This window comes from Gnatocerus cornutus, chromosome 1, assembly GCF_029298725.1.
Source record: "Gnatocerus cornutus isolate USDA-ARS CGAHR chromosome 1, icGnaCorn1.1, whole genome shotgun sequence".
In the NCBI taxonomy this organism is placed as follows: Eukaryota; Metazoa; Arthropoda; class Insecta; order Coleoptera; family Tenebrionidae; genus Gnatocerus; species Gnatocerus cornutus.
In genome coordinates, this window is record NC_142233.1 from 8,310,826 (window position 1) to 8,432,721 (window position 121,896).

At 35.0% G+C, this 121,896-nt stretch overlaps 8 protein-coding genes and 3 long non-coding RNA genes across 12 annotated transcripts; 7 read left to right on the forward strand and 4 right to left on the reverse strand.

The window, feature by feature from the left end:
- The first annotated feature begins 19 nt into the window (after positions 1-19).
- LOC148180192 (uncharacterized) lies at positions 20-1,922 on the forward strand. Its single transcript, XM_088049242.1, has one exon. It carries the CDS (start codon positions 534-536, stop codon positions 1,920-1,922), a length of 1,389 nt encoding a protein of 462 aa, XP_087905368.1. The 5' UTR covers positions 20-533.
- A 49,228-nt stretch (positions 1,923-51,150) lies between these two features.
- LOC148180193 (uncharacterized) lies at positions 51,151-51,824 on the reverse strand. Its single transcript, XM_088045386.1, has 2 exons — positions 51,535-51,824; positions 51,151-51,482 (listed from the first exon to the last, which is right to left on the reverse strand). Exons 1-2 carry the CDS (start codon positions 51,548-51,550, stop codon positions 51,196-51,198), a joined length of 303 nt encoding a protein of 100 aa, XP_087901512.1. The 5' UTR covers positions 51,551-51,824; the 3' UTR covers positions 51,151-51,195.
- A 191-nt stretch (positions 51,825-52,015) lies between these two features.
- Positions 52,016-53,020, forward strand: LOC148180194 (U11/U12 small nuclear ribonucleoprotein 35 kDa protein-like). The gene is made up of 2 exons (XM_088050235.1): positions 52,016-52,264; positions 52,321-53,020. Exons 1-2 carry the CDS (start codon positions 52,259-52,261, stop codon positions 52,930-52,932), a joined length of 618 nt encoding a protein of 205 aa, XP_087906361.1. The 5' UTR covers positions 52,016-52,258; the 3' UTR covers positions 52,933-53,020.
- LOC148180195 (uncharacterized) lies at positions 52,942-66,750 on the reverse strand. The gene is made up of 8 exons (XM_088050234.1): positions 66,473-66,750; positions 66,363-66,418; positions 65,971-66,124; positions 65,813-65,918; positions 54,137-54,318; positions 54,036-54,072; positions 53,255-53,983; positions 52,942-53,202 (listed from the first exon to the last, which is right to left on the reverse strand). The coding sequence occupies exons 1-8, from the start codon at positions 66,548-66,550 to the stop codon at positions 53,093-53,095; spliced, it is 1,452 nt and encodes a 483-aa protein (XP_087906360.1). The 5' UTR covers positions 66,551-66,750; the 3' UTR covers positions 52,942-53,092.
- A 3,599-nt stretch (positions 66,751-70,349) lies between these two features.
- Hydr2 (abhydrolase domain-containing protein 2) lies at positions 70,350-93,744 on the reverse strand. Its single transcript, XM_088034173.1, has 6 exons — positions 93,360-93,744; positions 83,425-83,597; positions 83,160-83,327; positions 73,419-73,605; positions 72,810-73,159; positions 70,350-71,099 (listed from the first exon to the last, which is right to left on the reverse strand). Exons 1-6 carry the CDS (start codon positions 93,512-93,514, stop codon positions 70,921-70,923), a joined length of 1,212 nt encoding a protein of 403 aa, XP_087890299.1. The 5' UTR covers positions 93,515-93,744; the 3' UTR covers positions 70,350-70,920.
- Positions 93,745-94,493: 749 nt separating this feature from the next.
- LOC148180197 (uncharacterized) lies at positions 94,494-95,721 on the forward strand (the record flags this gene model as incomplete). The annotated part of the gene is made up of 2 exons (XM_088034184.1): positions 94,494-94,692; positions 95,444-95,721. Coding segments are annotated over 2 exons (477 nt in total), but the record flags the coding sequence as incomplete, so codon positions are not given.
- Positions 95,722-98,768: 3,047 nt separating this feature from the next.
- Positions 98,769-99,985, forward strand: LOC148180198 (uncharacterized). The gene is made up of 2 exons (XM_088034185.1): positions 98,769-98,910; positions 98,960-99,985. Exon 2 carries the CDS (start codon positions 98,970-98,972, stop codon positions 99,831-99,833), a length of 864 nt encoding a protein of 287 aa, XP_087890311.1. The 5' UTR covers positions 98,769-98,910; positions 98,960-98,969; the 3' UTR covers positions 99,834-99,985.
- Positions 99,986-103,957: 3,972 nt separating this feature from the next.
- Positions 103,958-104,776, forward strand: LOC148180199 (uncharacterized). The gene is made up of 3 exons (XR_015771457.1): positions 103,958-104,163; positions 104,217-104,641; positions 104,686-104,776. It is a non-coding gene; the product is annotated as an uncharacterized LOC148180199 (long non-coding RNA).
- Positions 104,777-104,792: 16 nt separating this feature from the next.
- LOC148180200 (uncharacterized) lies at positions 104,793-106,010 on the reverse strand. 2 transcript variants are annotated; one of them, XR_015771447.1, is made up of 3 exons: positions 105,334-105,937; positions 105,051-105,280; positions 104,793-104,882 (listed from the first exon to the last, which is right to left on the reverse strand). It is a non-coding gene; the product is annotated as an uncharacterized LOC148180200 (long non-coding RNA). The 2 variants fall into 2 exon arrangements; XR_015771442.1 differs by lacking the exon at positions 104,793-104,882 and having other exon boundaries at positions 104,927-105,280; positions 105,334-106,010.
- A 6,446-nt stretch (positions 106,011-112,456) lies between these two features.
- LOC148180201 (uncharacterized) lies at positions 112,457-114,656 on the forward strand. Its single transcript, XR_015770561.1, has 4 exons — positions 112,457-112,676; positions 112,730-112,903; positions 112,974-113,155; positions 113,217-114,656. It is a non-coding gene; the product is annotated as an uncharacterized LOC148180201 (long non-coding RNA).
- A 1,948-nt stretch (positions 114,657-116,604) lies between these two features.
- Positions 116,605-120,756, forward strand: LOC148180202 (metallophosphoesterase 1-like). Its single transcript, XM_088034304.1, has 6 exons — positions 116,605-117,268; positions 117,359-117,711; positions 117,758-117,924; positions 117,973-118,052; positions 118,097-118,363; positions 120,613-120,756. The coding sequence occupies exons 1-6, from the start codon at positions 117,170-117,172 to the stop codon at positions 120,754-120,756; spliced, it is 1,110 nt and encodes a 369-aa protein (XP_087890430.1). The 5' UTR covers positions 116,605-117,169.
- The last annotated feature ends 1,140 nt before the right edge of the window (positions 120,757-121,896 follow it).

Below are 121,896 nucleotides of genomic sequence, written 5' to 3' on the forward strand. Positions count from 1 at the left end.
AATCTTTTTCAAGAATACCGATAGATCTTACGCTGGAGCAGACAATCAACGCCGATGCAGCTAAACGTCTCAGCGGTATTGCACATTTTACAAATTCAATAGCTGCACGTCAACGCTGGGCAAAAAGTCATAGTATTAAGGCTGCTTTGATCTCACATGTTCTCGATGTTTGTGGATTAAGATATTTGCAAGACATTACCGCAGACTTACAACCTAATCGGATTAAAATTTTTGAAAAACAACTTGTTCATTTTATTGATATTTTGGAAAAAAACTGTAATCCGTTCGATTCAGATTTGAACAAAGATAATCTTTACAATATAGCTAGTGGAAAGCCAGTCTCTGAACATATAGCTGAGTTTCTCCTGAACATCGAAGAAAGTGGTGATGAGTTAAGAAAGCAGTTCATTAATGAATGTGCTGTCGATGGATCTAGATTTGACAAACCAATAAAAAAAAATCAAGTACTCAACTTCGCTGAGGCTCCAAAGAAAAAAAAATTAACACTCGGAAATAAAGTTGTGGAGCTGAGAATGCAAAGGGATTTATTTGGAAGAATGTTGGGGATATCCTTAACTCATAAAGTGGATATTGAGAAAGTTTTAACATTTCCACTGACACCAGTGCCAACATCAATGTGCCACGCAGATGGCAGTATTTGTAAAACTGACAAATCTCAATTAGTTAAATTAATTGAGAAGAAAATCGGTAATAATGTCGATAAGCCACCTTCGTGTTTTAATATAGCTATTTTGGATGGTTTCTTCATGCTACACCTAATGAAAGAAGTACCTGTAACCTTCGACGGTTTATCAAAAAAATTTTTGAGTATGATACTACGATTTAAATCTAATCGTGTCGATATTGTCTTCGATCAATATTTTACACCATCAATCAAAGATTTTGAACGCACACGTCGGGATGAATTAATGAGCCAAGTTACAATCGGACCCCATCAAATTCGTCCGCATAATTTTGTGGCCGAACTGAAAAATATAAATTTTAAAGAAGCCCTTGTTAATTTTTTTATTGACCATTGGGCTGGTGATGAAATGGCTCCGATAATTGGAAATAAAATAATTTATTTGAATTTCAACAAGTGCTATTCCTACCGGGTTCAAAATAATAAAGTAATTAAGACTGTGGAAGATTCATTGTCTTGCGAAGAACATGAAGAGGCGGATTCCAGAATAATATATCACATTTGCCAAATAAATGTTGATGCCGAAGTCATGATACGTTGCTCAGACACAGATATTTTAATAATACTTCTTGGTAACATGGAACATTTGAATGCATCACTAAAACTCTGGATAAATTTGGGTGTCGGGAATCACGAACGATTTATAAGCGTCAATCGAATATACGAAATTTTGGGGAATTCTGTATCGAAAGCTCTACCGTGCTTTCATGCCCTCACTGGATGCGACTACACACCGGCTTTTTTCCGGAAAGGTAAACTGCGACCTTTTAAACTCTTAGAACAATCAGAACAGTATCAGACGGCCTGTCAAAATATTATAACAGATGATGAAGAATTGTTGGAAGAGACATTGAAGATCTTGGAAAAGTTAATTTGTCATATTTACGGAGCTCGTGATTCTTGGAACGTCAATGAAACTCGGTTTCAATTGTTTACAAACACTTACCGCGCCAAAAAATCAGACGATAATTTCGAAAAAAAATTTCGTAATTTTGACCCATCAAGCCTACCACCATGTAAAGCTGAATTATATCAGCATTTTCTGCGAGTTCGTTATGTAACAAAGTTTTGGAGAAATGCATACTTGAAACATCCAACATCTCTATCACCTCAAGCTTCCGGCTGGACCATAAATGACGGCAAATACGATTTTGCCTGGTTTGTTGGGGAGCAATTACCATCATTAGTTGCTGACATTATTATTAAAGGTAAAAATTAAAAATAAAATATTTATAAATTTCTTTGCCGAAAAATTATAAAATTTTTCATTCTATTACAGATAATAATGTATTACAAGACGATAACAATTCAAAAGATGATGATGACAATGAAAATAACAGCAGTGATGAAGATGATGATGATGATTATGAAGATGCCTCCGTTTTTTGTGATACAATTATTGATTAAAAAATCAAGCCTTAATTTTCATGTAACCATAAAATTTTTGCTTTCTTTTCATACTCATTTTGTACAACAATAAATTATTACTTTGATACCGTATTAATCCACACATTAATTCAATAGTTTTCAATCTTTTCACTGTAATTTATTTGACAACTATTTATAGACCATGCAAAATAACACCACCTCACTTATCACGTTTAGGTCGATCTGGCCGTAGGTTTACAATCGAATTATTGCTTGGCAAATTAATTTTGGGTTTTTAGTGGCTTAAATAAGATCATATTAAAATTTCAGCCATACTAAAATATTTTGAAAAAAATTTTTTTTTTAATTCAAAATTGGCGTCTGGTATAGCTTAAACAACAATAAAAGTGCCTGGCAATAATAGATTTATGTTGCTGACAGTTCAATAAAAATAATAAAAAAAAAAGAAAACTTCTTGAAATTATTTGAAAAATTGATATTTTACCTGTACAGGTACGATGCGCACTGATGAGCGCAACCACTACCGCCAGCCAGGTAGCCCGGATCATGTCCGGGAGAGTGAGAGAGAAAGCATATCTAAAAACTGGCCTACCTGAAATTCTTGTTTTTTTCACGTTGCTAGCTCTCGTACTATTAATTATGCTTACACTTTAAATGGATATACATTGGAAAGACTAGAATCAATTAAGGACCTAGGTATCACTTTCGATCGAGAACTCTCATTTATGAGTCACATATCTGGTGTGATTGCAGAATATATGGGTTTATTTATAGGAACAGTAAAGACTTCTCAAATTTGAGTACGTTCAAGGTGTTATTTTATTCACTTGTGCGGTCCAAATTGGAGTACGGAGCAATTATATAGAATCCAATTTATGAAATTCACCGTGCCAGGATAGAATCTGTGCAAAGAAGTTTTCTTAAGTTTAGTTATAAATTTGAGGGGACTTACCCAGTTCGGGGATGTGACCATAACCAGTTGTTAAGTAAATTTGGGTTTACATCTCTTGCCAAGCATTTAGGTTAAGTGTACGCAGACGCTTGTCGTGTAAGTGTGCGCATGCCTAATCACTTTGCTTTACCATGACTTTGTGTTGATGAAGCAAAATTTTGTTTCAGGGTTTACCTAGATATTAAAAATGCCTCGATTCTACCAGAGAAAAGCTCCAGACAGAACTGTCGTTACAAATGAGCAGCTTGAAGCTGCGAGACTATTAATTTCGAAGGGTACCAGCAAAAGAAAAGCAGCAACACAAGTTGGACTGAAGGAAAGCACTCTAAGGAAACGTTTGAAAGTTGGGAAGACTGCGACGAGCATGAAAAGATTTTCCACTACATTTACGAAAGCACAAGAGAATGAATCACATAAGCATAATACCATCAGAATTTTCGAACGACAACGCGATTATCAATTTAGATAAACAAGGTGAAACAAAAACATTGAGTTTGTACTGGAACTGTCCGGACGACAGCTTAAAATTTAAAGGAAATTCTGTTGTGGTACCCAACAAATTAACGAAGAGAAACATTTTGTCAACAATCTGTACCACATTCGATCCACTAGGATTGATAAGCCCAATAATAATTAAAGCAAAAACTATTATTCAAAATTTGTGGTTACATAAGTTAGATTGGGACGACGAAGTACCAGCTAACATTGCATCAACCTGGCAGGCATTGATTCAAGAAATAAACACACTTAACAAGTATAAAATACCACGACTTGTTATCATCAAAAACGCTATCACCACGGAATTAATTGCTTTTTCAAACGCATCCGAATCCGCGTACGGTTGTGCAGTCTTTCTAAAAAGCATCGATGATACCGGAAATGTCAGTATTAATTTACTCACAGCAAAATCTCTTTGTTTTCACATGCAGGTTTCACCAACGAAAGACGCTGCAAGAACAAGCACAGCATCAACTTCCAAAGAGATAACATAACATTTTCAACTCGATTCCCTGATTTCCTGTTCACTCCAAATTGGAGGATAGGGCTTCCACAAAGCTATTCCACTTAACAACGCATTATGGTGGCATGGGCCAGAGTGGCTAAAATGCATAAAGACTTCAAATTCACCAATGTTGATTCTTGATCTTGATATTAATATGCAGAATTTACCCGAAATAATAAAATCAAAGGTTATTTCACTGGTTACAACCATTCCAAAGAGGGAGCTGTTAACAAAATACAGCAGTTTTTCCAAATTAATTAGAGTCACCGCGTACATTCGAAAATTTATTCACAACTGCAAAAACTCAAACCAAAGAGAGAGTGGTACTTTAACTTGTGACGAATTAAATTGTGTCAGAATTACTATAATAAGTTTAACTCAACAAGAAAGTTATGCGCAGGATATTCAGAATTTAAAATCCGGGCAATCGGTTCCAAAATCAAACCTTAGTCCTTTTCTCGACGAACATGACGTGATACGAGTTGGAGGCAGATTGCGACACGCCAACTGCCCCCGTGATCAAAAACACCCGATCGTGATTCCCAAAAATCACCACGTGACCGAATTGATTATAAAATACTTTCATATCAAGCACTTACATGCAGGTACGCAAGGTACCTTAGCGGCAATTCGTCAATTTTATTGGCCATTAGCAGGTCGGAGTAAAGTCCGGCAAGTTTTGTATAAATGTGTTCCATGTTTTAAAACAAGGCCAATTATTTGTCAGCAAAAAATGGGCGATTTACCAACAGATAGATTAGAACCTGCTCGACCTTTTCTAAAGACGGGAGTTGATTACGCGGGTCCGGTTTATATAAAGGAAGGAAATAAACGATCAAAAAGATTTACCAAGGCTTATATTTGCGTATTTGTATGCTTAAGTTCAAAGGCATTACACATAGAACTTGTAAATAACTTGACGACCGAATCATTCCTCAATGCAATAAAACGGATGATATCGCGGCGCGGTTACGTAAAATTGCTTAGATCAGACAATGCAAAAAATTTCATTGGTGCCAATAAGGAGTTGAAAGAGTTAAGTCAATTTTTTAAAGGCAAAGAGTTTACGGACAAAGTAGTTGCCCCATTGGCCAACGATGGTATCAGTTGGATATTTTCGCCACCACGAAGCCCAAATTTTGCAGGGTTAATGGAAGCAGGCGTTAAGTCAGTAAAGACGCATTTAAAGAGGGTCATTGGGGAGACCCGATTAACTTATGAAGAAATGTATACCTTATTAACTCGTATAGAAGCCTGTCTCAACTCTCGACACCTTATCCCGTTATCCAACGATCACAACGACTTATCTGCCCTAACTCCCGCACACCTTCTCATCGGGGAGCCGTTGACGGCACCACCTGAACACGACCTGAGCGCCATCCAAATAAACAGGCAACTGATTGAGCGAATGCGACAGCATTTCTGGGTTCGATGGAAAAAGGAGTTCCTATGTCAATTGCAGACCCGCGGAAAATGGGAGAAAAACAAGGAATCATTGAAGGAAGGCACCATGGTTTTGTTAGTGGAAGATAATATCCCGCCGCTCAGCTGGCCTCTCAGCAGAATTCACCAAGTACATCCCGGAGCGGACGGCCTAGTTCGAGTGGTCACTGTGAAGACCCCAGGTGGTCTTTATAAAAGAGGAATATCCAAGGTGTGCGCGCTTCCAGTGTCTGAGTGATTTAAAGGGACTGTCTTTAAACAGTGCTAGTGTTCTTGAATTTAATTTTAAGTTGTGTTTTGATTTTATATGTGTGTCAACACATGCTTTGTGTCACAAACTTAACGTTTAATTAATTAGATTTAATTATTTTTATTACAATCTTCTTGTGTACTGTTATTCAAGGTGTTTATAAATGTTTCTAGCATCAAGGGTGGCTATGAAATGTCAAAGAAATTTGCCGCTCATTACAAATGTGGGTTTCGATTTGTCAACTGACATTTGCAGCTAACCTCAAACATGAAGCAAAGTAAGTTTTGAGAAATAAACTGTTTCAGTTGTGGCTGAAAACCTAAAAATCGAAAACTTGGGCACAAAACCGTAACTAAAACGTCATTGAAGTAAGTAACATTATAAATAATTTTCATGATAGTAATATTCACTATGAAAACAAAGCGGCAAAATAGTGTACGGCAGGAATTCCAAAGCCACGCTTGATGTTAGAAACATTTATAAACACCTTGTGCTTAGTATAGTGCATACTACTTATAATGAATTATGTATCTTATGTATTTGTGTCATTCAGTTTAATTATTGCATCTTGTTGACACCTACATCGTGTCAAGGGCGGCGGCTTATGTTGCGTCCCAGCGCACCAACGACTAAATTGTAGTCGGCGCAGAGTGGAGAAAACTACCCCAGTACCCGTAGGTTACTTTACTTGTAAATAGATTTTGTAAATATAGTCTCTTAGCAAATCTCAAAGCTTTAATTTGCACCCCAAGATCCGCACCTTCATATACAAACGTTAGCCACCATAAGCGCTAACACTTGCTTTGTAGATTAGTGTTAGCCAAGCTCGGCAAATAGTGGCAAATAGCCCAGAGGAATGAGCCCATTGCAGATTCAAAAACTGGGCGAAGAAAAAGAGCCGAACTTTATGATGACCTCTACTTCAGAGAACTTCCTCTAAAAATTTTTGAATTTCATAAAAATAATGCACATTTTACCTTTGATGATTTGTTTGATCATGCAAGGAAAGAACTTGATTTTAGGTATTCAAAAATGACAATGTGGAGAATTTTTAGGAAAATGGAATATAAATACAGAAAATGCAAAGGAGGAAAATTTTAACTCAAGGGCCATATGTTATTGCAAAAAGATAACGTTTTTTCGCAAATACCAACAGTATCAAATGTCGAGCGAAAAAGTAAGTTTCGTCTATTTGGAAGAAAGTTGGATTTATCAAAATGATAGTCCAGCACGAATGTGATGTGATGTAAGAGCGAACCCATCTCGTGTCAAACAAGAAGGTGTTCGGTTTACCGTGTGCATGCAGGCTGCGCGTCTAAAGATTTTCTTGATGGCTGTGAGTTTTTCCTAGATAGCAAAACTCAGCATCGAAATTACCATAAGACCATGAATCAGCATGTCTTTAAACGATGGGTGAAAGATCAGTTATTGCCAGCAGTGAGACGGCTTGACGGGAAAGTGGTCGTAATGGACAATGCCTCGTATCACTCAGCAATAATGGATAAGCCACCCATGTTAGGATCCATCAAGCTTGTAATACAGTAGTGGTTGACAGAGAATAGTGTGTCCTTCAATGATGAGTTCACCAAAAAACTCTTAGACTACCTCCATACTATTGTCAATATACTCGTAATCCAATTGAAATGGCAGGGGGTGGTGTAAGAGTTACAATAAACACTTCCGGGAAAAAGTCGTGACGAAAAACGGAGTGTTATGAAAAGAGGCTCTGTCAAAATGTGGCACAATTGTGTGAGGCATTATGTTCGAACTTATTTCCCCTCCTCCTTTATGTTCGCCCTGAGTTCGCCCAGGATTTACGACATGGGCGGTTCGACACCCTTGAACCACCGCTGTAAACCCAGTTGACATATACCTAGTAAATATTTTATGGCTTAAGTCAAACCATTTAGTAGAAATAAAACTGGGTGTTGTAAACTGCAGCCGACAAATTTCTAGGTAGAGGGAAGACCGATGGTTGAATAGGCGTGCGCCTATTTTTATGGTCCCCAACCGCAAGGATTAGTACTGCCCGGTCCTCTCATAATGTGGCCATAAAATTTACTAGGTGTATGTCAACTGGGTTTACTATAAACCACACAACTAATCAGTCGACCACACAACTAATCAGTCGACCACACAACTAATCAGTCGACCACACATCTCATGGCATAATGTTTTGACTTCTTAAATGTACATAGTTGTAAATACAGTTCTTTAACAAACATATGTTAATTTTATTCATCTCTCATCGTGGCTTTAATTAATAACGCCACACATTGTGAAGATTTAATTACAAATGTCTGGGTGAAATGCATGGGTGAGTTTACTAGTTTTGAGGATATTCCTCCAATCATAATTTCATTAGCCGAATCAGATTCAGATTCAGATTTTTCTTATTGTGATGATGATTCGGTTAGTGAAATTATGAATGTTTCTGAGAAGTTTGAATGAGAGTTTAATGAATGTTGATGGATTGGTCAGATTTTGACTGTAAGGAAATAATAATGTGTAAGTGAAAATGAAAGCGTTTAGACAAAAATTACTTGGTACTATCGGCGACACCGAAATGTGTACGGCAAAATTGTCTAGCGTGATTTTTGCTTTAAATCATAAGCGTACTACTAATTGTCAATTATGACAGTCAATATCAATAGTTGATTAAAAAACGCCAAGACACTTAAGTGAAGCAGAAAGAGCAAGAGCTATAGGAAAACTAGAGGAAAACTGGTCTTTAGGTGCAGTGGCTGCTGATTTAAATGTTAGCAAAAGTTGTGTAGGTTATGTAAAGAAGGTCTGGCAAGAAGAACAGACTTAAAAGGCCAGCTAGAAGACGGATCGGGAACGTCTCTGATGAAAATCAGGACAATGCTTTATTAGAACATCTTCGCCAACATCCTTTTGATACGGCTATCGCAGCTCGCGAAGTAACGCAGTTTCCAGGATGCGTTAGAACCGCGCAGAGACGGATTAAACAAAGCGAACTGAAGAATTGTGCTGCTGCCCACAAGGTGTTCTTCAGTGAAGAACACAAAGAAAAAAGAATGATGTTTGCACGTGAATTCTTGAATCGTGATAACAATTTCTGAAACCATGTTATATTTTCGGAAGTGAAGACTTTCAAATCGTGTAACAATGGAAGCATACGTGTTTATAGACCTAGAAATTCACGATTTGAAGAAAAATACACCTTGCGTGGCGAACAAGATGTATGAACATGGATAGGCGTTCAAAATCCAAAAGTCTGCTAGAAAATTGATGGACATTTGAACGCTGAAAGATATAGAAATAATTTTTGGTGAAAATTTTGTGTCACAAGTTTTCTAGTATCTTGTTACCGAGCAAAGTTCGTGGATTGGGGTTAATTTTACCTTGTCAGTTTTTGATTTAAAAATTGGTTTTTCATACTACATACTCCTGGAATAGCACAGAACTGTTTTGTACATGCATTTCAAAAAGACTTTAATAACCTCCACAATTTTTGATTTATATCGTTCGATCCAGGTAAATGTGCATTATTTTTATAATTCTGATTTTTTTTAGTGGACAAGTTTCTGTAAAATGAAGTAGAAGCTCATACGTATGTGGATTCAAGGGACAAATTAACACATTAATAAATTAATTTAATGTCTAATCTTAATTAAGATGTACAGCAAGAGCTGTTACCCTGTTTGTCAGATTCAGGGTGTATTTTAGCCAATGTTTTCCACTGGGTGCCTGTAATACGCCAAAAGTTGATCACTCCTCTAATAAAAAAAAAATATGTGATCAGTTTGATAAGTTACCCCCCTCCGAATTTTTATTCGGTCCCGATTAAGGGGAAGGAATAAAAACTGCAAAGAATTTGGAGTCTAAGTATAGACATAAAAATCACCAATACAACTCCTACCTCGACTTACGTGAGTCGTCAAAATAAAGGCGACAAACAGACAACATTGCCCTTTTTATGGAAGTTAGTATACAGGGTTTGGCAACGTTGCATAGCGTAGTGCCTAAAAAGGAAAGATAGAAAAAGTGCAAGTACGCTTACGTAAATTGGTGCAGTTATTGTATTCACTCAAAATTGATTGACGTCTTACTTTTAGGTTATAAGCAACTTTTCATTTAAATCTGTTAGTTGTGTCAATAGATAACACGACAAACGTTTTCAGAACAAAAGCTTGCGCACAGTTTCCCTTTATCTGAATTTTTTTTTGCTCACATGGTATAACACACATGAACAATTGCTGAATTTACTTACGAATTCAATGAACGGTTCGGACTTATATCTCCTCGGTTTCATGCATTGTTAGATAGAATTTCACCGTATTTGCAACATCCTACTAGCCGGAATTATGCATTAATACCGAAATAATAGTTGACGGTACTCTAATTAACATACGTGCACCTCAAGAAGATGAACTTGAATTCGTTAAATGGCATGGGAAACATTCTATAAACGTCATGTTAGTATGTGGAATTGACTATACTTTCTATTTTTGTAACGCAAATTGGCCCAGAAACGTCAACGATGCTCGTGTTTTGAAAAAGCAAGGGTCGCAAAACTTCTGAAAAGTACCCTCCAATAAAGAAAGTTTTCGATCCTGTGCGATTACCATCGACTAGCGACATTTCAAATTCGGCCTTACAAGTGGTTTTAAACGCAGCCATTTTCAGGCGACGCGACGCTAAAACCATTAGTGATAAAAACAAATCTTTGCGTCAGCTTCTAGAGCTTTGTCAACTGTGAGTGAGCGTATGCAAATTTTCAAAATATTATCTTTAAAATTAAAGACTATTTTGGGGGTGGACACAAGTGTTGCCGGACCCTGTATAGTGTAAATTATTCCAAAATGATTTTAGGTGTTATCAATTGTTCACTTATGATGGAAATAAGAAAAAAAATACAAGTGATGAAGAATGGATAGGCAAACAGGTTCGTGAATTCCAAACCCTTTACAATTCCAGCTATAAAAAATGGCCTAAAATATGATGCAGAGGCTAGGGCAACAGAATCTGAAAATTAGTTGTAACGGTTGTTTCTCACATATTTGTAAGTTTTGTCATTTGTCACTAGTCCAATCAACATACCAAAGTCTCGCTCGCACTCTCGGCTCCGCCTCGTCTTCGCAATTTCACTCGAGGCTTCCAAAAGGGCATTTTTAGACCTTCTGATCCAAATAACTATTGAAACTTGCAACTACAAAATGATTCAGTTTGTTCGACAGTCGACAAGAATAATCTTTTCTTAAACACTGTCGCTACAAGGACAGGAACATTCTAATTCAGAAAGTACCCAAAGCACAGAAAAACTATGGACCACAGAAAAATCAAATTTCCACATAGGCGCAATTGTAAAAGCAAGTCATAAACTTGACTCACAAATAAAAAATAATAAGTGGGAAACCATTGCTCAGGAATGTACAAAGAACTTTAAAGTAACTGTTTCATATAAACAGGTGGAACCAAAATGTTTAAGTCTCAAGAAAACATAGAAAAGTGGAAACAACACCAGTGAAAAAGCAACGGAAATAGTGGGAATTTTTTACTAAAATCCGCAAATTTATGCACAAAAGACCTAAAAGAAATCCAGAACCTAAAAATCACATGTAGTAGTTCAACAGGACTTAAATGTAATAAAAAGCATTATAAAGCAACTTTAGAAAGCTCTAGTAAATCGGAATTTGAAGGTATCCATGAATCTTCATTTTCTAAAACAAGACAACAACAAGAAAATGAATCTGTCAAAAGGCACAAAGAAAAAATTTCCCGAATGAATTATTTGAGAAAATAATTGAGGTGTTTGAGAAAATAATTGAGAAGATTAGTTACATAATTAACTGAATATGAATTGTTTTTATTTGTTTCAAAATATTTCTTTATTTTTGTAACTATTGAATAAGTAGAGGCAGACTACTGGTCCACAGCGTAGATATGGCTGAAATTGTGGTAGAAGAAACAAGAGAGATGGCAGGGCCATCCAATACAGAGTCTCTTTCTTCTGCAGAGTATGTTCAACTGCAGAGTATGTTCAGTACAAAAAAAAAAATACTATGAACATAAACAACATAGTAGCCAACAAAGGTACGAAGAACAAAAATTGTTCCGTCAAGAACAGCTCATGCTCATACTGGACAGAAATAATGTTCTTAAGAAAAAAAAATGAAATAGAAAAAAGGAAAGTCCAATTAATTGAAAGTCTGATCAAAAATAATCCAAAAAAGAGTGAATTAGTCTGAAATTCAACATAGAAGATCGTTATTTGTTTTGAAGAAAATGAAAGTCGTTTTTTTTTTAAATTTTTGTTTGTTATAATAATTTGTTACTTGTTCTTAAAACTATTACCATAGTACAATAACAAGTGATTACTTTTGTTCCTTTCTTAAATTGTACAAAATAATAAATGTTAAAAATGTTCTCTGAATAGTCTATAAAATACAGGGTGTCTCAAAATTAGCGAATTCCGAATTCAGAGCGCGGTAGGGGAAACCCAGTGATGCCCATAAATAATTTAAAAAAAAAATTTTTTGCACTTCCTGAAGAAGATGTAAGCACTTTAATTTTGTTCAATGCGACAACATTGCAAAACTCACGTCCTGACCTATCTTTTAATTTTTATTTGTATTGCTCGAACCCTCATAGCTGACATTGTCAAATAATGTCAATTTTGCCACTTTTAAGCAGCTTGCTCACTAAAGAAAGACGCACATCTAACTGACGACCTAAGTTTCGTATGCTAATTTTTGGATCATTGCGGTAAGCGGCAAGAATCTGCTTTTCCATGTGTGGAATCATTACAATGCTAGTGCGTCCAGCGACAAAAGACTCCTGGAGTTGGCTGACGCAGTCGATTGGGCTATCGCTCATCATATAGGTGAGCAGCTACCACAGGTCTGTTTTCTGATAGCTCCAAAACCAAATACATGCCTGCGTAGTCATTATTTGAATACAAATCCAGCATTTGAATCAAATTTTTAGGGGGGTGACAGATTTTGACAAAATTTATAGTTGCCTGCATCCATAGTAACAGACTAATTTCTAGCCACGTTGCCGTTCCATTTTTAAGAAAAATTACAAAAATTTAAGATTTGTTTACTCTCAAATAAAGCAAATTCTTGAAGAAATTGTTTTACATTATTATTATCCACAATCATCTACACCATAAATAACAATAAATACTGGAATTTTTACCCTGCATTTAAAGAAAATGCTGTTCAAAGAGTGCAGATCAATGTATCTTTGTGGGAAAGTCCCAAATCTTGAATTTTTTTTCATATTTGAACTACTGAAGTGATTCTCTACAACGCTCTGAACTCGGACTTTTGAGACAGCCTGTATATCTGCTGGAAGCTTCTGGTATTGATATTCAAGGGTTTTTGGGTTCCTGAGTTTATTGCAAAAAAAATTACGTTGCACGATGGAAAGCAGCAAAATCATTACTTCTTCAAGCCATCGAAGCCGTTTCATTTTCTCAAAGTAAAAATACGACAAGTTAAATATGATGCGTTATGAATAATACCGTACGAAGAAATCGACATTTTGAATTATCATTTCTGTTTCGTCTCTAATCAAACTCGTCTATAATTCTCAATAATTCGCTATTCCATGTACAATTTCTTCTCGTCTAAACTGCACTCCTCTCTTGGTCCCCAACTTTGATTTTTATTGCTTTTTACATCCTGTTGGTCCGACCATATTAATCCTTCTATAATTACTACTAATAAGCATGAACATTCCCGAGCTCTGGTCCAGCCACCTACAAAGACATGAAAAAGTCCCGAACCCTTAATTCGCCACCTGCTACTGATTCCCACTTCTTCACTTCCTACCAATCACATCTTATTAAATCTACATTAAAACGACCCTGTCTTCATTTACTTTATTCTAAGATTTTTGTAAATAGTTGTAAAGAGAACAAGTTCGACTTCAACCTCCGTATAATAATAATCAATTCTTGTAACACCTCACTCAATTTACCGTTTATATGTATTTATTAATATACATCGTTAGTTAAATTTACAGTGTTTTATTCATTAAGCAAGAACTTCAAGAAAATTACCTAATTCTCCAGTAAACGTAGAATTAGGACCCCGCTTTATACCAATAAAATCAACTTTGGTATAAACAATTTCACATCGGAATTCGTCGAGCGATTTGATGTCATCCATGTCAAAGAAAACAACACAGGGTGAAAACAATTTTTGGAGGACTACTTCCAACGACAATCCAACACCGGTGTATGGAAACCGCAAATAATTAATCTAGAAGCAATCAAGAACGATGTACCCGTGCCGCCCCCCATCGCCTCTGCTGGTCTAAAAAAATTCCCGAAAGACATTCCAATATGCATGTATCACGAAAATGCAACGGGAAATAGAAAATTGTGCACTTGTAATCTTAATAATGCTTATTTCTTACATAATTGGATTCTAAAGCATATCATTTATAATAAAATTTTTGTAATCATCCTGTGGAATATTCCATTCCACCCCATTGGTGGTGCAACCCTTGATGGGTGGGGGATGTCACCCGCCTTTTAGATTTTAGTCAGTTAGTTTTAAGTTCTCTGTAAACTGTCAGCCAGTAAATACCTACAAAAATCGAATTGAATTTCAATTCTGGTCCTTCGAATAAATCAACCAAAACAATCCACAGCGTGGTCAAGTAGAATCGGATTTAGATCTCGTATCTTCAAATCCGCGAATAAAGTCACCACACGTCCATTTTTTAGTGTTATCGATCGCTCAGCTGACACACTTAATCCTGACATAGTAAAGTAATGAAAAATTTCCAAAAATATCCGACTATTGGTCAAAGAATTTTCTGTACAGGCATTATTTAGTTCCTCACGTAATGCCAAGAAGTAGATTCCAAGAAATTCTACGATTCAACCATTTAGCTGATAACAATGATCGTCTTTATAAAATAAGACCTCTAACAGATATGTTAACAACGCAATTGAAAAAATTTAAAGTTCCTGTCAAAGTTGTGTCAGTAGATGAATCAATGGTGCCCTTTCGTGGCTGTTTGCAATTTAAACAATACCTTCCTGGAAAAGCATCAAAATATGTAGAGTGTTAACATTTTTAAACTCTGCAACGAAACGGGCTATACTTACAAAACTGAAATATACAGAGTGTTTTTGAAATACACTACCAAAAATTAAACACGGTCTTGTGATAAATTCATTATCGCAAATATTGCGATCAGAGCGTCTCGCCTTCTTAGAACCACCGGCTGATGCCGGAATTCAAAGAAAAATCGCCACCACCCCGGTGGTGGTAACTGTTGACTTCAGTCCCGCCGCCGGAAGCAAAAAGTCAGTCTAGTTTCACGGTTCGAGTCGCGAACATATTCAAAAATCCGCCGCAGTGCTGCTCTTTCGGCTTTAATTCAAAATTGTTTAATAATTTATAAGTCGCAAATTCCTTAATTACCTTATCTAAAGTTACTTGTCGAATAGTAGCGATTCTATCAACGGCGAGGTGTTTCTGGTGAGTTTTGTCTTATTTTATTTTCTTTTGTTGATTTGTTCTGATTTCGTATTTTTGCGCTTGATTTCTTGAATGTAAAGTTGTTCAATAAACCGCCGTACTATCCAATTGCCAAATTAATTCGTTCCCCGCGTCCGAAGACCTCTGTCCCCAAGGTTGCACACGCCTAAAGGTGTGCTGGTGGCAGCGAACCATTTTACCATCATCGAGGGCTTTATCGCCTGCAAACCAAATCAGCGCCATAAGGGCCCGATTCGCCACAATTGGTGGCAGCGGTGGGATTTTATCGATCTATCGGTTGATAAAATAATTGGAAATTGGACAGTATAGGCAGTATAGACTATAGACAGTATAGTATATATGTGATAGAAGCCGTTGGTGTGGTAAATTGAACGTCGAAGCCATTATAAAAGTACACTATGGCTGATGAACGAGATCCGCGTGTAAATCAATTTTTGTTTCCGCCGATAGTACCACCACTAGGAGCACAGGTCCTCCTGTGGGTTCCCATGTGGCGGGGACCACACCTTTGCCAACGGCTATCAGGATCCTTCGCCCTGGCAATTTAGTCTCGGACAGGGGCAGCGGCAAGGGATTCGGTTGGATCTAAATCAACAGGAGGGTCATCTACAGTTGTTACTTCTCCCCCAACTGGAGCTTGAAAAATGGCTGGATGGATGGAGCTGCTGACGCACGCGGTCGCAGGGAATCTCGTTTGGTGGTCGCTGGAGATTTCAACGCCAAAGAACCCACCTGGACGGGTGAGCCAGTAGACGACAGGGGCTTAGCCCTACTTGAGAGTCAGTTCTAGATGTCACCTTCGCACCGGCCAACACGGGCGACATGGCTTGCAGGTGGGAAGTCATCGAAGAAGACCTTCTTACCGACCACAGGACGATATTCTTCACGGTGAACTCTTGGAGGACGGGCAACAGAGGCGGACACTCGGACTTGAACCGGGCTGGCTGGAAGGTCACCTCTGAGCGTCTGAAGAAACTGAAGGAACACCTCACACGCAAGATACAGGAGAGCACGGGACCGATCGTCAGCTGCGTGGACGACCTGACTGCTGTAATTAGAGAGGCCTGCGAAGGGGCCTTTCCGGAAAGGCGCCAGGGAAGAGCGAGTCATAAGCCCGTGTATTGGTGGAGTGAGGAGGTTGCTTATGCCCGGAGATTGTGCACGAGAGCTAGTCGCCTTTTATGTCGGGCGAACAAACGCCCTCATGGTGGCAAGCCCCAGGTGTCCACCTAGCGAACTACCACAATGCAAGGAGCAAGCTCAAGAAGGCTATAAGGAAATCAAAGGCCTCTGCCTGGAAGCAGCTATGCAACGCTGTCGACGAAGACGTGTGGGGCCAGGGATACCGCATCATGATGGGAAAAATTTAAAGTTCAGCATCCCTTTCTACGAAGGAAGTTGAGATAGCCGTCAACACATTGTTCCCAAAGGCATCACCAAGCCACTGGCCTCTATCAGTCACCAACTCGGTGACTCGGAGGTGACTTGCGAAGAGATTGTTGCAGCTGCTCGCCGACCAAAATCGGGAACATAATGATAAAAAACACTTTTTATCACTTACTTGAAACACATCTAACAAAGAAATCCACCTTAAACTACAAACCTTGGATTGCTGCTAAACTAAAAAAAAAATTACCAAATATTGAATTGATTTTATCTCGAATACCAAAAACTTTTATCTACAACATTTTTTGTCAAATGATTCACCAATTACCGTGTTTTGTTTGGTAGTGTATTTCAAAAACACTGTGTATAAAGGAAAAAGTAATACCCCCACCGTTGGACGATACAGCAATACAGTTGTTTTCAACTTAATTGAAGAGCATCTTGATCAAGAGCGAACTTTGGTAGCAGAAAAGAATGACGAGATAAAATCATCGCAAATTGGAGAGATAAAAGATGTGTGAGGTTTATTTCCACCAGGCCCACAATACATTTGATCAAAACTAACAAAAAAAATAGAAAAGATGAGGACGTCCTTAAAGGTGCATTACATTGCGCTGACGTGACGAGAGCACACGTGTGACCACGCGGCTCAAAAAAAATTAAAGCATAGTTTTGAATAGAAGTGTGTACATTAAGCTGAGGCTTCGAGGAAACACGCATTCTGACGGCCTACAGGTCTCAACACCCCCCTCGAGAGTCATTACCTTGTCGCGGTGAGGGGGCAATAGTCAGCTGTGAGCTAGCCCATACTTAGTGTGGGAGGCAGCAGCGGCGAACGAAAAATGGCTCAAGGATCATACCGTAAACCGCCTGCTAGTGCAACGACCCCGGGAAACCGGGTACGTGCTAGCAAAGGGCACGAAGGTCTTGGCTTAATCGCCTGAGCTAATTGGAGGACTACCACTATAAAAAATCCCTCAATCCCACGGTGAGGTACGCGCCAAAGGGATGCGTGGTTGGAGAGCGGTCCAGTCGTGAGCGGCCAACTTCGGGGCACCAGGCGAACCCCGTCGAAGGAAGCCTTTCGCACGTGCAGGGGGCACCGCGTGCGACGACAGTTCAATCCCCCATACTCGTGGGAACATCTATGGATTTCACAACTAACCAAATTAAGGAGGAAAGGGTGGACGAAGGAGCCACCGGAGAGGAGACAGGGACGGATGCAGGTGAGAATCCGTTTCAGGGGAGGGCCTTGGCAAGATCGCCAAAGCCAAACACCCAGGGTGGAAACCTGGGAGACGAGCTGGAGGCGTTTGGGAACATCACCATCAGCATCTCTTCTACGGAAGAAGAGACGGATGAGGCCGGATCCGGAGGGAGGCAAGAAACCCCCCGATGGAGAACCGTCCGTTCAAAAAGGAAGAAGGACAGCCCTCACGACAGCTGGTCTTTCATGGGAGACCAGCAGAAGAAGATGGCAGCGCTGACTGCCACATTGGAGGAGCTCTAGAAATTGGTGAGGGAAAACCCGAACACCAAGAAGGAGATCAAGGCGGCGATTGCGAAGTCCAATGGAATCGCCAAGAGCATGGGTGATTTCGCAGCTAGCGAGACCAGGCAAGCTGCCAAAAGGTCCCCAGGTGCGACAAGGGCGATGGGCTGCCAAACGGACGCCCCAATAAAGAGATGGGTGCATCAAGGAACCCAAACGGTGGGCGAGGAAGAGATCGCACTCGACCTCGAAACAAGGAACATCCGAGAGAGGATGGCCGAGGCAGATTCGGAAGAAGCGATCTGCGAACTCGCAGGGAGGGGATGGCCTGAGGAGGCCTTCCAAAAAACCAAGATGGTCCAGGGGCACCCGGTGATGGCCCCCAGCAACACGGACATCGCGTTGATGCTTGCTCCAGAAGACAACCTGGAGAAGTCAGTAGGAAGAAAGGTTGCCGAGAGGTACCCGGAGCTGAGGGACCTCGTCCCCATCAAGGTAGGTGAATTGAAGTACGTCAAGTTCACCTCAGTTGTAGGAAGCGACACGGCAGGGGAGAATCGGAGAGACCGATTCGTCTTCCTTGCGGGAGTGCCGCAATGCCAGGAGGGGGTCTGGGTGGAAGACGTGCGCGCCGTGAGGAAGCTCATCGACAGCGTAACGGAGAAGGGAAGAGAGCGAACTGCGCTGGCCACATCGACTGCGCTAGACGCTCGAACCTACCGCAAGCTGGCAGAGTGCGCTCTGGCTGGCAACGCGGGACTGGAGGTGGCGGTCTGCACCACACGCGAGGTGCAGAGAAAGCCAGAGGAAAAGGAGAGGCCAGGGCCCTCCAAGCGACCAAGGGAGACCATCTTGGTGAAGGTCACAGGAGTTCAGTATGCTGAACTCCTAAAAAGGATGAGAACCGAGGTCAACATGGAGGCCACAGGGGCGGAAATCAAGGAGGTCAGGAAGCAAGGCGAAGGCCTGCTGATCACCCTTGACGGGGGAGAAGGCACAAGCAAGGCCGTAAAGGAGGCGATCGAGAAGAAGATCGAAAAGGTGGAAGTCAAGACTGGCAACCGCAAGGAGGAAATCCAAATCCTCGACCTGGATGCAGTGCCAACAGTCGAGGAAGTGGCCAAGGCTGTAGGCGAGGCTTTCGCCTACAAGGTGAGTACAAATGATGTACGATTACGGGCTGGTTACAGGACCACCCAACAAGCCACAGTTCGTGTGACTAAGGAGGTAGCCAGGAAGGCGGAAAGGATCGGGAGGCTGAAGGTGGGATGGACGTCGTGCCGAGTCAGGTACCGCCCCAAACCCACCAGGTGCTACAAGTGCCAGCAATTCGGCCACAGAGCGGCCGACTGCAAAGAGGTAAGGAGGGAAACAGCTTGCCACAGGTGTGGAAAGGAGGGGCACAAAGCCGAAGCGTGCAAGGAGGAGCCAAGCTGCAACCGCTGCAAGGTCCAGGGGCACAGAAGCGACACTCGCGCTTGCCCCAAGTACCGAGAGGCTCAACAAAGGGAGAAGGAGAAAGCCAGCTCCAGAAACAAGAAAATCTACTCCAGAGGAAAGGGGGCAGCGGGGGGCCCATCCTGCGCATGAGGGTCCTCCAAGTCAACTTAAATAGGTGTGCAGCAGCGCAGGAGCTGCTACTTAGGACGGCGTCTGAAAGGAAAACAGACGTCGTGATGGTGGCCGAGCCGGCTGAACCCAACCGGGATGCAGCGATAAGGTTCACCAGTACAGACCGTCCAAACTAAATGTGAACAAACACGCGCATAGAAAAGGATAGTCGCTACCATAGGTGTCGAGAATAGGAAATTTGAAGTCATAATAAAGTTGCAGTTGCAGGCTTTCGCAGACAACAAGAAAAAAACTCTTAAAATGATTAGTTTTGATTGTGCGTTTTATAATTTATAATTTAAAGGTGCCATTAGTAAAGGTTTGAAAACGTGTAAATGAAAAATTATACTGTTATGCTCCTCATGACGCGACGCCACTGCCACTACTTACCGCGGCGAACAGCTGATTTGCGAGGCTGCGTATTGTGAAATTTGTTGGTGCGCATCCGTTTGTTTGTTCACATTTAGTTTGGATGGGCAATACCAAGTACAAAGGTAAGTACACTGGTGGCGAGATGCGATATGTGTGGGTGGACGTAGACGTATGCGTCATGTACGCGTGCTACGTTTCACCAAATGTGCACATAGAGAAACTGAGTAGGGTCCTCTATCCGCCATAGCGTTAGGCCAACAGGAAAGAGCGTCATAATATGCGGCGATTTCAATGCGAAGTCGTCGGAATGGGCGTCCAGAGTAGAAGACAAAAGGGGCAAGATCCTCAGCGAATGAGCAGCGGCGATGAACCTGTGTATCCTCAACCAAGGGCATGCACCTACGTGCATCAGACATAACGGAGTGTCGCAGCTAAGAATTGGTAAGTAGAGTTACAGGGTAGACGGTCACGGATGACGTTAACCTGAGCGACCACCAGAACATAACTTTTGAGGTCAGCAGCAAGACTTCAGGGAGCCAGAAGGCCCCGAAGAGTCCCTACTGGAGATACAGGGAGGCGAATAGAGATCGCCTAATGGAGGAACTGGAAAGGAAGACAGAAGATGAGACCACGTGCACACCGGAAGGATGTGACAGCAGCACATTCTTCTTCTTCATCAAGCTCATCACAGATCATATTGTCCATATTTGCAATGTGCATATCTGCATTTGCACTCGTATTTGACATACGCAAAATTAGATTTCTATCGCAATCCAATTTTGCTGTTTAATTAACCTACAAATAGGTACTTCCCAGAATCCTTTGTAAGAAGTCTGTTTAACTATTTGTTCTTAATTCTTTAATTTTTAGAGAAAGTGGGGACTTTAAGTCGAACATTAAAATGTTAAACTAAATGGTTTTTTAAACAATCTATTTGGAGTGGTAATATGTATAAAGACGACCGGTAAGTGTGAAAAATCATTTTGATGTTAACTGTTTGGCGAATTTTGTTTTCTTTACAACCTACTTCATGATGTGGCTAACCTTGGTTAGATAATCTAATGAGGAAGTTTGAAAAATTGATGTCTCTCGGTTTTTTCAAATTAATAAACAAAAATTAAAAATTTAATAACGTTTTTAAAAGAAAACATTGAAGGGATCAATAATAATCATCTCGAGCTAATACCTGGAAGAGGCACGGGTCCACATTTTTCTACCTACTGGAAGATGTAAATTTTAATTTTCGGACACAATAGCCTGTTTACACCCTCCACATTATGAGTGCAATAAGATAATATTCGACTCTAAAAGTCAGGTACGCCATGGTATAGAATTCTCAGTTTTTTAAGGTTATATTGCTTACGCTATTGTTGTGGAGTCATTCCTCTTTCAATAAGCGAAATTATCCAAACTACCCCCATCATAAACTAAAAATTCTTGCCTGGCTACCTAGTTTACATTTGGCTCTTTTCCCGGATTACAGCAGGCCTTTGATTTACAAGCGTCCCCATCATTTTAACAATGGTACAAATTATGGTGGGTGGCTACCTCTTAAACGAAGTTAAATAGGTTTATGGAGGCCATATAACCTTATTCCAATGGGAATACAATAAAAGCTGCCTACTTATACCAGCCCACCAATCAAATCGCCGAGACATGAGAGCGAAACGTTATCAGCGGCAGCAGTAGCGACCACCAGATCAATATGTCAAACCGCTCTGGGGACGACCAACTGCGGATCGCGCGCAAGTAGTTACTAAAATTTAAATGCTCCTGATAAATACGGAGATTGAAAAATAAAAATGTGTAGTTAATAATCCCCTCCATACAAATTGGTCAGACAGTTACGACGACGATTTAATGCCTCCTCCGGCTCCAAAGAAAACCGAGATCATCTCATTTAAGCAATAAGTGGTACCTGAGGTCATAGAAAACCAACAAGGTGCCACTGTTGCAGAAAATTCCAAGAACCAAACACTTGAGAAAGCGTCTGTTAAGGACTATGAGTCATGGGATTGTCCCATCCCCCCTTTTAGGGGCTGACTGCTCTACCTGAACCTCTACCTCACCCTGAACCAGGAGAGTTCTTGTGTAACCATCAGTACTAAAACATCGCTTCTGAAATTCAGCTCTTAAAAGCCTTACAACCCTTTCATTTATATCATCAAACACTTTGTGCATACAGTATCGGACAAAGTTAGAGCAACTTTGTAAAACCTTGACTGTACCTTTGGTGATAACAGTTATTTCCCAGCAAGCCATACATGTCTTTTACTATTATCAATACAATTTCTTCCACATGTTTTTTTTTTTGTTCCGTCCCGCTTTTATATATATCATTTTACATATATCATATCATATGATCATAATCTACGGAGAAACTCGTGGAAATGCTCTTGCAGCCCACGAATTGTACAGTTTACGTTTTCCAAATCGACACGTTCCTGATTCTCGTGTGTTTGCAAGAATCATGCAGAAATTACGAGAACATGGTTCTTTTAAAATGAACACAAGAAACATAAAGCCCCACCGAAACTGATCGCAGATTAGAAGTTGAAAAGAAATTGTTAGATGCCGTTGAAGAAACTCCAGGTACCAGCACCAGACGATTAGCCTCACGTTTTGAATTATCCCAGAGCATAACTTGGCGAATTATTCATGACCAAGGTTTGCATCCTCACCATGTGAGAAAAGTGCAAGCCTTAAAATCGGAAGACTTTCCTCGAAGAGTGCAATTGTGTGAATGGTTACTTAATCAGCTGAATGACAACGCTCGTTTTCTTACCAACCTTTTGTGCTCTGATGAGGCCGGATTTACGCAAAATGGTGTTCATAATGCTCATAATACCCACGTTTGGAGTGATGTTTAAATAACTCAGTTATACCATAATACATTTGTTTTATAATATCCATACCTTACTTCTGATTAAATAAAAACTCATATATAGTATGAATTAATTTTTATTATATACGACCATTTAGTCATGTGTAGCGGTCCCTTTACAAAGTATCATCAATCTGAATGCACTTGTTCTAGAAATTTATCATGACATTGCCCGAAAAAGAATACACGCATTGCTTTTAGCTGTCTCTTCACAGAGTCTTTTAGAAATCAATACCAATACATCCATTCTAAAAATATACCGTGACATTGCCTCAAAGGAATGCACGCATTGTCTTGCATGCGTACCCATAATAAACCTTCAAGTTTATGAAGGCAGGTGCGTTCCCTTATCTTTAGGACCAAGTTGACTCATGCTCAATTGCTCACAAAATGGCACCCCCACACCCTAAATACCAATAAGGGATAAAATATCACCATGCAGCAGGTAAAAGGGGGCGCCCAGGACAATAGAACCACCCATATCTCAAGTAATAAATACCGATGTAACAAAAATAAACTATGAAACAGGGTTGACAATTATTAGACAGGCTAACGTTTTATAGTATCATCACCCAAAAATAGGATTTCTGAGAAACTCTAAAAGCTTTTAGGATAATTGGATAATTGTAATTGGCATAATTTAGAATACTCTAAAACTTTCGATTTGAGTAATTATCTTTGATTCTTATTTCTGATTGGTTGGTGTACTGAGAGATAATGATTTTAAAGTAAGAAAGACTTTATAAACAATTAATAAATGATTTTTAAAAAAATAATAAACTTAGAAAACAGACACACAACGACATCTCTTTTCCAATAGCTGAACTAAAAAACCACCCCTAAATTAGAGAAGGGGAAGAATTTACCCCCCTAACCAACCCCTAGTAACCAATCGGATTAGGGCAAAACAAAAACAACCAATCAAATATGGTTGCTGGTATTATGACCCACAATCATGCAAATGATGGACTATATAAACTCAAGAAATTTGGTAAAAATCATCTGAATCTTTTCATCTTTTGAAAATTCAGTTGTCCGTTTGTCGTAAGTGCTTGTACTAGTGCCGTCAAAATCCTAACAAGATGCAGACCATTACAAAACAGATCAACACTTTCGAGTTTTGCTATGGGCCGCCGCGCAACTCCTCCAGGCCCTATGGGCTCTTCGTGAGAAATGGTGAGAAAGAAAATTGACTTTTTAATCCAAGTGATAATTACTATTAACATTCTTACTTTACTAACTCTTGTGTCCCACGCCATTGTATGTTTAACATGAAAACCTGGATCTTTGATACAGTTGTTTATTGCCTTTGTTACGCCACCATTTTGGGCCAACGTTGTATTAGCCTCCGAAGAGAATCTAACATTAATGGCTCCAGGAGGGTTCAATTGTAAGTTAATATTTGGCCCGAACACTCCTGTGAGTTAAGGCCGGTAAAGGAAGATAATTGCTCGGGAAACCTTAATTAATCAACAGACACACCCCTTCACCGGCTACAGTATTAGCCTCCGAAGAGAATCTAATACTAATGGCTCCAGGAGGGTTCAATTTGTAAATTAATTATTGGCCCGAACACTCCTGTGAGTTAAGGCCGGTAAAGGAAGATATCAGCTCGGTCGAACTAACAAGGGAACCCTTTACCAACACCCCACTAAATTTTTACGTCTTTGGTCGCGTAAAGTCACCCGTAAGGTGACGAGGAATTCGACTTACGACGCCAACTCTTGCGGTGGACTTGTGACGAATGCCTACGTATTTTAGACGAACTATGTCTTCGGAGTAGAGTTCCCGAAGGTCCATTATAATATTATGAAGTCTAAAATGAAGAATTAACTAAAAAGAATTGTATTACTTCATATAACAAGATTACATGGCGACCGTGACAATAATGTAACAAATTTCCTAGTGAATGGGTTACCAAGTGAAGATAGGTAGTAGTGATATGTGAGAAGTAACAAAAAACACCGAAGAATGTGAGACCCCTGACAATCAAAAACTGAGGAAATTATCATATTATTGAGTTGCACTGAATGGTTGCTGATTTTTATCCTGGTCTTGATCATAATATATGGCATATGGAACCTAGCCCAGAGGGCTCGAGGTGAAATAAGGAGAACTATCCAACAGCAGCAACATCAACATTACACGATGATGAAAAAAGCGAGATTCTAGTATAATAAAAAGAAAGGTGACTTCATTATCACAACTTACACCTCACCCAAAATAAAATGAAAACTTTCGAAAATTTCGGCATGCTTAAAAACTTCTTAATCCTTAATAATTGCGCAAAACTTAAGTACGCAACTAGCTTATGCAAAGAATTTTAGAAGTGTGGATCATAAACCCTTGCATTGCCTAGACTTTTACGTACACATATACGTAACTGGAACTAAAACATGATGTGAAACGTAGGAGTTAATCAAAGTAGCGTCTATCCAAACTGAAAAGCCGCCGACGTATACAAATTTTCCAGAAGATAGATTTTCAATTTGATAATCATGGCAAATAGTGCCTGTCCATAGATAGACATATAGTTTTGTAAGTTCAATTGTCTGAGAAAAAAAACACGAAAAATGCACTGAAACGGAAGGTCCGCTAGCATTTCCTTGCTATTCCCGCATGGTGAACATATCCTAGAATGAAGGAAAAAGTCACGCTGAAACAGTTCTATAGTCACCGACTTGCGATTCGTGGAAACGACAACGAGATAGACGATGGGTTCCACCCGTTTCGATGTTCAGGGAAATTTGAGTAAAAATTCATGGTCTCGGCGTAGCTAAAAGTAGAACAAAATAGAACGAACTACTTTTTGACTCACCAAGATTAACTTCGAGCAGAAGAGTATCAGGGCCTGGAGGGACTATGTCAGATGAAGAGGCGAAATTGAAAACTTGCCGATCGGTCGTATGGAAATTTTGCCGTCCACATTCAACACTGGTCCGAGAAGTCAGATGCAACGTTATCAAGATGCGATGAACATCGTCGTCAAAATGGGATCATTTTTCATCACGAAGACGTGCAATCCACAATGATCCGAAATTCGAGGCTCATTAGTCGAGTTTTCGAAAAAAAGGTCAAGGAGCTGATTCGAGATTTGAAAGAAAACCAAATCATCATCATTTTTTTGTAACCTATATGAAACCATCATGTTTTTTTGAAACTTTTTTAAGACTATATTCAAAAAAATTGTAGTCTACCAAAACTAAATTGTAAAACAAATATTGACCGGACCATGGGAACTAATCCCCATCAGAAATCTCAATATTTTATCACAAAAAACTGCCAAAGTGTAAAAACTGACCGTAATTAGCGGCAGTCGAAGCCAAAAGTCTGAACTTTAGACAAATCGTATAAATCAAAAAAAAAATAGTCACTTTCCTACAATGTCAATGTTTTTGGCATCATCTGGCGGAGCAATGTTGCCAACCCAAGTATGTACAAGACGAAATAATTAAACACCTCCGTGCTTCGAGGTCTTCGTTTCAGGATTATTTTCCAGTACCCGACAAAAATAAAATTATACCAGACCGATTCCGGGCTATTTTCAAGTGTTTGGCGGACAAAATAGACACATTCAAAGACGAGTGCTACAGTGGCAAGCACAGTAAAGACAGGTTGACGCTTCTACTAGCTGTGAACATGGATGGCTCAGAAAAGTTAAAGCCAGTCATCATATGCAAAGTACCGGTGTGTCAAAGGCATCCAGTCATTCCCCATAGCGTATCGGTCAAACAGGAAGGCATGGATCACCACAGAATTGTTTAATAAGTGACTAGTATCATTAAACAATAACAAAAACCTTAACAGAAGCTTGCAAACGAGACATGCCATTTCAAACAAGGGACATGTTTGCTTACATTCTGATCTTCAGTTAAATGATGAACACTGTGAAGTTGTGGAATTAATTTCGTCTAAACATGTTTGAACACATTGTTACCGCGCGGAAAACGCTCCGCGGGATAACCGCGAACCGCGAATTCTTCCGGGCTCCGTGCAGCCAATCACAAGCCCGCATTTGGCACTAAGCTGTACGGAGAGCGGACTGCAAACGGAACAGACACCGCCGCAGGCGAATCATCCCACCTTTCGACCAAGCCACGAACAGAAGCTCCTCCCTCATCCGGCCGGGCGCACAGATAAATACCGGCCGGATTTCCGACGGAAGGTGTCGTTGAAGAAACTCCAATTTGCATGCGCTAACTCCGAACAAATTCCCCTCTTTCTTTTCACAAGGATCAGTACTCATCTTTCTTCCTTCCTTCTTTTTCCCATTCTTTCCCTTTTCTCTTCTTTAAACATTTTCTCAACATTTTAATCAATTTCTTTCTTCCCCAGGTGAAGACCAAGCCAAGACTGGACTCCAAGAACCCGAAAACTCAGGACGACAAATCAGGATCCAAGGACCAGAAGCACCCAGAAGAAAGAAAATAGAAGAAATCCAACAACTTCAACTTTAATTTTAACTTCAATTTTTTAATTCTTTTTTAATTTTAATTTTAATTTAAGCATACTGTTTCATACTGTTTCACATATAATTTCCACGCCACTGAAAAGGCCAAAAGCCTACACCGGTGGCCATAACTTCAACTATAATGTAATATTTTTAAGGCTTGAACTGTATCATTTTAACTAAGACGAATAAATGTATTTTGACTTGACTTGACGGAAGGCAGTCTGAGTCGAGCAGCGGTACAACGAGGTCTCTGCGCTAACTGTATCGGTTAGCCACCTCCAACAAACAGCATCTCCAAAGGGTCTCTGCGCTGACTATATCGGTCAGCCACCCTCTACACATACGATACCACGAGCACCATCTCCGACAAGGGTCTCTGCGCTAGCTGCATCGGCTAGCCACCCTCAACACACGCCTGTAACACGGGCAACCTCTCTCCTCCGCCTACTACGGGGACATTAAAATACAAACTGCCTTTTATTTCTCTACCCATCCACAACAACGTCACCAGAGAGTATGGTAAACTCCTGGTAACACACATGAGTCGAGGTTCGATGTCAAGAGCGTTCAAAACGCAGCGCACAGACGGATGTTACATTTTTCATATAATTATATCCAAATGTGTCTTTCAAAAGGTCGACCCACACCACGACAATTCTTCTTTTCAATTGTTTATTTATTATTATTCATTCGATTAGAACAAATCTCCTATTTAATGTAAAAGGCCCAATTGTAATCCTTTTCATATAGCAAGTAACCACCATTACAAAGAATATCTATTAAATTAAGTATATTAAATAAAGAAAAATGTACAAAATCAATTAATCATTTAGAGAAAAGTACTATTCAGGATTTCATCCGAATAATTGTTAAGCGCTTTGTAACTTACATTTCAAAGAAAGAAATACACTTTGCTAGCAAAAATTTCGTTTGATTTGTTGTTTGTTTATGTCATTGATATAACGGAGTTTGATTTTTGTTAAGATTGTTAATTAATTCCATACATTTTTATTTGTCTTTTTTTAAACGGCCAAGAAAACTCTTTCTACTCCACAACCCCTAGTCCATTATGAGGGTTGACCGTATTACGAACGGTGGCGCTACATGTTCAAAGATACTTTTTGTAGTACGCATGCACGTCTAATCTGACCAATAGCGCATACTTTTGCCAAAATTTAAATTTCATCCGACTTTATACGAAATCGTCCGGAGTTAAAAAAACAAATAAACACAATCATTAACTACCCCATACCATCAGTTTGTGCTGTGAGTGATCTCCTAAACAGAATAGTGAGTGGTTTTAATCACTATAATAATTACAAAATTACTCTACGGGCTGGTTTTTCCAATTGTTAGTTAACTGGCCATGACCGCCATTTTGTTATTTTAAGCTAGTAATCAGTTAATGAAAGTTAAGCAAACATGGAAACTCAGCCAAACAGTTAAAATTGGAATGCAATTTATTCATTTTTTTCAGTGATTCTTCTTCTGATAATAATAGCGATTATCAGTTTCCCCCTAACAAAGAACAAATGTAAGTTTTTCAATGACTTATTAATTATAATCTGTTAAAATTCATTTAATTACTCTAATCATAGTAACAGTCACCGCAATGAAGATGGGCCAATAAACTAGTGGTGGAGAAGGACGTTCCAAACGTTCTCCGACAGGGAAGCTGGCCCTAGCTGGCAAAGTCCGGAGGAAAAAACTGCTGATGGGGAGGCAGGCCCCAGCTCCAGGCCCCAGCTCCAGGCCCCAGCAGCAAGCGAAACGATCCTCGCATAAAAACAAAAACACGCTGAAGTAAGAATTTTTTATACTTGATATTTAAGATTATTAAATGTTGGGATATCTAAATATTTATTTGCAAATCAGCTATGTGCAATTTCGTTTTGAAAGTAAAAATTATAAACACCGACGGTTTTTACCCACAGACCTCGGTTTTTCCAACCGTTCGTTCCAACCGTCGAAATCGTCGTTCAAAACCGTCGTGCAAGGAGATTTGTGGGGCCCATAACACAGGTCTACAAAAAAAATTTTTTTGTTTGGTGCCGCTAATTCTGAGAATTTGGTTAATTAGCCCGCAAGATTTCGTGCGAAGCTGTCAAAATCGTGAAGCTACGTTCAGGTTTGTATCGATCAAACATAACCTAAAAAATGTATTTTTTCAGACTTAATGTCATTATAATCTATTAGTTTGTTTTTTTAATTAATACTATTAATATGTCGTCGTCGAGAAGGTGTTGTATAAATAATCCAAATACATTTTGTTACATTTGTGGTGAATATGTAGTGAAAAAGTTCAGAAAACCTATAACAGATGCAGTGAAGAAGACATACGTTGATCACTTTAATATGGAGATGAAGGCTCTGAACAAACCGTGGGTTCCAAATATTGTGTGCAAGTTGTGTTGTGAACATTTAAGACAGTGGGCAAACGGTAAACGTAATCATTTGAAGTATAGTGTGCCGATGATTTGGACAGAACCAAAAAATCATATTGATTACTGTTATTTTTGTGTTGTACAATTACATGGTATAAACAAAAGAAAAATGACATATCCTGAATTACCATCTGCTAAAAGACCTCGACTGTGTTCAGATGACGTACCATCTCCTATGAATCAAGATCATTCAGATCTATCAGATTTATCTGACACAGAGATGGTGGAAGTTTTTTCTGATGAACATGACTATGATTTTGAAGTGTCAACAGCACCCTCACTTTTTTCTCAAGATGCTTTAAGTGATTTAATTAGAGACCTTGACCTTTCGAAAGAGCGATCTGAGCTACTCGCATCGAGACTCAAAGAAAGAAATTTGTTAACTCAAGGTACAAAAGTAACATTTTATCGTGGTCGCGAAAAAGAATTTCTTCCATTTTTTAGTTCGGAAAATGATATAGTTTATTGTAATAACATTGGTGGCCTTCTAATGAAACTGGGACTCTCTAGGTACAAAGTACAAGGTACAAGTTTAAAGTGTGTTTTACTAGATATTGGTAATAAACATGCAGCTGTGCCTATTGCTCATTCTACGAAATTGAAAGAAGAGTATACAAACGTGGATCTTGTTTTAAAAAAGCTTAAGTACTCGGAGCACCAATGGGTTATATGTGTCGATTTAAAAATGGTGAACTTTCTATTAGGTCAACAAAGTGGATACACTAAATTTCCATGTTTTATATGTTTATGGGACAGTAGAGCAAAAAAAGACCATTGGATCAAAAAAGATTGGACTTTAAGAAATAACATGACGGTTGGCAAACAAAATATTATAAACCCGCCTTTAGTTTCTAGAGATAAGATTATTTTGCCTCCATTGCACATCAAATTGGGACTTATGAAGCAATATGTTAAGGCATTAGATAAAACTGGTCCGTGTTTTGTATATCTTTCAAGGAAGTTTCCCGGTTTAAGTAATGAGAAACTTAAAGCAGGTATTTTTGATGGCCCACAGATAAGACTTTTATTGAAAGACAACGATTTTATACATTCAATGAATGATTTAGAAGCAGCGGCTTGGAAATCTTTTGCTGCTGTTGTAACAATTTTTTTAAGAAATCATAAGGCCAAAAATTACAAAGAGTTAGTTCAAAACCTTTTAATTAGCTTTAAAAATCTTGGATGTAATATGAGCATAAAGGTACACTATCTGGACAATCATTTAGACAAATTTCCTGAAAATCTTGGAGAGTATAGCGAAGAACAGGGAGAACGTTTCCATCAAGATTTAAAGGTGATGGAAGATAGATACTAAGGTCGCTGGGATGAGCATATGATGGCAGATTACTGTTGGAGTATTGCTCGGGAATGTCCTGAAGACATTCATCGAAGAAAATGTAAAAAGAGAAGCTTCTAACCTGTAAAATAATGTGTAATTAAATGTAATCAAATGTTTTAAATTAAATGTTCTTTGGTTTTTTAATAAATTAATTAAATGCTTTTTAATTTATTTACCCTTATGAAATCTCGAAAACTACACGTAGGATTAAAAAAGTAAGTATCAAGTTTTTATCAGGGTACTGAATATGATTGAAATCAGTTTTACTTTTAGCGGCACCAAAATCATTGTAGACCTGTGTAATATTAATGGCTCCAGGAGGGTTGCCGTGGGATATAACTAACCCATCGCACAAAAATAAGAAAAAGTGTTTTGACGCGTGGGTGGACATAAAAAATCAGTTTGAAGCAAAATATGGAATAGCAATCCCCTTGCAGGATTTACGAGAAAAAAAGAACCGATTGCTAAGGAGCTATCGCAGGTTGGCTTCAAAAATTAGAGACATTAATGAGTAAGCAGTGCCAGAGTAACTAAGATGCAGGCGATTACAAAAAACATCAATACGTTTGAGTTTTGCTACGGGCCGCCGCACCACTCCTCCAGGCCCTACGGGCTCTTCGTGAAAAAGAGTGAGAAAGAAAATTGACTTTTTAATCCAAGTGATTACTACTAACGTTCTGATTTTACTAACTCTTTGTATCGCACGCCATTGTATGATTAACATTAAACCTGGATCTTTGATACAATTGTTTATTGCCATGTTCCTCATTGTTACGCTACCATTTTTGGGCCAACGTTGAATTAGCCTCCGAAGAGAATCTAACATTAATGGCTCCAGGAGGGTTCAATTTGTAAGTTAATTATTGGCCCGAACACTCCTGTGAGTTAAGTCCGGTAAAGGAAGATAACAGCTCGGTCGAACTAATAAGGGAAACCTTATTAATAGTAATCACATCCTTTCAACAGCCACAAATGTGAGACAACCAAAAACTGAGGAAATTATCTTATTATTGAGTGCACTGAATGGTTGCTAATTTTTACCCTGGTCTTGATCATAACATATGACATAAGGAAGCTAGTCCAGAGAGCTCAAGTTGAAATAAGAAGAACCATCCAACAGCAACATTACACGATCACGAAAGAAGCGAGGTTCTAGTATATAAAAAACAAGGTGACTTCATTATCACAACTTACAACTCACCCAAAATAAAATAAAAACTTGAAATTTGGGCATGCGTAAAAACTTCTTAATCCTTCATGATTGCGCAAAACTTAAGTACGCAACTAGCTCATGCAAAGAATTTTAGAAGTGTGGATCGTAAACCTTTGCATTGCCTAGACTTTTACGAACGCATTACGATCTACCCTGGAACTGAAACATGGTGTGAAACGGAGGAGTTAATCGAAGTAGCATACAAAGTTTCCAGAAGATAGATTTTCAATTTGATAATTATGGCAAATAGTGCCTGTTCATAGATAGACATATAGTTTTGTAAGTTCAATTGTCTGAGAAAAAAACACGAAAAATGCACTGAAACGGAAGGTCCGCTAGCATTTCCTTGCTATTCCCGCATGGTAAACATATCCTAGAATGAAGGAAAAAGTCACGCTGAAACAGTTCTACAGTCACCGACGTGCAATTCGTGGAAATGACAACGAGATAGACGATGAGTTCCACCCTTTTAGATGGTCGGAAAAATTGGAATAAAAATTTATGGTCTCGGCGTAGCTAAAAGTAGAACAAAATAGAACGAACTACTTTTTGACTCACCAAGATTAACTTCGAGCAGAAGAGTATCAGGGCCTGGAGGGACTTTGTCAGACGAAGAGGCGAAATTGAAAACTTTGGAAATTTTGCCGTCCACATTCAACACTGGTCCGAGAAGTCAGATGCAACGTTATCAAGATGCGATAAACATCGTCGTCAAAATGGGACGTCTATCATTTTTTATCACGAAGACGTGCAATCCACAATGATCCGAAATCCGAGGCTCATTAGTCGAGTTTTCGAAAAAAAGGTCAAGGAGCTGATTCAAGATTTGAAAGAAAACCAAATCATCATCATTTTTTTGTAACCTATATGAAACCATCATGTTTTTTTCAAACTTTTTTAAGACCATATTCAAAAAAATTGTAGTCTACCAAAACTAAATTGTAAAACAAATATTGTCCGGACCATGGGAACTAATCCCAGTCAGAAACCTCAATATTTTATTACAAAAAACTGCTAAAGTGTTAAATCTGACCGTAATTAGCGGCGGTCGAGGGTTCGATGTCAAGAGCGTTCAAAACGCAGCGCACAGACGGATGTTACATTTTTGATATAATTATATCCAGATGTGTCTTCCAGGGTGGTCTACCCACTACGACAATTCTTCTTATCAATCGTTTAATTATTATTATTCATTCGATTAGAACAAATCTCCTATTTAATGTAAAAGACCCAATTGTAATCGTTTTCATATAGTAACCACCATTATAAAAAATATCTATAAAAGTGTAACATGTATAGTAACCTCAGTTGACATATACCTAGTAAATTTTATAGCCACATTATGAGAGGGCCGGGCAGTACTAATCCTTGCGATTGGGACCATAAATGAGCACGAAATGAGTCCGGCCCTATTCAACCAGCGGCCAACCCTCTACCTATAAGTTTGTAGGCTGTAGTTTACAACACCCAGTTTTATTTCTATGGGTGGTTTGACTTAAGCCATAAAATGTTTACTAGGTATATGTCAACTGAGGTTACTTCAGATCTTTTTAGATCTTGCTCTAGAGAGCTCAATGTGATTTTTAAATAAAGCTTTTTTTATTAACTTTCTTGTGTCGTGAAACATAATTATATTGTGAAATGCAAGTACAAACATGTGAATATGACATATACTGTAAAAGATGTGAAAAAATAATAATTGAGACATTGCTTTTAGTTTATCAGTTTATCAAACTGAACTAAAAATGAGCCGAGGAAGGCACTGGATCCAATAAAATTAGTCGCTTTCATGGTAACTAGTAATTAAACACCTCAATGCCACTAACACAGCCAAGTCTTTGCTGTGGGATGTAACTAATCCATCGCACAAAAATAGGGAAAAGTGTTTTGACGCGTGGGTGGACATACAAAATCAGTTTGAAGCAAAATATGGAATAGCAATCCCCTTGCAGGATTTACGAGAAAAAAAGGACCGATTGCTAAGGAGCTATCGCAAGTTGGCTTCAAAAATTAGAGGCTCAAAAAAAAATGGATCCGGAACGGTGGAAATATATAAACCTAGCTGGTTTACTTTCGACTTAATGGACAATTTCCTTAGAAACAATTATGTTCCACAGGAGACAATAGAGGTGAGTACTTCCATTTTTCTTTAACTTTAAGAAACACAATTCAAAAATTAAAAAACAAAAGTATTTAAATAATCAAGATACATATCTAGATATTATTATGGCAGATATAAACGTCCTAGTAACAATGCAAAAAATGCATTGCTAGCCTTATGGCTCGGACGGCGAAAAAACGGAAATGTTTTTATATTTCAGCATTGTCGAAGAATTTGCCGATTTTGTTTTTAAACACATTAAGCTAGTTACGTTAACAGTTTCCTCGGAAAGTCTGTTCATCACTCATAAAAAACTCGATTTGGCAGAATTGAATGATTTCGGCAGACATTAATTAAAAACTAGACTTTTCAAAACATGGGGACTAGAACAAGCAACTAGGACAAGTAGTTCTATATTTCGTGGGTTTGGAATGACAAGGTTCTAACTGCAGTGAAATTAATCAGTGAAAATGCAAGATCGAACTTGAAATATTAAGTTACTCCATAGCAGATACAACTTTGTACCCCTGGAATTTTGAAAAGGCGTCAAGTTGCGTTCATTCCGATTAAGAAAACAGAAAAACAATGTTAAAGAGACTAAAATTTTATGAAAATCTCAATTTTCGTCAGAAATGCAGCTAGAACCTTATTCCAAACCCGCGATTAATCTAATAATAATAATGAGTACTGCTGTAATGAAAATAGTACCAGTGCGCTCCGCTCCACCCTTTGCAATGGCACCACCGTCTTGAGGACTTGGAAATCATATGTTCAACATAAGTTGAATGAAGACTTTTAAACCCCACGTCTGAATTTACTATGCCATTTTTTTTTCTCAACCCCGGTAGTATTATTTATGTTTATATATTTTTAAACTTTTTAAACAAAATAGTATGGAAATTTTCGTAGATTTACAGTATAAACATCGACACGAAAAAGCTCGTAACTCGTTTTATAATACAACAGGAGCATTCAACTCGCAAATCACATCGCGATTAAAAATTTGAAAATGAGGTATCATAAAAAAGTAGATAACAAAAATAATAGTTAAAGCATTAGCAGCAGCATTCAGTCATGTGTAACAAATTTTGTATTTAGTATGTTTAAAAATTACTATAATCGGACTTCTTGTGTTGTGGAATAAATTACAGTCCTTCATATTCAAATAAAACGATTATGCCAAAACGCACTTGAAAATTCTTTTGGGTGAATTAGAAACCAAGGTGGAAGTGCAATAAATCCGACCCCTAGCCAATTTCAAACCGCATTTAAAAAACTAATAATTCAAGATTATTTTGATAAAACAAATACTGCTTACATTGCGGTCCTGATAAAGAGAAAATACTAAATTTAAATCTAAACGACTGATTTGAAGACAGCACAAAAGTTTCTTCATCAATCAAACCGACAATCGCCGCAAAAGACTGCGATTATCGTTTTCATTCAGCAAAAAAATGCCATTAAATACATTTATGGATTTTTAATTAAAAAGTGTCTAACAATATATACACACTTACAATCCTCTACGCACTTTAGAACCTATAAAACAAACACATGGTGCAGAAGTTAGCCCCCTCTAAAGCTCTCGCAAAAAATTCAGAGATGTTTTTAATCTAACACGGATAAAGACAAAAACACGCGAATCTAATGATCTTACAAAAAACCTCCATATTATGTATTTATTTCTTATTAGTTCTTAATATTATGTTTTTCCATTGCATTTTTTTTCCGGATTCAAAGGAAAAGTAAAGGCTTGTCTTAAAAATTTATTTATTTACTAGTACTTTCATTCTAACGCTCATCTTATTTAGCACCACGTTTGTTTTTCTTTTACGGTTTTTGGTAGTACTCCTCAATTTTTAGTTTACCCTAAGATAGATGTTAATACTATATTTATATGTAAATAATAATTATTAATTATTTATTAATTTATATTTACTTTTATTGTATATTGAATAAGCCGATGAGTGACATTCGTGGCTATTTAGGAAGCTTCGAATGTTAAAATAGCTCATTTATACCATAAATACATTTGTTTTGTAATATCCATTACCTTATTTCTGATTAAACAATACTTATAGTATGAATTAATTAAATTCACTAGTTTTTTTTTATATTTTTTGGATGATAGTAGTGATAGTGATAGTCAGACAAATTAATAAGAACTCCGCTAGACATTGCAGAGCCGTAACCCTAAATCTCTTGCCGAAAAAAATTAAAAATTCGTGTCTACTCTTTTGTGGTCGTAGATAAAGCATAGTATTACACTCGCATATCATAGTCCTTATCCACTCAGTTGATTTACTCCACCCGTTCACAAACTCGCTCGTGTTGCAAACTCAACCTCTTAAATAAGAGGCATCATAAGTACCAATAAGATGGTAGGTGAGCGCCAACGGCTTTGTTTGAGACCGCAAACCCAAGAAAAACTACCCAAACTCGAATGTAGTTCGGAGGCAGCAAAAATTAATAAAAAAGAAATAAAAAAAAAATTGAAACGCGACTTGATTCCGGCGTTCGATCCCGACGGTAACATCGAGGCGTAGCTCGCAATTGTCGAGCAGGTGGTGGAGGTACATGGTTTGTCCCCAGGCGGATACTAGCCATGCAGCTGAAGCTGGAAGGGCAGGCGAAGCTCTGGCTGCGGCGAATCGGCATGGCGCAACGCTCTTGGGAGGAGTGGAAGGTGGTGCTGAGGACGGCGTTTCCCAGGTGGTACTCGTTCGGCGTCATGTTGGCGGAGTTAGTCAACAGGACGAAGCAACCGGGCGAGACCATGACGCGGTACTTCCAAGAGAAGCTGGAGTTATGTTCCAGGTGTGGAATTAAAGGCGAAAAGGCGGTCAGTTGCATAATCGAGACCCTTCCCTCTACGGCAAGTTCCTCTCGGCGATGGAGACGAGGGTGCCCAGCAAGGTGGCGTTGGTGCCCTCAAGGGAGGCTCCAAGGACGGAAGACCTGAGAAAGAGGACAGCGTCCATGACAACAAGGACAACGGCGGCGGAGTCATCGGAGCAGTTGAAGAGGCGTTGCTTCAACTGAAAAGAGATGACGACGCACCTCAACCTCGACCACGACCTCATCGCGCGGGAGTGTGTTGAGCGACTGGGGCTCAACATCCGCCCGTCAAACGAAGATCCGGTGGAAATCTTCAGCACACCATTGGTGACGGCGAAATCGTTAGGTGCTGACGTTGACCTGCTTTTAGGTCGCCCGACGCTAACCAGCGGATTCTTGGAGATGGTGGTCGGGTCATGTCATAGGAATCATGGGAATCCGTCTGAATGCAAACCTAAAGCAACATGTGATCCTGGCGAAGGCAGTGACCATGGCGCCGGATACTGAGACGATGGTGACGGTTGACGTGGAGACAGAACAAGGCGAAGTTCTTTGTCTCAAACCGTGTGTCTGGGAAAATGGACATTACAGGTTCGACCCTAAATGGTGGACGAACGGACTTGGTGGCGATAATTAACGTAGGTGATGTAATGGTTTCGTGGCGTGAAGGTCATCTATTAAGACGGGCGGAAGTGTTAGATGAAATGTAAAGAGCTTGTCTTAAGAATTTATTATTTACTGGTACTTTCATTCTTACGCTTATCTTATTTAGCGCTGTTTGCTTTTCTTTTACGGTTTTTGGTAGTACTCCTCATTTTTTAGTTTACCCTAAGATAGATGTTAATGACTTAATAATCATTTTAATATTTATATGTAAATAATAATTATTAATTATTTATTAATGTATATTTACTTCTTTTATTGTATATTGAATAAGCCGATGATTGACATTCGTGGCTATTTGGGAAGCTTCGAATGTTCAAATAACTCATTTATACCATAAATACATTTGTTTTGTAATATCCATTACCTTATTTCTAATTAAATAAAGATGCAGTTGTAGTATGAATTAATTATTATTATATACAACCATTTAGTTATATGTTGATAAAGTAGTTCGTTTTAAACGAGCTATAACTATAACTGAGACCCGTGCAGTTATAAAATTCACCGCAGACTGTGATTGGCCGAAAATCATTTAGTTATAATTATTTTGATTATAACTTAATGTTTCAACAATTTATCCTAGGGCACAATGAAAACAACTGTCAGATTTTATTTTGATAACTAAAAATTCACTAAAGTCATAAATGTTTTTATATATTTTGAAGAAGAAAACCTCTTTCAACATGGATGATAGTAGTGATAGTTGTGACGAATTACGCAATATGACTCACCATACGCATTTCGAAATGTTAAAAATAATATTATGCCGGATTGGCGACGCCACCTTAACTTACCACTAAGATTCTTGATTAATCATTAGAGTAAAGTAGAGTCAGTTATACGTGAATTTTATTCCAAATTTTTAAAGTGTTTTTTTTTGTGTTTTAATTTAATAATTATTCCTAACTTTTAATTTGAGTGTTCCCAATTGATTACAACTGCCCTGAGTCTGGATATCTGGTAAGTCCTCAGAATTTTACTTGTTTTTAACTCCATGTTCGTTTACTTTTTCGTGTTTTGTCAAGTTAACTAGTTTCATTATTTCTATTCCGTTTTATTTGTATTTTATTATTTTAATAAACATTTTAATATTGATCCGATTGACTATTTTCAACTTATTCACCTCTCCGAAGATCTTTGTCTTTTTGTTAATTCTTGCGTTTTTGGTTGCACACGCCATAAAAGTGTGCTGGTGGCAGCGACATTGAGCCTAACCGCTCGCAAACCAATCGTCCCCATGGAGATTTAACGTAAAAGTAAGAATCAACAATTTTGGAGAAACACAATACAAACCCAGACTACGAGCTCCAAATGTTCATAACATGAACGAACTTGATATGTGGTTTTCCCGGCGGAAAATATTCACAATATTTTGGAAGCTTGTAATGCCAAGATTGATGAAGGCACAAAAAAAATCAGCAAGAAAGACTTCTACAATGTCATCGGCTTTCTCTATGCTATGAGCACAAATATTTTACACAGTAGAAGAGAGTATTGGTGTACAAAAAATGAAAATACAGTTTTTCCTGCACCATCTTTTGGAAAAAGATTTGGGATGGGGTATCACCGATTCGAATTTATTTTACAAAATTTAGCAATCTCTGTGGAAGACACCAATGCAGCAAATGACAGATGGAAATGTGTTCAAGTGTTAATTGACATGCTTCATCAAAAATGGAACGATGTGATTTCGCCAGGCTATAAAATCTGCGTTGATGAGTCTATGTTTGCTTGGTATGGCCGCGGAAACCATGACCCTGATGGAATGCCATCTGTAATTAAAATTAAGAGAAAACCCAAAGGTGTAGGCTGCGAGGTGAAAACTTTGTCTGACGTCCAAAGTAATATCATGTTACGCTTAGAAATTAATGAGGGCAAAAATATCATGAGTACAAAAAAATGGCAACGTGAATTGGGGGCTGGAACAGCCACGCTATTGCGATTGACAGAGCCCTGGCATGGGTCAGGCAGAATTATCATTGCAGATTCTTGGTTTGCTTCAGTAAAAGCTACCCAACAGTTGTATGAACAAGGGTTATATTTTATAGGCATTGTAAAAACTGCCACCAAACAATTCCCCATGAATGAATTAAAAAGACGATGTCCCGAAGAACGAGGTGGAATAGTAGCTGCTCAGACAACTATAGGAGCTACTAATAGAGATTTGAATATTATTAGCTGCGCTTGGCGCGATAAAAAAATACATACTTTCGTGGGATCATGCGGAACGACGTTACAGGGAGTCCCTGCGAAAAAAAATCGAGTAAATGACCAAGGGAATAAATACACTTACGAAGTCAAGAGAAATAAAATGGTAGAAGAATATTTTGATGGAGCCCCTTCTATTGATACTCACAATCATTTGCGCCAATCGGGATTAGCCTTAGAGGAAGTCTGGCATACACAGAACTGGAGACACAGAATGTTCGGTTCTATATTTGGAATAATAGAAACAAATGCTTATCTTGCTTTTAAATATTTCAATGAACGCAATAAAATAACTCATGCAAACTTTACAAAAAATTTAGCATATCAATTGCTAACACATGATTGGAATGCAGATGAACCTGCGACTCAAAACAACCGCCCTCAGAATCAGCAGCAACAGCAAAGCCAAGGACAGCAACAACAACAGCAACCACATGTTTTGGAAGCATTAAGCGCCAACTCAGAGAAACAAAGAGTTCAAAGAAAATGTGTAGTGTGTTCACGAATTAAAAAAATCCAAAGAAAATCAAGTTATTTTTGCAAGCGATGTAACTATGTTTTGTGTGCCCCAACCACAGGTCGAGATTGCTTTAGTTACCATATTGTCAACACTATACCAAATAAATAGTGAAACCCTTCCTATATAGGCATATTCACTTTATTTGTTGATTTTTCTTAATAAATGTTTTGTGTTGGCATGTATCTCATTTTTTCTCTGATAATTATTTTATGTTTATTATGAGTACCTCATATAAAACCGGGGTTCTACGCCTTTGGAAAATATGCGAGTACTGCCGGAAGCCTAATGCGTCCTGCCAGCAGGACCACGCGGTTTGAAAATAAACGTCCTTCCAGCAGGACAAAGCTGTGATGTCCAACGGTCCTTCCGGAAGAGGTTTCCAGCAGGACAAGTGACTGGACGTTCTATCAATAAGGGCCGATTCGCCACATAGTAGTTGTGACGAATTCATTTCATTTTGAAAACATTGATTGAAAATCACCCTAAAATGACGTTTTCAAAACAGTTTTTGGCCAATGCCTCGTGCTATTAAGCAAACTCAACTCAACTCAACTCATTGTCACGCTAAATCCAAAAACATTTTTTTTTAATTTCTAAATTTTACGCTAACTGAAATATGTTATACTTATTTACTTTGTAAATTATTTATTTTTATAATAAAAATGTCCAAATAAAATTAACACTTACTAAAATATATTATAAAAATTTGTATTACATAACCTTTAATTATTTTGAACTTGATTGATTAAAAATTCCACCAGAAACCAGAAATTATTACGCATAAAATGTAAAAATTTGTTCCAACCGTCGAAACCGTCGTTCAAAAACGTCGTGCACGAACGAGGTTTGTGGGGCCCTTAAAGTTCGTGCACGACGTTTTTGAACGACGGTTCAAACTGTTGGAACGAAGAACGAAGCCGGACGGCGCCACACACCTTCGGTAATTTTTGGTCGGTTTTGAAGTGATATACAGAATCATAGTGTAGTCAGTAGCGGCGCCGTGGCTTCCTAATGTTTTTAAAAAATTCCAGAAAATATCAATTGTTATAATTTCAGAATGCGTTGATTTCTTTTACTTCAGATTAACAAGATTTATTTATTAAATTAAATAAAGAGAAATGTAACCAAATCATAAAAAAATAAATCAATAAATTTCGGAAAATATAAAATGAGCTAGTAGTAGGAGAATCCATTAGTGATTAATCAAAGATCAATTCAAGGTCAATCAAAGATTAATCAAATTAATTAATGGCAAAATTTAATTTATTCGATTAGAAATTAATTAGGGCTTTCTAATTTGATGTCAAATTAATTTATCATTATTCGTTCATTAATTTGTCGTTAAATAAAGTGATGATGAGTCTGATTAAATTTCTAATCAAATTAATTAAAACTTTCCCCGTTGATCACTAATTATTACGTCATTAAGAGATAATTAATAATGGGCCTTTCTTACTACTAAGCTTCCGAAATTAGCGCTTATAAATTAATATTCTAGGTATAAGTATAAATGTAGTAAATCAATTTCCTACCACAGTTGCAATCCGAAGGAAAATATGTGCAAATGATCAAATCTGACTTTCAAATAGTGTTTTCTGATATTAATTTGACGGGTGAGTTAAATGTACGTTTTTCAAAATTAAAGTGGTTAATTTGAATCACAGCTGATGATTTCCAAAATCAAATTAAATAATGAGTACATATTCAATTAATACGCTTAACATTTTCTGAAACGCACTCGGATTATTCCAAATTATGGACGAAAGAGTTAACAAAACGAGTGACTGTTGGCCAGTTAAACTATTATTATAGAAGAGTTGAGATATGCAGCAGCAGAAGACTGTTGAAAGCAAAATAGCACGAACGACACTGAAAAAGCACGACGGTTTTTGCCCACACACCTCGTGTTTACCCGAACCGATGTAACGAAGACGGACGGATTTCAAAGATTTCTGATATTTTGGAACGAAGGTTCAACATGACGGTTTTTGCCCACAGACCTCGGTTTTTCCGACCATTCGTTCCAACCGTCGAAACCGTCGTTAAAAAACGTCGGGCAAGAACGAGGTTTGTGGGGCCCTTTAGACAGGCTAACGTTTTATAGTATCATTAACACCCAAAAATAGGATTTCTGAGAAACTCTAAAAGCTTTTAGGATAATTGGATAATTGGATAATTGTAGTTGGCATAATTTGGAATACTCTAAAACTTTCGATTTGACTAATTATCTTTGATTCTTATTTCTGATTGGTTGGTGTACTGAGAGATAATGATTTTAAAGTAAAAAAGACATTATAAACAATTAATAAATGATTTATAAAAATAATAAACTTAGAAAACAGACACACAACGACATCTCTTTTTCAATAGCTGAACGAAAAAAACACCCCTAAATTAGAGAAGGGGGAGAATTTAACCCCCAAACCAACCCCTAGCAACCAATCGGATTAGGACAAAACAAAAACAACCAATCAAATATAGTTGCTGGTATTACGACCCATAATCATGCAAATGATGGACTATATAAACTCAAGAAATTTGGTAAAATCATCTGAATCTTTTCATCTTTTGAAAATTCAGTTTTCCGTTTGTCGTAAGTGCTTGTACTAGTGCCGGCAAAAATCCTAGCAAGATGCAGACCATTACCAAACAGATCAACACGTTCGAGTTTTGCTATGGGCCGCCGCACCACTCCTCCCGGCCCTATGGGCTCTTCGTGAGAAATGGTGAAAAAGAAAATTGACTTTTTTAATCCAAGTGATAATTACTATTAACATTCTTACTTTACTAACTCTTGTGTCGCACGCCATTGTATGTTTAACATTAAAACCTGGATCTTTGATACAATTGTTTATTGCCATGTTTCTATGTTACGCTACCATTTTTGGACCAACGTTGTATTAGCCTCCGAAGAGAAACTAACATTAATGGCTCCAGGAGGGTTCAATTGTAAGTTAATATTTGGCCCGAACACTCCTGTGAGTTAAGGCCGGTAAAGGAAAATAATTGCTCGGGAAACATTAATTAAGCCCTTCACCGGCTACATATGACGGAAGAAAGAAAATGTTGAAAAAGCCATAATTGCGATATTTGCAAAAATATTTTAATTGAGCCGAGTAGAGCACTGTTTAATCAGTATAAATTATTCACTTGTTTTAAACAAAACGGCGGTCTATCACCTGATCAAGGTCTAATTTTTATTTCGGCCGACACACAGTTGATGAGTGTGGAAGTCATACACAATAATTGTTTCAACATTTTTTTAAAAAGTACTAGTTTAAGTTTTGACATAATAACTTTGATTGACCAAATATACAGGGTCCGGCAACACTTGTGTCCACCCCTAAAATCGTCTTTAATTTTAAAGATAAAATTTTGAAAATTTGTATACGCTTATAGTTGACAAGTTTCTTCCTGATGATGGAAGGTCGTAGGAAAAATAGTGTACACAACTCGTCGGAAAGTGTCTTTCTTGCACTCGTGTAACATCTGCACTCGGCTGGCGCCTCGTGCATCTACATTTACACTCGTGCGAAATTGCTCACTTTCCGCACTTGTTATGTAAATATCTATTTAATTGTTTCATATATAATAAGATATGGACAACGAGTTCTTTTACTCTTCGACGATTATAATATCAATTGTGTTAATTTCCCGTGGGTTGGCTAAAGTTAAAACAAAAGAGAAAACAAAAGCGACGACTTTGGTGTAGACGATGGTTACAACGACGTCACCAAGGAAAAGATGTTTTAACTTTATTAAACAAAGAGCTGTTGGTGAAGATCCGAATTCGTACAAAAATTTTCTTCGCTTAACAAACGATCAATTTGAATATCTGCTGAAGTTCATAGAACCTCATATATCAAAGCAAGATACTTTAATGCTGGATGTATACTTTTTGTATACATTCAGAAAATTGGTCCTCAAAGCACCTGTCTTTATTTCTTGGGTGATAATATTTGGCTGCAATGGTCTTAATGACGCTTGAATTTTTTCAAGTGCTGCTTGCCGAGCATGCAGATTTTCGTACAGCGGCGTCTTTACGGCGTACAAATATGTATGTTTTTCATCTTCTTCAATTAGAAGAGTAACTTGATTTCTAGAGCACGACATTATTATTTGAGCACAACACACGTTAGTTGACTTCAAGCGCAATGACTCAACTTCATGCGCAACTTTGCCGCGCACTTTCTGTACAGAATTCTGGAAGAATTTAAAACATGTTCTAAAAATTTTTCTTCACACAGAATTATGTGCAAAATTGTGTGCAAAGTGTGTATGACACGATGAAGATTTTTGAACATAATTTTTCAAACTAAATTCTGTGCATAATTGTGGACCGTGTCAAACGGCCTTTAGTTAGAATAAACTAAAATTGTACGCAAAATGTATTCATAAACACCTAGTCCTTTAAGAGCTTTCGATATTGTTATCATCGACACAGTTGGACCTTTCTTGAGAAGGAGTTCTGGAAATTGTTATGCAGTTACGATTGAGTGTAGACATGGATACAGAGTATGTAAATGAAACAATGACTGAATTGACAAAATTATTTGAAATTAACCATGCAACGTCAAAGGCTTATATGTAGACCCCAAACAGTTGAAACGGAAGAAAGGAACCGTCGTGTAAGAATGAATATTTACGAATGTATGTGAATTATTTCAGTTATGAATGGGATGAGTGGATTCGTTATTTCACATACTGTTATAATACAACTCCTTCAACAGTTGCCCTTTGGAGTTAGTATTTACAAAGCCGTGTAGTTCCATTATATAATATAGACTCTTACGCAAAAGAAGTGAAATATACGACTTCAAATGGCCTTAGCGAGAGCCAGCAAGTTAAAGTAAAACGGCTGTCGGATTCTATTATAAAAAGTAAACCAACAGATTTAAGATTAGGAAATTTAATTGTAGTTAAGGATGAAGCGCGTAGCAGAAGTTTGACCAGTTATATAAAGGACCCTTTAAAGTGAAAGAAGTGTCGGATTTTAACTGTACGCTGGTAGATAGTAATAATAAAAGTTTTGTAGTACGACTCGCGGGGGCAGTGATTTACTACCTCATTCGCTTTAGAGGGAGAGTTCGTAAAGCAGCGGGCTTGGATTGGCAACTGCTCGGGCACCCAACTGCTAACACGGGTAGAGTTTGGATAGAGCTCCGTTCACCAGAGCGTTCAAAGCAGTCTGACCTGTGGAGATACTTCTGGTAACATGGGACATAAACATGTGCGTTGATCCAGCGTATCCGATTGATCCTGTCCCTTTATGGAAAGGTAGCATTAAGGCCACTGGCTAGGTAGCTACCAGAAAAGGGGATCCTCCGGGTCTCACGACATCACAGTATAGTAACCTCAGTTGACATATACCTAGTAAACATTTTATGGCTCAAGTCAAACCACCCATAGAAATAAAACTGGGTGTTGTAAACTGCAGCCGACAAATTTCTAGGTAGAGAGTTGACCGATGGTTGAATAGGCCCGCACTCATTTCGTGCTCATTTATGGTCTCCAATCGCAAGGATTAGTACTGCCCGGCCCTCTCATAATGTGGCCATAAAATTTACTAGTTATATGTCAACTGAGTTTACTATATAAGAATAGAAAAAGTAAATATTACAACTTATTCTAAGTAAGAATTTAAATAAATTTAATTTGACAATGACCATTTTCAGTGAAAAAATAGAAGTATAATTTTCAGTAAAAAATTAGGAGTAACCATTTTCAGCAAAAGAGGTTGTTTTATATAAGATTGTTAGATGTATTTTATTTAATTATTATTTACCTTATATTTATTTGTATTCATTGTTTGATGATTTATAATTGTAATGGTTTTATACAAGTGTATTAGTTCAAAAATAAACTTTCTTTTTTTAATGTGTACCAAAGAAAATTCATTTCCTTCCATTCGTAATTTCAATATTCAAGATGTAACTTTCAGTGTTCAAATAAACAGTGATTTAAACATTTCCGAAACAGCACATTATTTCCCACCCGACGCTAACTACATGGTTACGTGCACCAATCGCGTAGCCCAAACAAATATGTGTTGCTTTTTGATGAAATTTCGATACAAAAGCATTTAAACTAAAATGCAAAGCTTGACATAATTGAGGGTTTTCAGGTCCAAAGAATTTTGTAATCATGTGCTAACTTTTATGGTTCGAGGATTGTATGATAATTAGAAAATCCCACTCGCCTATTTTGTTTCTAACGGTCCAACACATACGAACAATTTAAAACCAATCTTACTGCAATGCTTGGATCAATTAAAGAATGTAGAGTAAAATGTTAAAGTCTGTGTATGTGATCAAGGAGGTAACAAGGGGGGTTTGTATAACCTTTTAAACGTAACTTCAAAAAATCCATATTTTATTTACAATGATTGCAAAATTTTAGCAATTTTAGATATTCCGCATTTATTTAAAAATGTAAGAAATGTTTTATTGACACGGGATATTATCTGTGACAAAAAAGTAATTTTCTGGAAAGACATTGTAGCTACGTACAATATTTGCAAAAATAAAATATCAAATCCAATCACAAATATAACAGAAAAACATATATTACTCCAAATAATTTTCAGTCAAAAATTTTACACTGCAATGTCCACATGCATTGAAACAAAAGAAATTAATTCTTCAACATGTAATAACATAACACAGCAGAGTTTCTATCAAAAATTAATAATCTATTTGACAATCTTACTTTTACGTTAAAATCTCACAGAAATCCCAGTAAATGTGCCATCGACGATGATAATCCTCAAACCAAAACAAATTTATTACTCAATAGAGTGGATAAAATATTGGGCAGTGCAAAAATATAAACCCTTTTGTTTCAATGGTCTTGTGCAAACAATTAATGTCATTTGAAAGTAATAGGAGTGTTTAATATAATAATATCTTAATATATTAAATTTGCTAATAGTTTAAAGTCCAACAAAGCGGACAGTTACCTCTACCAATTGCTGAGAACGCAATTGAGTAATGAGTTCAATACCCATTACCTTTAGCGAAATACTTCCATATATGGTAATGGTTATTGCAGGTGAATCCGCTGATACAACTCAATTTGTTTGTTATAAATAGTTGCTATAAAATGTATAGTTAGTTAGAGTCATCGTCCTTACAATTAATGTATTGTCAATGCCGAAATGTGTAAAAGAAAGTGTGAATAGAACTTCCCCGTAACTTGACTTCAATTATTTTGGTACCCGAATCCCATCATCACAGGGCGATCCTGCCAACGGAACAAACCTTGGAGTAAGAAGATAGAAACCGGAAAAAAAAATGTGTGGAAGCAGACGTAGCTGTATTTGGCTTTTTTCAATTTTATATTTTTTTCGTAATAGGTGTATGTTAAATCGATTTATCAGTACTGTTTACTATCTTGTTAAGTTAGCTTTAACAGCCACGGCCGTTAAATTCATTTATCAGGCCAAGGACCTGTTAAATAGTGTCAAAAACACCAAATTATGAAATTTTATTGGAAATTAAATTACACAGAAACTTAAATAATTGAACTATTTCTTGCACAATTTCTAATTCTAACTTTTTCCAATAGAAACACTTTGTCTGGAGCTTCCAGTAGAAATTTAGTTACTTGCTCTGCATCCAAAACTGCAGCTTTTTTTGGTTTGTAGCCTTCAGAGTTTCTTTTGAGCAAGGTAAATAATCTTCCATACCTAGACAAAAACACTAAAAATAGTGATGCGTATGTTTTCACTTTGATCCTTGCCCGGAAATATCAAGATTTTCGTTTACTTTCAAACAAATTTTGAGCATCGAGAATTTTGACCACAAACTGTTTGGAGAAAATTTAGTAGACACATTTGAGTAATACGCCAATACAACTTCTTCGTTTGTGCCCTCTACTTTCTTGCTTTTCCGCCATGAGACAAAATCTTCATATTCCTTTTGGTATCTTTGCTGGTAACAAAGCTTGACTCGCTGTTAAAGCTTGTGCAAGAATTTCGTCAGGAATGCTTACCGTAGATCAATTTTTTTGCATTTTTATGCCACAGAAAACTTTTTTGATGAAAATTGGCACGTTGTTTGAAAATAACAAATTCTGTTACCATGAAGTCCGGACGTAATGACTTGATTTAATGAATTTTTATTTACGCTGATTTACGTTGTCAAAAATTTCACTTTTAAAATGTTTTTCTTAGGACACCTATTACGAAAAACGTTGAACAACATTCGGCCGATATTGCATTTAACAGGCGCGGAGATTTTATACGTCGCGGCTGACGCCTTGGCTTTACAAACATCTCCTTGCCCGTTAAATGCTTAATATCGGCCTTATGTCGTTAATAACTATAGTGCCTGCGTTTTCTGCCAATTTTCAATATCTCATGAAACAAATTGTTACTACAATCTTCTTACAACATTTAACAGCGTCAGTGAGCCTGATTCGTTTAGTTATGTTAACATTTCTTGCCATTTTACTCTTGAACAATGACACATTTGACCATTGAAACACTAAACAAAAGGACAAATCACTTTTGTCATACGCAGGAAAGGGCCTAGACACAAAGTAAAAGTATTTCAAACTGTTAATTTGCAAAATTCAACAACGAAAACGGTTCAAAAAAACTTTTCAAAGACAGGCCGTTTTTGTTGTTCACCGTTTCGGCGTTTCAGACGAACGACGACAGATGTCGCACCATTGGCCAATTTTTCCAATAAAAATGATTTATAATGGGGTTGCTTGCGCTTTCAGGAACCCTCATAATCTTTGCGTGCTATAAAAATGATAACATTTGGAAAACTTATAACAACATAAGATAACTCAGATGGACCACGCTCATGATAAGGTTTAAGGGGAAACGCCCTAAACTCGTGAGAAACTTCTAATAATTCTCAGGTTAACCAATTCGGAACCGTCAATTCTCGTAATGTCGTTATTTTAAGAAATTCTTAAAAACAAGGTCTTAAACATTCGATCACCTAATAGACCATAGCTTCGCCATTTTACAACTAAAAATGCGCAGTAAATGTAAGTTGAAAAAGGTACTTACCAAATCTCGTGGAATCTTCTCTTCCTTCCTGTTAGAAACACATCTTCATCATTGTGAACTTGCACTAAATCCACATACACATTTATACAATTCACATGGTTTATCTAAAGCAAATTACGGCGTCACAACACGCGAACCCCACGAAGAGACAAACCAAAAGACCGGGAAAGCATAGCTGAACATAACCCCACATGCTCACAACCACATTGCGCAATTCGGACGTGGCTAAAATGCCAATATCGGCAACACTTACCGGTAAAAACCAAGGTTACTAAAATTAACAGGTTTGCTCGTTACTACTAAGTCTCCACCCCCATTGCTTGCCATTGAAAGGGCAAAGAATTCAGTTGTGATCATGGAAGGATTTGCAGTGATCACTTCAAATCAACAGACTTTGATGAGCAAATGCAAGCAAGACTAATGGGCCCTGAACCGTGTTAAAAAAAAATGGTTAATCACATATAAAATATATCGTTCATAATGAATAAATGATGGTAAATAGTGTGTAACATCTGTAAAGGGATTTAGTATATGACATCAAATATAAAGTCCAGTTCACTACTATCAGTCCACTCCTGTGTAAATTTTCGAAAATTTTTGGGTGTAAATCAGGCTTTCAAATCTTTAGGGAAAAAATTAGGAGAAAATTGAATGTAACGATTTTTGAGGTTAACACGTTGTCAAAGTTGAGTGTATTAATAACTAACTAATTAAACATTTGTTGCAACAGGAAGTTTTTAATAGAGATTTAACAAGTTTTGGGAATGTTGTGCAAGCCGATTAGCTTCTACGCATGCCACAATGGCGTCAAGGTCAAACGCTCTTACTGCCAATTGTTACCGAAAAAAATTGCAATTTAACTTTTTAATGAGTGGACCGATAGTAATGAGCTCTGGTATACTAAGTTGTGATTTGAAACTTAAAAATCAAAAATTTGCACACAAAACCGTAACTGAAACGTCGTTGACGTAAGTAACATTATAAATAATTTTCAAGATAGTTATATTCACTATGAAAACAAAGCGGCAAAATAGTGCATGGCAAGAATTCCATAGCCACCCTTGATGCTAGAAACATTTATAAACACCTTCTACAAATCAGTTGAGCGGAGGTCCCCGTGTGACGACACGTTAACCATAGCATGTGGCTGACAGATTCGTGCGCCTAAGTAATCCTCGATAAGTTTAATATCCTTGCATCTAAACAACTCTTTCCATAAATCAAACACTTTAGATGAGTAAGTACGGTGTAGTAGGCGGAATGAAAACACTAGCGCCAAAGTGTTTGTGGGGAGAATTAAAATTGAATTACGATTAGTATTACTATTATTTTTATTGTAGTTTCACTTAAGATCAAATAACTCAAAAATCGCTGTTGTAATTTTTATTTCTTAGTAGTACGTACACTGCACTTTAACTGATGTTCTTGAATAGTTTTATGTATGTTGGGAACAGCCAATCTTGCAAACGATTAGTTTTCCCCCGGTGTGATCCATTCACAGATAACATTTTCCAGTTTCTTCCTGTTGATTGATTATCGGTTTCGTTATTCATTCTTCTTGGCAATTTTTCGCTAGAACTCTGGTCTATCCATCTATGTATAAGTCCACATCTCAAAACTTTACATTGTCCTTTATTTTGAGCGTTCATCCTTCCATTTTGTGCCTGTTCATCTGGACAAGAGAATCTCTTGTTTATTCCTAGATAATTGAATGTGTTAACTCGGTTTAGGGAATCATTATTTTAGTATACCTTTCTTTCCTGGCATATTATCTTCGATATTTTGTTAATGGAGAACTTGTTCATTCCTGATGAAAACAGTTCAGTTTGTTTATTCTTTATAGCTGATGATGGTACCTGGACCTGATGTACGTAATGTAGAAAATTGATGTCCTCTGGCTTCAATTAGTGTTAAATCAATTCTTGGGCTCGGATTTACAACTGATTTGAACGTTTTGGAGAATGATAATGTGACAACACCACACATTTGTCTGCGCAGTTTGTAAGTTTGTAACAACCATAACGACTCAATGCTCCTAGCAACGAGTTCGGCCAATTAAAATCATTAGAATCATTCACGTGGCATTTGCAGCGACCGCAGCAGTATCTCACAATTGTGGGGGAAAGTTTTAGCAAAGTTTCAAACCTTCCAAATTTAATCCCGGCCCTCTTAGGGGAACTTTCTCATCTAAAGTGTTTGATTAATGACTCTTTCAATGGTATTTAAATGGACCGGCACGGTTTGTTGATCCTCCAGAGTGGGAGGTTGCATACTTTATAGGCGGTACTTTTGACGTTAGATTTGTTTACTAAATCTGCTAACCCTAAATTTGTGTGTTCTAATTAACAACAAAAAAGTTAACTGTGTGGTTCTAAAATTAGGTTATGAGTATTCATTACTTTGCACCGAAACATTCATTGTTTTCGCTTGCTGCAATTTGTTTGTAAACAACCTTTATCTACATAACCTATAATAATGAATGTAAGTTTAAAACTTCCCTTGTTCTTTTTACTAACTCAATTTTCTGAACATTTTAGACCTCACCAGAAAGTTCTTGGTCTCGTTTTGCTAAATACTACGACCCCATCAAAATTGGCTCAATAGATGGAACCGACACAGAACCACATGACAAGGGTATAATTAGAGCCCTCAATTCCGATTACCATCCAAATCGCCACGTCAAAGGCCGTCCAGAATGCACCCTTTTCGTCAGCAGACTTAATTTAAAAACCACCAAGGATACAATCAAAGATGTTTTCTCGAGGTTTGGCCCTTTGCGCAGATTTCGACTAGTCAAGGATATCGTAACTGGAATACCCAAAGGATACGCTTTTATTGAATTTGAAAGCGAAAATGATGCAGAAGAGGCCTACTGCAAAACAAACAAGATGAACGTCGATGGGAATATTATATTTGTTGATTTTGAGTGTGAACGGTTATTAAAAGGATGGAGACCGAGAAGATTAGGCGGAGGATTTGGTGGTAAGAAGGAATCAGGGCAATTGCGATTTGGAGGGAGAGATCGGCCGTTTAAGAAACCCATTAGTTTGGAAGTTAGAGAAAGGAGAGAACGAGAAACCCGCGAAAGAAGTAGGAGTAGGTACACCAGGCACGATGACGGGCATAACTCAAGATCAAGGCAGAGTTGAACACAAGTGTAATTATAAACAAATGTATTTATTACTAGTTATACCTGGATGGACAAATAAACACAAATTGAGTTAAAAATACAAGAAATGGGAATTCGATGAACTTCAAATATATCTTAAAGTGGGTCCATTCGCCTAAAATAACGGAATTTTTGTAGTTTCAGAGATTTATACCAATTTTCTCTGGCTCCCCATCAACAGGACGATGAATGTCAGCCTCTTGCAACTCTTCTTCTTGTTCAAGCCTGTCGATAATAGCTTGTCGTGAATCTAAATAACAAATTAGTTAATTTATTCTACCAGACAACATAAGAAACCTTACAGGGTTCAGCACACAGGACAAACACCTCCCTGTTGTTCAAATGAATGCAATCCTCCCTAAATTTACGAACAATTTCATTGAAACCATCCCAAAAGTTAACAGTCTGTGGGGGTAGCTGAACGACTGTTTTAAACTTCTTATAAATCTCGTCTGCTTTTGTACGAAGTTTCTGCGCATCACTGTTAAAAACCTCCAACTCTTCGCCTGCTAAATTCCATTCTTCCACATTCCCAATGTATTTTCGCAATCTTCGGATCATTTCAACAACATGAGAATGCTTTTTCAACATTATTTCATCCATGTTGATTTCGAGCATGTTATCCAATAACTCTAGGGCTTTCTTAGGGTCCGCCTTGGTTAAACCTAAACAATTTTTTATTTTCGCATCGAGTTCTACCAACGTCGATTCACTTCGTAATCGTTCCACTCTCTTGTATTTGTTGTTAATTAGTTTCATTTCGGCATCTCTACGAATTTCGTTCTCCGTGAGATCAAAGTCTTCTAAAAATGAGTCTGGATGGCTTTCTGGCGTCACTTCACCCGTTACGACAGATTCTTTCAACAGTAAAATTCTTGAAGCGGTGTCATTTTCATATATGGCACATTCGTATTCGTTATCGAAATGAAGTGGCCATGTTTTGTGAAGTCGCAAACCGGCGTATTTCCCTGAGGGCAGCAAAACAGGAAAGACTTGATTTTCAAAATAATGTCTTGGATCCACGGGGCGTGCTGCAATTCGTGATAAAATTAAAAGAAGAAACGTAGAAAACCACATACTTACTATTGTACAGTTCTGGATTTTCTTTCACCACATCAGCCTAAAACAAATACACAATAATCTCCAATATGGTTTATCAAAATTCTGGATGAATTTGTACTTACATAAATGATCCAGTTTTTAAGATTGAGTTCTGAAACGATTCTTGTGTTTGGAAGGAAAGGTAGCTCTTCATCAATAGCTTCATTGTTACTGTTTATGTCCTCAACTCTGTCTTCTTTGTCGGTATCGTTTTCAGGTTTAGCTTCACTGGGTCCATCACCAGTGGTTTCACTCATGTTAGATTCTGAAACAGGAAATTCACAAATTACGTATCGCATATTTACAAATCAACTACAAATCCAATAAAAATTATAATTACTTTATTATTATATTATTATATTTTGAAAAATGTAGGTACACTGTTAATTTTAACGCTATAAAATGGAAAATGAAGGCAAAAGTGCAGTTCAATAGGAAAAGATAAGAAAATAAACAAACTGTAAATAAAAGCATGGACACATGGAATATAAGAAATATAAACGTCAAAGAACAAGAAACAACAGAAGTTTATTCTTCTAAACATTTCCAAAACTCAACTCTTCATGTAAATCTTGCAGGTCCTTATGACACATAAAATACTGCCTTTTTGTCAACAGTGGCTTCTTTTTATTATTCAATCATAATCATGTCAGAAATAGATTGCTGTAACTTTGTATCCCATTATGGCAAGACGCCAGACATGTCATTTTGAAAAAATCGTTTAATAAAAAAAAAATTCTACACGAATTAAAACCAAAATTAACTAAAATTTCACTTTTAGGATTTTTTTGAGCGCGATTGTAATTTTTAACATCGTCGGCTTAGGTCGTTAAGTCCGTTTTGAATTTTGTTAACCGCGGCCAAGAAATCTTAATTTTTTACATATTTGTTGTCAAATCTGAGTTTTGAAAATTTGGGGAATGAAAATAGAATGTTTGTTAATTCTGAAATAATAACACATAAATCAAAAATCACGAAATACCTTTTTGTTTTCCTTTTATAAAATTTAAAACGCATTTGTCCAAAAATGGACGTAGCAGGTTACACATTGACCCGACGTTATAAATACAGTATTAAATACAGTAAACCTCGATTATCCGTGCTTCTCGGAGTTGTTAAACAAACATACGTTTTAATGGAACAAAATTATTTGGAACGTTTTTTTAATTCAAAAAACAAAATTTAAATATCAACGTCTTAACAATAACAATTTTAAATATTGAAAGAAATTGAAACAATCACCTCTTATCAAACAAACTACATAAAAGTAACTATTTTGTAGTAAAAAAAATCTGGTACTTTTATTTATTTCTATTTTTTGTTCTCAAAATTTTCGCTGCCACTTAAATTCTCAGTTTTCTTGCAAAAGAATTTATTTCAAGCATTTTTGTTAATGTTTGCAAACACTACTTACTATTCAAAGACAAAAAATTTAACTCATAATTTTGTTTTAACTTTAAACTACACCAACGTTACTCGCGAAATTCCTTTTAAGTTTTCTAACATTGGAAGCAAAAGTACGAAGTAAGATTTGTGTCTTTTTTGTACGGATAATCGAGGTTCTACTGTACAGTATGTCCCCGGATTGAGGTTCACAAGAGGGAAAAAAAGTTTAGTTTCCATTTTCCAAAAAACTGACAAAGGAATAACATTTTTTGCATATTTCAAAACATATAAATCTGCAATTGAAATTTCAAAATTAGATTCTACTCTTAAAATTAATTTTTTTATTATTTTTATTTATTAAATTTTGTAATCGTATTTAAATAATAGCAGGGTGTGGATTCACAATATTGTTACGAGAAGATTCTGGAAGCTTCGAGCGCCAGCGCTGGAACGTTCCGCTCTGCTCTAGAGCGAGCGATTCGTGGAATAATTCTTATTCATACGCGGAACTCCCGAATATTCTCGCAGCGCTCCAGCATTAGGCTAGTGGTAGGGGAATATCTGTATATAGGGGAGTAGTGATAGGATTGTAGATAGTCTAGTATTTGGAAATCCTGAAAAGTGTTGTAATTGTGAAGTACGAGAGTGTTCATAGTGCACAATAAAATTGTTATTGTTACAAGCGAGACTTTTGATTTTTCGGCCAACGTGACAACTGGTGTCAGAAAGTGGGATCCCGTCCAGCATTGTGATCGAGAAAATTCTGGAATTTTCGATCGGAAAATTCGTGACATTACCGGACTGTGACATTGTTACTTGATTGTGGACAATTTTTATGCCTGTTCAAACCAGACAGCAAGCCGCAGAAATGGAGGCGCTGCAAGAATTGATGGCTTCGATGATGGCGAAAATGGACACACAACAAAAATTGATTACGAATTTAGAAGAAAAAAGACAAAGAGAAAAACTGGAAGAAGAAGAACGAAGACAAAATGAAAAACATGAAACAGAAGAAAGAAGACAAAGAGAGAAACTAGAAGAGGAAGAAAGAAGACAAAGAGAGAAACTAGAAGAGGAAGAAAGAAGACAAAGAGAAAAACTAGAAGAGGAAGAAAGAAGACAAAGAGAGAATGCAGAAATCTTGAACCAGCTTAAAGATATGGAACAAAACATGAACGTAACTATTATGGTTAAAGTCGACGAAATTCAAAAAGAGGTAACAGAGCGGTTAGGAGGCGTTGAGGGAGAACTACAAGGCGTCAAAGAGGAAGTGAAAGATTTGGAGCGATTCAAACAGCAGGTGGAAGACGAGTTACTGCGCTTAAGGCGTCAAGTTCCAAATAGGACCGGCCTGACCACAACGAAAGAAATGAAACCCCCGACTTACGATGGGTCGACTTCACTGGATAATTACAAGCTGCAATTCGAAGTGGCGGCCAAACAAAATGGATGGTCGGAAGAAGAAAAATCCTCATTTCTGATAGTTTCCTTGAGAGGGGCGGCTCTGGACTTGCTAGAGACAATTCCAGGTCGAGACAAAGAGCGGTACGACCAGCTGATGGCAGCGTTAGAGGCCAGATTTGGAAACCAACACCTGCAGCAAGTATACGTCTCAGAGCTCAAGACGCGGCGGCAGAGAACTGGAGAGTCTCTGCAGGAATTTGAGGCAAGCGTCAAGCGCCTTGTTTTGCTCGCCTACCCTTCGGCTCCGGCGAATTTTGTGGAACAACTAGCTGTGGATACGTTCCTGCAAGGGATTCGAGATCCAGAAATACAAAGAACGGTCCGACTGGGCAGCTATCACTCCGCAAAAGAAGCTCTGGTGCGCGCTCTAGAGGTGGAAGCCGTTTTCAAGAGCTCTGTGAACGTCCCCGATTACCGACGAATTCGAGGTGTGGGTATTGACGAAGAAGAGGCAACACCTACCGCTTTCGTCACGAAAGCCGAGCTAAACGACATCCTCAAGGAAAACAGGGAGCTACGGATGGCACTGAAGCAGCGAACTAGCCAGACCTGCTATCGTTGCGGAAAACCAGGCCATTTTAAACGTGACTGTAGGGTTGTTCTTAGGAACGACCAGAACGGTCCCCAGTCACGTCCTCAGCAGTCGGAAAACTAAAGCCCAGCAGTGTCAAGGGGCACACACTGGCTGGGGAGAGCACAAGCCCCAAAGTTATTTCCGTTATGCGTTTGAAGAGGAATTTTGAGAGTTTGATAATTGAAGGAAGTGTGAATGGGAGAAAAGTGAAGATGACGGTCGACACCGGAGCCATGGTTTCCCTTGTGAGAAAGGACATGTTGGACAACAGGACATCTCTGGAAACAACGAGTGCTATTTTAAAAACAGTCACGGGAGATGTCGCCACAGTAAGTGCCGAGGCAGAGGTCACGGTCCAGTTGGGAGGTATGAAGTTTCGGCATCGGGTGCTGGTGGCAGGAATTGAGGATGAGATGATCCTGGGAATGGATGTTATTGGACGACATGGGATTTCCTTTAATCACAACGAGAAGATCCTCAAGATTGGAACCGAAAGCTTTGTGTTATCGACCCCAGAAGTAAAAGAAGATGGAGTGAAAGCGTTCGCCTGTGAAAATACTTGTGTGGATGGGAACAGCGAGAAAGTGATAAGTGTGCGTTTAGGAAGTAACTTTGGGAGCTGCGTTGGAATGATTGAACCAACTAGAGACATGACAAAACCAATTCTTGTTGGAAAGACACTAGTAAAAGTGACGAAAGAAATACCTGTGCGGGTGGCGAATATCAACCCTACTCCAGTCACGATCAAGAAGGGCGAACTAGTTGCTGTGTGTGTTCCGATCTCCAGAATAAGTGACGCACAGCCATCAAAGAAAAACGTGAAGACCGTGAAAAAGTTAAAGCTGGAGGTAGACACGAGTGACCTTTCTGAAGAAGAGGCTCTTAAAGCGCAGGCTTTCATCAAGAAGAATAAGGACGTGTTCGCCGTTGAGAATGAACCATTAGGAAGAACGAACATCGTTCAACACAGAATCAATACGGGCGACCATCAACCCATCAGACAGGCACCGAGAAGGTTACCGTGGGCGAAGCAAGAGCAGGCCGAACAGTTGGTAAAATCCATGCAAGAAGAAGGGATTATTGAAGAATCCAACAGTCCTTGGTCTTCGCCGGTTGTGCTCGTAACCAAGAAAGACGGTAGTACAAGATTCTGTGTGGATTACCGAAAACTCAACGATGTTACCAAGAAAGACAGTTTTCCATTACCCCGGATTGACGACACTCTCACAACTCTGTCAGGGTCGACGTGGTTCTCAACCTTAGACCTGAAGAGTGGATATTGGCAAGTGGGACTTCATCCCGAAGACAAGGAAAAGACAGCGTTCTCCACGGGAAGTGGCCTGTACCACTTTACGGTTATGCCTTTTGGGCTTTGCAACGCACCCGCTACATTCGAAAGACTAATGGAATGTGTGTTGCGAGGATTGACGTGGACAACTTGTCTGGTTTATTTAGACGACGTTATGGTCATGGGTAAAAACTTCGATGAACACCTGAAGAACCTTCAAGAAGTGGTAGACCGGTTTAGGGGTGCCAATTTAAAACTTAATCCGAAAAAGTGCCATCTATTTCGGAAGAAAGTGGAGTTTCTGGGGCATACGGTGTCATCTGAAGGAATCAAGACCTGCGAAGATAAGATTCAGGCGATTAAGGAATGGCCCAGACCCAAGGACAAGCACGATGTGAGAAGTTTTATTGGACTTTGCACGTATTATCGGCGGTTTGTAGAAGGTTTCGCCAACATTGCTGCACCTCTGCACAAACTAACGGAAGCAAAGGCATCATTCAACTGGACATCAGACTGCGAAAGCAGTTTCAAGCGGCTGAAGTTAGCTTTGTGCACTAGCCCGATTTTGAGCTACCCCAGGACTCATGGAAAGTTCGTCTTGGACACAGATGCCAGTAACATCGGCATTGGAGCGGTGTTATCGCAGGTGCAGGATGGAGAAGAGAGAGTGATCGAGTATTACAGCAAAGTGTTGAGCAAGCAAGAGAGAAATTACTGCGCTACAAGAAAGGAATTGCTGGCCGTTGTAAAATCCGTAGAGCATTTCCACAAATACTTGTTTGGCCACGAGTTCTTGATAAGGACTGATCATGCTGCCCTCACGTGGTTACTACAGATGAAAGACGCCGAAGGACAAGTGGCTAGGTGGATTGAGCGGCTGCAGCAATACCACTTCAAAATCAAACATCGACCAGGAAAGCAACACAATAACGCTGACGCTCTCTCTAGAAGACCTTGCAAGGATTGCAAGCAGTGCGCGAAGATTGAAGGGCCATTGCCGATAAACAGGATGGTTATCGGTTGTGATGATGACTGGACTACGGAGAATCTTCGGAAGGATCAACAGGCGGACCAGGAAATTGGGCCACTGCTGGAGTGGAAGGAAGCGGATAATGGAAGGCCGCGTTGGGAAGATGTCTCGGAAAAGAGTCCAGGGTTGAAGGCGATGTGGGCGCAGTGGGACTCACTGCGAGTAGAAAATGGGGTACTGAAAAGGGCTTGGGAAAGCGCAGACGGGAAGAAAGTAACCTCCCAGTTACTAGTGCCCAAGAATAGAGTTCCCCAAGTACTCAAGGAGGTCCATGACGGAACATCAGGCGCTCACTTCGGAGTGAACAAAACCTTAAGTAAGATTAGGCAGCGGTATTACTGGGTTGGCTGCCGGGAAGATGTCGAACGATGGTGTAGGAGATGTTCAGTTTGTGGGGCGAGCAAGGGACCTCGAACGCGAACTAAAGGAGGCATGAAACAATACAACGTGGGAGCCCCGTTCGAGAGAATCGCTCTAGATGTGGCCGGGCCATTTCCAAAAACTGATGACGGCAACAAGTACATCTTGGTTGTGCAGGATTATTTCAGTAAATGGCCGGAAGCGTATGCCCTTCCCAACCAAGAAGCCACTACAGTAGCTCGAGTCCTAGTGGATAATTTCTTCAGCAGGTTTGGAGTTCCACTCGAAATGCATTCCGATCAAGGAAGGAATTTTGAGTCTGGCGTTTTTCAAGAGATGTGTAAGCTGCTGGGAATTAGGAAGACTCGAACCACACCCTTGCACCCGCAATCCGACGGCATGGTCGAGAGATTCAATCAGACGATGGAGGAACATCTGTCCAAGGTAGTGGAAGAGCACCAGAGGGATTGGGATCGTCGACTGCCCTTGTTTATGATGGCCTACAGAGCTGCCATTCATGAAACCACGGGAGAAACACCAGCGAAGATTGTGTTTGGAAGAGAGCTGCGTCTCCCTTGTGATCTTCTGCTTGGTTCGCCTGGGGCGGAGCGAAGGGAAGTACCGGAATTCGTCGACAACCTGAGGGAGACCCTACTGGATACACACCACCTTGTGAGGCAGAGGATCAAAATGGCTAGTGACAGAATGCGGTCCCGATATAATGTGACGGCTAATCATGAAGGATTCAACGAAGGAGACTTGGTGTGGTTATTCAACCCTCGACGAAAGAAGGGCCTATCTCCGAAGTTGACACCTACATGGGAGGGACCGTATAAGGTGATCAAGCGGATCAACGACGTGGTGTATCGGATCCAACGCAGCGCCCGTTCAAAGATGAAAGTGGTTCATCTAAATAGACTTTGTAAATATCACGGAGAATCAGGTGTTTGGTCTGATCGGGACGATCAGAACTAAGAGGGGGGCAGTGTTACGAGAAGATTCTGGAAGCTTCGAGCGCCAGCGCTGGAACGTTCCGCTCTGCTCTAGAGCGAGCGATTCGTGGAATAATTCTTATTCATACGCGGAACTCCCGAATATTCTCGCAGCGCTCCAGCATTAGGCTAGTGGTAGGGGAATATCTGTATATAGGGGAGTAGTGATAGGATTGTAGATAGTCTAGTATTTGGAAATCCTGAAAAGTGTTGTAATTGTGAAGTACGAGAGTGTTCATAGTGCACAATAAAATTGTTATTGTTACAAGCGAGACTTTTGATTTTTCGGCCAACGTGACAATATCAAATAATGCGTTAAAGATTAAAGAAAAATTTACCCAATAATGTGTAAGCATTAAAAAATTGGAAAAAAATGCAATTGCATCCTTAACAATAATTGAGAAAATTCGAAAGAGTTTTAAAGAATTACGAGTTAGAATTGAACTATGTGCTAAAACAGGTAATGAGTCAATCAAATAGTTGAAATTGGTTTAAGTTGAGGAACAAATTTCATTCCTGTGACATTTTTTGCAAAATTAAAAATAAAAAAGTTCTTCGTTATTCTTTGTTTTTTCCGATTTTAAGAACACAGCTTGATAATATTAAAGTTTTAATTAAAGATTTATTTATTTTAAATTAAGCAAAAAATATTATTTCTTTGTCATTTTTTTGTAAAATGAAAAATAACGTTTTTTTTCCCTCTTGTGAACTCAATCCGGGGACATACTGTATACCTAGCCTAACAAAGAAAATTTATAGTATAATTTTTACATTTTCATTTAGTCCAATTTACACTATGAAAATATGAGGGCATTAGCTTTTTTATCATTACGATAGTACACTGGATTTTAATACATTTGCGTACACCAATTTTTTGCTAGATTGAGTTTGTCTTCATCTTGACATCTTTAGATTCAAAAATTAATCATTAACTGTCAGATTGATATAACCTTATTCTAGAAAACCCACAGTCACATAGTTAAAAAATCATAAAATGCTGTTACAGTCCGTTTTTTTTAAAGAACCACCAAGAACGCAATCTTCCCCTAAAAATTAAAACGTTTCTTTTACAGCTTGTTAGGCTGCAAACCAAAGGATTAAACAGTAAATTAGGCAACTAACCTATTTGATTTTATCACCCCAAGTGGTGGGAGAGTGCGGGTTGGTGGATTAAAAAAAATGGACTTTACTTGATATTTAAAGTGTACACGAATTTATTTAAAGCCAATGTACACTATGAAAAAAGTTACAAAAAGATTGATTAAAAGTTGTCATAAATATACGCCCAGGAACAAAGTATTTTAACCTATCGCAAAATCTGTAATTATTTATTTTATTTTTTTAGGCTCTAAAAAAGTCTAATTATACGTCATTTTTCCGGCATCAAATTTACCGATTACAAGGGCAATTTTAGAAAACGGCAGCATTTGAACGAGATAAGTTAGAAACGTGTAATGGTTACATGTCAATTTTAAATTAATAGATGGCTCTACCAACAAATGACAAGTTTTTTAGTAATCCCAAAATACAAGGTGTTTATAAATGTTTCTAGTATCAATGGTGGCTATGGAATTCCTGTCGTTCACTATTTTGCCGCTTTGTTTTCATAGTGAATATAACTATCTTGAAAATTATTTGTAATGTTATTTACGTCAGTGACGTTTCAGTTACAGTTGTGTCCAAGTTTTTGATTTTTAGGTTTGAAACCACAATTAGAACAGTTTTTTTCTCAAAACTTACTTTGCTTCATGTTTGAGGTTAACTGCAAATGTCAGTTGAAAAATCGAAACCCACATTTGTAATGAGCGGCAAATTTCTTTGACATTTCATTGCCACCCTTGATGTTAGAAACATTTATAAACACCTTGTATAATGATAAAAAACAAAGTTATACAGATTTATTACTGACGCTCCTAAAAGTGGGTATAATTTGAAGATTATGACAATTTGACCTTCCGCAGGAATTGCAGATTTTTAAAAATCAGCGTTGTGTAACTTTCTCCAATACAAAGCCGCATTTTAAATTTGGCGCCTACAAAAAATTCTGTGCAGGAAAAATAGCCTTTAAATTTATTCATACGAAGTTTGAATTTTGCAAAAATCTAAGTGATCTTTTGAGCGAATAAACCGAATCTGTGGCGCCAAAAAAAATTATGCGGCAAATGAGTTTATAGTTTTTCACACTTACGAATCAACTACAAATAAATAAACAAATAATAACTCGTCGGTTAAGAGTGTTAGGGGTCAATTTCAAGTCGTTTGCGACGTCGCTATTTAATAATAACTTGAAATTGACCCCTTATTAAGCTGCTAACTGCTGACGCAAATTTTACAGTGGGTAATAAATTATTTATTTAATCAGTGGGATAAAGGCATTATTAAAATACGAATGCGACAAAAAGAAACTAAGACATTTAGAAAAATTTTAAAATCATCAGTTTATAGTAAATTAAAAACCATTTAATTTGTTTTTTAAATTTTTGAAATCGGTTCATAAATAAAAATTCTACAACGCCTGCCGTTTTAAAAAAATCACCCTGTATAACTTAAAAAACAAAAATTGTAAATAAAACACTTGTGTTTTTCCGAATTTTACTGTGAGTTGACCGTTTTGGATTCGTTTAATTGCTCGTAAGTTTAAAAACCAAGCAAGTGAAACTAATAAATATGTTTGAATAAAAACGAAAAGACGACATTATCAACATCTCAAATTTCGAAGATTCTTTTTGTTTCATGTGCAACGATCGGCAATGATTGACATCTCAACGTAAGGGTTTTAATTTGAAAATCGAAATGAGCCAAGTCATAATATAAACATTACTTGCACCCAGTGCATCTTCTTATCAAAAGGCGGAAATAGACTTGCGAGAAATTTCGCCTGAGTTTCTGTCGGACAGTGCTGTTCCTAATGTAACTACCGCTGCAAGTTGACCCTCTGGAACTCACAGAAATTCTCGCGCGAGAGATTTTCTGTCCAGTGTATACAAACATTTTTGATCTTGCTCAAGTTCTTTCAAATAAGGGGTCTGTGAGAAATTGCAAAAGCCAGAAGTCACCAGATTCTCGCGAGAGAAACTTGCAGTATTTATTCCAAACAGTGTAAACACATAAGCAAGAACTCGCGCTAGAAGTGTCGCAAGATTCTCTCTAATCTATTCCAGGCTTAAAGTGTTAAAAACTGGCACGATTAGATTAAGTTCAACTACAACCCGTTTGCTGTTACATTGGAGGTTTCATTATACCCAACCTAAAGTCACAATATTAAGACAGGAAAAGCTCTTCATGTAACGAACAACATTGACGATTAGTCTCTAAATTTGTGCAAAATTAAAAATAATTTCTGGTTTCTGACAGGTTGACGTGTTTGTGAATATTTCAGATATTAACAGCAAACCCAACAAAAGTAAAAATGTAACTAGGTGATATAGTAAATCCAGCGAGTAAATAGGATGATTTGAATTGTATGGCATGAAACATGGCAACTTGAAATACTCTAGAATTTTCCGTCTTTTTGGGGATATTAATCTCGATTTAAGTTGGTTATGCAACTACGCCTTCCCGCCTTTTTTAGAAATTTGTCAATGATTTGACATTCACTGACATTCGTCATTCTTGACCACTTGAAGATCCACTGTTTGCACTGTGTTCCTTGAGTTTTGTTGGTAAAATAGTGTCTAATTACTAGTTTTTCGCTTTTTCTCTTGTACAAATTGTTTTTTGCAAGTTTCATGATGAGTAGATTCAAGATTTGTTGGTCAACTTCACCGAAGTTTCCTAATTAGAATGTTGATAATGAAAGATTTGTTACAACTGGACTGCTAGTTTTGTGTGCCTCTCAATTTCCTGGTAGAAAAGGACTTACCTGGCACACAGCTTTAAAGTGTGTAAAAAATGAGGGTTTTTGAGGTTTTCCTACGATAGCAAATTAATGACAAAACACCGAATTAGTCAGTTTGTTGATTCCCTTTCTATAATCAAGTAATAGGAACCATTTTTATAGCAGTAAATTTAGTAAAAATAATGAATTTTAAAATTAGTATCAAGACAACTATTTTAAATTTGGCGGTTGTTGGTACTAGTTTTTATCGCGCAGATTTGGTTAGAAAACTGTCATCTATTTATTCGTTGGACAGACTATACAGTCCTATTACACAATTTCGTGTACAGTCCCAAAATTTGGGCATGTGTTAAAGTTTGGACCACAGATTCAGTTGAAATATGGTGTATGCTCGGTTACGCGAATGGGAAAAAAATTCAGAACGAGATGAATGAGAAAGTAGTGCTAGCTTATTTCGAGAATCTGTCCAAACGCTACAAGCCTTCAAGTCTTTGGGCGTATGCAAACATGTTGTTGTTAATGTATACAATAAGAAATGTAAATAGTTCTAAATAATTATTTTTTTTTTAATAAAAGTTTTCATGGTAATTTGTCTAAAAAGTCCAAACATTCTTATCCACTGCGTGTGGTAATAAAGCTCTTATCCCACTAAAAATGAGTGGGATAAGTGACAATTACCTTACAGTCGCAGATAAATTATTTTATATCAATTCAAAAGTATAAATCAAAAGTTCAAATATTATAAAAATTAACAGTTCGGCACTTGCGCAAAATTTAACAGTAGACGCTCTTAGCAATAGATCTTGTATGTAAACAAACACACTCACCTCCATCACTTTCTGAATTTCTTGCATTGCTGCTCTTTTTAGAAGGTACTGAATCTGATGATTTTTCGGAATTACTCCGTTTTCTTTTAGGAGCAGGAACATTTTCCTACAAAAAGAATTTTAGCAAAAAGGTTTGCCACCAATGATTGGATCTTTACATCTGTATGGGAGTCATCACCATCAGTTCCATCAGCTGCAACAGCTTTTTCTATTTCTTCAATAGCATCTTTGAATTCCTTTTTCTTAGAACCTTTAATCATCTGCTCCTTGCTTTTAAGGTAATAGAATATATCTTCTGGTTTTATGTTGCCACTAAAATGCAAGCACGTTAGAAATTAATAATAAATAAGTATATTATATCAAATTATTGTATGAAACCATCGCACAAGTTTCTCAAACTTGGTAAAAACTTGTCGGCAGATTTCACGGTATCATTATTAGAGACTCTTATTCTACGGCTTTCAGCAAATTTGAAGCAGAGACTGACACTTCAAAATTGTTGCTACAGCCGCTTTAAACTTGAGGTTATAACATTGCTCGGTTTACTTACGTTTCACCTGTCCCATAAAACTGTACATTGAACTTTTTTCCGCTCTTTCCTAGAATCTGAAAGTATCGTCAATGAATTAACTAAAAAACTCAACATTTTTAAGAACTTACGACTGCCGGCCATGCTGGATATCCCTTGATCTTCGCAAAAACTTTGTCCCCTTCTTTGAATACACGACTTCTCTTCATTTTGAAGCTTTCAAGTAAACAGAATTATTAGAGGAACAAATACATGCATTAAACACTTTTCACAACACAAAGTGGCGTCAATATGTGTAAATCCGACGACGTCAACAAATTGTATACAAATTCAATGTCTGTTTTGTTATGGCGGAATGTCGAATATGTTGGAGCATGCGTTGCGAGGTTGACAGATCCCGCCAATATTTGAAAAATAGCACGTTTTAGTCAAGGGTCCCAAATATCAAAAGAAAGATACGTGGTTGTATTTAACCTTCTATAATTTGACAGTCTCATTTTTAGAAGTATCATTAATATTCGTGATAACAATAATTAGTCTATGTAATTTGCATATAAAGTCCGTTTTTTAATTAAAAAACCACCAACACCGCACTCTCCCACCACTTTACAGCCGGCAACGTCGTGGTGACTTTTTGGTGATAAAATCAAATAGGTTAGCTGCCTAATTGACAATTTGATTACACAAAACGGCCTTTCAGGCTGTAAAAGTAATAGTAATAGTGTCTTTTCACTATTAAATCATTTGATTTGCGATCCAACAGGCTGTAAAAGAAACGTTTTTAACGGAAACACTGCCTAATTTTCAGAAATGTCAAAAATTTGACAAGTATTTTCTCACCAAAAATCTCCCTAGGCAACGTTGCCGGTTGTAATGCAGGGGAAAATTGCGGTGTTGGTGGTTTAAAAAAAAAAACGGACTTTACAGACTGATTCATGTAACTTTACGACCCTGACGAACAGAAGATGCAACCAGTAATACGCTTTTCATATGTCACTTGATCTATACACTTATCTTTTTGACGTCTTGGAAACTGGTCTTGGACATCCCTTGTACCATAATTATCCGGTTATCCGTTTTCTATTTCCTTTATGTTTTGGTCAGTTTTGGTCAAGTTTCTTCTCTAACCGTTTACAAATTTTGTCCGTAGGATATCTACGGCCTGGATAAAAAAAATTGAACTTAAAATAATCCAAATTTGAACAATTTTGCACTGTAAAACCCACATTTTTCTTCCACGATTATTGCATTTTTGCATAAAGGCATTTTTTGTTTATTACCATTTTTATTCCCATCTTTTCGATGGTCTGGACTGACTGTGAACTTGAACTAGACTCTGCAGTGGCGCGCACTCATTTCTGCAAAAAACTTTAATCTTTTTTTTCTCGGAAACTGTGACGCTTCGGAACATGAAATTTGGCCATTGTGTCAAACTGCGTTGTCTGATATTGGCGTTAAAATTTTGGACTTTATTCGGGTACACCCTGTATATCCTCAACATGTAAAACGATCTATCGCCTACCGTCCTAAATCCTTAAATTAGGTTTTTCACAAATTCTTTTTTTTTTGGCTATTTAAAATTCTGCTGGTCTCGTTTGCTTTAAATTATTTTTGTTTCTTCAGATTCTACTTTAATTCATTTGAGATTCTGTCAGGTTTCTCTAGATAATTTTTTTTTTGGACTATTTCTGGATTCTCTCTTAATTCTGCCGTAATTTTCCTTAAATTCTCAAGATTTTTTTCAAATTCTCCTTGGTTCCAAATTTTCATAAATTAGAAAATCCTACATTTTAGATTGATAAATTCGCTGAAACTTTTCGTTATAGACTATACTAGATTTTCTTTGATTTTTAGATCTTATCCGAAAATATAGATACAGGGTGTGTTTCAAATACACTACCAAAAATTACACACGGTCATTGGCAGCCTTAAAGAAACGAATTGTAGATTTTTATTTTCTAACGATGAAAATATTCACCTAAAACAAAGAAACATTTAATTGTTGGTAAGCAATCAAAATTAAATTCTTTAATGCAGTATTCGATTATTTTCAACTCAAAAAAGAAAAGATTTTTACATAAAGCATTTTTTGGGAATTGACACAACTGGTCTTCGCTAATTATCGTTTTTTGTTTGGTAGTGTATTAAAAACACCCTGTATGTATTCATTTCGGCACTTTTTAATTATCTTAGATACTTTGATTTATGTAGTATAAATTCGTATTAGAAATTATATTGTTTTAAATGCTTAAAATAAATACCTTTAAATCCTTTAAATTCATTCTAGATTTTTTTTATATTAGGTTTAGATGTTTTAAAAGGAAACTTTATTTTGTATGTTTTTTCTGAATGATCTACATTTCTCTAAAATTTTATTAAATTTTCTTTAATATCTTTGAGAATTTTCCTCAAATTCTATCTAAATATGATGTATATAGATTATTATTGAATTTTAAAGATTTTCTGTAATTTCTTTTTTGATTATTTTTTATTATCTTTGTCTAATTCTTTTTAGATTAGTTTTAAAACTTCTATAATTTCCGTAGATCCTGTGTATAAATTCTCCTTGAAATCGGTACATTTTCTTCAGATTCTCACCAAAATTCTGTTTATATTTTAGCAATTATCCTTGAATAATGTGCATTTTCCCTAAATTGTGCTTAAATCTCTTTACATTTTTCTTAAATACTCTTGAATCTGTTTAGGTTTTTTTTGAATTTTTTAAAGATTCCTTTAAGTTTCATTTGATCTTATTTCTATTTTTTTATAGATTTTGCTTATAATATATTCTTTAAACTTTGTAAGCTCGGTTTGTTATTTCTATATAAATTCTTGGCAATGCCTGTAGCTTTTTTGAATTTATTTTCATATTCTCTTTAGATTTTACTTAGACCAATTGTAGAATTTTCTATAACTTTATAGATTTTCCTTGTCCAGATTTTCTTTTGCAACGAAACAAACTTTAGATTCAGAATCAGAAGACAATTCTACTTAAAAAATACTTCCCTCTTCGCTCATGTCCAATGCAAAATATTTTTGACTAGTTTAATTTATCACCTAAATATGCAACATTTTTTAAAATTGTAGAAAAAAATTAAAGAGTTTAAAGTCAAAAAATTAAAGGGTTTAAAGATAAAAAAACAGAAACTATAATCGACATGAATCTACAATGCAAAAAAAAATAATGCACGCATATGTAGTCCTAGAAAATGTTGAAAATCATAGTTTGCAATAGCTACGTTAAAACTGTTTTTCCTTCAATCAAATGTCAGCAATTATCCAATTCGATAAAATTAAACAATTAAATCTAACAAATGTATACTTCATTTCTTTAGCAACGTAATTGAATATATGTGTTCTGTTAGTTCGATTGGTCATTTTGAAGACGTTTTAATTTCTAAACAAAATGCTTTAAAACAAAAAGTTCAGAATCTCACTTTAGGAAGTCTAAAGACTTACCACTTCACGGATTTTCGTCTATTTAAGAGACACTCTGTATAAAAAGAACACCAAATTTCGAACATAATTTGCCAATACAGTCGCGTCCAAATCTTTTTGGACATCATTATGAAAATTTGAATGTATACAGGCATTATTATCAATTTCATGTGCAAATTTCAATCAATTTTTTCAAAAGTGATAGAAGTTCTAATACATAAAGCGTGCTTTATGAGTCAGTTTACACAACTTGTTTCGTAATAAGTCTAAAACAAAATTTCATTTTGAAATTCGTAAATGTCTGTGCTTTTTAAATTTTTTTATTTTTTTAATACATAATAATACTGAAATATGTTTTGGTAAGCACAAATACAAAAAGTTCAACTTTTAAAATTACAGCAATTACCACGCTAAAAACAGAATTTCTAAAAAAATATTCTGATAAGCTGGTTTACTAATAATTGTGGAGCACAGCAATTTTCAAACAGTGAAACAATTTTTTTTCAGGCTATACACGAACATTAAGTTAAATAATTGGAAGTGCCGCATATGCGGATTAAAAAAAATTAAAAATTTTTACACTTTATATTTGATTAACATTATAAAACATATTTAACACTTTTATACAACCAAATTTAGCTCAAGTCAATAAATTATAACAAAAAGGTATCTCAGTTAATCAATGTACAAAGTTATAAAAATAATCTTTCAAAATTTTTACAAGTAAGTTATATGTATTATTATACAACTAGAACTAGATATCACATTAAGTACAGGTGATAATGGCGCGGCTATATTGAGCACCGTTAAAGCCTGGTCATTTTGACAGGACTGCACAATTTCTCCACATAAAATTCTGCAACCTTTGGTGATCCGCAACAAACCAGACTTTACAATAGCTTTTTGAATTCGCTAATCACATTAGTGTCAAACTAAACAAATAGTCAAGCTATTGAATAAAATTGCATTCAAATCACATAAAGGAATGATATTTGTCTAATATTTAATGCGAAATTATTCTGCCGTGTAGAAACTCTCATAAATAACCTGTGATTATCACACACATACATACATTATGCTATAAATATAAATGCAACATTTTGGTGGGAATTTTCTATGAAATCACATTTTGGTTGGTGGTTTATATAGCATGAGCTGTTTTCATTATACCGTTGTTGTAGTGAAGGGCCAAACTGCCCACTAAAGCGACTAGCGTTCGATCCAACCAAGTCACTGGATTGGGGTAGATTAGACCACCCTCGTAGAATCCTAAATGCCCCCCATGGGCCAATTCCAAGTATAGCATATTATTCTTTTCCGCTGAAAATTAAATACATTTAGTTAATAATAATCCTATACTATAATTATTTAAACATTTGAAATTATGTGTGTTTCAAAACAAATCTGCTTTGTTTTTTTTTGACCAGACGATACATTAAACAACAAGTTTCATAACATAAAGTTCGTTTTTTTATTAAAAAAAACCACCAACACCGCAATCTCCCACCACTTTACAACCGGCAACGTCGTTGATGGTGACTTTTTGGTGATAAAATCAAATAGGTGAGCTGTCTAATTGACAATTTGATTACACAAAAAGGCCTTTCGGGCTGTGCCGAGTCTTTTCACTATGAAATCATTTGATTTGCAATCCAACAGACTGTAAAAGAAATAACGGAAACACAGCCTAATATTCAGAAATGTCAAAAATTTGACAACTATTTTCTCACCAAAAATCTCCCTAGGCAACGTTGCCGGTTGTAATGCAGGGGAAAATTGCGGTGTTGGTGGTTTTTAAAAAAAAAAAAACGGACTTTACTGGCATTGGCGTAATTGCACTGACAATTCGCAAAGCAAAGAATTCAATTCAACACTCTGTCTAATCTCGTAGATAATAACAAAATATGTGTTATACTGTGGCATTTCCCAGGTTTTGTGTCTTTTTATTATTATGCAAAATGTTTATAAATGTTTCTAGCGTAAAGGGTGGCTATGAAATGTCAAAGAAATTTGTCGCTAATTACAAATACAAGGTGTTTATAAATGTTTCTAGCATCAAGCGTGGCTTCGGAATTCCTGTCGTGCACTATTTTGCCGCTTCGTTTTCATTGTGAATGTAACTATTTTGAAAATTATTTATACTGTTACTTCAATGACGTTTTAGTTACGGTTTTGTGTCCAAGTTTTTCATTTTCTGATTGTAAACCACAACTAGCACAGTTTATTTCTCAAAACTTACTTTGCTTCATGTTTGAGGTTAACAGCAAATGTCAGTTGACAAATCAAAACCCACATTTGTAATAAGCGGCACATTTCTTTGACATTTCATAGCCACCCTTGATGCTAGAAACATTTATAAACACGTTGTATAATAAGGGGTCAATTCTAATTCAGTGCCGCAAATCGGTTACGCAGCGGCAAAGTTGCCGCACTGCCAAATGCAAAATAAAATGATGCAAAAGGCGCTAAAGCGTTGTCGAGCGGCGTTATTTTTTTAAACATGAGGTAGACAAGGAGTTGACGAAACGACTTGCATAATTTCGTTCTTGTAGTGCTAACCACTTTAGCAAGATTTTAACTTCAAAATTTGGGTAAAATGAAGTTGAATGACAGATGCCGCAGTATCCATGGTAACCACGATTTGCTTTAACGCAAAATCGAATTAGAATTAGGCTCTAAAATAAGTTTAGATTTTATGCAACTGGAATAAAGCAAAGTTAGTTTTGAAAAAAACTGTTCAAATTGTGGTTTAAAATCTGAAAATAAAAAAAAACGGAACTAAAACGACGTTGACGTAAGTGACATTTTAAATAATTTTTAACATAGTTATGTTTTAACAAAGCAACAAAGTAGTGCATGCCAGGAATTCCAGAGCCACCTTTGATGTTAGAAACATTTATAAACATATCCCACAAAACAAGATAAATAAACACAAATTAAGAGAAGATGAAATGTGGGCATGGAATGATCCTATAAAAATATGCTGGTGCAATAAAAATAATACGCACAGCGAATCAATTTTATACTTACTTGTTATTGATTTGATGGGTGTCAACAATGGTTCAGGAACAATTGGATCATCCTTGGCATTGATGAAAATCATCGGTTTATTAATATTGTTAATGTAATTTAAACTGGAACTCCATGAATAAAGATCTGTCAATGAATTAAATTCGTGAACTCTTCTGGTATAAGCTTCGTCCAATTCTGGTAAAGTTGCTGCTGAAACAATCTCATGTTCATTGAGCTTAAAACGAGTCTTCACGTCTTCATTCAATAGTACATGGCGGTGTTTCAAAATAATGTTCTTCATGTTTTCTGTCATTATGTACAAGTAGAATCGTCGAAAATTTTGCCAGTTCAGAAGCCATTTCGTACCCCTAGAATACCAACAAGTCAGAATCTGTGTTAATAGAATAGCAACAGAAGTAGCTACATACGGTATTAACTTTGTTGCAGCAATCTATCCATGTTATTATAGGAACAGAACTGAATGTTACACTTTACATGTGTCCATTGTTTAAAATAAAATGTTACGGTTATTGTTTGTAAATTTCGACAAAGTGATCATAATCCTCATACTAATTAATGTTCCATATTCATGGTCGGATTAACATCGTTTACTGAATTATTACTTACTCTATAGCACAGTACCCTTGACATATAGATATCCCTCCAATTATATGAGAAGGTCGTTCTCTCTCTGTTTCGCCCATATATTTGGTAACTAAATTGCCACCTAGACTGAAGCCCACGCAAACGATCCTGGTGTTGGGGTGTCTATTTATTAAGCTGCCCACCATGTCGTGGAAATCATTCGTATTTCCTGAAATGTTACAGAATTGGGATCAGAATCTGTTGCTAAAAAAGTATGTAATTCACTACTAATTTTAATATGGACCTCAAAATAATTCTCAATTACCTTTGCAATTCAGAAAAATAAGCGACAAATTGGTACTGATTTTAAGTATCTTTTTGAAAGCTGGTGTTTTGTGATCTAAACAAAGTACATCTTCAACTTTATCTCAAAAAATTCGTATTACCTACAATTTAAAAAAATGTTAAATAACATAGAAAAGAGGTTGTTAATATGCTTTTTTGCAGATTTATTCAAGATAAAAAAAGAAAATTAAATTTAAAAATGTTATATTCAGTTCATAATTTATTTAGCCGCGAACGTTAATGAGAATTTTTACACTCACAAATTGCAGATTTTTAACTAATTTTAAATTAATTATTATTTGAGTAGTGTATTAAAAAAAAAGTTTAATTCATACAGGCATAAGCTATGTACTTGTTTTAAAAATTTAGTTAAAAAATTCTTCAATTCAAAAGATATTACGTCGTCTAAGCGCCAACTTCCGCAATCTCAATTTTTACAAAGTCAAGCGGGAGCGCAAACAAACTGATTTTTGGCAGTGTAAATAATTTTGCTCAATGATTACTTGGTATTAAATCTTAGCTTAAGATTAAATCTATTCAAAAATATGAAAAATAATTTCCACCAGTAAGATTCCCGTGAAAAATTCATCTGAAAAAAAGTAGAAACAAAATATTTTCACAACTGAGATAGCGGATGTTGCCGCTTAGACGACGATTTGTATAACTTCTAACTGCGACGTGATAGGAACTTGTGGTTAACGGCACATGTTTTATAAAAATGTGGGCTACCTATCATACCTAACAGTTTTTAGGGTACCAGAGCTTTGTCACGCAGTGTAATCATTAACATTAACGAGAATCCCACATGTGATTAAACGCTTGCAAACTGCAAATTATCTGGAGAAGTGTGTCAAAATTATGATGTTCGTGTAAATGGGATTTTACTTCTTTAGTAATGTGGATGAAATTAACCACCCAAAGTCCATGATGACTGTCAATTTGAAATTTATTATTTATTATTGACGGTTTCACTGGAATATCAGCAAAGTCGGAATAAAAGATATTTTCCTGGTGCGGTGTTCCAGAAATTACATTATAGCATATTGTTTATGAATTAGTACTCCTGTCAATTTCTTGTCAAAACTATGACATTCATCCAATAATAAACGCCATTTGAAAACTATTGACACTTAAATGACGTTTACAGACTTAACCGTTCTAGGAAAAACTGCCGCACTAAGCAAAAATAACCTATCTACATAAAAGTTTAAACTGAGATATCGAACTATTTGCGTTGATAATTGGTTCCACTATTTACCTTATGATCTTGTACTTTAAAATCCTATTATATTTTTTAAAAGTGCTTTAAAATGTAACCCTAAACTTGTCATTCAATTATTTATTTCGGATTCATTTTGCTCTTACAGCGTTTCTTTGATCAAAATATTCCACATTTACTAAGCACAAATACCTTATATGCAAATAAAATAATTATTATGATTGTTCTCCATAGTATAATTTTATTGTTATTATGTCATTAATGATAATTTAACGATTGAATATAAACAAATAAAATATTTTTTTTAACAAGTTATGAACAAAAAATTAAATCATCTAAATTTGAATTGACCGTTGTTGTAGACAAATTAAGCCTGAAATTAAATCTGTTTTTAGCTACAATGTCTTTTAACTTATCCGGTAACCTTTTTTCCTTTCCACTGCAATTCCTCTGCAGAAGAAATACAAATGATGTAGAAATGTTTGCAGAGAGAACATCCAGTTCTGTCAAATCCACTCTGTATAAAAAATTTGCATAGATAGCAAGTATCTAACGGGCCCTTTTTTGAAATTTCGACTATCAAAAAATAGATTGGCTTGATTTTATCGAAAGTCAAGGCAGATCTCCACAGTCCACACCCATCCTCACTCGAAAAAAACGACCATCAGACAAGCGTTTAGTGAATTTTACCTCTTTTCTTGGGATCTGAAGTGCATTTAAACAAACTGGACCGCCCCTTCCGGGTGACGAAGACTTTATTACTTAAAGCATAATAAAAAAACCGAACGTGTAATGAATTTTTTTTCTAAATTTTAATTCATTCCCGACCTTCTGCAACAAAGTCGTACTTTGTTATATTTCAAAACCGTAGCGTATCATTTTTCATTCATTTTTCGCACATTGGGATATTTTTCCAAACAGTTACCGATGGAAATTTTATTGCAAGCGTGTGATTTTGTTACGCGGGGATGTTACAAAAAACATCTACAAGTAAATCTTAACTTATTCTGTTCTGATAATATAAATAAAATATTCTTCATTGTATAATAATGAATGAACGTATAAACAACTCGAAGAGAACAATAAATTTTGCGACTGTCAACTCCGTCTATCAAAAAATAGAGCAATTATTTCTATCCATCAGATTTTCTATTTACCGACATCACTCCACAACCCTCTTCACCAAAACAAAACGACCATCAGACAGCGATACTAGGGCGGTAAATTTTGCAGATATCTGTTATCAAAAACAAAATTTAAGAATCTGTTAGTTCACTGCTTCTTGGTCCTTTTGTACAATCATTAATTGGTGCCTGCAATTGTAAAACTTGACAGCGAAGCTTCAAATGTTGCCCAATTGTGATCAGCATTTTTTACCTCTGATCTTGGGATCTGAAGTGGTTTATTGTGATGTAAACAAATGATTGGTCCGGGTGACGAAGATTGCTTAAAACATAATGGAAAACGGAACGTGTAAACAATATTGTTTTTCTAAATTTTAATCTATTTCCGACCTACTACAACAAAGTTGGACGTGCTAAATAAAAACTTTTAACTCTTTTGAGTACTTTTTTCTGAAATTAACTGGAATAACCGTGGCAATTGCAATAATTTGACAATTGCTAACATTTGATTGACGGAAAAGCGGTTACATTGTATAACTTTAACCTAATATTAAGCATTTAATCGAAATAAACCCTGTACAATTTATGCATTTTCCGGTTCAATTTCTTACATGGAAGCCCGTTGGTTTTAAATTATTTTTCTTGGTACACTTTATTATTTATTTTTAATATATTTAAAAAAAATGCCAAGCGCAATTATTTCTATCAGAGTTTCAAAATTTGAAAGACATAAACAACGAAGTCATATTCCTTTTCTAATTGTTAAATGAGAGTTAACTACAATCGTAGTAAATGCAGCCTGTATGATTTATGCACTTTCCTGTTCATTTTTTATAGCGAAGCCCGTTGGTTTTTAGTTTATTTTTTTAGTACTTCTAAGTATTTATTTATTTTTAATCTAAAGTTAAAAAAGTGCCAAGCTCAATTATTTATATCGATGAGAGTATCAAAAATGGAAGAACATAAACAACGAAGTTATATTACTTTGTTAAATGTTAAATGATCATAACCACCTTTTTTTCATCACCCTGTATAACAAATAAGGAATCTTAAATCAAATTCCAAAGCTAGGGAAAAGCGAGGTTCACGAAAAAGCGAAATTTACTGATTTTGAAGGGCGACCTAGGTCCTAATTTCAGTAAAAAATGATTGTTTCGGTACGTAACTGTGGAACTCCATGAACTGAATTATCCTAAAGTCACAAAAATTATCCATAGCAGTTTTTTGAAATTTTGATAAAGAATCTGCTAATTCACTGGTTTGGTCTTTTTGCGTTGTGAGTGCTCCTATTAAACTATAAAATGTATGAATTTTTCGCGTACTGTTCGATTTTTTATAGCGAAGCCTGTTAGTTTTTAATTTGTTTTCTTTAGTATTTTGATATTATTAGAAAAAATGCCAAGAGCAGTTATTTCTATCCATCAGATTTTCAAACATAGAAGGACATAAACAACTTCGCCAAATGTAAAATGAGAATTAACTAGGTGGCCCTCGGAAATCGGTAAATTTCGCTTTTTTGTGGATTTAGCTTTTCCGTAACCATCTTTGTTTTATAGTATACTAAATAAGAAATCCCAAACGGAAAAGCGAGGTCTACGAAAAAAACGAGATCTACAGAATTCCGAGGGCCACCTAGTTGGAATAATAATATTTGGGTTTAAGGCGGCGATTTACCCAGAGCATTCTAGGTTTGCTGTGTCGTTTCTCTGCTGTAATCTTATAGTGTTACACACACATCCATCCCTTCCACGAAATTCAAGGACAGGGTGATGCTTTCGGACATATCGGCAGTACACTAACCATTTCAGACTCGGCAAACGAAGCGTTTTTAGCATAGCATTTTATTAGTTGGACAGCTCAGAAGAAGAAGAAATAATGATAAAAAATAATAATATAAAAATAAAAACAAAAAATACAAAAGCAACAACAAACCAATTATTTATAAAACAAAAAACAAACAAACATAAAATTAGCCGAAATTATTAAAACAAAGGCATTCCTTTGTCGCAACGCGAATTTACAAGCTCGGGTACCAAATTGGTTCAAGTAATGTTAAAAACTACAGTGAAACCTGTATAAAAAGGAATTGCAATCCGATGTTTATATACGTTTAAGCAGTTTTCCGTTTTATACCATTTTTTTTTCAAAGCATTGTCATGTCTTCCGCAAAAAATTTCCAGCCAACAGTTTGAAGTTTAAAATTTTGATGTTCAAAACGTTTGGCGATAAATTTGATTTGCGATTATAAATGTAGACCTGATACATATAACTATTTTAATTACTTCTTCGTTCACAAATTTTCCGTAATAATTTTTCGTTAAACTGATTTTTATTTTTTTTTTCATATTTAAATTGAGTTATTAATTGTTAAACACTGAAATTATCACATTCTTGAACTCGGTGTAACTCTATTTATTCTTTTAAAGTGAACATGTTTTTGTCCATCCATTCATTGCCCTGAATTCTCAATATCTAAATTTTTATTTGGAAGTAAAATTTTTGTTAGTTATAATAAAAAAATATATAACCTAAAACCTCAGCTGAAGTACAATACGAGGTAAACAATATAAACAAGACAGTCGGCGTGTGACTTGTTTTCTAAACAATTCCCAATTGTTTCTAAGAAAATTTAAAAGAGTAAACAAAAGATTTCCCTTTTAAATATGCAATTGCGTAAATTCTGCTGCTTTTTTTAAAGGTTTCAGGTCTTTAAAATAGTCAATTTTGTAAAAATCCAAACAGTTTTACAATAAATATTTAAAATAATAAAATAAGTTATAGTAAATACAGACTTAACATAGAAACCGATCTAAGAGCCAAAAATGTGAAAAATTAGATGATGTAATAAAATAATTCTAAATAATATCGCCCATATTTGATAAAAAAAAACTTTCAATCCCTTAATAAATTAAAATTGCAAGGCAGGAAATATGTAACGAATGTATGTATGTAACTTCTCGGACACATGTTATTTTTTCCCCCACCATCATGGTCACAGAGGGTTGGTTTCAACCTAAGATGTACGCAATTTATCCACAATTTGGGCGATGCAGGCTTCATGTAAATTAGATCCTACATGATTATAAAAGAATTAACAGTGGAACGAACATGATATTCTTCTTGTTAAAGAATGGTTCTGGGTCGGGACGAAGAGCTTTTTACAAAAAAAATGTTATTTCCTGAGATATTTAGTTCTAAACTTGGCCAAATTTAACGATTTTCAACATTTTTTTTTATCATACTGTCATTACTTTTTTTCAAAAAAACTCAACGTCCCGACATTAATTACTATCTTAACTGCAGTTTCACAAAATTTGAACTGATTTTTTTCATAGACAACGGAGTAATATCGAATTTTGTGAGGCCTGAAAACATACATTTTTCTGGAGGTAAATCGCCGCCTTAACAGTTTGGATTTATCAATAACTCCATTTTCCAAAAAAATGTAGATAGGTCTTTTTGGCTTAGTACGGCAGAAAAGTCCTCACACATTTCACGGAGCATTTATCCCTTTGAAAATTCGCCTAAGGGCTCGTTTTCTAATTTCGGGATGCGTTCCCCAAAACCCGTCTTATGAAACTTGTATTTGATATACTATGATGGTATAAGTGAGTTATTTTAGATATTACCGACGAAAATTTATAGTTAACCTAGTTAATACCTCGAGTAGGTAATATGTAATAACATACGTATTTTCATACAACGGTTTGTTCAATATATCGTAATTTTCATCTAATTACAGTGGTAATGTGGCTCATTTGGCGTTATAATCAACGCTATCAAATTACAAGCCACTTTTCTCGTTTAAATCTATCAAGTAGCATCTTGTTATTATTACAATGACATATTGACCAAATTCTTTTTTATTCAGAATGCTTTCTTATTCTACAGGACTTTGATATAATACCTCCAAAAATTAAAAACGATACCAAAAACAATATTTAGCATATAATGGACAAGCGTAATATTTCTGACCGAGACGATGTCCAACTTATACATATGTATGCGATATCGACCGAATGAACACCTTGACACTACTAATATGACATATAACAGGTATTAAATTTTCATTCTAGGTTGCCTTTGAAACTGAATTTTCCACATTTGAAAACTATCAGACAGGTTGTTTTTCGGACAAAAAGCCAACAAAACCGACGTTTTTCATCACATGCTTGTTTACACACAACTATACCAGAGCTCATTACTATCGGTCCACTCGTTAAAAAGTTAAGTTGGCAGCAGCCCTTAGAGATTTTCATCCGTAACTGTTGGCAACAAAAGTGTTTGACCTTGATGCAACTGTAGCATGCGTAGAAGCTAATCGTTTTTCACAACATTGCTAAAACTTGTTAATCTCTATTAAAATCTTTCTTTTGCAACAAATTTTTAATTCGTTATTGATTAATACACTCAACTTTGACAACGTGTTAACCTCAAAAAACGCTACATTCAATTTTCCCCTAATTTTCTCCCTAAGGAATTGAAAGCCTGATTTACACCCAAAAATTTTCGAAAATTTACACAGGAAAGTGGACTGATAGCAATAAGCTGCACTTTATACAACTTTTGCTGATGTTCAAATCATCAATCACTGCATTTACTTTTCCTCTAATTTTGCCTTAGGACTAGTAATTTACTCTCAAAATTGTTATTAATGATAAATTCATGTATGAATTTAGGTAAAAATCGCAGAAGGTAATCTTGCTGTACAGATTTCGTTGACGCCAATTGTTGATTTAGAACGCATGATCTGCCTAGAATGAAAATTTAGCAAATCCCACGACATAATAAATTGTCGCGTCAAACCCTCTATTTCAACATTACTGCAAAAAATCTATTGATTGAAATTGTTATTTTATGTTACACTGAATTTGGGTGAAGCCTTGAGTTCCACCGCAACTAAATATTCCGTGCAAAAACTATAATCATAGTAATCGAAGCGTGAAAGAACCAAGATTTAACTACGACTAAATTCAGCAGAGTTAACTTTCGTCTTTAAATCTTGTTTAAAGCAATTCAAAAATGTTTCTTTCATAATTTCGAAAGTATGTTTTGGATTTAATCCACGGTCCGTATATGCAAAAGAATCTAATCTTGAGATATTTTTAAACGCGATCCGAAACGGCGTTAGAAACTATAGAATCCTATAATTTTATTTGCGTTTCATTTAAACAGTTATAAGGCTTTAAAATCGCCCAATTCATTTCATTCAGTTCATATTTGAATTTTATGAAAGCCTAAGGAGATTTTAGACCAAATGAGTAATTTTTCATATTTAATGTTTTAAATCAGTGGCATTAATAGAATAAAAACTTTTCATGGTTACCGAACACCTTTAATACAGGAAAATTCACAGACTTAATTTACAGTCTTTTCGCCTAAAACCAAAATTAAGGTTTACAAGAAATTGTGTGTCAAAAGTGAAAGAAACAAAAACTGGTACATAACATAATACTAATACATATAAGACTCTTGACTATATTTTGAATTAAATGCCCGATATTTTGCAATTTTTTTAATTTAATTTAATTTATTTTATAATCAAAGTTACTTCCGAAATTAAAAAAAAAGGTAAACTGAAGCGAGACAAATCAGTTCATTTTTTTTTTTATATTTTCATAAATATGTGTTCACTTGAGACTGTTCAATTCGAATACTGAGGTAGTAGACTGTATTAAGAAATTGCATGAAATTCTGCGAGAGAGTAATTTTTGTTGTGCGAAATAAAGAACTTTTTTAAATGAATCATGGTTGTTTAATCTTAATATTTTTATATATTAGAATATGTATTTCTAAGCATTAACCACAAAAACAATTGAAATCAAACAAATAAAATATACCTAGTGTTATAAATCAACATTATATTTACAAAAATTTAAATACAAATACGTATTTGAAATTATAGTCACTTGAAATCCTTTACTTACGTTTAAATAGGTTTTAAATAGGTTTGCATCGATCATAATTAATTTTTTTCTGAATAGATTTTACACCTTTGTTTGCTGTTACAATATCATAAATGAGTAAATGTGTCAACATTTTTCCTACCTTTGTTTATAACTCGTATTAAAATATGTATTTAAATCGTTTTTTATAAAAGAAAAAACAATGTTTGTCATTGTGTTTATTTTAATTCTATGACTTTACATTTAAAATGGGTACTTATTTTTATATGCGAGCATATAATACCTAGCTCAATTTATTCACACAAAAAGATAAGATTTTTTTAAGTGAACCAAATGACATTATATTCCACTATAATACAATTTTTATCCAATACTCTTGTTGTTTACAACTGCTTAAAGCATTAAAAGAATTAATAGAAGTGACAAATTGATTAGTATTTATGCTTTTAGATATAATAATAAGGTACTTATCTTTCTTATTTTAGGTTTTAGAGTATTTACTCCGACTAAACTCCCTACTTGGGTACAAATTCTTTGATTTGTTAATAAAAAATATTAATAAGCCTGTTGCTTTTATGCAGAATGTCCCGAAAGGAAACGTTGTGGTCAGCTTAAAATGCTCGTAACTTAATAGACACATTGCGTAATCCAAAAATTGTCTCAAATATGAACGATCAAATTTAAATGATTGCATTCTGGAAAACTTGTATTGACATGGTTCGTCAAAAATAGCAGATCAATTCTTCAGAAAGTTACAATACATAATCGTTTCCACGATAGGAAACACTTCAGATAAAATCAATACATTGTTCTCGTTCTGAATTTACTTTTTTAACGTTATCTCTGACGTTTCGAAGGAGTACTATAATACTAAGAAATTTCGAGTTCTTAATCCAGGAAACCTTAAATTATATATTTAAAAACATACAAATTTATCGTAAAAATGTGGAAAACCTTAAAAAATGATTAGCAAGGCTAAACGGTTCTAATGCACTGCTTACTTCATTTTTACTGATAAGTACTTTTCCGCTGATCAGTAAACTTTGTAACTAAATGTAATTTTATCAACGAAACATTTATAAATTTGTACATTACAACGGTTTAAAGGTTTTTGTGTGGCATGATTTGCAACATTAAAAAAACATTTTAAACATAACTACTTGAAACCTACGGACGTTGAAATAATTACCATAACTGAATATCCGGGGAGCTGTAACTGGTACGCTTTGAAGTGCTCCAACGTGGTTCAAAACGGCACATCTATACCCATGGCATTGAGCCCAATGTACAAAAGTACGGATATATACACTTTCGGAAGTATTGCCTATCCCTGGACAAATGGCAATAGACAAATCATCTGAAATTATACATAAATTGGTTAAACACTATGTAACTATGTCACATTGATATCAATGTTTAATACGTTCTTCGTAATTATAAAATTTGAAAATTACCTTGAAAACTTGTATCTAAAGGTTGGTACATATCGTACGTTAACGTGGTCCCATCTTGTAGTGACAAGAAGACTCTTTCTCCTATAGGCCATGGACATTTTACCCTGCCAATTACGCTATGAAGAATTGTTTGGACGTGACCGCTGAAGCCCCACAGCCTGGTTGGAATGTATCTGAAGAGAAAATAATTATTAACCATAAGTCTAATATTAAGAGATTGGACGACTCTACTTTCTAGAAATTCCAAAAAAAAAGAAGAAAGTAGAGCGCCGAAATTTTACTTATTTTGGTCCTAATTTTAAGTGCTTATCTAAACATATATCTGCTTCTTGAAACTGAGAAATTAAATAGAAACCAATTATTGAGCGTATGACTCACTGTGATGTCATAGGCGTGAGCGTACAATTATTACCACTGTACAAAACATTTCGAGTCAAAAAAAGTCAGAATAGTTAACACCATGTATCCTGAAATATAAGTGGAAAGTTTAACGAATTTTCATTGCTGTTGGGTTTTAATTTACGACGTGAAAGTCAAACATAAAAGACAATCCCATTATATCGATCTTTCACAGGATTATTATAAAATCTTTTATCTACGAGGATTTCATTAAATCGAATGACTGGAGGATCATTAAGAAACATTAAATTCAACAAGTGCTATTATTGAGCTTTGTCTAATTAAAATCAAACTCAGATCGTTTTCATACTAATACATTCTTTATGTTTAATTAATCCGAAGATCTTCTTGATCATTTTCGGGTTGTACTTAATATTTTATCATTAACTTTAAAAATCACATTTCATTTTAAATAAACACAAAATACAATTTTTCCAGTTAACATTAAGATGTAGATATAATGCATACAAGTCGATTAAATATTGCCATTCTAATTTTTATATTTTTGCAACAAACATGCATGAACCACCGAATAATGCAAACATTTAGATATGTCAAAAACAAAAATTATAATATGAAACAAATAGTTTTTTTGTCAACATTGTAAACCCTATAGATACATGTAGGCGCTTATCTAATAATAATAATAATAAACCAGCAGCTGACTCATCTTGTTGTACACAATTTACACTTTATTAGTCATCTAAGTCAATTCTTTCGTGGAAAAGAATTAGCTACGTATATCGCGATTGTTATCGTAATGTGTCTACAAGTACAAATAAAAAAAATATCAGTAGAATATTACATCGTATATTATTTAATATATTATAAAGAAAAGTGAAAAGAAAAGTTTTCCAACGAGTGTAAAAGCTTTTATGCACGAGCACGACGAGTAAATTAACTTACACCAAGTAGAAACACACTTTTCTTTAGAAATTAAACATGCAATTTTTTTTCTTATGCTTAGTTTTAAAACGTGGGTCACACGATATATGCATAATATACCTAAAGTGAAGTTCATTCGACCAATTTTTTGGCAGATTTTAATTACTTTGAGCGTATATATTGACAAGTTAAATATGACAATAAAATATCGACTAAATGGCGGAAATTTTGTACGCAACTTTACTGATGAAATATCGTGACAAATTTCACCTCCATGAACTTAGCAGTTGCATCTATTGAAGCATGTTGAAATAAACTAGTTTTAATGACTTCAGTATACTGTATTGTTTAAATTAAATGTCATTTATAAATAAAATAACATGTATGTATGCTTACATACAAGTGGCCCACTTTCCAGTCTAATTTCTTTGATACTAATAAATGGATTTTAATGAAATTTAAAACCACGATAACTGAACAGGTAAAATTGATTTGACATTGCAGAGGACACCCTTTTATTAAGGTTAAATATATTTGCTTTAATTTAAATTCTTTGAAATTAATCTTATTTCATAAAGCACCAACAATACGTCCAGTTTCCAAGAATAAGAACAAAACTAAGCTACAATTTCAAAAAGCTACAAAATCATCTTCGGCTATGAAATCAAGGGCAATTTTGAACATTCCCTTGAAGGCGGGGGGGGGGGGGGGTGGTTTAATCTGTCATTTCTGACATTTCTCATTTGAGGTTATAGTTTGATTAGGATTAACCCCAACCTATTCCGGCTCTGTTATCGAATTATCGTCTAAAGTCCAGCTCATTGCTATCAGTCCACTTTCCTGTGTAAATTTTCAGAAATTCTTGGGTGTAAATCCGGCTTTCAATTCTTTAGGGAGAAAATTAGGGGAAAATTGAACAACGATTTTTGAGGTTAACACGTTGTCAAAGTTTAGTTTAGTTAAGAATTAATCAAAGGTAACTGCCAAAAGAGAGATTTAAATAAGGATTCAACAAGTTTTGGCAAACTTGCACAGGATGATTAGCTTCTACGCATGTGACAATTGCTCCAAGGTCAAACGCTTTTTCTGCCAACTGTTTTTGATAAAAATTTCTAGGAGCTACTGCCAACTTTACTTTTTAATAAGTGGACCGATAGTAATGAGCTCTAGTATACTTATTGTTTTAACAGAAACCGGTAGAATAAAAATTCGAACTTGTCAAAAAGCAGTCAGCAGGGGTGTACAGAATCAACGCTTTCCTTTATTATTTCAAAAAAATCATTATTAAATAGTGTCAAGAAAATAACCATTTTTAATGATAAAATCGGCAAATCCCTTTAAACCGAAACAAAGATCTAGCCGATTGAAATATTATATTTAATGTCAAATGAATCCTCACATATCCAATAATCTACGATTTGAATTTTATTAAAATCCATTCACAAATAACAAAGATATTAGACTCGAAAGTCCTAGGTGAGCCTTGTATTTGTTATATTCTAGAATATCATAAATTCCATAATTAATTAGAAAAAGTGAAATAAAAATAAATTAGTTTAAGAAGCTTTCACTATGACATCGCTTCAGGTCTGTTTATCTAGGTTTGTGGATGTTAACACCAAGATTCCATGTAAAAAAAATAGCCCGGAAAGAAACAAAAATCACTAAATTATGCGAAATAAATAGCGACAAAATCAACACCATAGAAATTCGATTTACCTATTTGTTTTTTTTTTCGTAGGTTTAAATTTAGCATCACGTCAACTTTTAAGTTCTTAACTTTACATCTCAACGTTAAGTAACAAAATTACTGGTTTATGGAAAGTGTTAATTAAGCGAATAATGTTTATTAAAAATAGGGGATCTAATTACTGAAATTCAGAGTTGACATACATTTCTAACGATGACAAATTTTAGGCACGGAAAGCCGGGTATAACCTATAGCCTCCAGCAACAGTAAAATCAGCATTTGAATCTTTTTTGATATGTTTGGAGGAAGACTGTGTCTGTCACTACATGTTCCTCTTCCACTTTTTTTAATCTAGTGCGTATTTATTAATTTATTTTGAATCCCTAATTTCAAATTTGAGAGGATTTATGTATTGAATTCTATCACGAAAGCGTCTTTGGGTGTTAAAATATTCATATTAAATAAAATGCATAAATCCTCTAAGGTGTCTGAATTTTGACGAATTATGACCTTAAGTTTGCGGTTTAAAGGAAATGGCATGTATAGTGTCGTGAAAAAATACAAATATGTGTTTGCACAATCTATGATTAATTACATATTAAATAATGTGTATTAATTTATAATTAAATGTTGGAATGCCGGAAAACCACATTGTCGTTCATTTATTATGGACAAAAAAGGTAAACAGTTAGAATAAGATGCATATTTATTTTTTTCTATTTACCTAAAATTGGTCATATTTTAGGAGAAAGTTGTGGTTTCATATCAAAGCAGGTTCGGTTAAGATGAATGAAGAACATTATAACACCCAAGAAAACATGAAATAAAGACACCTTACACGTAGGTACAAATATAGCAAACTTAATTGCTCAATTTGGCACTATATCTATAATGAGTTAACATGACAGCAGTGAATTAGGTACAATACTAAGAGCAGTGCACTTTTTAAAAAGTGTCATGTTCGAGTTAGAGGTAACGAAGCTTTAATAGCAAAATATTTATGAACGCAAAGGTTTCCAATATTATACAGAAATCTGTGGTCATAACAATAAAAATTTTATGTAGCCATCAAATGTTTGCAAAATTAATATAATCTTGTATAATGTGCAGGACGGTAATTACACTAATTAGTACCGCTTTCTTTTAGAGTCATGAAACTTTGTTTTTTATTGGCTATTAATATTGGAGAATATGCTTCCAATATTGGTAATTGTTTGAAAGTGCATTACGAAAAAGTCAATCTAAAAGTGCATCAACCGACAAGTTTGAAAATAAACATGACAGTGTTTTGTTTTAATACATAAAGCCAATTTTGAACTAAATTGTTTGCTTCTAATTTTTTATGGTTGATCTGATCATAATTATTCATTTACGTATTATTATGAAATCTGCCATTTTGAATATTGACATAATTACATGGTAGCACTTTTCTCCAAGTCTATGCCAGAAAATGTCAGGTGTTATTTGTCACTGTAATGACAATGACAAGTTGTAAAATGACCTTCATAATAAAATTCATAACCGCAACCTACCTTCTTGGTCCAAAACCAAAAAAACTGGATATTGAAAACTTTCTAAAATATATCCCATTTTTAAATACATGTCTTCAAAATACCAAAATTTAAACTAAATGAAAATAATATTCAGAACATCTGTGATTAAGTCATGATAGTGTCAATATACTTCTTTTAAACAATTTCAATTCTTTGACTGATGATGACATAACTTATTGTATTTATACCTATATTTTACGCATTTGAACATTCAATACACGGAATTGATCGGTACTTATGTGGTAACATGTTCAATTGTTTACGATAAGAGAAAACACATTAGTTACACTAGATTACCTGTTGTAAAGATATCACAGCAATAATTTAAAAAAATGCACGCATGCTAAAACATTTTGGAAGCCAAGTTAAGAGTAGTTAAATATGTACCTAGATATCATAGATGGACAAAAAATTGGGACACAGTTGGCGACTAGACAATCCTCAAAATTAGAAATTGTAAACATGTAAGGTGGGTTCTTATCATTTTATGTCATATGGTTGACACCGAGAATGCAGGAAAATTCGTTTTTTGTTTGATCTGCCAATGTCTTAAAAAAATCTGGAATAAAATTGCTCAATTAAAGTTTTAACTTGATTTTGATTCACTTTTGTGATACAATGTTTCATTTAAAGTGTCCCATTTGATGTCCATGTAGTACAAGCCACACGACAATAATTTAGTTTAACAATTTTATTAATACTATATTTTGGCATTTTAATTTTTATTTGTCAATTACTGTATAGTTAATTATGTATCGAATTTGTTGCTTTTTGTAGTTATATGAGAATCTGTGGCCGAAATAAAGTGAAAACTGCAACTTCAGGCAAAAATAAAAATTTGACAGTGATAATCTGAAATCACTTGAAACATAAATCAACATAAATTTGAGTTTTCTGCGCCAACTAAAACGTCACATATTCTGAAATAGACTTTACAATAAACATATCTAGTATCAGTTAGAACTCCGTCATTTGATAACAAATTATCTTGTTCACACTATATAAAATACCTATAATCCATATTTCCTGCCACAATTTGTAGGAAAAAATACTTCTTGTTTATACAAAACTTTTTTATACCATTTTGAAATACAGCCGAGAACATAAAATCTTTTTCTGACTTTTCAAAAATTCATACTCATTACTGTCGTTTAAAACATGAGTGTTGGCAAATTGCCAATTTATCAATTATTATCATTCTTACAGTATTTAAAGCAAATAAAATAAGAAATCTCTTTGGTACAAAACGGTTTAACCTGCAATATTAAAGATATCGAAAAGTTGTTTCTATTTCGAAATTAAAATATATAGACTCAAAACTGACGCTGCAATTCTAAAGTTCTAAATGGTGCTTTACCTTATGCGACAATTAGATGACATTGATGTCTAAGATTTTATGTTCTCGGTTGTATGTTATTATAATAACTGTCAAAAGTTGTAATTAAAATTACACTACATTAACAATTAAAACGCCGAATTTCTTATTTATTCTCCGACAATTTGTTCTAATATGGTAAGTTTTTGTCTAACGTGTAACAGTGTTTGATGGATTAAAAAAAATGTACTATCGCGGAATCAAAATTTCAAAAAATTTCCGCGATAGTAATGTAAAGTTGCGTGTAACGAATTTTGTAAACACATTTTTTTGACAGACCATCTACATACATACTTGTAATTCTTGCGACTATAGACGTAAATTCAATTTAAATACTGACGTTCGTATCATTATGATCATTATGTATCGAGAACAATGAATTTTTTGAATTGACGAAATTCCCTGGGTGCAACTGAACCTAAATTGTATTGTTGAATTACCAATTATAAGCCTGCATTTTAAAGTTGGTGCTAACAAAAATACACTCCAGAAAAAATGAACAAAGTACTTAAAGTCGGTTTTTTTTTTAAACCACCAACACCGCAATCTTCCCCTGCATTACAACCGGCAACGTTGCCTAGAGAGATTTTTGGTGACATAATTGTCAAAGTTTTGACATTTCTGAAAATTACGCAGTGTTTTCGTTAAAAACGTTTCTTTTACACCCTGTTGGATTGCAAATCAAAGGATTAAATAGAAAAAAGACTCGGCACAGCCTCAAAGGCTGTTTTGTATAATCAAATTGTCAACTAACCTATTTGATTTTAACACCAAAAAGTCACCATCGACGACGTTGCCAGTTGTAAAGTGATGGGAGAGTGCGGTGTTGGTGTTTTTTAAAAAAAAAAACGGACTTTAAATAGAGTCAAATTTTAAGGTGCTCTAGTGCACACTTTCGGTCATGGAATTATGTGCTCGATTCTTATGACATACACAATAGTTATGTAAAACATTCTTTACTGTCATTATGTTTCGAAATTGATTTTTCAAGTTGTACATATAGGGCCATTTGACGTTTAACAGTTGACTTTATGAGTATTGGGTAATTTAATTTTGAACTGAAAGAAAATTAATGACCCAACAATAAAAAATGCAAAGTTGCTCAAACGTCAGCAATTTTGTATAATTATTATTATTATTACATTTAGTCATTTAGTGACATGTCATAATTGTAATGTTGAATGTAATAAGGCAGTCCTATGTAGCAAAGTTCAAAATAAGACACACTATCATAAACCTACTAAAACGAAAAAACATTAACAATCCTTAAAGTAGGTAGTACTTCGATTTTATTAACACTTAAAGGAACAACTTTCAGCTCTCAACATGTAACTAGCCAAAGTAAACGAAAAACTATTTTCAAGAGCAAAATAAGATAAACTTATTGAATACAATAGCTACTCGAATTCAAAGATTTCAATTGTAATGAATGAATCCGTTGCAGTATTAATTGTTCTGCGAATTACTTTCCCATAAAGCTGATGATTTTGGTACATTCCTCAACAAAAAATATTTAGAGATCATTTTAATGGGTGATTACTAGCTTCGCGTTTTACGATTTGGGATGTTTCGGATGCAATGTTGCCAAATTAGCTTGAAATAAAAACAAGTGAAATAAAATCTTCAACATGTTCGTTCAAAAGTAAGTTTTCCATAATACAGCGTTAGAATGACCTTATTCAATATTCAAAAATTATACAGGTGTTTTTAAAATGCATGTACAAAAAGAGTGTTGTAATTCCTTGTTACAGTAAAGATCAATTGAATCCCTCGTTCGTTCAAACTCGTGCTGAAATATAGGTCGTTCTGCAACTTGTTTTAGAATAAACTATTATTCAATTACCCTAACATCATGTTGGAATTTATTCGCGAGTTACGTATAATCGTCGTAGTAAAATAACTTCAATAAGGTCGAGGTTATCATAAACTGTTGTTGAAATATTAAGATGATTATAATATACAGGGTGATTTTGAAATACAATACCAAATAAAAGACGGAAATTGGTGAGAAGTAGAATCAATGCCAAAAACGCTTTATGTAAAAGTATTTTCGTTTTCGAGATAAAATTAATCGAATATTTGGTCAAAATTTCCCACTGGATTAAATGTCGCCACTGGATTAAAAAATGAATATAATCTTGATTGCTTAGCAACAATAAAAGGTTTGCTTGTTTTAGGTGTTCCAAGTAATTGGTAAGAGGTGTTATTTTTCATAAAAAAAAAACAATTCTTTAAGACCGCCAAAAACCGCACTTAATTTTTGGTAGTGTATTTTCAAAACATCTTGTATGTAATTCAAATACATGGCGACGTGGGAATTATAAGGTTCTAAGTGATTTTTTGTGAAAATTTAAATTGTCTGATTTGCGATTTTAAACATTTTCTATCATGTATAAAAAAGAAGTTAGTTAATATTTTAACAAGGCGAAATGATTTTAATAGATCCTGCCATTTTTTTTAAATAAATGCTTAATAAATTAAAGAGATATCACTGATAACCTGAACACTGATCAATTTAATGCAAATGTTAGTTAGAACCTTATAGTTCTCCGGTCGCGACATATTTAAAAAAATTACAATGTAAAATAGACGAATTTAATTTTATGATTGTAATTGTATTTGTAAAATTAACAAAAACAAAATAGGGCTTAATATAATCTCAACGAAACATTAATTGCTCTTTTAAAAAACGCTTTTTAACAGAGACAAAAGTTTCCAAACCTCTAGTAGTAGACGTAAGCAATGTTAAACTTCGTCTTGTTTTAAACTTTACATTACAATTTAATTTAATATAGGTAAGTTGTGTTCAATTGAAGAAGTCGTTAAATTGGAATTGTTATTTTAGCAAACATTATAATATGCCGACTCTACAGGTAGTGCCGTGCTCAATTTGTAACCTCATGTTAACTTTTGGGGATTTGAAATTTTTAGACAATAATACAAGTGTCAATTGTACCAAAAAACAAACCTTTAAAAAAAACATTTCAATAAAATTTTGTTGTTTATAGATTTTTGTTGCCATAATCCAAGTTGGCATTAAAAATTTGATTAAAATGTCTTTTATTTTGAAATTTTCTAATACAAACCCTTAGATCAGTGAATCTACTCGTATCATGATAAATTCTAACTTTCAAAACCATCTAAATTCAGATTGTAGATACATATTTTCATTTACAACTGAACCAAGAATTTCTACATTTTTTTTCTAAAATCTAAATTTTCAGTAATTTTGGAGCTATGTCCACGAAATTTGGGAAAGGTAATACTTTTATTTTGATTATTAAATGCAGTAAACTCCAAAATTCTAGAACCAAAGAGACAGATTTTAGAAATTTTCATTTACAAACGAACCAAGAATTTCTAATTTTTTTTCCTAAAATCAATGATTCCAGTATTATAACAATAAAATTTAGGAAGAATAGTACTTTTGGTTTGCTTTTCATTGTCAACTGTAGTGTCAAAATATAAATTTAATAAAACACTAAATTAGGAGGTTGTTAAACTACATGCAATTTTTTTAATACGATTTTTTATCATACAGACATAATTTTCAGCCTAGTGAAATTAAGTAGTTTTAAATAATATTCTGTAAACATTTGAAGCCCCAACCTTTCTTTACACGAGAAGAAACTGGCACTGTTAAAAAATGCATTGTATAAGTAATAAATAAGTAATATAAAAGGGTGAAACCGCTGTGAAACCAGCTGATTTTTTTTAAAATAAAGCAGAAAAGATATTCCAGAACATCCCAACTCCAGAAATATAAACAAATCTGTCAAAGATAATTTTGACACAACAGGATGGATTCATAACGCACATGTGTTTAACCCAATATTCTACCAGGCAACTGAACACCCTGTACAAGTCATTAATCATTATCAAATAAAAATCAATTTTTGTACAACTTACTTCAAGATAACGATTTTTCGAGGAAGAGATTTGCCTACTTTTTACACCGAACCCTCGTATCCCAAATACAAGCCTTAAAATTGGGTGCCACTTTACTACTGAAAAATTGATGATGTGCACTTACGGTTCTTGGATTAGAGGTGAAATCTTGAGGATCGTGTCCAGGAACTTGGTATCCCCGCACCATATCGAGGGTTTTTGGGGTTGACTGTTGACATTCAATATCCTGAAGAGTATGCATAATATGACAGCAATAGCGGCTAAAAGAGCTGTTGACATGATGGCGAATGAACGCCCCAACTGAGCTTCGAAAACTAACACCTCGCCCAACAAAATTATTAACCACTACTAGCCAAATGAATATTATCATGAAATGCGCAAGGTTGGTGATTGTATTCACCGAACTTACGCGAAATTTCTTTCAGAGCCGCGAGATCTGTCAACTACAGAAAGCATTGCATTGCGCACGTGCTAGTTCATCGAAAACGTCAAACCGCGCTCAATGTTTTTGGCTCTAACACTGTTTCTGTCTATTTTTACTGTTTCACAACCGTAACACTTGATGTAGATAGAAAAGATTTCCCTAATTTAAAGTCAGTTTGCGATGTTTTTGTTGACAGAAGGGCGGCGCGCCCAAATGTAAACAAAGATGGATAGATTTCCAGTCAGCTGATGTGCATGTGGAGTTGCCGCTAGTTTCTGACTCGAAATGCCAATTCCAAGCAACCAATGAAATGCGCGAAACACTATTACCATGAACACGTGATTTATCCATTTGTCTCTCATCTCTCTCTAACAACAAGGTTTTGTATTAACTATCCTTGCTCCGGTGATGTCCCACAAGTGTGTTGCAAGGTGGAATTCGAAAATTCCAAGTTTCTTCGTAGAAATAAACGTTTTCAGGGCTGAAATAAACGTTAAATAATTTCAGCAACATTTCGAGTAGTTTTTGGTTCTTACTTTTAACAATTTTAAAAAAGACGCTTTCATGATCGTAAGCACGTTTTAGCCAATAGCAAGAACCCTAAAATTGACATGCACGGTCTCAATTCCCGCGTTAATCATAAATTGAGGTTATGACACGTATGTTTATTTTGTTCACGTAAAAGGCCCATTGATTTTTAATCTTTCTTAGGTAAGTTTGTTTGCTCGAAAAGTATAAGAGCCCTAAGGACATCTCGAGAAGTACAAATTTCAACTTCAAAGGTTTCAAGGGTGGATGACATAGGGTACCACCATCCTCAAAGGAGACTAATGGTTCAGTTGTGGAAATTCTGTAGAACTGTATTGTTGTAAAAACTCCAACTTTACAACAGACTCTAGTATGAGCTTTAATAAGAAGCATTTTTTAGAATTCCATCTCAACAAGGAAGACTCAAGAGAACTGCAAAGTTACACCTGTAGAGGCTGCAATTTTCAAAAGTCCTCTCTACTAAACTGGCTTAAACATATCGTCGGTTAAGTGTGTTAACTTGCTAACTCCACTTTTGGTCATGTTTGGAATTTTCGTCTATTTTAATTTTAAATGATGTTGCGCATCGCTGCGAAAAACATTTTACTCAATATTTGACTCTACGTCTTAATATTGATTTGTTTATGACGTGACATAAATATTTTTTTCTGTAACGGTTAATAATAATTATTACAAGACATTCATTTTAAATTAAGTAATTATTACTACTCCTATTATTAAATTTTCCCTATACAACTAATAAAACGTCGTTGCTCAGTAAATATTTGAAGTTATTTTTATTTATCGCTTTTATATTCAGAAAACCTGCTAACTCCTAAATTTTAAGAAATTATAGAAAGGTCGCCTGTTATCTCCAATTATACAATGCTATAAAGTATTAATTTGGGAGTTATTTTTAAATTATTGCTATGTATAATTGGCAACCGAATAGTATTAACCCGTTCCTTTTTAAACCTATTTTTAATTAAATTCTGAAGTTTTTTTTACCTCCTGTAAAATTTGCCTTACTGGAGTTAACACTCTTAACCGACGATTTGTTAAACAGTTGTTCATCAAATGGTGTTGATCATTGTGAAAATTTAAAAAAAAATACGTCGAAAGTAAACATTCACAGCAAATTTCAAATGTTTACTGTGATAAATACAACTTTACGACAAAATGTGAATCAAACTTAACATTTCATATGAAAAGGGAACATTTAAGTCACTCTGAAATTCTGTGGTTTGCATGTGATTAATGTGAGTTTAAAACTAAATACACGTCAAACTTCAAGACTCACGTGAAAATGAATAATTTAAGGTACTTTAAAATCCAATGGTTTACATGTAATAATTGCGAGTATAAAACGAAATCTAAATCAAATTTATCTAAACACATGAAAAGGAAACATTTCATCACCCTTAAATTCAACCGTTTGCATGTAGTTTATGTGAGTTTAAAGTCAAATCTAAATCAAACTTCATTAGTTAATTTATTAATAAAATTTGTAACTGGAGAATTGTGTGAAAAATAAAGTTTTGTATTTTATATTTGATAGTTTTATTTTCGTTGCAGGAAACGTTTACTTAACTATCTCTAGGATTTAAATATTAATGTTCCCGTGTTTTCAAGTTTTCAACTTCTTAAGGCGGCGATTTACCTCCAGAAAAATGTATGTTTTCAGGCCTCACAAAATTCGATATTACTCCGTTGTCTATGAAAAAAATCAGTTCAAATTTTGTGAAACTGCAGTTAAGATAGTAATTAATGTCGGGACGTTGAGTTTTTTTGAAAAAAAGTAATGACAGTATGAAAAAAAAAATGTTGAAAATCGTTAAATTTGGCCAAGTTTAGAACTAAATATCTCAGGAAATAACATTTTTTTTGTAAAAAGCTCTTCGTCCCGACACAGAACCATTCTTTAACAAGAAGAAAATCATGTTCGTTCCACTGTTAATTCTTTTATAATCATGTAGGATCTAATTTACATGAAGCCTGCATCGCCCAAATTGTGGATAAATTGCGTACATCTTAGGTTGAAACCAACCCTCTGTGACCATGATGGTGGGGGAAAAAATAACATGTGTCCGAGAAGTGAGCTGAACGAAATTGTACGATAATAAACGACTAACTTTCTTTTCTTTGCCCATTTGGTCTCGAAATCGACTCGATGTCCATTCAAATTTAAAGACTTGACATACCTAACATAAATAACGGACTCAGCAGCAAGTCACATATTTGACTTGCAATTTGATATTGAGAGTTCTGAAATATTGTCTTCTTGACAAATGAGAAAAAAATTATTGACGTTGAAATTCAAAAATCGTTCTAAGCGCCATGATATAATTTATAAATAATGAGATATTCACCAATACAAATTAATCAATAATTTTATTAAATTTTATTAAAAAATCGTAAAAATAATAACTAATTTTTTAAAAGTTTATTTAAAAAAGTCTTTGTTGGCAGGCTTAAAAAATGGTAAAACCTGCTGAAGATTGTTATTTTGCTTGCATTTTTATTGGTTGTTTATATTCAATTGTCCCAATGCTAGCGCACATTTACAATACACCTATAACACTTTTAACAATTATAATAAATTGAAACAGATATGATAGGATAACTTTCACGTTGTGTCAAAATTTGAAGAGATTACTTGATGTAAAAAGGTCTTTGTTGAAGATTAACCATTGGCCAAAGTGTCAGGAACAACAAAAATGATTTCTCTTTGCTTTATGTATGATTTACTATGAATTTAGACATCATCAAATTTTTCTGCTTGTTGTTCGGTTCATTCACAGTCCAGTTAGATAAGAAGCAAATTTTTATTTACAGATTGAATTCTTTAGAACGAGGGCATACAACACTTGACAAATACATCCCACATTCCACTTAGTTTTTCTTCTTTTACCTTCTTTCCGGTATTCGTTACATATTTCCTGCCTTGCAATTTTAATTTATTAAGGGATTGAAAGTTTTTTTTATCAAATATGGGCGATATTATTTAGAATTATTTTATTACATCATCTAATTTTTCACATTTTTGGCTCTTAGATCGGTTTCTATGTTAAGTCTGTATTTACTATAACTTATTTTATTATTTTAAATATTTATTGTAAAACTGTTTGGATTTTTACAAAATTGACTATTTTAAAGACCTGAAACCTTTAAAAAAAGCAGCAGAATTTACGCAATTGCATATTTAAAAGGGAAATCTTTTGTTTACTCTTTTAAATTTTCTTAGAAACAATTGGGAATTGTTTAGAAAACAAGTCACACGCCGACTGTCTTGTTTATATTGTTTACCTCGTATTGTACTTCAGCTGAGGTTTTAGGTTATATATTTTTTTATTATAACTAACAAAAATTTTACTTCCAAATAAAAATTTAGATATTGAGAATTCAGGGCAATGAATGGATGGACAAAAACATGTTCACTTTAAAAGAATAAATAGAGTTACACCGAGTTCAAGAATGTGATAATTTCAGTGTTTAACAATTAATAACTCAATTTAAATATGAAAAAAAAAAAATAAAAATCAGTTTAACGAAAAATTATTACGGAAAATTTGTGAACGAAGAAGTAATTAAAATAGTTATATGTATCAGGTCTACATTTATAATCGCAAATCAAATTTATCGCCAAACGTTTTGAACATCAAAATTTTAAACTTCAAACTGTTGGCTGGAAATTTTTTGCGGAAGACATGACAATGCTTTGAAAAAAAAATGGTATAAAACGGAAAACTGCTTAAACGTATATAAACATCGGATTGCAATTCCTTTTTATACAGGTTTCACTGTAGTTTTTAACATTACTTGAACCAATTTGGTACCCGAGCTTGTAAATTCGCGTTGCGACAAAGGAATGCCTTTGTTTTAATAATTTCGGCTAATTTTATGTTTGTTTGTTTTTTGTTTTATAAATAATTGGTTTGTTGTTGCTTTTGTATTTTTTGTTTTTATTTTTATATTATTATTTTTTATCATTATTTCTTCTTCTTCTGAGCTGTCCAACTAATAAAATGCTATGCTAAAAACGCTTCGTTTGCCGAGTCTGAAATGGTTAGTGTACTGCCGATATGTCCGAAAGCATCACCCTGTCCTTGAATTTCGTGGAAGGGATGGATGTGTGTGTAACACTATAAGATTACAGCAGAGAAACGACACAGCAAACCTAGAATGCTCTGGGTAAATCGCCGCCTTAAACCTAAAGTTCGGTGCTATCAGGCTCAAAAATTCTTGGAGATTCGCATTACTAATTTTTTTGTTTTGTTATGTTAGGTTTTGTTTGAGTCTTCCGACTTTTTTTTTTAATTTTTACCTTATACGAGCTTATAATCGCATAAAAACGAAACATTTAAGTTGTTTTGAGGTTCAAAATGGTTTATTTAATGTGTAATCCTTAATTTTGCTTAACATTATTTTTGAAGCTTCGTTATAAATAAGCTCTTTGTCTTTTGTATTGCTGTAAACCATTTATCAAGGCAAAACCATAATGGCATTATAGGTTTAAGTGTAGTCTACTTAAATCGTCTCACTTTTAACAATTATTTTAAAAATGGCGCATTATAATTTGTTAATATTATCCAATAAGAGTTCAACATGAAGTTCGTGGTCAGAGAGTGGGCAAGCGTTCTTGTTTCCCGCGTTTATCATAACTCGAGGTTATGTTCATTTTACTCACGTAAAAAGCACGTTCATTGTTCGTCTTCTCTCTTTGGTAAGTTTTTTACACAAACTTCGAACATTATTTAGATTTGTTTTAACAGGATAACAGAAATGTTGGCCCGTAAATGTACTCTACGGTCAAGTCTCAAGAACCAAGCAGAAGACATCCACGCAAAATCGAGTGTTACAAGTCACTCTGAAATTCAATTTCCATGTGATAAATGTGAGTTTAAAACGAAATTTCAAGGAAACTTGGAAATTCACATGAAAAATAAACATTTAAGTCGTTCTAAAATTAAATGGTTTTCATGTAAAAAATGTGACTTCAAAGCGAAAACTAAAGGAAATTTGGAAAGTCACAAGATAAATAAACATTTAAGTCATTCTAAAATTCATTGGTTTTCATGTAAAAAATGTGACTTTAAAGCGAAATTTAAAGGAAATCTAGAAAGTCACATGATAAATAAACATTTAAGTCATTCTAAAATTCAATGGTTTTCATGTGATGAATGTGACTTTAAAGCGAAATTTGAAGGAAATTTGAAAAGTCACATGATTAATAAACATTCAAGTCGCTCTGAAATTCATTGGTTTTCATGTAAAAAATGTGACTTTAAAGCGAAATTTAAAGGAAATTTGGAAAGTCACATAAAAAATAGACATTTAAGACGTTCTAAAATTCAATGGTTTTCATGTGAGAAATGTGACTTTAAAGCGAAATCTAAAGGAAATTTGGAAAGTCACATGAAAAATAGACATTTAAGACATTCTAAAATTCAATGGTTTTCATGTGAGATATGTGACTTTAAAGCGAAATCTAAAGGAAATTTGGAAAGTCACATGATAAATAAACATTTAAGTCACTCTGAAATTCAATGGTTTCCATGTAATATATGTGACTTTAAAGCTAAATTTAAGGGAAATTTGGCAAGTCACATGAAAAGCCAACATTCAAGTAACTCTGAAATTGAATAGTTTTCATGCGAGAAATGTGACTTTAAGTCTAAATTTAAAGGAAACTTGGAAAATCATATGAAAAGCAAGCATTTAAGTGAATCTGAAATTCAGTTGTTTTCATGTGAGAAATCCTTAAAAGCTAAATTAAAAGGTAATTTGGCCCGTCACAAGAGAAATAAAAGTTAGATCCTCTTTAACAAATTAATGGTCACATGAAAATGAAACATTTAAATCATCCTGAAATTCAATAGTTTTTATGTAATATATGTAAAAGAGTATTTAAATGGCGTTGAAGCTCACTGGTTTTATTGTAACAACTGTCACATAAATACCAAATCAGAATCATTCTTATCACAACACATTAAAACAAACATTCTAATAATTAGATTTTTTGGGTGCAATGTAATGTAGTAGGGACGTATAAAAATTAACGTAATTAATTAACAAATGAATGTAGAACTTAGATACTTAGATATTTAGATACTTAGATACATAGATAGTTAGATACATAGATACATAGATACTTAGATACATAGATACATAGATACTTGGATTCTTAGATGTTCAATGTTGGAAATGGATAATAGTATGTGTGAAAAATAAAGTTTTGCGCTTTGATTTGGGTATTTTTTTCTTATGTTGTAGAAGACCTACGCTTAAACCTTTCCAGGATTCAGGTATTTACTTAGGTTCTGGTAGTCAAGTTCTAAGTGTTTTAAACTTTTTAATCGGAGTCTTGCTTTCTTCAGCTCTTGCTCTAAAACCAACACTCTTTGATTTTGAGTTATTTTTATACAGGGTCGGGCAACACTTGTGTTCACCCCTAAAATCGTCTTTAATTTTAAAGATAAAATTTTGAAACTTTGCATACGCTCATAGTTGACAAATCTCTAGAAGCTGACAAAAAAATTTGTTTTTTATCACGGTTTCGTTGGCGTCGTGACGCCTAAGAAAAATAATTTTTAGCGATTTTTGAGTTTTTGCGGAAATATTCGGTTTTTTTTCATCATAACTGTGATACAAATATCTGAGTTTTATTTTAAATCTAATGCAAATTGTGTTTAAAATTTGCGAAAAAAACGCTGTTTTCTCAAGTTAGTTTTCAAAATTGACAGCGCGGTGGCAAACTACGTTTACACCAAAATTTATAAAGGTTAATTTTTATTAACACGGGCATGTTGCACTTTATGGACACCATAAATCGTTAATTAACATCGACAAAGCGACAATTTTAGCAAGTAAGACTTTTACAATCAAATTTTACAATCTACATCGAGCCAAAGGATAGATGTCATTTGTGACACAAGAGTTGACAGATGGGTGTAAACGTAGTTCTCAATTTTGACGTAATGAAATTGGAAACTAACTTGATAAAACAGGATTTTGTTCTCAAATTTTGAAGACAATTTGCATTGAATCTAAAATAACAGTTGACATATTTTTTACACATTTATATTGAAAAAAATTTAAATCACAATTATCTAAAAATTACATTTTTAAGGCGTCGCGACGCTAAAACTAGAAGTGATAAAAACAAATTTTTGCGTCAGCTTCTAGAGCTTTGTCAACTGTAAGCCTATGTAAATTTTCAAAATTTTATCTTTAAAATTAAAGACGATTTTAGAGGTGGACACAAGTGATGCCAGACCCTGTATAGCATTTAAACTTTTTTTTGAAGGTCTAAGATTTTTTTATCTTAAATTTGTTCCATGTTATTAATAGTTTATATATTTTTTTAAGCTTTTGAACTGACGATTCTTTCTCTGTAAGTACGGGTGTCCGGAAAGTGGGGCACCACCTTGAAAGGGGTGTTTTCGTAGTTGGGCCAAAATAAAATTAGAAAAATGGCAACTGTGCTGAACTGCTCCCCCCATAAATTAAATTTCCAGTATTCAAAAACCTTAGTAACGTTGCTGTTGTATTATTGGCGTTAGTCAGGTCATCGCCGACTCCATCTTATACCAAGCCTGTTCAATAGCTTCTGAGACTTAGATTAGTTAGAGTATAGATAGCCGACTCTTTCACTCTCATTTTGTTACCGAAACTAGCGCATTCTATAAAAATCGGGCCGTACTATTTTGAAGAGTCTAGACAACAACCACACCAAATGTGGTGTTTGTCTTTGCTAACTAAAACATTGGTTTTTGTCTTTGCTATTTTAAGAATAGGTTTTTATCTTTGCTATTTTTTCTTTTTATGGATTTGATAGAAATTAAAACAAAACAAAATATAAAATAAAAGTGTATATTAAAAAGCAATAAACGCAATAACAAGTACTGGAAACAATGAGTTATGATAACTGTATTAACACATCCCAATTTTCAATACCTAATTCAAGATCATATGGTTCAAACTATACAATGATAAACTCAAAATATGATGATTAATCAATTAATTACTAAACAAACACGTTTTCAACAACTAAGAGAAAATGTTGAATAATAAAATCCACTTCATGTTTTAAAGGAAAAATTGTATGTTGGAAAAATGTATCAAATTCAATTAAATCTCCCAACGTATACATTTAAAAAGAAAAGCATAAACTAAAATATGTGAAAAATGGAGGTACACGCTGGTACTCCATATAAATTTAACAATATTTACATGTATACAAATACACTATCTGTGTAAGATCATTCGTAAGGATTGACCACAATCAACCCAAGTTAACAATTATTTACCAGGCCAAATTTAAAGCAGACAGTGGAAAAATTTTCAGTGTGCTTCCATAAAACCACTTTCAATCAAAATGTCCCAAGCAAACTTGGAGTTTTTGGTAGAATCGCCGATCCTGGAATTGTTAATCCGCTGAAGCAATATTAGTAACATTTCTGCGTACTCTGAAAATATTGGTTCATATTAGATCGTAATATATTAAAATGATTTTCAGTCTTACTTTTTGGACATATTATCACCACACCCAGGAACACAACACCCTGTTCCTCCTGTAGTCATTTTCACAAACAACATTATAATGTTAACTTGGGTAATTAAACTACTAATTATTTACACTACACAACCTTATCACTACATTAAACACTAAACTAAAACGAAATTAAGAAAATACACAAGGAAATTCGGAAAACACTCTTAACGAAAGTGCAAAACAAAATGCAAGTGCAAATTTGCAGACTCTGCACAAATTTGAATTCCAAGAATCTGTCAACGACTGCTGCGCTTGAATTAAAATACCAAGCGCCACCTAGATCAGAAGCTGGAAACAATAATTTATGTTAAGGCCCGATTTTTATAGATGGAGGTAATGTAGCTGAAAAGTTCATCCTATGGAGTGCCCGTGCCTTGTTCTGAGATCTGTTCCCGCGAAGTAGGCCATGAGGCGTGCGTACGCTAGCGCCACTCTCGACAATTTCTTGAAACACAGTTCGGGCATTTTTTGATTTTTAATTATATATTTCTGATTAGTAGCCGTTTCCGCGAAGAGAATGATCTGTTTTCTTTATGGAAGTTCGGAGAAATCGCTTTCCTTGCATTCCAGATGCCGTAATTTTTGATGAATTTACCCGACATACCTAACCTATCACATCGCCGACTCCATCTTATACCAAGCCTGTTCAATAGCTTCCGAGATCTGTTCCCGCGAAGTAGGCCATGAGTACGTGAGGCGTGCGTACACTAGCGCCACTCTCGACAATTTCTTGAAACACAGTTCTCGCATTTTTTGATTTTTAATTATATATTTCTGATTAGTAGCCGTTTCCGCGAAGAGAATTATCTGTTTTCTTTATGGAAGTTCAGAGAAATCGCTTTCCTTGCATTCCAGACGCCGTAATTTTTGATGAATTTACCCGACATACCTAACCTATCATCACTTCAACCTTCAAAGTGACGGAAATGTCACCAAAATGAAAGAATTATCACCAGAATTTGATACGTTTTCTCGTCGTTGGGGTCGCTGGCGTATGTACGGCGATGACCTTGAGGGAACTTTTTGCAAAGGGGAGAAATCAAAATTGAACAGGCTTGGTATAAGATGGAGTCGGCGATGCCTATCATCAGTTCAACTTTCAAAGTGACGGAAATGTCACCAAAATGAAAGAATTATCACCAGAATTTGATACGTTTTTTCGTCGTTGGGGTCGCTGGCGTACTCCTTGTTATAAGGTCACTAGATCAAATTGTCTGTTTTATAAGGTACCGCTGTTAGTGACAAAAAGAAAGACAACGATATCTTCTGTTTATCTCTACATGCGCACTAAATTTAAATGTTGTTTGTGTGGACACATTGCTTTATGAACTGTCAATTCTTGTCAAATATCGTTTGTAATAAAATGGTTTGAATGTGCGATTTCTCAACACGAATCGTTATGGTGTATTTGTTTCCTCCGCCGTAAGTAAATACTATTTGACGTTTTATGTACGACGACTTTCCACAAATTTCAGAAAACTCCAAATAGAAGGTAGATGGAAGCCCTATCGAAGCCGACAATCATTGTGACATTGGTTAAGCAGTACGTATTGGAGGAATACTAAAGTTGGTTTTTGTATATGAACCCTTGAGTACTTCTTATAAGATTATGGAATTTTGTACCTGTTAGTTTACGAATTCCGTGAACTAAATTTAAATAATGTTCCCCAAATTTGTCTTCAATCGCTTTTGTGTTTCAATAGCCCCAATACCAACATGAACTTCTTGCATTCAGGCGAATAACTCGTTCATCTTATTGTTAATATGAGTTGAAAATCAAATCTATGGGCAAGAAAATGGAAGAAGGAAGACCACTCACATGTGGTACATCACAAAACCTGCGTTATGGACAGAAATATTATTTCAAATGCCTAAAACACAAGCAATGATATTGTAAAGTGTAATATCGGCCTCAACGGTAAACGTTCTCAAAATGTGTTGTAGGACCAACTGACTGCTATCCTTAATGTAACAGCGGGGCCTCATAAACTAGCAGGTGGACAAGACACAGTCATTGCACTCATCACTTGAACAGTGCAGATACACAGTCACATGAGGAAGACACACCATCGCTTTCAACATCAGCGGCAGAAGATGGTTGGTTTGAAGGCGCTGCTACTTCCTCATAATGAATGTGAAAACTGAAAATGCAATGGGACAGGAAATATACATAAGATATGCAAAACTGGTTCTATAGTTTAATGTGGCCTACGAAGGTCCTTAAACGCATTCAAATGGTCTCCTGTAGTGTTAAAAATAGATGTAATTTTGTATTTCAGGGTGATTTAAGTAAATAATTTTAACATAACCTTAATATTTGTTCTTGATATTCATTTTGTTGCAGTTGTTTTGCATAAACTCATTCAAGGTCTTAAACATGTCTACTTCTTCAAACTTGTAAATTCTTTTTTCTTAATAGCCCCTTTAAAATATCTCATGTACTTCATTTTCTGCTCATGTACTTGCTACTTCCATTTGTGCAATGCTTTCTCTCAGTTACTTTAACATCTCATCATTGTTACTACATCGTCGGGAGAAGCTACAATATAATAAGTGCTAATAGCATATTCTAATTAGGGCGTTACTGCATACAAGTCGAATCGTTGGAGATTAGAAAAGACAGTGCTTGAAGTCCGAGACCGTTTCTGAGTGTTGCACCTCCTTAACGTGCTAAAATGGAATTGGTTCTAATGTCGGTTCGCTCACCTCTTACGTATTCACATAGTCTGTTATAATGTTGGAACCAATTTTCTTTTTGTACCCACGGTTTATTTAAGTGTATTTTAAACAAATAAATTTAAGATAACCTTACATTTTGTCAATGACAAATTTTACGTCAACAATTTTATGACAATTCCCTAGAATCTTGCGTCTCGTTCTAACCCATTGATTTATGGACTATGTCTGTCTCTCTTGAATTGCGCACTGAAAACTAACAGCGGTACCTTATAAAACAGACAATTTGATCTAGTGACCTTACCTTGTTAAGAACCTATACCTCCGTGCAAATTTTAGTGGCGGAAGGTGTATGTGAGCGCGCAGTGTATGTAGACTTTAGGGTAATTAGCGGCCGTTGGCAATACGTTTAAAGTAGGGTAGAGTGGGGCACTGTCAAAACAAATTTGTTTACTATAACCTGAAAAGTTTTTAATTTTATGTAATTTCACGTAGACTTCGCGTATACACTCTGATAAGTTGGTTCAAAAACAATCCACGGTAGAGCCTTTCTACATCCGGAGTTTCACTACAAGTGGAAAAAAGTAGAAAAAGTCAAGGCACGTGCGCCTAAAGAAAAGCATTATTTTTCATTCTTTTTTATTGTTGTACTGAACACATTATTGTCAGCAATCAGTGACAAGTTCAAATTAGTTTCCAATATTTAGGAAGTTGAAGTTTATATCATCTATTGACTCTGGCGATGTTTTTTACAAAAACGAGGACTGTTTTTTGAAATTACGACCAAGGTACTGCTGGTACTATCTTCATTCGATTCATGCGATTAATACGAACAACGAACTAGAAGAACTTGCTTAAGTGATAATGATATACATGTCGTATATCGAGCTACTTTACACTTTCTAGGTTTAACAAAAAACTATGCACCTATTCAAGTTTTTGTCAAAATTCAGAACTTCCTAATTTGTATTAACAGGCATTATCACATTTCAAACTGTTCGTTGTAAACAATAGCACCACTACATTTGTATCCTTAATAAATGTCTCGTCTACCTAGTTTGTTGTGAGGTTAAAGTCCTAAACTTTTAATCACAATGGAATAAAAAGCAATAACACTTTATTTGTAATGCAATTCATCGAAAATTGATAAACTTCATCGTTGTTATTATTTCTGTCAAGTGTCTGTCATCTGATGACAAGATGATGACAACACCAGTGCCAACATACAGTCGTAAAACTACCCTTTCACAGTACAACAAAATACATAAATTCTGTCAAATTTCGTGTACAGTCCCAAAATTTGGACGAATAATGACCTTGAAATGTGGTATTCAAAATAAATGAGGTGTATGTACGGCGATGACCTTGAGGGAACTTTTTGCAAAGGGGAGAAATCAAAATTGAACAGGCTTGGTATAAGATGAAGTCGGCGATGGTCAGGTCGACTCATAAGCGAGTAATGTAACTACATATGTGAACGATGCCACACTGATCGACATTGTTGATTCAAAAATCTTGTTAACAGTTTTCAGGCAGTTCTCACAAGATTTTTCCGATTTTTTTTCCACCATCCCTTTGCACAAAATATCATTTATATTTTATATCAAACCTTAGTGAGGTCCAAAGGTTGATCCTGGCCCAAAATTTGGGACTGTACCCAAAAACTGTGTCGAGGAATGTACTTGATAGGGATATTTTTAAACACCAAAAGTTGCCGACATGCATGGCAGCATTTTGACAGGAACGTCAAAATTTGTAAACATTGATGAGACATTTACATTTCGCGTTGGAATAACATTAAAAACTGTTGAATTCTTCCGAAAATATGAGGTTATTGCATTAAAAATTGTGATGGTTTTTAAATAAGTGGTTTCTTTGTTTGTTATTAACAGTGAAGTAATAGAATCTCGCCGACTAGCAGTTTACTATTGTGTTTTTGAAACACGAATGTTTAATCACCTAATTAAAGGATTAAAGAGGACAAGAGAAGTGATGCAAGTGAAACTAGAATGAAATCTTAACCGAAATTTTGGCCTACTCGTCCACAAAGAAGTAGTAAATTCAAAATTTGATAAATTAGCTCTAACCTTAACCACTCTAGTTGGAAACTGTCTGATTTTGCTTCATGAATGTTTGCAACTGTACTGCATTTGCGTAAATTCAGCACACATTATTAACTTTAGGACCAAATGCCCTACTTATGTCAAACTCTAAAGGAATCCAAAAGTTTCTTCACACACGTTACTCTTTCTGCATTGATGTACAAAATGATATAATGTAATCTTGAAATCATTAATCTGATATAATCTTGCCCCAAAAAGCCTATGGATAAGTTTAGGGCGACCTCTTCGTATTAGATGTAACGGATGTAACCATCAAGCTGCTATTGAAGACTTCGCACTTCAATAGCAACTTACGCACCGGTCCAGTGTAAGAAAGGACCGGTATCTCTTTTTTTAGTGTTTTGCCAACTACTTTCAACTTACAGTGCAGTTTTTAAGAGCCAGCAAAGTTCATAAATTTAAGTTTGTAGGTTAGTGTAAACAAATTCATTTTGACATATTGACGTTTGACACGATATCCCCCTCTTCTTCAAAACACCCCAATTAATACCAACTTTAATGAATTTTACTAACACAATACAATACACTGGTCATTCATGTATACTAGTTAACACTAAAATGGGGGCCACACTATCAATTGGTATGACATATAAGTAACAAATTCATTCGAACGTAAAATTATTGCACAGAAATCGTTAATTTTGGCATAACTTTTAGTCTTCAATCCATCATATCTCGAAAAATTGAAGATTTGGATTTGTTTTAACATTTTTCGGGTGATCTTTGGGATTGTCCATCATACTGTATCATGATTTTCCGGACACCGGTCACAAGTGAAAAAAACAATCAAAAAAATAAAACTTGCAGCAAAATAAAGGTAAAATTAAATAAAGGTAAAATATGTAAAGAAGCAAAAGATACAAAAAAAGCTGATTTCTCAACTTGGATTCTCATTAATCTGTTTCTTTCTTCTATGAGACAATTTCTTCCTTTTCTTTGTCTCGATTTTTCCATCTTAAGTTTCGTTTTTTTCGGTGTCATTTTTTAATTTTTTTTTATAACAATTGAAACCTTCTATTTTTATTTCGTGTAAAATGAATTGACACAATTTCCTTTGTTTTTTACGCTTTATTTTGAGTTCTGCTTTAAGTTGGTTCCTCTGTCATAATACAAAATTCTTCCCTCGCAAGTTGTCGTGGTTCCCCTATCATTTGTTGCATACGTCCAACAGGAGAGACGGCTAAATATGGGGATTATCCTCCATTTCCTCAGTATATTCAGAATATTTTCCCCTTCTCTCCGTTTTTTTATTGTTGTCAATAAATTTCTTGTAATTCCGTTCGATTACCCGCCATCTGTTTTGCATTGTGATGGAGAAATGCTACATCCTCTTCAAGTCTCCATTGTATAGTTCAGCCAAGTTGGTCTGAGCTACCATAAAAGCATAAAAATTTGCGGGCTACCGCAACGAGACAGCTTCAAAAGATTCTCAAGTGCACATAATGAGGGTTTATTTGCTCAAGTTTGCACCCTGCGATAAAAACAGCATCCCTAAACAGGCCAGATGTGTTGTCATAAATGACAAAATATCGCAAACTGTCCGGTTGCGGTTGCCATCCAATTTTTATGATTTTATGGTGGCTCAGACCAACTTGGCTGAACTATACCCATGCGATCTCTGTGATCCACGAAACCTTGGGTGCACGCTGATGGTAATTATAAGTATTCCCAGTTTCCTAAGGTTATATTGTTTACGCTATTGTTGTGGAGTCATTTCTCTTTCAATAGGCGAAATTATCCAAACTACCCCAACATAAATTAAAAATTTTTGCCTGGCTATCTAGTTTATATGTGGCTGTTTCCCCGGTTTACAGCAGGTCTTTGATTTACAAGCATCATTTTAACAATGGTACAAATTATGGTGGGTGGCTACCTCTTAAACGAAGTTAAATAGGTTTATGGAGGCCATATAACCTTATTCCACTGGGAATTCTATACTTCACCTACAAATTCAACTATTGGGAGCGCGCGGATTTTAAATATAGCGCCCCTTACAAGTGACAGCTGAAATATTTACATATTAAATCGTCACTGGTTGGTGTACGATTGTAATGTTTTTGTGATTGTGTGTTTTTGTGGTGTTTAAGTAGTGTTTTAGATATTTATTAGGTATGGAAATCGAACTTCATTTTGGATCTGAAACTGTTAAGTTTATTCACCGAACAACTACGACCGAAGAAAAGGGGAAAGCATTGGTTCGAGTCGGTCACGTCCTTAACGTTTTAGAGCGAAATTTCTCAGAATTTTCACTTATAAAGGCCAAGTACTCCGTGGAACTTGAGGTTTGTTACAACATTTTTTGGTTACTGACATTCTAAAGAAGTTTTATTGTAGGTTAACAAAGAACGGCTTTTTTCCAAAAGTTCTAGGATTCCGCAAGAGTTAGTTATAAAACCATCACTAGAACGACCACCATAACAATCAGATATAAATGATATGAATCCACATGGAGTTATTCCAATTAAAAATTTAGCAGTAAAAGCGTCTTTGTAATGTGAATAAGTATAAATGCAATGATCTACAGGTCCTGGTTGTTGAATTCGTATTTCTAAACAGTCAAAGATAACACGACAATTGGGCTATTTGATTTTAAAAACTTCTGGCATTGTTCTTGACACAATTTCTCTGCTAGGCCAAAAAACATAATTTTTTATCTTCTGTGCTAGTTCCTCCAATAGTACGATGAATATTCTTTGAATAGTATATCTATGAACTCCAAACAGCACTCCTACTGCAGAATAGGAAATTCCAAATTTCATTTTCATTAAAAATATTAATAACTTATCTTTAAGACAAATTTTGTCATTTCCATGTGTTGTAATACTTAGTAATGACAAAATATTTCAAGTATTTCAAGCTAGTTATCTGTTCATCAGTTTTTGTAGAAGAAAAACCATGAAAGCCTCACATAACATCTTTTTCTTTATTTGGACCAATGCATTTATTTACGTAACTTTTGAAATTGTTATTTACAACTATATGTTGCATGATGTTGCAATTTCATTATTACCATAATATTCACATTCAAATAAAAACGATTTTTCAACATCATTAGACTTGAATTTACAAATTTTGGAACATTAATCATTACATTACTATGCTGACTGCAAATTCTCGAATAGGGTTTGGGTGCCCAAGCGCATTTGCTGTTGAACCTATAAATGTTAACAATTATTGAAGTTAGTTGAACTCGTCTTTTCAAAATTTCACTTACGTATTTCTCTTAACAGCATTTATCCATTGTTTTCGCCGGTCTTGTTCATGTGGTCTATACGGAAAACTATAAAATTTTGTGTTTTTATCGGTGTTTGAATAATTGTTGTGACATCACACTATGCAACAATTTGTAAAACTAACACATCCGGAGCCTATTTTCGTTGGCTGCATTTTACGAATTTAACTATTTGTTGTTTAAATACAACACTATTGAGTTGTAAACAACTTTAACCTGTACAAAAATAATCTTGTGTATGGAGTGCGGGCACTACCGCCTGTAAAGTATGCAACCTTGCACTGTGGAGGATCAACAAACCGTGTCGGTCCATTTAAATACTATTAAAAGCGTTGTTTAGATGCAGTATTTAATTATTTTTTGTATTATAGTTGGGTTGTAACTTCTTAAAATGTATTGCCTTAATGATAATTTTGGTCAGTGAATGGTAAATGTTTAATTTCAGCCAGAATACAAGCTGCTACCTCTATTAATTTTTGGCATATTAAGTTGAATTTTGATAAATTCGTAAAGTTCTTTTTTAGGGATATTTATGCAACTTTGCAAAATCCATGGCGATACAAAATACAGCAGATATGGTAAATTCAATCTATTAGGATTTTTTAAATAATGCTATTTTCTTGTAATTTACTTCGCGTTAGGAATATTTCTAAAAGTTAGGTATTTTAAGAGAAGTTGCTTAGAATCGAATTTTAAATTCATTTATACCAAATGAGGAGTTTTTAAACAAAAAATTTATAATGTTTATTTTATCACATACAGTTTTAAACAATAATACATTGTATAATAAGAATTGGCAAACCAAAATGAGCCATGAATTTTTTACTACATATGAACAATGTTGGCCATGCTCTCTTACACAATTTTGAACCACTTTCAACTTTAAATTTTGAGTTCCCATTAAGTATAATTTTATGCGAACTCAAAAATAAACAAAATCATTTATGTGAACAAACAAAATATTAATATTTCATTATCAATAATTAACGATTAAATTTAAAGATTTTAATATTTAAAAGAAATTGAAATAAGAATTTTAAGTTGAAATTAAGTAAGGAATGACTTGTGAGCAACTTTTCTTAAAAATCGAAGATGTCCAACACCAAGGAAAAGTTCATTTTATTCAAAAACTCGTGGACAATCTATTATTTAAAATTTTTTTCTTTAAAATTAAGAAAGATAAAAGCTTATTCATTTAAAGTACAAAGCACTGTATTATTTTTTTGTCTAATTTCCAGATATTTCAATTTTATTTTAATTTTCATCGTCAAGTGACAAACGCCTGTAACTTTTTTTTTGCGATTTTTAAAATATCAAATTTGGAAAGTCGTCATTCGTTGGCGTTTTTGGACCACTAATTACGTTAAAAGTGTTCTAAAATAAACAATTACTATTCAATGGCAGTATAGATAATACATATTAAAAGATTTCAACCCAACCATAGTAAAAACACAGTCAAAAATAATTAAATACTGCATCTGAACAACGCTTTCAATGGTATTTAAATGGACCGGCACGGTTTGTTGATCCTCCATAGTGCACGGTTGCATACTTTACAGGCGGTAGTGCCCGCACTCCATATGTAAAACGAGAACAGTTTTGCCGGACGAGGACGCCACCGGCGTTTATGCGCGCTCTCAATACAGGTACAGTGGCTTTATTTAGAACAGTGGCGACACGCGAATGTGTCATTTTTGATTGGTTGTTACGGTCACGTGGTAAAAATCGCCATTTTGGAGCGAACTCTCGTTGTTTACGTTGAACGCCCGTAAGCTTTCTGTGTGATTTTAAAGCTATTTATTGTTTGTCACGGTGCAGAGTGAACGAAATTCATTAATTTGAAGACTTATTAATTACATGCGAGTGAGTGTATTTGTGAAAAGTCATCCCTTTCGCTTAAAACGGTAGTATAAAAACGTACTAGAGGTTATGAGTTTGCAACTTCATTTGTTTATAGTCAGTTTAATTGTACGAAAATGCCGCGATGTGCACTGCTGTGCGATGTTCCAATTCTGCAAAAAAGAGGTTTATGATGAAACGCTTCCCAACAGACCCAAAAAGGCGAAAAGAATGGGTCATCAAACTGAAGCGAGACAAGTGGATACCAAAGATTAGTTTAAGTTTGTGTGAGGTAAACTTTCTTGTTTTTCTTTATTTAACAACAGCATGTGACAATTTAAACAATGACTAAATAATTGTAGGTTCATTTCGCTCCCGAAATGTGGGAGAAAACACGTGTAGATGGGGCACGAAAACTGAAAGCAAATGCAGTACCTTCAATTATTCAGTTTTACTTCAACTACATCTAGAACACGAAAGCCTCCCTAAATACGTAAAATGAAAACTCCAAGTCATCCACATGAGCAAAATTTGAGAATTGAAGGTGGTTATTGAGTAATTAATATCTAATTGTTATCAAAGTTATGTATTTGTATTTTTTACAGATGAACCTGGAACATCAGGTTTCAATTTCAGAACAAGTAGAGACACTTGAAATAGGTCCAATTTTTAGAACTTTCTCAAAGTTCACAATGATCAAACGTTTGAAAGAGAATATTTTTTTTGTAACGAAGCAACGTTTTGTTTTTTTTATAGAAATGGAATCTATCTTCCAAAAGTACATTGATCATATTCAATGTCAAAATGTTGCTATTAAAGATTTTTACATTGAAAAAATGTTACAAATTTCTTTTAATCTTCCCAATTGTTACAAACTAAAAAATAAATTAATTAGTAGGTTTGTAACAATTAGATATAGATAAACATTTAACTAAAACAATGCTAGCAAATCGGTGGCAGGTCATGTCATAAAGTAGTTTTTTGTAGCTTTACGAAGGTTCAATTTCATACATGTTAAAGGTTTAACACATAAGTTATCTTTACAATACTTATTAATACCAGCAAACTTACTGGTAATAGTAATAGTCTGAAAAAGCTAATCAAAACCAAACAGTATGAAATAACAAGTTTGTTGCAACTTAATAATGTATCTATTTTTGGACCTTAATCCCTAACGATGTTAATGGATATTCACTGCTTAAGTTTGCTAAGATGTAGGTGTCAGGATTTAGTGGGTAGTCCACTACTGGCTTCCCTTCCCAGTGTGCGTAAATGCATTTTTTTTACCTCAAAAAAAATCACCCCTAATTCAAATATTGAGCGAACCCCTGTTTTGAAGTGAATTTTTTACTTCAAAAATATTAAAATCATGATTCAATCGGTTTCCGCACTTTTATTTTTGTCGGGGGCAAAAGTGACCAAAAAAGTAAAAAGCAAGCCTTACATTCAAAGGAATGTAGCAGAGTAAGTATTACGCCAAATGATTAGCTAATAGCATAATTACACAAGTTCCAATGTTTCCAGTCACAAACTGATCAAATACTCTGCATTTATGGCTTTAAAAATTAATTTGTGCTGTGAACTATCGCTGTTGATCAAATGTTATTTGAGGTTTTATTTTATATATTTATTAAGTTAAGTTGCTATTTTTTTATGTATTTTTAGGAAAACCAATAACCTTTTTATTTCCCTTAGAGGCAGATTTAATTTTGCACTTGTATTGTTGGATATTTTGCATTTAAAGACTACATACATTTAAATTCCCGCCAACAATTAGCTCCATCGTGGCGGATGGGCGGAGCTAAACTGCCTCGTGTCGCCACTGTTCTGAATAAAGTCACTGTAAATACAGGCTATTGGGGGCTATTCGGGTGTCAATAGATGGCGCAACTAAACTACAAAATGGCGGTTTTAACGGTGAACAACAGTATCTAACAAGCAACAAAAATTTGCATTTTTGTTTATTTAAAATGCCCTACGATGCAGATAATTGTCTTAAAAAAACAAGCATTCTTCAGACATTTAAAAGAAGGCTGTTGTGGACTTATGCCGGTTCAGATTAATAGTTCTTGACGATTTGATTCTGTAATTCGGCTCTGGCTTTAAAAGAAAGTTACATTTTAATATAATAGTCACGGAAATGATGCACCTGTGGCTATTGAATGTTTTCCAACAATTTTTTTGCAAGTAAAATCCATAAACTAACATCAACGTAGCTGTATTTGGCTTTTTTCAATTTTATATTTTTAGTGCGTGCGTTTCTGGCAATTTTCAGTATCTCATGAAAACAAATTGTTACTACAAGACTTCTTTCAACATTTAACAGCGTCAGTGAGCCTGATTCGTTTAGTTATGTTAACATTTCTTGCCAATTTACTTTTGAACAATGACACATTTGACCATTGAAATACTAAACAAAACGACCAATGACTTTTGTCATAAGGAGGAAAGGGCCTAGACACAAAGTAAAAGTATTTCAAACTGTTAATTTGCAAAATTCAACAACGAAAACGGTTAAAAAAAACTTTTCAAAGACAGGCCGTTTTTGTTGTTCACCGTTTCGGCGTTTTAGACGAACGACAATAGATGTCGCACCCTTCGCCAATTTTCCCAATTAGGTAACGTTACGGCCATAGCGAAAGGGGTGATGAAGGCAACCCTAAAAAGTAAAGTTTCGAATTTTCTTGAACTGTTTTAAAGCTGGACGGATTTATTTGTAACCAATCAGATAGCAATTTGCAAAGGACCACCGAATTTTGAAGCAAAGTCAACCTAGGAATTTTTTTTTTATTAATTAATTTAACCAGTTGCGTAGTTGATTTGTAATTGTGAAAATAAAAATACTTGCTGCACGACTATCGTTATTACGGCGGTATAATAACATGTTTGTATTATTCAAAATTAGGATCATTTTGAACATTTATAAAAAATGTTTTCTCTTCGTTATTTTAAAAAAAATGTAGTACTTTTTCTTCCTATTATTGATGCCATTGATTGCAGCGAAAACAAATATTTATGAATCTTTTAGAAAAGTTCATATTTTCTTTATTTACAATTGCCATTTTAGCATGTGTAGCTTCACAATTTGTATGAATTAAGTTTAATGTGCCTTTTGATGTTATTGCAGCAGCACTGCTAAACATGTTCATTTTCAATAATTCAACACGTTTTTGTTACACTTTACAACAGTTTGTCGATTTGATTTTAGCCAAATAATTATAAAATTGGGGGTAATGTCGGTATCTTGATGTAATATGCAAAACTATGGGTAGATGGCGCCACCATAGAGCGGCCAAAAATGTTTGCGGCCAAAAAAGACTTACTTTTAGGCTGCTTTTGAGGCCTAAAAATTCCATTTTTAGTTTAAGTCGCCTAAAAAAATAATTGCGGATTCCAAAATAGTTTACCTTCGTTGATTAACCATTGTTTTATGGCTGTAACACCCTGTATAAAGGGTACTGTTACAACTTATTTTTAATTGATAAGATATTAAGAAATATAACATTTGAGCGGGAATACAATTAGAAGAAGATCATAACAACACAAAAATACTATTTTTAGGCGACTTAAACTGAAAATGGAATTTTTAGGCTCCAAAAGCGGCCTAAATGTAAGTCTTTTTTGGTCGCAAACATTTTTGGCCGATCTATGGTGGCGCCATCTATCCCCATGGTTTTACATATTATATAAAGATACCGACAATTTTATATTTTATAATTTTATAATTATTTGGGTAAAATGAAATCGACAAACTGCTGTAAAGTGCAACAAAGACGTGTTGAATTATTGAAAATTAACATGTCTAGTAGTGCTGCTGCAATAACATCAAAAAGCACATTAAACCAAATTGTGAAGTTACACATGTCGAAGCTGCAAATGTAAAGAAAATATGAAAATATGAATAGGATTCATAAATATTTACAATTATTCAGTTGTTATAAATGATTAAATCAATACATCATAAATAAAAATTAATTAACTTGTAAATTTGATGATGTCGCCTAAAAAATCTTGTGTGTAACACGGCCAAAAGTGCCATTTTGCCCTCGCCTTCTTTCTGGCTCGGCTCGGCCAAAAAAGACACACTTTTTGGCCTTGGTACACAAATAACTATTACATCTTCTCTTTTTTTCTTCTTTTTGAGACATTAATCTGTAAAGTTGACAACGTAGAAGAAGACACAATCATTTTATTTTAGATTTTAATAGTAATGCATCATTTTTAAAACGAGTGTCTTAATAATTCGAATATTTCTCGAACAATTTCTAGTGGCATATGTAGAAATGCGATACATCCAAATAATCTGCACGCATTGTTGACAGAAGTTGACAAACTAAATAATTCACTTCTGTCCTCTGTCGGACGTTTTTTTCAAATTTTAAGAAAAAAATACTCATCTAACAATTGTGTCTCGAGGTAAAAATTTTCACTGAAGTTAATGTTGAAAAACAACATTATGTAATAATCCTCATCTTATCATTTAACAGTTAAAAAGGGAGGTAAACAGTGCTTATTTTGACAAGTGAAAAGCATGTGCTGTTTCTGAATTTACCAAAAGATGCGGCCAAATGTAGGATTTTTCTTCAAAGTGTTTTTGGTTATTATTGCTTTATTTGTTTATTGCGAATACTTAATCTACTACTGGGTAATTCACGACGTAAGTAATTTGTCCCACAACCGCACCCACTGCCCAATTTCATTAAATTACTCTCGTCAAATTCATGTTTGTATCGAACTTTTATTTCAGTGTGATTGGCCGGAATTAGATCCCAGAAATGAAGACTTTTCTATTAATAAAACCAACGAAAAACCAGCCAAAATTATGGTTCTTACAGACACACATTTACTCGGTTCTCGAAATGGACACTGGTTTGACAAATTACGACGAGAATGGCAAATGCATCGAGCTTTCCAGACTGCGATAAATCTGTTACAACCTGAATTAGTTTTTGTTTTGGGTGATTTAACAGACGAAGGCTCTTTTTGTAGCGAAGCGGAATTTAAAAACTATGTGGAAAGGTTTTTTAGACTTTTTGCAGTTCCTGAGAGTACAAAGATGCACGTTGTGGTGGGAAATCACGATATCGGCTTCCATTACAGGTAATTGGTCTAAATTGTATGATTTACACCAACTAGAACGTTTCAGAGTGAACCCATTCACAAAACAACGATTTGAAGCGGCTTTCAAGGCTCCACCAGTTCAAATGGTATCTCTAAGAGGAAATCATTTCGTGTTGGTCAACAGTATGGCCCTAGAAGGCGATGGCTGCTTCTTATGCAAACCGGCGGAGCTTCAACTAACTAAAATCGAAAGTAAATCTCCGACTTTTTCTAAGTAAAATTTTAAAATTAAACTACTAGAGATCCTTAAATGTAGCAAAGGGACCACCAAATGCGACTCCAACGACAAATTAGTTTACAGTAAACCGATTTTAATGCAGGTACATCTAAACTAAATCCAAGCCTTCACTCACAAAACTTTCAGCATTATCCTCTTTACAGAAAGTCGGATGAAGAGTGTGAAGACTTTGATGCAGCCCCCACATCAATTAAAAACGAACGTTTTCGAGAAAAATGGGAATGTTTAAGTAAAGAGGCAACAATGCAGCTACTCAATCAGATAAATCCAAGGGTTGCATTTTCTGGACATACCCATCATGGTTGTACAAGACGGTTGCCTGTGGGTGATGGTGTGGAAATTACCATTCCGAGTTTTAGTTGGAGAAACAATAATAGTCCTAATTTTGGGCTTGTAAGTTGGTTAGAGAGGCGGATTAAGATTAAGATTAAGGGTGCGATTCTCGAAATGTGCTGATTTGATTTAGTGCACTAAATATCCATATTTAGTGTGAAAATTGAAAAAGTGTATTCTCGACGTTCTGTGAACATTTAGTGTACTGAATTTTCAGTATGAAATTATTAGTGTGGTCGATAGTAGACTAAATTGCATGCTAATTTATTTAGATTGGCAAAATTTTTGATAAAGCAATGAAATTAGAAGAAGAATCTAGACGAAGGTCTTAACTTAGATGTAGAAGCAGCAAATTTACATGAAACCAAAATATATAGAAAATTCCTTAAAAATGTGGAAGATAGAAAACTCCGTAAAACTTTCGATTTACTGAAAACACATTTAATTTCAAGACCATGCAAATCCTACTCCAAAAATTGCGGTGGTTTTAGTGTTATCATGATATTTTTCTTCTGCAACACCACTGATTGGAAAAATACTATTTCTTTAAAATCTAACACATTCTGTTTAACTGGATCATTTCGTTCTGTAGTCTGTTGGTGTTTAATTATGTCTTATTTTAAATTTTGAGCTAAGTTTTGCCACGCCTGATGTATTTTTATGTTTTTTCTTTTCTCCAAAGTTATTGGGCATTTTTTCATGTAAACATAGACATAAACTTGTCTTGTACAAAAACTAAAAGTTGTTCAGAAAGTATAGATGATTTCTTTTGCTTCTAAATAACACGCAAGTTATACTTTGTACCCTGCGCTAAAATTTTGGATCCACGATAGAATATTCTCATGAGATTATGGTTTCACGTCTCAAAAATCGTATCAAAAAGTAGTAAAAACTATAAAATTTTGGCTGTGATTTCTTGTGAGGGACTTTGAAGCTGCATTTATTTTTGTTGAACATTAATTTAATTAATTTAATTTTTTGAGATTAGTCAACCTGACAAACTGTTTTTGCGATGTTGCTATGATAATATTTAGACCGCACTAAAATATTAGTGCACTTTTTAGTTTGATATTGGAGAATACACTATTCTTGATACCACACTGATTTTCTCGTACTAAAAATTTAGTGCACTAAACTTTAGTGTGATTTCGAGAATCGCACCCCTGGGCCCTGGGAAAATTAGATACTTCCTCTTTAAGAGTCTTTAGATGCCTTCTCGGTCCTGTTTGAATTTTCTCTTTCAATTTTTTTTAGATTCTCTAGCTAGTTTTATTTTTGATACTCTGAAATTTTTTTGAAATTGTTTTTGGATTTTCTAAATAGGTATGTATTCTGTAAATTGATTAAGTATCAGTTTTTTTCTATTTTTTTTTAATCTTTGCGTCGATTTTTTCGATTATGTAGATTTTTCTCGTGTTTACAAAAGATTCTCTTTAGATTTTCTCCGATTTGTCTGTAATTATTGCTATTTTGATTTTTTTAGATTATATCTTTATAGTCCCTAGTTTTTCTTTTTGAATATTCCTCATACTCTAATGCGATTCTTATAGGATTTTTAAGATTCTCTACAATATCTTTTTAGATATACAAATCTTACAATGTCTTTACTCTAGATTTGTAGATTAAAAGTTAAATGTTTTCCAATCCTTCTAGGGTTTTTTCACACTTTCGTAAAACTCTGTTTAAAGTTGTTAGATTCTCTTTGAATTCATCCCAAATCGTCTTGAATCTCTTTAAATTTTTCGTTTGATTCTCTAAACTCTAAAAAGGTTTGTTTTGATTTTTTTTCTATTTTCCTTAGATTCTGTTTAGAGTCTTCACAGATTTATTTGCATTGGACTTTGTGTTTTCTCTATAGAATTTTATTTAAAACCTAAATTATCTTTAAATTTGCTCTTGTTCTTACGTTGTTGTCATATTTTTATTTCAGCTTCTCCCGGTTCTGTTTAAATTTTCTATAGTTTTACCTAAAAACTCTGGATTCGCTTAAGATTTTTTCTTAGATTGTCTAAATTCATTTCGAATCTTATTTAGGAGTCTTTGCAGGTTCTTTTGTATTTTCTTTATTTTGATTTAGATTTCCTATATTTTTATCGATTCTTTTTGATTTTACTATTGGTTGTCTTCAAGTCGTCTCTATATTGCGCAGATTCCGACATTTTTGTTTTCTATTGTTTGGAATTAAAACTTGGTGTTATTTAAAAACACAGTAAAAGTAGAGTTTCCCAAGAAGGGCTCACACTGCGCGCCCTCTTTTAAATCTGCCTCTGGTTGGTTGATAAATCATGTCAAATAATATGAATTTTTAGGGAGTTTTTGCTAGTAACAACTATGCCTTTATAAAATGTGAGATGCCGAAGGAGACCACCGTTGTTGGGCTATATGTGCTGTGTGTAACGTTACCAGTGATATGGGTAATATACAGAAGAAAGTGTAAATACAAATTTAGTTGAAAACCACATTTTATTTTATTTTTTTAACTGAACCAGTAAGTTGTAGGCTGGGGATTGTTAAGTCATTAAATTGTCTACAGGACATAATAAATTAGACAATCAAAAACATTAAAATTATTAAGGGGAGAAAAGAAAAGTCTTTGCTAAGATAGGATTGCGAATCTTATTAATTAATCTGTTTTTCGGATATTCTTGTAAATAATTTACTTCGGTTCTTCTGCATAAATATTTTCTTTAGTTATTGAACTCTTCTCAAGATTGTCTTTTTAGCCAGTAACTAGTTCCAATATTTTTGAAAAAATGACCTCGTTCCAAAAAAAACGCAGTTTTTATTGATTTTCAAATGCATTTTTGCATATAACTTTAAAATTTGCAAAGATTGCAAAGATCTACTATCAAGTGCATTGCTATTAACGGTAGTTTGTAAAATATTACTTCTAAACCAGGACACTTGGCGTCTCAAAAAACATAATAAAAAAATTTAGAGAGAACGGGCTAAAATAATCCTTCGAGGTAATATAATCCCCTTTCATTCCCAAACTGCCCTTAGTTCTATCTATCAATGAAATGATTAAATATGTTGCTGAACCTGCGAATATTTGCAGACAAGCACCTGCATGCAGTTTGGTGGATATTCAAAAAAAGTAACGGCGGTATTTGTATTTTTCCTTCGTTTCATCTAAGGTAAGGCGTTTTTTAATCAGTACCTTTAGAATTCAATTTTCAAAATAACACCTGTGGAGTTTTAAAGTATTAACATTAAACTTTCAATTGTTTGTCGATTCAGTTGCAATATTGCATTATATAGATTTATGGGTTTATGTATTTTGTTCTTAAGGTTGATCTGCTAAAAATATAACGGTAAATTTCAGTTTCGAAGCAACTATGCATCGGTCTCACTCGTCTCACTTCTGGGTAGGTAAAGTTTGGGGTATGGTGAAATCGAGGGTCAGATCATAAAATAGTAAATAAACATAAAGTATTGGGTAAAACGGTCCCGGGATCATTTTATTACTAATATTAGATACAGGTGTCCCAGAACACGCGCCCCAGAGAGCAAGGGATGGTGCCAAAGGCAATACAGTTAGTAAATTGTAAAACAAAAATTGACTAACTTTAATAGTATTCGAGAAAGGATAA

Coding starts and splice junctions, on each gene's coding strand:
- LOC148180192 (XM_088049242.1), top strand. CDS start 534: ATGCAAAGGGATTTATTTGGAAGAATGTTGGGGATATCCTTAACTCAT.
- LOC148180195 (XM_088050234.1), bottom strand. CDS start 66,550: ATGAAGAGAAGTCGTGTATTCAAAGAAGGGGACAAAGTTTTTGCGAAG. Junction 66,419..66,472: donor ATCCAGCATGGCCGGCAGTC/GTAAGTTCTTAA, acceptor CGATACTTTCAG/ATTCTAGGAAAGAGCGGAAA. Junction 54,073..54,136: donor TTAAAAACTGGATCATTTAT/GTAAGTACAAAT, acceptor TATTTGTTTTAG/GCTGATGTGGTGAAAGAAAA.
- Hydr2 (XM_088034173.1), bottom strand. CDS start 93,514: ATGTCAACAGCTCTTTTAGCCGCTATTGCTGTCATATTATGCATACTC. Junction 73,606..83,159: donor TCCCCGGATATTCAGTTATG/GTAATTATTTCA, acceptor GTAACATTTCAG/GAAATACGAATGATTTCCAC. Junction 73,160..73,418: donor CAAGGGTACTGTGCTATAGA/GTAAGTAATAAT, acceptor TTGGTATTCTAG/GGGTACGAAATGGCTTCTGA.
- LOC148180198 (XM_088034185.1), top strand. CDS start 98,970: ATGTTGGCCCGTAAATGTACTCTACGGTCAAGTCTCAAGAACCAAGCA.
- LOC148180202 (XM_088034304.1), top strand. CDS start 117,170: ATGCGGCCAAATGTAGGATTTTTCTTCAAAGTGTTTTTGGTTATTATT. Junction 117,712..117,757: donor GATATCGGCTTCCATTACAG/GTAATTGGTCTA, acceptor AGAACGTTTCAG/AGTGAACCCATTCACAAAAC. Junction 118,364..120,612: donor ATAGTCCTAATTTTGGGCTT/GTAAGTTGGTTA, acceptor ATGAATTTTTAG/GGAGTTTTTGCTAGTAACAA.